This window comes from Rhododendron vialii, chromosome 2a, assembly GCF_030253575.1.
Source record: "Rhododendron vialii isolate Sample 1 chromosome 2a, ASM3025357v1".
In the NCBI taxonomy this organism is placed as follows: Eukaryota; Viridiplantae; Streptophyta; class Magnoliopsida; order Ericales; family Ericaceae; genus Rhododendron; species Rhododendron vialii.
In genome coordinates, this window is record NC_080558.1 from 42,661,093 (window position 1) to 42,785,993 (window position 124,901).

At 38.5% G+C, this 124,901-nt stretch overlaps 6 protein-coding genes, 3 long non-coding RNA genes and 1 pseudogene across 14 annotated transcripts; 4 read left to right on the forward strand and 6 right to left on the reverse strand.

Moving 5' to 3' along the window:
• Positions 1-3,237: 3,237 nt before the first annotated feature.
• On the reverse strand, positions 3,238-30,587 carry LOC131317864 (sister chromatid cohesion protein PDS5 homolog C-like). 4 transcript variants are annotated; one of them, XM_058347541.1, is made up of 16 exons: positions 30,459-30,587; positions 30,239-30,350; positions 28,600-28,803; positions 28,334-28,515; positions 13,597-13,723; positions 13,322-13,519; positions 10,130-10,177; positions 9,957-10,001; positions 8,935-9,834; positions 8,628-8,852; positions 5,445-5,518; positions 4,902-4,953; positions 4,683-4,769; positions 4,559-4,602; positions 4,229-4,297; positions 3,238-4,134 (listed from the first exon to the last, which is right to left on the reverse strand). In XM_058347541.1, exons 2-16 carry the CDS (start codon positions 30,341-30,343, stop codon positions 3,543-3,545), a joined length of 2,952 nt encoding a protein of 983 aa, XP_058203524.1. In that variant the 5' UTR covers positions 30,344-30,350; positions 30,459-30,587; the 3' UTR covers positions 3,238-3,542. The 4 variants fall into 4 exon arrangements, with proteins under 4 accessions (XP_058203524.1, XP_058203525.1, XP_058203521.1 ...); XM_058347542.1 differs by lacking the exons at positions 28,334-28,515; positions 28,600-28,803; positions 30,239-30,350; positions 30,459-30,587 and adding exons at positions 15,865-16,046; positions 16,131-16,334; positions 18,536-18,647; positions 18,757-18,955 and having other exon boundaries at positions 8,935-9,828; XM_058347538.1 differs by lacking the exons at positions 28,334-28,515; positions 28,600-28,803; positions 30,239-30,350; positions 30,459-30,587 and adding exons at positions 15,865-16,046; positions 16,131-16,334; positions 18,536-18,647; positions 18,757-18,955.
• Positions 5,835-6,737, reverse strand: LOC131317868 (uncharacterized). Its single transcript, XR_009197438.1, has 2 exons — positions 6,618-6,737; positions 5,835-6,570 (listed from the first exon to the last, which is right to left on the reverse strand). It is a non-coding gene; the product is annotated as an uncharacterized LOC131317868 (long non-coding RNA).
• On the forward strand, positions 13,731-27,540 carry LOC131317867 (uncharacterized). Its single transcript, XR_009197437.1, has 2 exons — positions 13,731-14,103; positions 26,502-27,540. It is a non-coding gene; the product is annotated as an uncharacterized LOC131317867 (long non-coding RNA).
• LOC131317866 (uncharacterized) lies at positions 22,768-50,197 on the reverse strand. Of its 2 annotated transcripts, XM_058347543.1 has the most exons (5): positions 49,576-50,197; positions 25,279-25,389; positions 24,562-24,648; positions 24,441-24,484; positions 22,768-24,068 (listed from the first exon to the last, which is right to left on the reverse strand). In XM_058347543.1, exons 3-5 carry the CDS (start codon positions 24,571-24,573, stop codon positions 23,024-23,026), a joined length of 1,101 nt encoding a protein of 366 aa, XP_058203526.1. In that variant the 5' UTR covers positions 24,574-24,648; positions 25,279-25,389; positions 49,576-50,197; the 3' UTR covers positions 22,768-23,023. The 2 variants fall into 2 exon arrangements, with proteins under 2 accessions (XP_058203526.1, XP_058203527.1); XM_058347544.1 differs by lacking the exons at positions 24,441-24,484; positions 25,279-25,389; positions 49,576-50,197 and adding an exon at positions 25,718-25,857.
• Positions 34,853-39,347, forward strand: LOC131317563 (uncharacterized). Its single transcript, XM_058347101.1, has 7 exons — positions 34,853-34,860; positions 35,226-35,367; positions 36,246-36,371; positions 37,197-37,439; positions 38,218-38,391; positions 38,504-38,610; positions 39,088-39,347. The coding sequence occupies exons 1-7, from the start codon at positions 34,853-34,855 to the stop codon at positions 39,164-39,166; spliced, it is 879 nt and encodes a 292-aa protein (XP_058203084.1). The 3' UTR covers positions 39,167-39,347.
• LOC131317865 (sister chromatid cohesion protein PDS5 homolog C-like) lies at positions 46,738-59,561 on the reverse strand (annotated as a pseudogene).
• Positions 59,562-71,056: 11,495 nt separating this feature from the next.
• LOC131317869 (U-box domain-containing protein 6-like) lies at positions 71,057-75,760 on the reverse strand. Its single transcript, XM_058347545.1, has 4 exons — positions 75,102-75,760; positions 74,464-74,837; positions 72,906-73,873; positions 71,057-71,525 (listed from the first exon to the last, which is right to left on the reverse strand). Exons 1-3 carry the CDS (start codon positions 75,294-75,296, stop codon positions 72,928-72,930), a joined length of 1,515 nt encoding a protein of 504 aa, XP_058203528.1. The 5' UTR covers positions 75,297-75,760; the 3' UTR covers positions 71,057-71,525; positions 72,906-72,927.
• An 8,238-nt stretch (positions 75,761-83,998) lies between these two features.
• On the reverse strand, positions 83,999-93,204 carry LOC131317871 (peroxisome biogenesis protein 19-2-like). Its single transcript, XM_058347547.1, has 5 exons — positions 92,984-93,204; positions 90,671-90,719; positions 90,198-90,480; positions 85,432-85,748; positions 83,999-84,491 (listed from the first exon to the last, which is right to left on the reverse strand). Exons 1-5 carry the CDS (start codon positions 93,195-93,197, stop codon positions 84,446-84,448), a joined length of 909 nt encoding a protein of 302 aa, XP_058203530.1. The 5' UTR covers positions 93,198-93,204; the 3' UTR covers positions 83,999-84,445.
• Positions 93,205-95,501: 2,297 nt separating this feature from the next.
• On the forward strand, positions 95,502-97,982 carry LOC131317872 (uncharacterized). Of its 2 annotated transcripts, XR_009197440.1 has the most exons (4): positions 95,502-96,316; positions 96,432-96,557; positions 96,637-96,763; positions 97,444-97,982. It is a non-coding gene; the product is annotated as an uncharacterized LOC131317872 (long non-coding RNA). The 2 variants fall into 2 exon arrangements; XR_009197439.1 differs by having other exon boundaries at positions 96,432-96,763.
• Positions 97,983-100,301: 2,319 nt separating this feature from the next.
• Positions 100,302-102,520, forward strand: LOC131317873 (probable glutathione S-transferase). Its single transcript, XM_058347548.1, has 2 exons — positions 100,302-100,868; positions 101,905-102,520. The coding sequence occupies exons 1-2, from the start codon at positions 100,560-100,562 to the stop codon at positions 102,268-102,270; spliced, it is 675 nt and encodes a 224-aa protein (XP_058203531.1). The 5' UTR covers positions 100,302-100,559; the 3' UTR covers positions 102,271-102,520.
• The last annotated feature ends 22,381 nt before the right edge of the window (positions 102,521-124,901 follow it).

Consider the following 124,901-nt stretch of genomic DNA (forward strand, 5'->3'; position numbering starts at 1 on the left):
TCTTGCGGATACCCTTAAAATCACATTCTGAACACATTGAGCGGCTCATATCATTGAAATTTGGTCGGAAAAGTAGAGAAAAGGTGACGTCCTTACCTTAACTAAAGTAAGGGTGCCCTTATAAATAATGGATTGATATATGTATATACACGCACATAATAGACCGCGATGATCTTTTCTTGTTTCAGCAAAAAAATTGGGTGATTGTTTATTTTTAATGAGTTCAAAGATGTCTACATAATTTTATTTTTATTTTTATTTTTATTTTTATTTTATTTTTATTTTTGAGAATTGGTGTCCGGACCAGGATGTCTCTCCTTGTCCATACAGAGAGGAGAAATTTTTGGGTGCCGGGTGGTGCCACATCACATGGCCGACGTAGTGCCCGAGCAACACATCCGGACCGTCCAAAAGTATATTAGACAGTTCAGATTGACACACTCTCTCCTCTTTCTCTCTCTTTTTCTCTTTCTAAATCTTAGCCGTCCAAAATTGAAATGGACGGCTCAGATGCGCCGACGTGGTGCCCGCTCGGCACTGAAAATCTTCTCATGGACAAGCCATACTATCTCTGATACATACAAGAAAAATGGTTACTAGGGAAAATAAAAGTTCTAAATGAGTGAATTGTCGGGGTTTGTCATTGGACAGAAGTTGAGAGCCATTAAAGACAAACTAAGGGTGTGGAATAAAGAGGAATTTGGGGATATCAACTGTGCACTTCAAGATACCGAAGCCAAACTACACCATTTTGATATTCTAGCAGAAAATGGGCCACTGAATGATGAGGAAAAAGCACTCCATGTCTAGCACAGTCAGAATTTTGGAGACTCTCAAAGCTTTCGGAGTCCCTTTGGAAACAAAAATCCAGAGTTAAGTGGTTGACGCTGGGTTCTCTATGGAAAAACTTGTGCTCACCAAAAGTGAAAGTCTTTGCGTGGATGGCTGTTAAGGAAAAGGCGGCAACCAGGTCTATTCTTTTAAGTAGGAACATTATCAGTGAAATCCAGTTGTCACTTTTCTTGGACTGTATGGTCTGTGATTCTCGACTGGTGGAAGATCAAATGGGCATGCCCTGCATCGGTTCCTGACTTTAGCGAGTTGGTGGTTTGATAACGGGTACCTCAACCTTGAGAAACATATTTGGGAGTCTTGTTTCTACGCTACGCTATGGTCCTTATGGTTGGTAAGAAACGACTATGTTTTCAACAACTCTTCAAAGCAACCATGGGAGGTGGGGGATTTGGTCAAAACTAGGGTGGCGATGTGGATGAAGGCGAAATTCAACATCAAAGTCTACACCGTGGAGGATTTTAAGGTTTTTTTAGACGGTATCCGGAAATTAAAATTGTAATGTAATCTAAGGTGTGATTGTCCAATTGTTTGTTGGATTTGTTTGTTGGATGCTTTTCTTTCCCGGAGTTTTTAAGCTCTTTATGCTTGATGCTCCTCTCTCGATGTAACCTTTCGAGATATATAAACGTGTTTCGTTTGCCGAGCAAAAAAAAGGTCCTTTTCTTTTTGAAAACCAAATTTTAAAAACAATCATTGTCCATTCCTAGGGCTTCACGGGAAAAGAAAGTCCAATTTTAAGGACTAAGCCCAGCCCAGGAGGTTACCTCCACTCAGGTGGGCCAAGGCATTTATTGGATAATGGGCTTTTCGCATCACCGTCATGTTGAGTTTGAAATTTCAAAAAAATAAAATAAAATATGCACGAAAATACTCATCATTTATGAAAAAAAAAAAAGAACTTGTCATGAACTCAAATTATAGGACGGAAAGAAAAACAAAATTTTGTGCACTTAAGGCTCCGTTCAGTTGCCAGGAATATTGTACGGAAAAGTTATTCTCAGGAAAAGTCAAGTAAAGTGAAGTAAAGGAAAAAGAAAATTATTTTCCTGTGAGTGTTCATTTGACAAAAGAATTTTGCAAGAATAATTAAGGTTTAGTTGTTCATTTGTCAGGAAAAAGAAACTTTCGGGAAAATTTTGTGAGTGTTCACTCATTTTTCTTTTCCTGCGACGCAAAATTCTGTGTTTTTTGCAGGATCACTTTTGCAGGAAAGTAATTCCTGCAGGAAAACTTAAAAGCATGTTTCTCACTACTTTCCTGCCAACTGAACACTACAAAAATCATGGGAAAGTTGATTTTCTCATCCTTTCTTGTACTTTCCTGGCAACTGAACGGAGCCTAAATGTGACACCGCCGTTTTTTTTTTGTTTTTTGTTTTGGTTATTTGTTGTATTTTTTTTTGTTGTTTTCCTTGTATTTTCGATCCGAGATGGAGTTTCGGTTCTTTGTACTTTGTTTTATTCCATATAAATGGGATTATCTTGCTCATCAAAATGTGAACCACAATTTTTTAAGGGAATTGGTAATGCTACACGAGTGCAGATGCAAAAACGCGAACATACGTGCAAAGCTTGAAAGCGCAAGCACAGACCACAAATGCAAAGTTTGAAAGTGCAAAGTTTAAAAGCGCAAGCACAGACCGAAAATTGAAAATGAAAGCAAAAGCCATTTTAAAAAATTATGTGATTAAGAAAAACCCCCAAACTCGCTAATCAGCATTGGACACGAAGTCAAGTCTCAGAAGAACAACATAATCTCAGAGCCTGTGGCTCAATTTTTTTAAGACCACGGTAATAAATTAACGCAATGTAGATTTTTTTTAAATAATCTGGTGTGGAGCAGCTCACACGCCTCGACTAATCTTAAGAGACTAATCCCACCGTCTGTTAGCGGGAAACATCATTTAAAGCTGGAGCAAAGCTTTTGCATGAATTGGCCCCAAAGAAGTTCTCGAGTCCCATCATCACCCTCCAGTCCAAAACCATTAGACTTTCTAAAAGCAATTTCATTTTGAAACCAACAAGGGCCCATTTCTCGAGGGAAAGTACCAATACCTACTGATCAAAAAATAAAATAAAATAAAAGTACCAATACCTAGCTAAATTCATCCTACTGAATAGGTTAACGACACTATAAATACACAGAAAACAAGAACAGAGATAATACCAGAATCTATTTTCCAGATTAACCCAACCCGAGACTTTTCGGCTGGGGTTGACACAGCTAGCTCACACCATAGTCCAGAGCCAGAAGCAATTAAAGTCCATACTGGAAACTCTGCTGGTGTATCCGGCCATTGAACTTTGATTAAAGGGAACCATGGCTCACAACTGAAACATGCAAAAATCCAGAGAGCAGAACTAAAGTTCGCAGTTCAAAGGCTAGACACAGAATAGGAGCCATTTTAAGACAGAAGTCTGTCAATCTACATATTAGGCAAAAAACAGAAGCTAAGCTCACAGTTTAACCAATTCATGAAAAATATCACGGTTTCTATCTTATGCGCAATAACTAATTCTAACACTACCATAGACTAAACAGGCTAACAGAATTCAAACCCTAGGCCATGGTTTTAGGATTGTACCAAAAGCATGACTTTACTGCAAACTGCAGCCGAGGCATGCAGCAGAGAAGACCAAACACGACATTGTGAAAATCAGGTGAGCAAGCAGATAAGGTGCAAATCATTAGCGTTTAGCCCCTCCTCTTCTCCGCTTCTTTCCACTCTTTGAGCCAGTATTTTTCACCTTTGATGACATCCCCTCAGCGATTGTCTCGGGTGATTCGTCTTCCTTTCTCTCAGTTTCCTTCACCTTACCAGAACCATTAGCTTTAGACTTGTTACCACTCCTGCTTGCATTACCCTTGGACTTGCTGGCCTTTTCAGGCGTCTCCTCTTCCTTTCCCTCAGTTTCTTCCACCTTACTGGAGCCATCTTTAAACTTCTTACCACTTATGGTTTCTTTACCCTTGGACTTGCTGGCTGTTTTCGGAGCAGTAGTTTTTGGGGTGTCTTCAGCGTCAGTTTTTCGGGTACCTGACTTTGGCTTCAGGCTGGTCTTTGGTGTGCCCCCATCAACTTTGGATTTCCCATCTGCTGTGGAGCCATCAGCATTAGATTTACGGCGAGCTTTTTTAGAAAGATCCTCAAATTTCCCATCCCTAGCATCCTCAGTTTTATCACCAGACTTGTTATCTGAAACTTTGGCATCAACTCTGGATTTACTATCAGATTTTGCATCTGCTCCTTTTGATTTGCTAGAGGAAGCACCTCCGCCTCTGGAAACAATTTTTAAATTCAGTTTGAATTATGATTAAATTTCAGGAATCAACACAAATAATACACCAAGAAATGACAATGAAATTGCCCAACCGTGAACCCTCCATCTTTACTTGCTTTGTTGATGGTTCGGACTTCGTTTTTGCTCTCTTCTTTTTCTGCCTGGTGGCAGCAAAGAAGCACACACAAGTCAGAGAAGTTCGGGGCTATATAAACATGTGCAGTAACACATTAGCAGAAACACTACAAAACATGCACAAAGGATATTATCAACAAAAACAAAAATGCTGATTTCAGTATTAAAAAAAAAAAGGGCAGAAGTTGCATCTAGATTTGTTACTATACGTATACTATTTAACTTCATATATCCTGTGTTCTGGAATTTTGCAACTAGTTAGGGAACAAATCAAGGGAAACATGTACATTTCATGGGAAGGATCAGGACTTCGGCATTCATCTGCTTGTTCCTGCCAAAAATATATTTACCACCATTAGCACGAAACATAAAAGTATTGAGAACCAAAATGTGACTCTTCCAATAACCCACCGCATCTGACATAGAGTCATCTCCGACAAACTCCCATTTTTCCTGTCTAAGATTTAGTACTTCTTTATCACCATCCGTGTACGAAACCTGTTCAAGAATGCAAAAAATAACAGATCACGGAATCAGCTTAACACCGGCTACAAAGCAAATAACATGCAAGCAAAACCTAAATAGCTATCGCACGCCTAATGAGAACCTAGCAAGGACGAGCATGCTAACCTTATGCTTCTTTTTAACAGAATCATATGAAACAATAACACCTTCATAGAACCTGCAAGTAACGAAAGCACATTTCAGCGATCATGATTAATATCCATATCTATGGTTCATATAGCATGTAGGTGATAACACTTTGAACCATGGTCAGAACAAATTCTTTCCGTTTTTATAGCCAAAGCAAGAGTAATAATTACTGTCATTGTGTCACAAAGATATGCAATAATGAAGTAGGAAATCATTCCATCTCCAAGAAGTCCAGAAAAATGCCTGGAACTACAAGGGATTAAGATGTGAATAGAAATGCAAATGTAAAACAGCAACAACAGTTTTTGTAAGCAACAATGCTCTAGATGTGAATAGAAATGCAAATGTAAAACAGCAACAGTTTTCGTAAGCAACAATGCTCTCCGTGTAGATATTTTTCTAGAAAGAGAGACAACCACAGGCACTCTTAGGTGCAGGTTATGATGCAGAAAACTCTGCAGAACAGCTGAGTGTTATGCCAATACACCACAGGCACTCTTAGATATTGGAAGTACTTACTTCTCATCATCTGGCCACCAAACCTTAACTTTTGAATCAACCAGGTTACGCCCATACACTACAGTATCAGATGCCTGAAATGATAACGGAGTAACCTGGTTAGAATTGGTTCAAATTTCAAAAAATACAATGGACAGAAAATATTACTTAAGAAGTGCAAAAAAGGAGTTCAAAGCCATGGATATAAACAGAGGAATGTAATTCTTGCTAGGTCTCACTTCTCACCCAAACCAATCCACAGCTTTAGCTGTTCAAACCATAGTTGTCAAATCCCATATGGCACCAAGCGTACCGTTCCGCAACTAAAGCGGGCGATGTAGCTTGGTGTAAACCACCCAAAATACAAAGCTGTTCCAGTGAATACCCTGCGAACCAGCTTTTACGGGGTTGTTTCGGTCATATTTCAGAATTTTCAACTAAAATAAAAGTGAGTTTTTTGGAAGGAGTCAACAAGGCCGGTACTAAGTGACAAGGATATTCATTTTCATTGGAAAAAAAGACTAGAGCTCAAGGTAATTCAAAAAAATTGGAGTCCATATGTACATGGGTATTTTTATCTCAAAACATTTGTCTTGTCCTAACCTCAATAATCAATAGTTTATGATTCTGAAAAACTATCATAGAACTTGCTTGGGTATAAACTAGTCAATGTATGTGTATCTGATGGTTTATGATTCTAACATATATATGAAATACATTAATTTGCTGTTAGAACCAATGTAGAGGTACATTAAAAGGTTAGAACTTGTTTCATTTCTCTATCCCAAGTTTTGCGGTTATTCATAAACATATTGAATACATATGAAGTATTCATAGCAGTAAATCTGAAATGGTTCTGAGATACACAGTAGTCCCAATACAAACCATCACAGCAGAGAAAAGGGTACGCTAGCCAGTATGGGATTGACACCTTTGGTCCAAACATAATGGAAACGCAAATCGAAGGCCAAGAAAGCTCAGTGATAGCTCAATTCAACCTTGCTTTTTAAGCCTCAAATAAAATTCAGTTCTCCGAGGCAAGGTTTAACTTTGTCTTGTTCACCAGTTCAAGTGTTTAAGGTGACCGTGATATCTATCCCCTCCTCTCTACTACCACTCGATGAAATAGTTGAACCAGTCACTCTATCTCCTCAAAATGCTCTTTAGTCTTTACTTTTTGCCAGCGTAGTTAACAGGACCCATCAGCTCCACGGAAAATCGAAAACCTCCTAATGCTTAAATGAAAGTAAGAAGAGAGAGTAGGAAAAGGAGGGGCAAGAGACAAGATGAAGAGTTCACTAATGATGTTAGTTTAGCAAATTCTTCATCAATACTAAACGCAATGACGATGAATCAAAGCTAATGCAACTATGCAAAACCTCCACACCCTCACAACTGTCATTTAAACACCACGCCAGCACTCACAGGAACACAAAAAAAAAAGACAGTGCCAGCTTAGAATCTATTAATAGCATTTAAAGTTAAACATGACTCTTTGCAGTTCCCCATATATCTCTGAAGGAACTCAGGTTTTTTTCCCTTCACGTATTTTATCAGAAATCTCTAGTTAATGTTTCCTTCTCACATAAACCAGAGGACTTTCCTTTCCAACTGGTATTCCAGATATTCAGTGTCTTGATTATATTGCATAAGAATCATTCGCCTTAAATTAACCAGAGAAGGATGCTTCAGCATCATGGTCAGGGCGGGTAGAGTATCAAGGAAATGAAGAAAATATCCCTAGTCCTGGCTGACGTGTACACTTTCATGAGAATCTTTTCCATTTTTGTCGTTCTTTTTGCTATGTCACTTTTATCTCAATATCCTTGGGTGTAGGTTGCATCAGATAACATCAGAATCACTACCTTAATTAATTGCGAGAAGATGCAAAAACTGAATCAATCAGTCCTTGCCAAAAATAGTCTCAGAAAATGTTTCTTGGAGCCAATAGACTCCCCACATTTGAAACTGACAAAGGGGAACCCCGACATGCCATGGCTTAAAAATAAGGTAAAATGAATCTAGATTACCCAAAGGCTGACAGGGAAGATACGATATAACCGCACCAAAAGGCATTGCTCTACAGCCACTACAGCAAAAAAAAATGTCCCTACTGCACCTCAAGGAAGTGAATCCCAAGATTCCCAACAGTGTCACCTCTGAACCTTATAGCTCTTTGTGCCGTGTGAAGGCCAGCCCAGAAAGTACTTTCAACACATCGCTTAACCAAGTTATCCGATGAATATAGTTAATAAACAGCTAATATGATCCCTACAAAAAGGGTTGTCATCAGACCTTCAACAGAATAGTCTAAACCTTAGTTGCAGGAACCTTCAACTATGCCCACGTTTCTTCGACAGAAACGCGTTTCCGCGTTCCCGTCGAAGGAAACTCCAAGAAACCCGTCCCAATGACGACGGGAACTCGTTCCTTACCTATATGGGAACTTACACCCAAAAAAACGGTTGAGAGACTTACGATTCAAGTTGCAATTGGTACCTTTAAAGTTGTTTTGATCTTGTTAGTGAGCACATCTGATATTAACCTTCTAGAGTCATATTAATGCCCTTAACTTTTACGCCTACTTAATATGCACAAAGAGCTCTATTGTGTAATCATGTGCTACAATAAAAATGTTGAAATATAACTAGAAACTTATAATTTTAATAGTAATATTTTGTGGTAGAATAATATTTTTATATTGACATTTAACAATATAAAATTCCAAAATATATTTATAATTTTAATAATTTTTCCTAACCGCTCCCAATGGCGCTCCCACACTTCTGTGATCATCGGCTCCCCCGTCCCCGCCCCCGCTCCCGCTCCCGCTTCGTGTAACTAAGGTCTAAACAAACAGCAAGCACTTCGAACCCTGCTGCATAACAACTGGACTCACATTTTCAACTCAGAAAGCAGCAACCATTGAGGCCATCTGATTTAAAGATGAGATTCAAATATTCACAATATCACCCTCCCCCAGGGGCGACAATCAGCACCCACGAAAACATTGGCATATATATACCTATGTAGGCTATACAAACATTGGCATATATATACACCGGTGGTCATAAATCATAATTCGTGGTTGAACTACATTACGACAGTCACTTTTTTTATAGCATACACGGGTAGTTTTCCAGCAATGAAGAGCTGGAAACCGAAAAATCCACGTGGAAACTTCAAGGGGCTAATAATACTTACTTTCTCTTTCGCTGGTGTGCGCTTTTTCTTGGAACTTGTATTGGGGGTTTCCTCTTCAACTTTCTCTTCCACTGGTGTGCGCTTTCTCTTGGAACTTGTCTTGGGGGCGTCCTCTTCAACTTTGTCTTTCGCCGGTGTGCGCTTTTTCTTGGAACTTGTCTTGGGGGTGTCCTCTTCAACCTTCTTATCTAAGTTCAAGACAGGCTTTGGTGAAGGGATCATTTCCTACAATGTTCATAAGAACAACATTTACGATAGTGATCTGAAAAAATAAAACAGAGTAATTCCCAAGGTAACCACACCATACTTTGTCATCATCTTGGGCGGAAGACTTCTTCAAAATAGCTTTTCCACGTCCTTGCTTTTTCCCATCTTTCTTATTTTTCAATGAGGACCGATCCATCCTAACACACAGTTTCAATGGTTTATCCTCCGAATCACTTGTAGTCCCACCTTCACTCTTCAATTTATCTGCCAAATCAGGAGTCCTCTCCTCAGTAGTACGCCCGGCAGTAGCCTTTTTCCCAGACCGTCTTTGTTGCTTTCCTTCCGAAACAAAGGTACCATCAGATGCCTCCTTAGAAACATCAGCAGATGGAGCAACTTCCCGAATCATTTTGTCATTCTTCTTTGCTCGCCCAACCTTTTCCGAACGGCCCTCAACAGGAACATTCCCACTGGAAGATGGAGAAGCAACATCCATTGCCTCACTACCTGTTTCTTTAGAAGAGGACATCTGAATGTTTTCTTTCTCATCCGCCGGAGGCACCAGGACCTCAACAGACGGCTCCCCAGAAGGTGAAGTATGGACTTCCTTGCTAAGACTACTTTCATGATGTGCAGTTGATTCAGCTTCTTTATCACCATCAACTCGCGAGGAGTCGTGGGGGTCAGTTGAATTAATTACAGACTTGGGTTTCCTTGCTCTCTTCTTGGATGTTTCTTCAGCCTTAGTATCTGATTTTGTTATCTTCCCACTATTAGACTCATCAGGTTCGCCATTGCTTGTTACAGTAGTATCAACTGACTGATCAGTTTGGTGAGCTTGCTCCTGCTCCCGCTCCTTTGATGACTCATGATCTTCCATTCTGTCCACACACCCAGCCTCCGCAACGCCATTACTCATAACTGACTTAGGAGATCTGTCCTCAACAGGATGATCTCCTTCAGGCCGAGTCTCTGGCACGCTTTCTTTAGTCAGCTGATCCTAGAATAACAACCTTGACAAAATTAGTTGCAGGAAAAGGTTTCCCCGCATAATATAGTGAATCAACTGATGACCAGAGACTAGATACAAAAGGAAACAGAAAATAACTGATGACCACATGCCTGGGCTGACTCCTCAGGAGATGCCATGACCAACTTGTTCTCATCCTGACACAATCCATCCAAGAAGTAACATAAGACTTGGTAAAATCAGAACAAATGACTAGTAGTAGTTTATATCCATGAAGCCTATGCTACAAATTCCAACAAAAAAAAAAATTTGAACTTGATCACACCTGAACTGCCAAATCTGAAGATGTCCTAGCCAAATTGCTATCCTCGGTCTAAAAAATCAGCACAGTACAACGTCAATACCAAATCATGCTTCAGAAATGTCAAGTACCAAGGGAAAAAAAACTCAAAACCAAACACTACAATTGAATCTAAGGCTCTACGCCATACACTTTCTTTCAAATTCATTTGTTTCCTTTGCCGCGGTAATGACAATTTAAGCAACCAATATCAGCAGCAAAATGGTATCCACTAGCAAAACATTACTTTCATAGGGTAACAATGAAGAAAAGAGCTCCCCTACTTCAAAAAAAAAAGACAAATGTCAGATATCAACATAAAAATCCAAGTGGATTTATCACTGGACAGTTGATCAATCATGGCTATCCCAGGACAAAACTAATTCCCCACTATGTTTCTTAGATCCATTTTGGCGAAGCACCCATGCTGTGTCGTCTGTACAGAACGGGTGCGGATATGGGATATATACACGACACAACATTTCAAAACCGGACAAAGCGTTCCTATTCAATAGCACTTGCGGGCAAAGTGGGCTGTTATAGCACACATTTATAGTTTCCTATGAAGTCCTGGCACGCCTAATGGTTGGTGTATCCATGTTGGACACACTGGTAACCAACACAATGAGGAGACGTGTGATATGCTCCGTATCCAACTATTTATAACAACATTTAAAAGGGAACACGTGCGAGATATGTTGAGGAAAAATATCTCAAGCAAGACATGCGGGAACAAGTCGTTGTGTCAATTCATAACGCAAAAATTAATATCAAATGTCAAAAATTATAACAAACTTGTCATTTGTGCCTCATAATTTGCCTTTTTGATGGCTCACCTCTGAATATTGTAGTATTAATTTTAATTTTCGTGCTAAGTTTTAGTATTGGTTTCAATCAATTTTGGGACTTTGCAAATACAATATTCGTATTCAACAATTGAAAAACTATATAAAAAGATGACCCCGTTCAATTTCTATCATATCCCTGAGGTGTTGATGTCCCTGCTTTTCATCGTTCCATAGGTTATTTCTTTTCCTGGCTTGGGCAGTTATGGCATGCATTAAGTGTTGAGATTAACTACTTTTTGGACTTGAGTCAATTACAAAAAGTTCAATAAGGCTCACGGCATATATTAAAGAGTTTGAACTTCGGAGCCTTAATTGGCTTGTCCATGTTCTGGTCAATCAAATTTCAAACCAAAAAAGACACTTGGCCAACTTGTATGGGAAAGAATATATCACCAAATATTTATTTAACATATCCCCAAACACGTACCCAAACTGGGACTAATATTTGTCTATCTTCAATTTGTAGATTTGACATGTCCAATCCTAAGAAATACACTAGCACCCAATTCCCAACCCCGAATCTAGGGGTAGACCTAGGCTTGAGCCGGCCGGGGACCATGAACTGCTCCCACATTAGGTACATAAATACATATATGTAACATACATATATATTAAGTTGACAAATCGCATGATTCACAATTTGATTCCTTATTCAATTCACGGTTCATGAAAAAGCAATCCGAACCTGCCGGTGAAACAAAGTTTATGGAGATTGGGTGATGAACCATAAGTTTCATGATCCAATCAATTGTTGCGTTCGATAAATATTGACAAATATGAAACCAATTGTACCATTATGATTTTGGGAAAAGACACGAATATAACTTCATAGAGCATTAAGTTCGTGAAACGATATTCCCATGCAAAATATTCCAATGCATTAAGTTCATGAAACCACTTTTTTGCTGATCACTAATTGATTAGAATATTTATTCGTATTCAGAGCATGTCGAAAACTTGTTCTCTAGTTTTTCTCAAACATTAAAATAATCATTTAATATATGTTTAAGGCTAAGATACCTCATTCTCATGAGTGAACTATTAGTAGTTTGGTGAAATTTCCATAGCTTATTATCATTTCAGTCAACAGATGGGGAAAAAGTCATCAAAATGTTACTATTATAATTTGCTAGACTTTAACTATACAAATGGAAAGTATTATTGAGTGTGATTTCTTACATGAACACGAATATCGACAAATACATCTCTTTAATTCTTGTATACTATAAATCATAAATTGTTGCAGGGCTTAAAGACTTGAAGCAACCCACTTATGTTGCCATATGAGAGTTTCTTACCTACTAGGCTACATAATAAGTATTAGAAACATACTTCGCAAAGTTTTAAGGCCAAGTATTCATTTTAAATGAATCTTTAATATCTATATATTCATTTTCCTATTGTGACTGAATCTTTTCCGATTCACAATTCAAGTCGATACAAGATTCAAAAAAAGGCCATTTCAATCAACTATTTAACAACCTTATATGAAAATATAGTTATACTGTCATAACTCCTTACATACTACAGAATACATAAAAGCATCTTACTCATAATTGCAATGAATGTAAGCTTGAATATATATCATCGTTACATACTGGCATTATATGAAAAGAATTCTGTATTATTACAACTTAATTTCGTAATTATAAAACAAATTTCTTTCCTAATTTGGCCCTTCTCGAAATCCAAATATTGGTGGACGCTGCATGAGTCCCTGTAACGCAGTTTCCCTATGATTGATCATACAGATACACGTTATTCGAGCCAGTGGAAAGTTCTCCTCCCTTCTAACCAAGCTATCAAGACATATAGATGCAAACCAACCGTGGCACGGGAAATTTTCTACCATGCAAGATGAACGGTAGCAATACAATTGGGGGATTGGGCACAGATGATGTACTTGCACAGCAGTTGCAATGGGATGGTGGTTAGGTGGGATTGCTTGTGCATACAAAGCCAGCAGTGACTGCAGCTGCAGAACAGGAATGTCACCACTTACTACGTCATCATTGGATTCACTTGGGTAACCCTTTATGTCAATTGTCATTTATTTATGGGTATTATTTACATGTAATTGAACAAGGCTATAATTGGGTACATAAATAGCAGAAATTTGTAGAAACACTAGCGGTAAAGATTATCATTAAGACATTCCAAAGAATGTCCAATTTAGAATTACCATGAAACAAATCTATAGTTTATTACTCTTACCTAGGCAGGTTATTCAAACAACAGCGCACTCTCACTACACCCACTCTTCCACTTCTTAGAACTTAGAGTCAACCATGTACAAAAGAATGTCATGTCGAGATGTAAGATAGCATACCGACTGTTCTCCACAAGTATTACGATCATTACGTCCATCAGCATCAGTTGTTTCATTGCATATAGAAGTAATTACTTTGTTGTAATCATCTAATGATAGGCGCAGGGACTTCATAGCTTGTATAAGGCACGGTTTGAGCTTTATTGCGGAGTTTTCAACTACTCTCTCCGCCAGTTTCCGAGCAATTGCAGGAACCCCCTGAGATAATAAATCCCTTCTAAGAAACATAAAAAACAAACAACAGAGATAGAAGAATCCATCAAATAACATTTGACCTGATTTTCGCTTTTCAAGCTAGCTAGGATGGGAGAGATTAGCTCCAAAGAAATATCTTCACTTTCCTCCAATACAAGAGTCATAATTGTCTCCATGGAGGAAAAGACATTATCAGGGTGATCATCCCTGGATGTTCAACAAAAGAAATATAAGCTGCTGAAAACAGAAACATGTACAATTTCATAGAACTTGCACTTTCAAATTGTTGTACCTTTGCAAAGTGGTCTTATTAGTAAATGTTTATCTGCGGACATTACAAGTAAAGTTTTATCTGCTTAAGGAAAGTTTATTTACCCAAAGAGACATACATGAATGAAAAATAATTTTACAAAAAAATTGGAAACAGACTACCACATATTACACAACCTATAAAGGTGCATCTTCAACCATGGAAAAATCAAATTCTTCACAAATTTTGATTACCAAACGCTACAGCCTGATGTACACCCGATAACACACACGAGGATTCGGTTGTGAATTGAGAAAGATTACATGATTCAAATTAGGTGGCGCATCCCAAAAAAAATTCAAGAACTAATGCATAAAAGGGTATATTTTGGACCCAAGGTTATCTGCATTATTCATTGATTTCAGAAAATACAGCATAAAAATTCATATAATTATACCTTTACACCCTTTGGTTTCCTTCTATGCTAATTATATGATAGCGAAACCCACAAAAAAAATATCGCCCATTCCCAATGCAAAAAATACATCCTCCACAATATTTTCCAATTCCCAATGCAAAAAATACATCCACAAATTACATCACGAAGGAAATCATAGGCGTCACAAAAGCCAAAAGGTCAATGACAAAAAGCCAATGAATGAATCTGAACAAAGGCCCACCATAGTGAAGAAGGTGATCGTTTAGTGGAACTGACTAGCTATCTGAAGATATTTCAACAAAAACAAGGATCAACTATGGTCTCTGAGCTTAACAATTAATCAAATTACCACACATAGAATGCCTTTTTTCTTAAGAACCCAAATATTAAACATTAGCAAATATGGGGAACGAAAGGGGTGAGTAAAAGGTTAGCTCCCCAACTATGTTACAACTCACATGGTACATGTTGGACGAAGCACCGTGTCAACATGGATGAGGGTGGGAAATATGTTCCAGACAAGGCATTTCAACGCCGGACACCCGGTTTCTATGCATTTGTCACCTGAGGGCTATTATGGGCTGTTATACTTATAGCACATATTTATTGTTTGTTTTCGCAGCTTAGACATTTACGGCATGCATTACGTACCGCAATTTACGAGTTTTTTGGCTCGAATCAAACAAGGGAAGCCAAAACAAGGCTCATAGGGTGACAAATTGTTAAAGAGTTTGAACTTTGGACTTTGGAGCCTTAGCTGTCTTATTCATGTTATTTTTCTCCGCAAACTTTCAATATCTGTGTATAGATAGAAAAATATTTCTAAATACTTATTGAGCATATCCCCATACCTACATCCAAATACGTATCCCCACCACCATATATTTTGTTTCTCCAATTTACCAATTGGATCCCTAGATATAAACCCGCACCCAATACCCACACACAATACCCACACACGAGTCCATGTAACATGGCTCCCCGAATATAACAGTAGATATGTACCTCAAAACGGGAAATTTTTGAGAAAACTAAAATCTTGTACTTGTGGATGCATGCATTCACTTATCAGTGTTTCAGATACAAGCTTTATTGACAAACTGAAACCTTGAAAATTTTCGTTAATATTTTAAGTCATTCTAGTCGACTAATACTAAAAAAATAAAAAAATAGATTCACCACCTCCTATACTATTGCAACAACATAATGTCAGTGTCAAAGAAAAATACTGCTTCTTGACTCTAGACATATTGTGATTTTGTGACAAGATCCAAACAAAAGTTCCACTGGCTAGGGACAACACCATCATCTGTTAATGCACACAAGCATGCGGCCCATCACAGAGCTTGCAAATGATAAAGCATAACCCAAAGAGATAAAAAAACAATCAATTGCAAATTATCCTACACAAGCCATGAAGTACAATATACAAAAGAAACAGATCAATCAAATTAGACACTTCGTTAATCCTCTAGTACCAGATTAGCATTGTTTTTCATGAGAATATCGTGCCAGAAAAAAAATACCGTGTTCCACTTCACTACCAAATTCATTTAACATAGAATCAATATTACAGTCTGAAAGCAATGTTCCAAAGCTTGGTTTTTCTAACAAAGTATAAGCAAAGAACTTGTGGAACAGCATAATATTACATCCTACCTTATAGCTTTCAGAAAATGCTGGAACATCTCAACAATAAGGCCATCACATTCTAGGTCCAACATGACCACACATGATCTGACCTTGGCAACAGTTTCAAGTATCAAGGTCCTCCTGTCATATGATCTACTGGACTTGTCAGATAAATTTTCAAAGGACGACACAATCAACTGGAAGATATCCTGTGAATCCATAATATGAAAATGGATAAGTACAATTAAAAGAAAAAATTATCATACAATAACACAAATAACTAAATCCAGAACCTTCATCTGATCATCATCATATGGTGCATCTGGCGCAGTAATTCTTGTAATTTCACTGATGCAGGAAGCAACTGCAACTTTCACATCTACATCTTGATGCCTCAGAAGTTCATCTGCAACCAATGCCTTCCTAGATGGAGAAAGCGCAGTTTGCATTGATTTGGAAGGCGACTGCTCCACCCTCGAGAGGTAGTTCTCAACTTGCTTATTAGCATAACAAAAGAAAAAGGTTCAAAAGCATGAACAAGCAAATTAAGAAAAGAAGCAAACAAATCATTATGCAATTTTGTAAGTCAAGAAAAAAAAATCCTCTAAAAATGATAATAAAACAAAAACTGGATCTTACAGTCCCAGAGTTCAACACAAACAGTCCCAGGGTAATTTAACAAATTATGCTACGTTTTTTAGGGTGGTGATAATGCTACAAGGTGCTGTTTTGTATGGTGCAAATGTCACACTGTGAAATTTTTACCATCCTCCACAAGTTCTCTTGCCACCTTCAATTTCTTTAATTCTTCTTAATTTGTCCTTTTGGCCCTTACTACCAATATCTCCGTTAGCCCCAGGAACACTTTCTTCTTCCTCAAGGGTTGGACACATCAGGGACATTTCTTCGTTTTCACAAGTGTTGGATACCCCAGATATACAGCTCATACACGTCATTTTTTTATCTCAGAATACAAAAGAAATTTTGGGAGTTGCATCTTCGGGATAATCCTAGTTTCATAGTTGCATCTTCTTAATGAATTCCAGAACATATTCCAATAGTTCAGTACAGTTAGAAAATTTGTGAGTTTTTCTTCCCAGTTCCATTACTATGATTTCTAATTGCTTCAGTGTGTATTGAATGATACTGTTATTGATCAAAAGCTTTTTCCACTATGAACTGCGAATCTTTTTAATAAAATTCAGTGGGTGGTGTATTTTTTTCATCTGCATAGCAAATGATAAATATAATAACCCTGCAGTCTCATCTTTGTGTGTGCCTCCAAACAGTCAAGGTTAAGTCTGGCATGCCTTCATCAAATACAAGTCCTATAACAGAAAGACAGTCAATGAGAACGACTACTGTACGCTCTGAATATATTTCCCTAAGTCAGAGCGTTGGAATAAAAAGACAGCAACCTAACTTGAAATTCACTTAGTTGACAGGGAAAATGGCCCAGTAAACACCCACGCATCAAATATACCCCCCACACATTGACGATGTGTCAGTCAGGATCACCTAGGTATTCTATGCCTTTGATCACCTAAGAAACCACATGCCAGACAACAACCAACTACTACACAGCATAATTACTACACAACATAATAGCGCCACCGACAAGTCCAGATGAATTTTATTTGCTTTATGACTGCAGGAGGTAGTTTCAATCACTGTCCACTCAATTTCGACAATATAACATGCTGAAATAAACAGCCAATGCATTTGTTGTAATACGTAGATCCAAAGAGATTCTAGCCACGAACAGGAACAATTCCCAATTTCCAAAATGCCAGTCTAAATATCCAAACATCAATTGCAGATCCAACACGGACAAAACGAAAAACTCTACGTTTGTACAAACTAGTGTCCACCGCCCAGAAGTAGAAATATACATTTTTCCCACCGCATTCATGGGAGCATATGATTCACCTTGATTATTTACCCGCATAATTTTTCCGGAACATGTAACATCTAATGTAACTATACTAGGCGGTGAAAAAAGATGATTAGGTCAATCCGGCGACACATAGCAAGTAAAAAAAACAAAGTGAAACCCTCCTCCTCCTATACAGAGAAACATCTTTCCTCTAAAATGGTGAGGCCATTATTAAGAGTCCCATCTGGGTAAAGTACGCATCCAGCCTACCATGTATTGGCGACCAGCGATTCCATCTTTTGGGAGTCAATGCCTAGTGGCTGGGGAGGAACCAACTGAAGGTTCAGGCAGCTCTCGAAACATCTAATTGTTACCGATGGTGGTCACGGTATCTATATTAAATGAACAAAGTAAGCAAGGGTTGCAAGCAGGCCCAGAAAATAAAGAGCTACACTAATTGGTAGAAAATTTCCACACTAGCCCCAAATTTCATAGACTGAAGGATTACAGGTACATGAGACGCAACCCAAGTGAACTTTTCACTTCACCAAGGTCCCGAGAGTAGTCGAGGTTGACACTCAGTTATGAGGGGAACGAAAAAAAAGTATAAACAACAAAACCAACGCACATGAATTACTCAGAAAAAAACAAAACTTGGGAAAAAAAAAAACTGAATTACACTAGGGCTTGCCCCAAGGGGCGAAGTTTGCGCAAGAAAAACAACTAACAAAAAAAAACACCCAAGAATTCCAACGCATGGGGACTAGTCAGAAAAAAAAAATTAAAACAAAACGAAACAAAACCCTAGAAAATTAGGCTTACATCAAGAAGCGACAGGATTTCATCGACCGAAGGCGGAAGTTGAAGCAGCTTGTTCCCAGCTTCCTCCAGTTGCCTCTCCAGCTCTCCAGTGTCCGTACACGCCATTCTCTCTCTTAAAAAAAAACACGATTTCTCAACCCTTGAATCCACACCATGGAAAAAACACAAAAAAAAAAACCTAAAACAAACAATTGGCTACTGACTGATGAAGAGAAACTCACGGATTTTTCCAGATAGGAAAACGGGGGAAATCAAATCTTGCGTGATGGGATTCGGGGTTGCATGCGGGCGTAGATGGCTAGAGAGAGATAGATACAGGATATAGATGCGTATGTAGAGGTAGATATCTAGGGTATATGTTTTTCTTCTTTTTTTTTAGAGAGAGAGAGAGAGAGAGAGAGGAGAGAGATAGAGAGGGGGGAGGTATTTATGGGCGATTTTATTTTTCTATTTATATTGGAGTGTTTGGGACCGGAATCAACCGAGTTGTTGGATTGGAATTAAATTTGGGATTTGGAGTCCGCCAATTGGATTCCGAGGTGTTGGGTCGTGGGGGGATCCACGTGGATGGATTCGGGGCTGGGAGTAGAAAAAGTGGTGTGGATGCCAGTTGGATTCTGTGGGGGCAATTACATGTTTACCCCTGATGTTTTTTCTTTTTAATTTGATTAGCCCCTTATGTTTATTGGTATTCCTTTTTTTCAAAAATTTTGTTTTGGTGTTTTTGTTTGGGTTATTTTATTTTATTTTTAATTGATTCACATTATGTTTTTTGAATTAACCATTTGTCTTGAGAAGAGGAGTTTAAAAAGTAGTAAAAATTATGACAAAAACAAAAATAGTATATTGAAGGGGGAAAAAAATACTAACAGCTGATATTTTTGTCTATAATGTCATTTTTATATTATTAATTAGTTTGATCCACATTTTCATACTTTTTTCCGAGTTGATCATGTTCGTTTTGGGATTTTGGTTTTGAGATTTTGGATAATGAGTGGAAAGAGATACATAGAGAAATTAGAGTAATAATTGAGAGAAAATTTATTAAAACCGTACGCAGAGAGAGAATCGCAAATCCAAAACGAACATGGTCTTTCCATCCTAGGCCTCCACATCGGCTAGCCCCTCCGTCAATACCCCGTATTTGTTTTAAATGTTAGTTTTGAAATGTATATCATACAATACGGGCCGGGACTTATGTTTTTAAAGATATTACAACAACTATATTTTTACTTCAACGACAATCCAAATTTGTAGTTTCTGAATTATCCATGTGCCCTTACTATAATTGAAATGAATTTCGCACTCCTCAAATTGTTAACTGCACTCTCAATAAGTGTGCGAAAGTCAATATAGATTGTTAACGTTTGGGGGGGTGCGAAAATCAATATGAGTTGATTTTCGCACGCCCAAGGGGAGTGCAGTTAATAATTTAGGTAGGTGCTAAAATCTCTCTCCTAATTTAAAAGTCTTACCTTTTTTTATAGATGGGGATGAATACGCCAAAGATTAACTAAATGTCATTTTCAGCTAAATAAGAAAGCTTTAAACTCAAAATCAATAAAATCCAACCCAAGATCACCTATATCACAAGAAAGATTACGCGAATTATTTCAGTAATATTATCAACTGAACAAGATATATCAGAAAAACAGCTCAACTACTAAAAGTCTTAAACCATTTAAGTAGTTATTTTTTTGGTAATCTAAAATTAATTCAACCAATTGCAAACTTTGGTTGCGTAATTGCACGGTAAATCAGAGCCCTTCCACTGCTATTTTGGATAAGCTTTCACTTCTGCTCAAATAAGTAGTTTTGCATCTCAAAAGTGCAAAAATAATGCGGATCAAAAAAAAAAGTGCAAAAATAAGTTTGCAATAGGAAAATTGAGAGAGAGAGATACATTTTAAGCCTGTATAAAGGCCAAAAGTTTATTGGACTGCTCTAATTGGTAGTCTCTCACTTCTGCTCTTACAGGTAGTTTTGCAGCTCAAAAGTGCATAAGTTTGCAATCATTGGGTGGGATATGGATATCATAGAACCGTGAACTCCAACGTACTAAATTTGGCACTTACCAAACACGAAATTAACACGTTGATAGACGTGCGTCTCTATGATAATATTTTTTTTTCCTCGATCAAACGGAAATTCATTAAGGATTACGAAATTAAGGATTACGAAAAAAAGTACCATATAAGGGTTACACACATAATCTTTAGTCTTACAGATTAAAGCTAAACCTAGTATCAGTCTAGCACTTGCCTGATATTCAAGCTATCCCTTGGAACGAATTCTCTCATAGCAATGGGCATGTCCACAATAAACACAAGCTCATATGTTTGTTCAATTCCCATTCTGGCAAGATGATCTGCACATTAGTTGGCCGAACGATAGGTCTGTCCAATCAAAGTGTTGGTCCTAGCCATGATGTAGTGGGCTTCATTTATCAAAACACTTTGCGGATGATGGCTTGGGTTGCCTTCCATGATCAAATTGACTGCTGTAGGGGAGTTCGATTCGATTGTCACGTTGGTGAGCTTCCTTTCCAAGATGATTTCCAGTCCCTTGTAGATGCTCTAGATCTTCGCTTCCAAACTTGAGAAAAAAGTTCTCATGCCGTAAAATCCCATAATACCTCCCTTATGATCTCTGAACAATCCTCCAAAGCCTCCTCTCCCATTAGTTTCGTACCAACAGCCATCCGTGTTAAGTTTGATATTACCTACAGTTGGATTAGACCAACAGATTAGGCATGCCTGATGGTAGGCTGCTACAGGTACAACAGTGTTTGTACAGACAGTGTGTACAATACACTTTTGGGTCTGTCTTGGGTCCCGCAAAGATGATCAGACCCACTCATTTTGTTCAAAATAATTTATTTAGTATCTTTGTAAAAAAATCAGCTCCATCCGATATCCATAAAGACGTTTACAAAAAATCATTTTTTCCTTCAGATTTAGGCTAAATTCTAAAGCAAAAAATGACCTTTTTTAAACGCCTTTACTAATATCAAATAGAGCTGATTTTTTACAAGGACCCTAAACAAATTATTTTGCAAAAAATGAGCGGCTCCGATCATCTTTTTATAACCCAAGACGGGTCCAAAAGGGTGTTGTATGCGGCGTTTGTATACCTCTTGCTGTACCTGTATACTTGTCGTGCCTGATGAGAACCCATAATGAGGGGGGACTTGAAAGCTTCAACAATTTCCTGAGAATAAGAAATAATATTCCTGGCACTGACTGGGCTTGGCATCTCAATATTCTTAAAACTTTTCTTATTCCTATCCTTCCAAATTTGTCATAAAAGTGGTGATAAACAATATGTGCCAGGGTTTATTATTTCCATTCCCTAACTCTCTGTTGCTTCGCAAGTTAAGGGATATCCAGACGTGGTTAGGAGTATCCAAGTCCCCTCTCATTAAGTGGCTCAAGGGAATGTTACTCCAAAGCTCTTTGGCTTTGTTACATTCCATAAACAGATGTTTAATGTTTTTTGAGCAGGTGTTGCATCTTGGACATAAATCCGAAGTTGCAATACCTCTCCTGGCCCGGAGATGATTTGTTGGAAGGCTGTTATGGAGTATAAGCCATATACAAGGTTTGAGTTTTTGCCTGAAGCTTAAATCTTACTACCTTGTAGGCGACCTATCCTCTCCAAAAAGACTTAGCCTCTCAACACAAGCTTTTTACACAGTAATCGCCGCCAGGCACAAGCTCATTCTATGCTTGATCACCGTAATAAATTTATATTTTTTTCTAACAAGCTTCGCCTTGCTCATGATCGCTCATAGAGATATTGTCTACCAATATTCTCAGCCACTGCAACATGAGAATTGCAAGCCTAACCTAATCGGGGGCTTGTCGACCACCCCATCTTGGACTTGGGCAACCAATATGCTTAGCATTGGTTGACAGCCAAAGCACCACATGATCATCTCCGTTTGTTGAAATTGTAATAAAAGCAAGCATCTCCTCACTTTTGATCGCCCATAGAGATATTGTCTACCAATACTTTCGCCTCTCCCACTGCCATACAATACTCTTCCTCCTTCAAGCCTCAATGTTCTTGTACCTCCAAACAAAAAACAAGGGGGAGAAATCTGGAAAATACTCCCCTTCTCTTTCATGCTCCAAAATTCACGCGATTCTGCCAAAAGGAACAGGGAGGATTTTCTCACGCAATTTGCAAAAGAGATCAATAAGGGCAAAACGGCAAACACAAACAAGAAGTTGCAAGACAAGAAAACTCCGTGCATTCATTACCAAAAGTCTGTTTCCAAAAAAGGATGGAAGTACGAAAAGAAGGCAAACTACCAAAACGCTCTTCCTCCGATCTTTCGCTAAGTTTCCCAATACTACCCCTACTAGTGCTCATATGACGATTCAAAATAATACAAAAGAGTTGAGCATAAAAAATAAAAATAAAAAAGGGGGGAGGCGGGGGGGGGGTGGGGGGTGGTGAACCCCCTGAGAGCAAAATACTCCTTCACCGCCTCAAACCTTGACCCGCGTGACTAGACACGTCAAACCTTCCCGAGCCGACACTCTCAAGTTCGGCTACCCGTCCTTCAAGCCCTTTCTTCTTGTCTTTCAACCGCATCGCCACCACTTCAATCTCCTCCAACTCCTTGCTTACCTTCTCCAACTGGTGCCGCACAACCGAGAGCTCAAGAAGTGAAGCCATCTGATCTATCCTCTTACGGAGCCAATCAACCTCTAATCGATAACGTACCAATGTCTCAAGACAATCATACACAGATTCGAAATCTTGGGGCGTAGCCTTGGGTAAACTCACATTCTCCAACACCTCCACAAAAGATACCAAGGAATCTAGAGCAAACTTTCTACATATTGCACTCACATTGCCAAGCCGAACAAAGGTACTGGGCCACTGAAAAAAGATGTCGGACAATAAAGGTCGATGCTCCTCCTGAACCTCGGCAAACAAAGCACCAGGGGACAACTTTATTTTCTCCTTCATTTCCGATGTCACGATGACGCTCCCATCAGGAACGCACGACACCACATAGTCGCCCTCTCTCCACCTACGAGGACCACAAAGTGTCTCTCTCTCAGATGTCCAAGGAGCCGAATCACGCTCATTCGTCTCCTCTGTCTCCTCCCACAAGCTATAAGACGCCAAATTTGGAACAAGGGGCTCGACAGTCGGCCCTACATTCACATTGCCGAATCCCTCTTGGCCCTCCACTAAACCAGCCTCTTCCCCACCCTCATCATTCTCCTCTTCATCCTCTTGCTTATTATCACGGCCATTCTCCTCGGGATTTCCCGACTTTGGCTTCGAGCCGGTCTTTGGTGTGCCACCATTATCTTTTGATTTCCCATCTCCTGTGGAGCCATCAACATTAGATTTAAGACGAGCTTTTTTAGAAAGATCCTCAAATTTACCATCCCTAGCATCCTTAATTTTATCACCAAACATGTTATCCGAAAATTTGGCATGAACTCTGGATTTACAATCAGATCTTGCATCTGCTCCTTCTGATTTGCTAGAGGAAGCATCTCCACCTCTGGAAACAATTTTTAAATTCAGTTTGAATCATGATTATATCTCAGGAATCAACACAAACAATACACCAAGAAATGACATGGTTCGGAGTTCGTTTTTGCTCTCTTCTTTTTTCTGCCTAGTGGAAAGAAAGAAGCACACACAAGCCAGAGAAGTCCAGGGCTATATAAAAGATGTGCAGTAACACATTAACAGAATCACCACAAAACATGCACAAAGGACATTATCAACAGAAAAAAAGGAAAAGGAAAAGAGCAGAAGTAGCATCTAGATTGGTTACTATACGTATTCATCGAACTATCTGACTTCATATATCCTTTGTTCTGGAATTTTGCAACTAGTTGGGGCAAAAATCAATGGAAACAACACGTACATTTCATGGGAAGGATCAGGACTTTGGCATTCAGCTGCTTCTTCCTGCCAAAAATATATTTACTGCCATTAGCACGAACATAAATATCGAGAACTAAAATGTGAGTCGTCCAATAACCTACCGTATCTGACATAGAGTCATCTCCGACAAACTCCCATTTTTCCAGTGTAAGATTTAGTACTTCTTCATCACCTTCCGTGTACGAAACCTGTTCAACAATGCAAAATATAACGGATCAAGGAATCAGCTTAAGGTAATTCAAAAAAAATGGAGTCCATATTTACTTGGGTATTTTTTTTCTCAAAACATTTGTCTTGCCCTAACCTCAGTATAATCAATAGCTTATGATTCTGAAAAACTATCATAGAACTTGCTTTGGTATAAACTAGTCAATGTATGTGTATCTGATGGTTTATTATTCTAAAATATATATGAATTATGTTAACTTGCTCTTAGAACCAGTGTAGAGCTACATTGAAGTGTTAGAACTTGTTTCATTTCTCTAATTCAAGTTTTGCGGTTATTCATAAACATAATGAAGACATAGGAAGTATTCATATCAGTAAATCTGAAATGGTTCTGAGATACACAGCGGTCCCAATACAAACCGTCCCAGTAGAGAAAAGGGTACACTAGCTAGTACGGGATTTACACCTTTGGTCCAAACATAAATGGAAACGCAAATTGAAGGCCAAGAAAGCTCAGTGATAGCTCAATTCAACCTCGCTTTTTAAGCCTCAAATAAAATTCAGTTCTCCCAGGCAAGGTTTAACTTTGTCTTGTTCACCAGTTCAAGTGTTTTAGGTGACCAGGATATCCATCCTCTCCTCTCTACTACCTTTAATGAAATAGTTGAACCAGTCACTCTATGTCCTCAAAATGCTCTTTAGTCTTTACTTTTTGCCAGCGTAGTTAACAGGACCCATCAGCTCCATGGAAAATTGAAAACCTCCTAATGCTTAAATGAAAACCTCATTGGATTCATTTGGGTAACCCTTTATGTCAATTGTCATTTATTTATGGGTATTATTTACATGTAATTGAACAAGGCTGTAATTGGGTAATAAATAGCAGAAATTTGTAGAAACACTAACGATAGAGATTATCATAATGACATTCGAAAGAATGTCCAATTTAGACATTACCCTGAAACCCATCTAAAGTTTATTACTCTTACCTTGGCAGGTTATTCAAACAACAGCGCACTCTTCCACTTCTTAGAACTTAGAGTCAACCATGTACAGAAGAATGTTATGTCGAGATGTAAGATAGCATACCAACTGTTCTCCACAAGTATTACGATCATTATGTCGATCAGCGTCAGTTGTTCCATTGCATATAGAAGTAGTTACTTTGTTGTAATCATCTAATGAAAGGTGGAAGGACTTCATAGCTTGTATAAGGCATGGTTTGAGCTTTATTGTGGAGTTTTCAACTACTCTCTCCGCCAGTTTCCGAGCAATTGCAGGAACCCCCTGAGATAATAAATCCCTTCTCAGAAACATTCAAAAACAAACAACAGAGATAGAAGAATCCATCAAATAACATTTGACCTGATTTTCGCTTTTCAAGCTAGCTAGGATGGGAGAGATTAGCTCCAAAAAACTCCCTCCGCTTTCCTCCAATACAAGAGTCATAATTGTCTCCATGGAGGAAAAGACATTGTCAGGATGATCATCCCTGGATGTTCAACAAAGGAAATATAAGCTGCTGAAAACAGAAACATGTACAATTTCATAGCACTTGCACTTTCAAATTGCTGTACCTTGGCAAAGTGGTCTTATTAGTAAAAGTTTATATGCTAACATTACTAGTAAAGTTTTATCTGCTTAAGGAAATTTTTTTACCCAAAGAGAAGTACATGAATGCAAAATAATACTACAAAAAAAAATTGAAAAAAGACTACCAACTATTACACAACCTATAAAGGTGCATCTTCAACCATAGAAAAATAAAATTCTTCAAAAAAACTGATTACCTAACACTACAGCCTGATATACACTTGATAACACACACAAGGATTTGGTTGTGAATTGAGAAAGATTATGTGATTCAAATTAGGTGGCACATCCCGAAAAAAATCAATATATCTGAACAATCAATTCAAGAACTAATGCATAAAAGAGTATATTTTGGACCCAAGGTTAGCTGCATTATTCATTGAACACCATACCTTACCCCTTTTCAGAAAATACAGCATCCAACTTCATAGAATTATACGTTTACACCCTTTGTTTTCCTTCTATGCTAATTATATGGTAGAGAGACCCACAAAAAAAATATCGCCCATTCCCAATGCAAAAAATACATCATCTGCCATATTTTCCAATTCCCAATGCAAAAAATACATCATCCACCAATTACATCATGAAGGAAATCATAGGCGTCACAAAAGCCAAAAGGCCAATGACAAAAAGCCAATGAATGAATCTGAACAAAAGTCCACCATAGTGAAGACGATGATCGTATAATGGAAACAAAGTACTAACTGACTAGCTATCTAAAGATATTTCATCCAAAATAAGGATCAACTATGGTCTCTGAGCTTAACAATTAATCAAATTACAACACATAGAGTGCCTTTTTTCTCAAGAACCCAAACGTTAAACATTAGCAAATATTGGGAACGAAAGGGGCGAGTACAAGGTTAGCTCCCCAACTATGTTACAACTCACATGGTACATGTTGGGCAAAGCACCATGTCAACATGGATGAGAGTGGGAATTATGTTCCAGACAAGGCATTTCAATGCCGGGCACCCTGTTTCTATGCATTTGTCACCTGAGGGCTATTATGGGCTGTTACACTTATAGCACATATTTATTGTTTGTTTTCGCGGCTTGGACATTTCTGGCAGGCATCAAGTATCGCAATTAACGAGTTTTCGAACTCGAGTCCAGTAAGGGAAGCTGAACAAGGCTCATGGGGTGACAATTTGTTAAAGAGTTTAAACTTGGGACTTTGGAGCCTTAATTGTCTTACTCATGGTTTTGGTCCAACAAAATTCATACCAAAAAAATTTCTCGGCGAACTTTCAATATCTCTGTATGGATAAAATAATTATTTCTAAATTGAGCATATCCCCATGCCTACATCAAAATTTGAATCCCCATGGCAGTATATTTTGTTTCTACATTTGACCAATTTGATCCCTAGATATACACGCGCACCCAATACCCACACACTAGTCCATGTAACAAGGCTCCCCAAAGAGTATAACAGTAGATATACATACCTCAAAACGGGAAATTTTTGAGACAACTAAAATCTTGTACTTGTGGATGCATGCATTCACTTATCGGAGTTTCAGATACAAGCTTTATTGACAAACTGAAACCTTGAAGATTTTCGTTAATGTTTTACGTCATTCTAGTCAACTAATGCTCAAAAAAAGGAAAAAAAAATATTCACCACCTCCTATATTATTGATACAACAAAATGTCAGTTTCATAGAAAAATATTGCTTCTTGTTTCTAGACATATTGTGATATTGTGACAAGATCCAAACAAAAGTTACACTAGCTAGGGATAACACCATCCTCTGTTAAAGCACGCAAGTATGCGGCCCATCACAGAGCTTGCAAAGGATAAAGCATAACCTGAAGAGATAAAAAACAATCAATTGCAACGTATCCTACATGAGCCATGAAGTACAAGATACAAAAGAAACAGATCAGTCAAATTAGACACTACGTTAATCCTCTAGTACCCGATTCCAGCATTGTTTTTCATGAGAATATTGTGCCAGAACAAAAATTCAGTGTTCCACTTTACTACCAAATTCATTTAACATAGAATCAATATTACAGTCCGAAAGTAATGTCACCGAAGCTTGGTTTTTCTAACAAAGTATAAGCAAAGAACTTGTGGAACAGCATAATATTACATCCTACCTTATAGCTTTCAGAAAGTGCTGGAACATCTCAACAATAAGACCATCGCATTCTAGATCCAACATGACCACATATGATCTGATCGTGGCAACAGTTTCAAGTATCAAGGTCCTCCTGTCATATGATCTACTGGACTTGTCAGATAAATTTTCAAAGGATGACACAATCAACTGGAAGATATCCTGTGAATCCATAATATGAAAATTGATAAGGACAATTAAAAGAAAAAATTATCATACAATAACACAAATAACTAAATCCAGAACCTTCATCTGATCATCATCATATGGCGCATCTGGTGCAGTAATTCTTGTTATCTCACTGATGCAGGAAGCAACTGCAACTTTCACATCTGCATCTTGATGCCTCAGAAGTTCATCTGCAACCAATGCCTTTCTAGATGGAGAAAGCGCAGTTTGCATTGATTTGGAAGGCGACTGCTCCACCCTCGAGAGGTAGTTCTCAACTTCCTTATTAGCATAACAAAAGAAGGTGGTTCAAAAGCATGAACAAGCAAATTAAGAAAAAGAAGCAAACAAATCATTATGCAATTTTGTAAGTCAAGAAAAAAAAATTCCACTAAAAATGATAATAGAACAAAAGCTGGGATCTTATAGTCCCAGAGCTCAACACGAACAGTCTCAGGGTAATTTAACAAATTATGTTGTGTTTTTTAGGGTGGTGATAATGCTACAAGGTGCTGTTTTGTTTGGTGCAAATTTCACACTTTGAATTTTTGTCGCCTTCAATTTCTTTCACTCTTTGTTTTTTTCTCTTTTCTCTGCCCCGCGTCCACTCTTCCACACTCCATTCGATCTCCAATTCTCTCTTTGCCAAAGAAATTACACTTCTTACAGACACGGAACACGAACCGACACGTGGAAACAAATTTTCCACAACTGAGGACACACAAATTTTACAAACTAGATGTGTCTATCTATACGTATGCACTATAAATTCATTGAATGAAAAAAAAAATTCTATCAAATAAAAGATACAGAAAATGCAAACAAAATTAGCATTACGAAAATATAAAAACACAAGACTGAATAAGAATTAGAGAAGAATATGAATCTTGAATACCCATTCAAGATAAAATTGGTAGCATCATACCATTGTCCAAGTCAGAAAGATGAAAAATATAATGCCAATAACCAAAAGAAAATAACAAAAGTACAATGCACAATTAGGAAGCTGCAAGATACAACCCAAGTTGAATGGGATCCAGAAACCATGAATAATGTCCAAATATACTGACGAAAAGAAATATATAATTTTCTACTTATTCACAAGAATGACAAGGAGAAATGAAAGCAAATAATTGCATAATCTAAAACTTTCCATCAATAGGGGAAAGGGGGCGGCAAAGTCGACATTTTCCATGAGTTATACACCAGCGTTATAACAAATAAGAGTCTTTCCGACCAACCAAAAAAGCATACACAATTGCATATAAGAGTCATTCTGATCAACAAAGCAACATATGGTTATCACTTCTCATCGATTAAGAGTCATTCTGATCAACAAAGCAACATATGGTTATCACTTCTCATCTATTTTATCTTGGTATGTTTTACTATTAACATGCTCCCTCAAGTGGTAATAAGTATATCATAGGGACTTCAAGAGGACAAACAAACACAACCTATAATCCAACACAAGCACCCTGCCAAATCAAACCAAACTGGCCAAGAGATTGCCCTACAAGAGATCACAAAGTCGAACCTCACCAAGTCCTGAGATTGGTCGATTTTCGCACATGCTAGCCACGACACTCAGTTATGAGTAAAACCAAAAAAGTAAACAATAAAACCCCAGAATTCAGCGCACATGAATTACTCAGAAAAAAACAAAAGGACTAGTCAGAAAAAAAAAAAAAAAAAACCATGGAAAATCAGGGCTTACATCAAGAAGCGAAAGGATTTCATCAACCGAAGGCGGGAGTTGAAGCAGCTTGTTCCCAGCTTCCTCCAGCTGCCTCTCCAGCTCTCTAGTGTCCATAAACGACATTCTCTCTCTAAAAAAAACAAACACGATATCAACCCTTGAATTCGCACACCATGGAAAATCTAAAAAGACACACCAAAAAAAAAACGAAAACCTAAAACAAACAATTGGCTACTACCTGATGAACAGAAACCTACGGATTTTCCCAGATAGGAAAAACGGGGAAAATCAAATCTTGTGTGATGGGATTTGGTGTTGCATGTGGGTGTAGATGGAAAATCAATCTTTCGTCAAAATATTTGTTAAGAAAAATTTAAAGAGAGAAAAAAATTGGGAGCGACTATTCGCAATCCCGTATTTTCTCCTTTAGCCCGTTAAAAATTTTCAATTATAGTCGACAGTTAGTTATCGAAATGTTATCGATATTGAGATACTGTATATTTTCAACATATAATTATCGAAATATAATATTTTTTTCAACAGTTATTTACCGAAAATGTATGTTCGGTAACATATTTTCGACATGTAGGTACCGAAATATAATCTTATTTTCAACAGCTATTTACTGAAATGTTATGTATAATTTTCAAAAACTATTTACCGAAATGTAATGGACTAAGGAAGAAAATACGAAGCTGCGAATATACTCGTCCAAAAAAAATACTAAACAGTTGATATTTTTTTTATAACTAGGCCGACCCTACGGATATATTACATTTTTCGTCCCTCGAGTTTAATAAAACTACAACTTTTCCCTTAATTCTAGCTATGAGTAGCACAATTTACACCTTTCATTGTATAGCATGTTGCAACGTCAACGTTCCATCGATGGAAAATAGCCATGTGCTCTCACTGTGAGTTCTTACGAAGGCTAGAGAGGATAAAATTTTTTTTTTTTTTCCTCACAATATGGGACCTAACCTGCTTGTACACTTTCAGAAGGAGGGGATGGAGACAGGGATCATGAGTAAAGAAAATAGAAATATGAAGAAGAAGAACCCAATAGAGAAACCGAAGCCATGGATTGAAGGGGAAAAAAAAGTGCTTCCTCCCTTGTAGCCTCTTAAGTGCTTATGGGGAAAACATGTGAGTACTAATTTTGTGGATTATGTTGACGGAATCCAATAGAAAGACGACAATGCAACATGCTACAATAACTTGAGGCCTAAATGGTCAAAATCAAAACTTGAGGAACTTAATAGCGGAACTCGCTTAAGATTGGAAGGGTTTGCAATCATAACCCACATTGGTGTTGAGAGTCTACACTTTCAAGAATATTATAGAGTTTTAGAAGATTCTAGAAGTATCTTGAATGTCTTGGAACAATCCAGAATATGACAAGTGCCTTGAAGATGCTAAAATATTTCAGAACTGTCACGACCCTGACCCGCCCCTTGAGGTCTTAATCATGACAAATGCCAGTGATTTCTCACTAAGGCCAAATCACAAATCAAATATCATCTAAGCAAGCGATGATCAAAAGGGGCTAAACATAACAGCGAAAGCAAAAGTTAACTTTTATTGATAACAAACCAAAGTCTTACATAGGTTTACAAACCAAAAGGATAAACCTCTCAGAGCTGAGCTTACCTACAAATTTACAAACTAAAGTAAACACTCTGCCACACTACGCGTCGCTTCCTGAAAGGTGGAAAAGAAAATACTTAAGCCAAAGCTCGTGTGAATGATTAATACTTAACTCACATGCCTTCCATGGACAATGCAAAATAATTTGATAATATTTCAAAACAAAGAACTCAAAACTATAAGCCAAATATAATGCACATTCCGCTATTCAAAATTCAAAGCTACCGGGTGTCCCCAGTAGTGGATAAGCCAGACGTCTACGCATTATCCCAAAACACATACCAACCTCAAACACCCTTGCTAGCCATTAAGCTGTCCCCTAGCAAGACCGGACGTTGGGAATGCCATTAAATAGATTCGCAAATATTTCACAAATAAGTCCACCTTTCATTGTTATCCATGGAGTACATAATTTATAAAACATGTTCAAATAAGCTCGATAAGGAAAACAAGTTCAAAACCATGTGTTTAAGTATTAAATCACTCACCTCGATCCACGTGACGACTCGAACTTCCTAGAACATTCAATCAAATGGAAACATGTTTAGACAATACTCAATGATTCTATTTATGCTCAATACAATGCCCTAAAAGTGTTTAAGTTCAATTCAATCCATTGTATCCCCACATGTCAAATTGGCAAAGTTAATCCTTTACATTAGACTATATCCAATTAAACAACGCTAATTCAAGGACGACACTTAAACCATTGAAAAGTATACTTCTTTTTCTTTGATCCATAGGTCATACATCAAAAACGGAGTTCGGATAACCTTACTATGGCTTTGCGATTATAGCTCAGCGTAGCAGTGAAACTGGTGCAAAGCAGAATTTGGGTCAGTTTTGTGTGCAAATCTGTTATCGCTCGGACATACCCATGATGCATGGGATGTATCGTTGGAAAGCTTTATATGTCTAGTTTCTAACAAAACAAACGGTGCATCATTTCGAGTCCCGAGCTAGAAGTTATGGCTATTTTACCAAAGTCCGCCGGTGCTGTCAGATTCTACGCGAAAATAAGTAAAATTGATTGAAAAATCATAACTCACTCATCTTAAACTCAAAAATAGTGAAACCAAAGCCAAAAGTTGCACCACGACAAGCCCTACACTCAGTAAAAATCCCAGGTTCAGAAACAAAAGGAGATTAACCCAACAATCAAAAGAAAAACAGTTTCGCGACCATTTTCGCACCTATCAACCAACCCAGCTTTAGAAATTCACCAAAAATTGTATACTTAACCAAATTAATTGATTCCAACGCCAATCTCTTCTTAACTTAAATATGCACCTCCTGTAAAAGACCCAAAGCTACCCAAAATGTTCATCACGCCCAGAAAGCTAAAAGAAGACAGCCACGCACAGATTCGCGTATCCAGGAAACAGCCGATATTCAAAAATCCATAACTAATTGTGTGATTATCGGTTTTGCATGATCTTGGTACCGAAATCTTCGTATTGAAACGTACTTTAACAGTTATGAAGACACCAAAAATTGATTCCTAGCAAAAAGGCTCCAAAAAGACAGATCAGCAGAACCCACGAAATTTTCAGCATATACCAGATTTGTTCAAGACTCAAATAGATGATCAAACTTGATTCCAGTACATCTAACCAACACTTAAACATGTAAAGAAGGTAGGAGATCCCTACCTCGCGGGTTAGAAGCAAGCCCGAACATTGAGGAAACTTCGAAGTGCTCCGATCGTGAATTTTCTTGGATGGATAGAAAGCTCTCGTCGCAAAGAACAACTTTAGTACTTGGGATTTTTCAAAAATCCCACTCGTAGAAGATGAAATCGAAGAGAGAAGGTGAGAGAGGTGAGAGCCGAGAGAGAGAGATGCCGGACAAGAAAAAGGAAAAAAAGAAAGTGATTTCCTGCCCCATTTTTTCAAGGGCGCCGCTATTCGCAGCCCTCTATTTACTCCCGTAGCCCACTAAATTTTGGTAAATGATTGTTGAAAATCATAAATAACATTTCGGTAAATTGCTGTTGAAAACAAGATTATATTTCGGTAACTACATGTCGAAAATATGTTTAACTTTCGGTAAACAACTGCCGAACATGCATTTTCGGTAAACATCTATTGAAAAAAATATTATATTTCGGTAATTAGACGCTGAAAATATATCTCAATTTCGGTAACTAACTGTCGAGTATAATTGAAAATTTTTAACGGGCTATGGGAGTAAATAGAGGGCTGCGAATAGCAGCGCCCTTTTTTTTTTGACTTATATGGCACAAATAACACTTACACCCTTTCAGTCCTATCGTGTTACGTCAACTCCCACGAATTACAAGTCATCTCACATTGATCCAACTCATATCTTCTGCATTATCCATATTTCGATAATCCAAACACATATTAAACATTTAAAATTTGAGAAAATAATTATGGGTCTCTACAAGAACGTTCAAGAAGACTATAGTTGTGTGGGGTGTTCTAACGGGAATGAGTCTAAAATATTCTAGAATGTTGAAGAATAATGAACACCTATATAAAGGGTGGAAGGCCTCATTTGAGTAGTGTGGTAAGCAAGTAACACCAAGTAGTACACAAAAAACATTTGGTGGTGTTTGTCAAAGATGGTACTTGGTGTGATGGTGTTTTATGAGTAGTGGTGTTTGTCAATGCATTAGTAATTTTCTAGCTATAGGGGACCTGCAGCAAATAAATGTAGACATCATTTTGTTATATCACTTACCACTTAAATTACTTGATTAAAAGACTTATAACCAATTAGTGAGATCAACCTTGCGGGTGGGTTAGCCTAGTGGTTAAAGCTTATGACTTAGGGGTTTTGCTATCTCCTAATGTCTCATGGTCAAAAACCTCTGAGGTGCTATCAATATTTTTAGGTCTAGTCCATTAATTAAGACCACATAGCAAGTGGACACTGTGATTAATCGTGGTGTGCATAAACTTGGTCTGGACACATCCCAATTAGTGGGATGTAGTTTTTTTGTAATCTCAAACGATAACAATGAGAAGGTAAGTACCCTTGTTGATATGATTTGCTTTTAGTGACTTGATTAAAAGTCTCATAACCAATTAGTAAAGTATAATTTCAATTATTTCCCAGATAAAATTAGTTCTAGAACAAACCCTTCCCTCTGCATATGGTTCGCAATAAGTCTTCTCTCTGATTATTACTCTCATATCTCTATCTCTCTACTTATTTTACCCCAAAAAACTCACTCAAACTCAAACCAAACAAAGCCGAGCCTGAAGCGAAGGGTTGTCCATTCTTAGCCCTTTATTTGTTGTCTAAATAATTTTAAGAGATGCTTCCTTTTTAGCCATATATGCGCTAATTGATGTGCTTCAAGTTTTACATTTTCTCTTTTTATTGGTAGGACCAGTAAAAAGCTGAGATTAGCAATTCTCCGTTTGGAAACCATTACAAAAATCTTTTGGGTCTCCGTTTTACCGGAATTCCATTTGATTACTGATTTAATATGGGCCATTGGAAAACGAAAATGCTACTGGTACACAACGGTTTGTGAGGTCTACTTTTAGGTCCCACACGAATAATCCGAATCGTTCATTAATTTTAAAATAAATTTCTGAGTGACTTATAACAAATCAACTCTATAGGATATACGTAAGTGGTTGATTCAATCTTTCAAGTTTTTATTCATAATTCAAGATCTTCTAAATGAAAACTTGAAAGATTGAATCAACCACTTACGCATATTAATGGAGTTGATTTTTAGCAACATCACTATAAAATTATTTTAAAATTTATGAACAATTTAAATTATTTGTTGAGATCCAAAAGTGAATCCCACTTTTTTAGCAACATCACTATAAAATTATTTTAAAATTTATGAACAATTTAAATTATTTGTTGAGATCCAAAAGTGAATCCCACAAGCGGGTGTATATTTTCGGTACCCTTACATTTCGGTACCCATAGGCCATAGTCGAGGTCATTGGAAAATTCAAAATCCCGAAATGGGTATCCACGTGGCAGAATATGTCGTCAGTAGTTTAAGAGTGGTCGTCAGTAGTTTAAGAGTGGTGCTAGGGACACACCCATTCACACACCCAAACACACACCCACCACTCACATGAGTGGTGGGTCCCACACACACATGATGTGTGTGTGGGACCCACCACTCATGTGAGTGGTGGGTGTGTGTTTGGGTGTGTCCCTAGAATTATTGGTAGTTTAAAGTCAAAAGACTTCCTTGAAGAGAAAACCTTTCATCTGATTGGCCGGCCTTCTCACTTCTCTCTCTTTCAACTCCGCAGATACTGCCGTGCTTACACAAAAGTAAGTATATAGGTTAACACATTATAAAACACTCAAATATCAGATACAGAAGAGAGGAAAACTGAGGTGACTGAGAGGAATTGTTCTTCTATTTTAGGTGATTGTCATTACGGTTCAGGGGCTTGGTTCGAATGAGGGTGGATTATTTGCTTCTGATGATGATCATCATACCTCTGTTTCTAAGAGAACCAAGCTGAATTTCCCGCAATCCAATCATCATCAGGTATTTGTTTTTTCTAAAGTTGTCTCAATGTGACTTGATGCACAAATGCTTTTTCCTTTATTGAAACTTAACAATGGTTTGTACGAGATGATTTCGATCTACACAAATAATAGATCACCGAAACAAAATAACGACACAGAATATAGGAAAATTATAGGAAAATAACGTGGTTTGTCGAGAAAAAATATAGTGGTTTAGGGTTTAAAAGAAAGGCTGTTACGTAGCGGAATTTCGGACCTCTGATACCGCTATTTACTTACATCCGTTAGGGTTCTCAATATCGCGATTTAAAACCATGCCGTGGTTTGACAATGTACCTGTGTCAATTGATTATACTGCTTGGGTCTCACATAGCCTCTCTTCTATATCTCGCGTTGCTAGAAGTATGGTACTTTAGGAATACAAGTATAACTCCACAACTGCGTCAATGGATTATACCACTTGGGTGTCACATAGCCTCTCTTCTATATCTCATGTTGCTAGAAGTATGGTACTCTAGAAATACAAGTATAACTCCACAACTCCGGTAGGTCAAATTGTAATATAAGTAAAGGGCAAATTTTTTTTAATAGGATTCTTAAAGTAGTTTTTCAATATTCGCAGGTAAAATTGTCAATATTCAATACAAATTATAGTTAGTCGAAGTGATATATATTTTTAAACTTAGAGTGATATATATTTTTAAACTTAGAATGGTCATGTGACCCACTATTTTGGCTCTTCCTACCCTCGCCAGTGGCTACGTTGACTAATGTGTTCTGATGAGCTTTTTTTTTTTTGCTTTACTCACCTCCATTCTCTCACTATTTTCTTCTTTATTTGCAGGAATTAGACTCCTCTAAAGAATCAAGTCCTCTTGGCTTGACATTAAACAAGACACCATCTTTCATCAACTTGGTAGAAATGAAACTATCCCAAACAAGGAGCAAAAGCTATTTAAATGAGAAACATCAAGCTTTAGTTCAAGAAACAAAGAGGGATGATTTTTTGCCTCAACCAATGTCAGACAGTGAGAAATTGAAGGCCTCAAACTTCCCTGCATTACTACTAAAGATTGGTTCTTGGGAGGTAATAGTTAGTAGTTAGCACCCATTTGAATTACGATTGCGAACTCTTCGAGTCATAACCAAGTTCCGTTTTTAAGTTTCTCAAGCTTTGATTTTGACTACTAAAGGCGTAGGTTATTGTAGCAAGTTGCAATGTGGGCTTTCTAATGGATTATGTCAATAAAATCTACAAAAAGTAGTCACGTGCTTTCTGCATGAGCACTTAAGAGGGTTTGAGGGAGCAAAAATCCATAGCTTCGGTTTTTTCTCCTTTGTACACTTGTATTTTCCTTCCCCACGATCCATATTCTCCCTTCCCCCCCCCCCCCCCCCCCCCCCCCCCCCCCCCTCAGTTTTTATGTACATGTAGGTTAGATTACACACGGCGGGAGAAAATATTTTACTATCTCTATCTGGCCCTCGTACAAACTAACATTGAGAGCACTTGGCTAGTCTCTCCATTGAGGAATGCAATGTTCCAACGCAAGGCGTAAATTGTGCAACTCAGAGCTAGAAGAGCAAAAGTGAAGCTTTATTAAACTTGAAGGCGGGAACATTTAACTTATTCTTAGGGCTTAGTTGGTTTGCACGTCTTGTTGGCTTATTTGTTTATTTTTAGTTTCACTTTGGACTCAATTATATTTAGATTCAGACTCAACATAAGATAGAAAGACAAAAACAAACAAGAAAACCAACAGGACCTCAATAAAATGATCCCCAAAATATGCACCGTAAAGAGATGATTATATACTCAAAGATAAATATCAAAAATTCCATTCAATTGGTTGAAATAATTGTAGAGGTTAACTAGGCAAGAAGGGGATTTGATAGCAAAGTGTTACTATGCCAAGAGGAAAATTGTGTGGGAAGTGTTGGAGGGCTCTCTTAAGAGCAAGATTGAAATACAATGGTCTGACATTGAAGCAATTAGAGCAATTGTTCGCGACGATGAGCCTGGAATATTGGAAATTCAGGTTAGTGATTATACCCTAGTTCAATGAAATTTCTCCATACTTTAAAAAGAATTGAAGGTCACCTCTCTTTTTGTGTGTTTTTAACTGAAATTTTTTACTAAATTTGCTTTAGTTGAAGCAATCACCTCTGTTCTTTCGAGAGACTAACCCACAGCCCCGGAAGCATACTATTTGGCACGAGGCACCGGACTTTACTGAAGGCCAAGCTCGCATTTGCAGGTTTGACACCTATTAGTTTGACAGTGTTTCCTCAATTTTTGTTTTCGTTTTTTGAGTTTACAAAAACTAGAAAAATGGAATATTTGAAGACTCATGGTCCCATGTCATTCTTATTTTAGTGCATAATTAATTTTAGGAATGTCGGAAATGGTAGTGATTTTTGCACTTCATTTTTATATCGTACTTTGTTTCAAATTTCTATTCAGATGAATTTAGGAAATAACCCTTTCTTTTTTTGAAATTGACTCAACTCTTTCATTTATTAGCTTTTCTACATTAAAAAAATACAATAGTACAGGTTAACATGAATAAAGTCACAAAAAGAAGTGCAAATCGTCAAAGAGGAGTACGAAAATTAATTCCATTTCAGAAGTTGCTTTTTCTTCTTCCCTTTTTGTTTTTGCTTTCTAACGAATGGGTTGTTTTTTGAAAACACAAAAAAAGTTAGTTGAAAAACCCTACATTCTTTTGTGGCAGGATACATTTAGTGAAATTTCCTCCAGGAACTCTTGACAAGCACTATGAGAAGCTTTTGCAATGTGATGATCACTTGTGAGAGCTCAGCCAAAGGCCTTTCCCAAGCCTAAATTCTCCTTACTTCTGTTCAAGCAACATAGATGGAGTTTCAGAGATCCCTTTTGATTTCACTTCATGCAATTCGTCATTCCCTCTTCCAATTATCCCTCCATCTTTGGCTCCTCCTCATCAAACTCAAAATTTCAAGTTATCAACTAGGCAGCCTTTCGGTATCGTAAACTCGAAGTCACCAATGTCAGGTATGTAAAAAAGCCCCATTTGATTACTTTTTTAAGAATTAGTTCTCTGTAACAGTTTCAAAAATTGCTTTGAAAAATTTAAAAAAAAAAAAGCTCAATATTTTCATATTTCATTTCTAGTAGAAGAAATGATTTTTGAGAATTTGAAAACATATCATTGATGTTTCCTATAAAATGAATTTTTTTTGAGTCCACAGAATAGAGTTTTCTAATGTTCATTCTTCTAAATCTAAAAAGTTAATTAGTCAATTTCATTTCTTTTGGGTTGTTTTCCTAATGACAGTTTTCAAGTGTCAATGGAGAAAGCAAAATAGTACTGATTCTGCACTTGAGAATCAATGGGTGGATCCAAACACAGGGTTTCTTTTTGGCTTTGAAAACCATTTTCTTAGTGAGTCACAGAATGAGTGGTCTAAAGAGAGAAAACTCCTTGCCAGATTGCAGTCAATGTGCCAACCACAGGAAGCAAATCCTGAGCACACAATTGGCCTGAATAAGTTAGAGTATAATCAAGAAACATTTTACAATGAACCTTCGATTTTGGGTGGAAAAGAGACTTTTGAAGTAGATGGTGGCCTAATCAACCCTCACCCCATCGGTTGGTTGCCTCCACAAGTTTTTGATGAGAATCAGATGGTGAAGTTTGTATCAGCAAACTCATTGTATCCATACGACTTGTCACAACAAAAGGTAATGGATTATGCAGCCTCCGGAGTTGGCCACAAGGTTGACCGGTGGTGTTGAAGATGAGGAAAGTAGGGGTTGGTTGTAAATAGGGGTGTGTTTTAGTTAATGTTACTGGACTATTAAGAGTTGTAGGCTGGGGTGTGAGTTAATGTTACTTGACTATCACTTGTTTGTTTCATGACTTCTTTGATTTTGTGGATTAGGAGGGAAATAATTAATCTTCATTTCCTCTACTGGAAATGCAAATCTAGTGATTAGAGTTTCAGATATTGAATATCAATTTTTTTGAAACATTTCGCTTGGCGAAAGATTTGTAGTTTGTTGATCCTTTCCGAGAGAGGAAAAGAGATCTTTCGTTGATCTTATTGCTTTTTTTTTTTTTAAATATATCAAACTTGTGTATCAACTTAAACATCCAAAGCTCACAATAAGCCTGCAAATACTCACCCGCTACACCACATGCATCGAGGGCAAATTGTACTTGGATTTTAATTAATCTTGTACAATTTGGTACTTCTTGCAATTAAAATAGCTTGGATCACAGATATCTGATCAACATTGAAATTGACCGTTGGCTATTGTTTTGTAATACATATGCTAGTGTAATGCTCGTACTTTGCACGTTTCCGCGTGCTCATTAATTTAATTGATAGTTAGGAAGTTAATATACATATGTTATTTTTGTTCATACCGCAAACTATATACTTTTCGAGTACATTCAGCGGTTCAACTTCAACAGCCATCACTCAAATATCATAAAATGACGAAATCGTGATATACTTGAATATTTTGTAGTTATGCTTTAGAAAATCAAAATAATACCAAAATCAAATTTTTCCAAAAGGAAAAAGGTGAAAAGAGAGGCTACTTCGATTTACCTTCATCTAGGGCTTGAATGGAGCGAAAACAACCACCACATTATCCCCACCAAAGCCAAATAAGTTGGAGATACCTGCACGAAATAGGCAAATTTGATTAATGAATGTTGAAATATTATTTATTTGCTAAGCAATGTTGGAATATGAGGAATTTGGATAACAAAATGTTCAAATGTTTGATTATTATATAGGTTGCGAAAGATATATTGTCTTCATTACCAACAAAGCAAAAACATGTAACAAAGGCACTTAAAGGTCCTTGGTTTTTAACCAACTAGTCGTTTTGCCACGTGCGTTGCACGTGGTTTGTTTGAAGCCCAAGTATCGTTGAATTTGTAGTTCTTTTTGGAGCGGGTATGTCATTGAGATCAAAGTCGTAAATATTATCGGTCATTCGGTATGGAAGGAACCGCCACTCAGTCTCGGGCTTTGATTAAAATAAATTGGAATAAGAGTTATTTTCTTTTCTTTTTGCGCCAATCTTATTTTAACTTAGCCTGAATTTACTTCCACGGTTTTGCACCCAAATCGAAGTGGTGCGTGGCTAATGTCTTCCTAACTAAACCATTGCATGGCTTTTCAAATATGGACCAGTGCAGTACTGCAGTGCGTATTACAAACTGTGTATTACAACTAATTAGCCCAATGGAAAAATAGATTGAACAACAACAGTAAACGGGATCGAAAAACACAACTCACAAACTATCGACTCCGAAAATATTAAGTAGATCAAGTCCAATGAATGGGTCACTGTGTCCTTAAAAGCAAATTTTGCCCTTGCCAAGGTGCTCACGATTTTAGACATCCGCTTCCCAAGATGCAACGATCTTTATGCACGCAAACGCAACACTTCGAATGCATGCCCCACGGACGGAAACTATGCAGAGCTCTCTCGGACTATATATGCGGAAGTATATGTGTGCTCTCTGATTTTTGGAGGCATGAAATGGCTGTACACAATCTGTTTATATAGGCATGCAAATGACTGTCCGAAACTGTACCATTCAGTTCACAGAGGATCACGATCGAAAAGTAGCAATGGTTCGAAACCAACTGATGCAATGTTCCAAACCTTGCACTGGTTCGGTTCATTACTGAAAAGCCACGCACTGGTCCATATTCGAAAAGCCATACATGCAGGGTTTAGTTAGGAAGACATTAGCCACGCACCACTTCAATTTGGGTGCATCAGACTATTTATATAATTAGTTTTCCAAAATTATTATTTTGCTTGTTTGTTATGCAATTAGTTGTGTCTGTTGCAATTACTTTGTAACCGTTTTGTAAGTACTTTATTTATTTAAGAGGCACCCATTGGTGTTCTGTTTGTAACTGTTTTGTGTTGGTTGGGAAGAGGCGTAGGATGGGGCAAAGTATAAATTGCAAGTGGTCGTGGCATTTGTGGAAAACAAAAAGTAGAAAACACCTTCGTACATTTAAAAGAAGTAGTACAGATAAACCGCATGTATGGATTAAGCATTATGCTTCTGCGGTTTCATAATTTTTAAAAAGAGGGACTAAAATACGTACCAACATGGACTTCATGCTCTTCACGTTTGGAACAGTGTCGACTGTAACATCAGACTCCAAGTTCTGCAAAATTAGAGAACCATAAGGACATGAAGTGCATCATAAAATAGAATAACTAAGAAAATTTTAGCATAATTACAGGAATGAGCTTTCGGTGCAGTACACATTGGTTAATGGTTGGATGCAGCCAGCTAGTGTTGATTGCTTTTATGGTTACAATAGATTATAATCCTCCTGCAACTCCAAGCGTATGTAAACATTCAATAATATGGATATGACAATTTCATGCCAACAAATTTATGCAATACTAAATTAAACAGCATATGAACTAAAAAAGAGATCAGGACCTTCTGAGCAGTAATGAAGAAGGCGAATTTGCAGCCGAGAGAGAGAGAGAGAGAGAGAGAGAGAGAGGTTTTTAAGTAGATTCAATACCCTCAAATTATGGAAAAGCCTTTTCTTCTTGACTAAGAAAATGAAGACTTAAAATACCTAAAATACCTTCGAAAAGTCTTTTTTTCTTGACTAAGAGAAGGAGGACTTAAAATACCTAAAATATTCCCAAAAAACATTTTCTTCTTGACTAAGAAAAGGAGGACTTAAAATACCTAAAATACCCCCGAAAAGCATTTTCTTCTTTACTAAGCAAAGGAAAACAAAAAAATACCTAAAATACCCCACCTAAATCTACTATTGCCAAACTACAAGGGTAATTTCATATATTCATCAAATGGCTATGCTTGCCACTCTTCTCCCTTTTGCCTTTAAACTCAATATCAAGCTACATAAAATACCTCAACCTCTTAAATCCATCCTTGCCAAATTAAAAGGGCAAATTCATCTTTTCACAATGTACCTCATTTTCTTCTTGACAAAGTAACATTTGCCATAAATTAAAAGGGGGAAAAGTACTTCAAAAGTCAAAAGTAAGCCATAAATTAAGAAGAAAAAAAAACACAAAATAAGGATAGTCATTCAATTTTCTTAAACAGGATAAGTCCAAAATACCTTCAAAAGTCCAATACGATCCCTTTAAAAACTACAAGGGCAAAATCATCTTTTCACGATGTGGCTATGCCACACACAATTCTCTATTTTGCCCTCCAACAAAATACCAAACTACAAAAATATCTCTTTCATCATAAATAAAGGAAGGCATTTATGTTAAATCACATTATGGCTATGCTTGGTGTAGCCACTCTCCTAACAAACCACAAGGGCAAATCGGTCATTTCACCAAGTGGCTTGGCTTGCCTCCTACATTCTTTAATTACAAATGTATTGATTGATAATGTCAAATACCAAAACTACCCAAACGCCAACACTTGCAAGGGCAAAATGAAAAGAAAAAGTTTGGAGGGCAATAATATAATTTCACACCATGCCTTCGCTTACCATGCTGGGTTCTTTTATTACAAGTGTATTGATATCGTTTTATATTGATGTTTTCAATTTTGATTCACATTTTCATATTTATATTTCAAAATAATTCAACGTATTTCATTTTTTCTGCTAAAAAATGGTTATTTCTCAAAATATTTGCGTAAAAGTATAACTTTTTACTTTTTTAATTCCTCTCGTCGAGACAAATCAATAATCCACAAAAGTTTGGTGCAAAACTAACAAATGCGAAAAAAATCAAATAATGACAAACCAACTTATTTTAAGTTAAGTGCATAAGAACAAAACCTTAGGCCCCGTTCCGCTTAACTTTTTCTAAAAGTTATCATTTTTGTCCTCATTTAACTTTTTTTCGCGCTTGTTCGTTTTGAGACAATTTTGTCGACTTTTTGAGCTTAGAAGTGGTCATCGATCAAAATATTTGGGTAAAAGTAAAAAAAATTTACTTTTCCGATTCGTCTCGACAAGACAAATTTATTTTAGCTCAGCCATAATTCCACTTTGGTAGAATTTACAAGAAGTCGATGAGTTAAGATCAGTATATATGATTGGTTGACAACCAAAGCACCATAGGATCACATCTACCGAGGTCCTTCTCGCTCTTGATCACCCATAGAGTTATGGTATACCAATGTTCTCAGCCACCGCGCCATGAGAATCGCAAGCCTACCCTAATCGGGGGCTTGACGACCATCCCACCCTATGCTTGGGCAACCAATATGATTAGCATTGGTTGACAGCCAAAGCACCACAAGATCGTCTCTATCTACGAATCGGCGTTGAAATTGTAATAAAACCGAGCGTCTCCTCACTTTTAATCACCCATAGATATTGTCTACCAATACTTTCGCCTCCCCCGCTCATCGCACAAATACACGAGTCCCACTGCCATACAGTTCTCTCCCTCCCTCAGGCCTCAATGTTCTTATACCTCCAAACAAAAAACAAGGGGGAGAAATCTGGAAAATACTCCCCTTCTAGAGTCAAGCTCTCTTTCATGCTCCAAAATTCACGCGATTCCGCCAAAGGGAACGGAGAGGATTTCTCACGCAATTTGCAAAAGAGATCAACAAGGGCAAAACGGCAAACACAAAGAGAGATCAACAAGGGCAAAACGGCAAACACAAAGAGGTTGCAAGACAAGGAAACTCCGTGCATTCGTTACCAAAAGTCTGTTCACAAAAAAGGATGGAAGTACAAAAAGAAGCAAACTACCAAAAGTCTATTTACAAATAACGACAGCAGTACGAAAGGAAGGCAAACTACCAAAACGCTCTTCCTCCAAATCTTTCGCTAATTCATTACACGCCCAATGCTACCCCTACTACTGCTCATAAAACATGACCATTCAAAAATTAACAGAGGAGATGAGAATAAACCAAAAAAAGTGAACCGCCCGAGTGCAAAATACTCCTTCACCGCCTCAAACCTTGACCCGCGTGACTAGACATGTCAAACCTTCCCGAGCTGACACTCTCAAGTTCGGCTACTCGTCCTTCAAGCCCTTTCTTCTTGTCTTTCAACCGCATCGCCACCACTTGAATCTCCTCCAACTCCTTGCTTACCTTCTCCAACCGGTCCCGCACAACCGGGAGCTCAAGAAGTGAAGCCATCTGATCTATCCTCTTACGGAGCCAATCAACCTCCAGTCGATAACATACCAATGTCTCCAGACCATTGTACACAACTTCAAAATCTTCGGGTGTAGCCTTGGGAAAACTCACATTCTCCAACACCTCCACAAAAGATACCAAGGAATCTAGAGCAAACTTTCTAGAAATTGCACTCACATCGCCAAGCCGAACAAAGGTACTGGGCCACTGAAAAAAGATGTCAGACAATAAAGGTCGATGCTCCTCCCGAACCTCGGCAAACAAAGCACCAGGAGACAACTTGATTTCCTCCTTCGTTTTCAATGTCACGATGACGCTCCCATCGGGAACGCATGACACCACAAAGTCGCCCTCTCTCCACCAACGAGGACCACAAACTGTCTCTCTCTCATATGTCCAAGGAGCCGAATCACGCTCATTCGTCTCCTCCTGCAAGCTAGAAGACGCCAAATTTAGAACAAGAGACTCGACAGTCGGCCCTACATTCACATTGCCGAATCCCTCTCGGACCTCCACTAAACCAGCAGCCTCTTCCCCACCCTCCTCTTCATCCCCTTGCCTATTATCATGGCCATTCTCCTCTGGATTTCCTGACTTTGGCTTCGGGCCGGTCTTTGGTGTTCCACCATCGCCTTTGGATTTCCCATCTGCTGGGGAGCCATCAGCATTAGATTTAGGACGAGCTTTTTTAGAAAGATCCTCCAATTTACCATCCCCAGCATCCTCAGTTTTATCACCAGACTTGTTATCCGAAAATATGGCATCGACTCTGGATTTACGATCAAATTTTGCATCTGCTCCTTTTGATTTGCTAGAGGAAGCACCTCCACCTCTTGAAACAATTTTTCAATTGAGTTTGAATTATGATTATATTTCAGAAATCAACACAAACAATACACCAAGAAATTATGATTACTGCACATGTTTGTATAGCCCTGGACTTCTATGACTTGTGAGTACTTCTTTTTCTGCCTGGTGGCAGGAAAGAAGTACTCACAAGTTAGAGAAGTCCAGGGCTATATAAACATGTGCAGTAACACATTAGTAGAATCACCACAAAACATGCACAAAGGATATTATCAACAGAAACAAAAATGCTGATTTTCAGTATAAAAAAATGGGGTCAGAAGTAGCATCTAGATTTGTTACTATACGTATCCATTGAGCTATCTAACATCATATATTCTTTGTTCTGGAATTTTGCAAATAGTTGGGGCACAAATCAATGGAAACAACACGTACATTTCATGGGAAGGACCAGGACTTCGGCATTCAGCTGCTTGTTCCTGCCAAAAAATATATTTACCGCCATTAGCACAAAAAATAAAAGTATCAAGAACTAAAATGTGACCCTTCCAATAACCCACCTCATCTGACATAGAGTCATCTCCGACAAACTCCCATTTTTCCTGTCTTAGATTTAGTACTTCTTTATCACCATCCGTGTACGAAACCTATTCAAGAATGCAAAAAATAACGGATCACGGAATCAGCTCAACACCGGCTACAAAGCTAATAACATGCAAGCAAACCTAAATAGCTATCGCACGCCTAACGAGAACCTAGCGAGGACGAGCATGCTAACCTTATGCTTCTTTTTAACAGGATCATATGAAACAACAACACCTTCATAGAACCTGCAAGTAACAAAAGTACATTTCAGCGATCATGATTAATATCCCTATCTATGGTTTATATAGCATGTAGGTGATAACACTTTGAACCATGGTCAGAACAAATTCTTTCCGTTTTTTATAGCCAAAGCGGGAGTAATAATTACTGTCATCGTGTGTCACAAAGATATGCAATGATGAAGTAGGAAAGCATTCCATCTCCAAGAAGTCCAGACAAACGCCTGGAACTACAAGGGATTAAGAAGTGAACAGAAATGCAAATGTAAAACTGCAACAGTTTTCGTAAGCAACAATGCTCTCAGGTGAAGATATTTTTCTAGAAAGAGAGATGACCACAGGCACTCTTAGGTGTAGGTTATGATGCAGAAAACTCCGCAGAATAGCTGAGTGTTACGACACATGTTTCAAATTGTGCACACAATAGCTACAAAACCAACATGTCACAAAGCTTGATGCTTTATCAAACAGAGAGTTGAAAAGAAGCAATTACAAAATGTTAAAGTACAACGACACAACACAATCAAACAGCACAACAGAAGACAAGACATCATACCAGAAGGAACAAATAGAGTGAGAATAAAGATTCATCAGTTCAATTTATGGACAACTTGACCTGCAAAGAGAGACAATAATCACCCCGGAAAGCATTCAAACTGCAGGTCTCTTAGACAAACACTGGAACAATAATCCCCAAGATGTATCTGGAACCATATATGTGAAATAGAAATATTTCTTCTTCGGAACTATGCTCTTACGTGACTATGCAGATAGACTAGTAAAACCCCCAACTTTTACCGTACATTTTCACATTATACGCCATAAGATCATCAACATAAACACGTCATCAAGTTGAGCTGGATTTGAATTCATTAACATAACATTACATAACAACAGAGAAATTAACCAGAAAATGAACGTGTTGCAATCGGAAGTTAGACAATACACACTACACTATCACAACACATCCATAAATGACGGTTCCCTTCACACAAAAGTTGACACAACTTTTGACACAACACTAATCGGAGTTTCACGCAAATGATCAGAGCTGTTCAATAAATTTAAAATAGGTTTTTAAAGGTTTTTCAATAATGCACAGAAGACAAGGCATCATAATAGAAGGAAAAAATAAGCGAAAAAAATAAAGACACTTTTCAAATACTAGAAGGAAAAAATACGTGAAAAAAATGCAGATACACTTTTCAAATTATTGTTCTTCAGCTAGTGCTTGTCAGTGGCCAATACATATAAAACATATTGGAAGTACTTACTTCTCATCATCTGTCCACCAAACCTTAACCTTAGAATCAACCAGGTTACGCCCATACACTACAGCATCAGATGCCTGAAATGATAACAGAGTAACCTGGTTAGAATTGGTTCAAATTTCAAAAAGTACAATGGACAGAAAAAATTACTTAAGAAGTGCAAAAAAGGAGTTCAAAGCCATGGATATAAACAGAGGAATGTAATTCTTGCTAGGTTCTCACTTCTCTCCCAATTCAATCCACAGCTTTAGCTGTTCAAACCATAGTTGTCAATCCCATATGGTACCGCGCAGTACGTACCGTACCGCAACTAAAGGCGCATGTATCTTGGTGTAAACCACCCAAAATACAAGGCTGTTCCAGTGAATACCTTGCGTACCGGCTTTTACGGGGTTGTTTCGGTCATATTTCAGAATTTTCGACTAAAATAAACATGAGTTTTTTGGAAGGAGTCAACAAGGCTAGTACAAAATGACTGGGATATTCTTTTTGATTAGAAAAAAGGCTAGAGCTTAAGGTAATTCAAAAAAATTGGAGTCCATATGTACTAGGTTATTTTTTTCTCAAAACATTTGTCTTGCCCTAACGTCAGTAATCAATAGTTTATTGTTCTGAAAAACTATCATAGAACTTGCTTTGGTATAGTCAATGTATATGTATCTGATGGTTTATGATTCTAAAATATATATGAATTACGTTAATTTGCTCTTAGAACCAATGCAGAGGTTCATTGAAGTGTTAGAACTTGTTTCATTTCTCTATTTCATGTTTTGCGGTTATTCATAAACATATTGAAGACATATGATGTATTCAGAGCAGTAAATCTGAAACGGTTCTGAGATGCACAATGGTCCCAAATACAAACCATCCCAAAAGAGAAAAGGCTACGCTAGCCAATACGGGATTGACACCTTTGGTCCAAACCTAAATGGAAACGCAAATTGAAGGCCAAGCAAGCTCAGTGATAGCTCAATTTCTGTTCTCCCAGGCAAGGTTTAACTATGTTTTGTTCACCAGTTCACGTGTTTTAGGTGACCGGGATATCCATCCCCTCCTCTCTACTACCACTCGATGAAATAGTTGAACCAGTCACTCTATGTCCTCAAAATGCTCTTTAGTCTTTACCTTTTTGCCAGCGTAGTTAACAGGACCCATCAGCTCCATGGAAAATCGAAAACCTCCTAATGCTTAAATGGAAGTAAGAAGAGAAAGAGTAGAGAAAACGTGGGGCAAGAGACAAGATGAAGAGTTCACTAATGATGTTAGTGTAGCAAATTCTTCATCCATACTGAAAGCAATGATGGTGAATCAAAGCTAACGCAACTACGCAAAACCTCCACATCCTCGCAACTATCATTTGCAGCACTCACAGGAACAAAGAAAAGACATTGCCAGCATAGAATCAATTAATAGCATTTAATGTTAAACGTAACTCTTTGCAGTTCCCCATATATCTTCAGCTAAAGGAACTCAGGTTTTTTTACCTTCTCGTATTTTATCAAAGAAGATCACAAATCTCTTAATTAATGTTTCCTTCTCACATAAAACAGAAGGCTTTCCTTTCCAACTGGTATTCCAGATATTCAGTGTCCTGATTATAATGCATAAGAATCATTCACTCTAAATTAACCGGAGAAGGATGCTTCAGCAGCAGGGTCAGGGTGGGGAGAGTATCAAGGAAACGAAGAAAATATCCCTAGTCCTAGCTGACGTGTACACTTACATGAGAATCTTTTCCATTTTCGTCATTCTTTCTGCTATGTCACTTTTATCTCAATATCCTTGGGTGTAGGTTTCATCAGATAACAAAAGCAGATTACATCAGAATCACTACCTTAATAAATTGCGAGAATATGCAAAAACTGAATCAATCAATCCTTGCCAAAATAGTCTCCAAAAATGCTTATCGTCAATCTGGATTCTTGGAGCCAATAGAATCCCCAGTTTTGAAACTGACTAAGGGGAACCCCGACCTGCCATGGCTTAAAAAGAGGATAAAATGAATCTAGATTACCCAAAGGCTGACAGGGACGATATGATTTAAGCGCTCCAACAGGCATTACTCTACAGCCACTACAGCAAATAAAATGTCCCTAATGCACCTCAACCTCAAGAAAGTGAATCCCAAGATTCCCAACAGTGTCACCTCTGAACCTTTAAGCTCTGTGTGCCATGTTAAGGCCAGCCCAGAAAGTACTTTTAACACATCGCTTAACCAAGGCATCCGATGAATATAGTTAATAAACAGCTATCTATGATCTCTACAAAAAGAGTTGTCATCGGACCTCCAACAGCATAGTCTAAACAAACAGCAAGCACTTCAAACCCTGCTGCATAACAGGAGACAGTGAAGTTAACCTAAAGTGTGATGTATAGTGGTCAATATAAAACATATGAACACTACCATTGAAGATGCTTAGAACTTTTAACATGGACCGGAAAAGAAAACTTACAAGTAAGCCTTGAATGGTAAAGGAAGCCAAAAGGAGCCCTAAAATTGGAGGTGGTTGTGGTGGGAGCGGAGAGGGCGCACATGATCTGAACTCAGAAAGCAGCAGACATTGATGCCATCTGATTTAAAGATGAGATCGAATATTCACAATATCACCCTCCCCCAGGGGCGAAAATCAGCAGCCACAAAAACATTGGCATATATGTACACCGGTGGTCATAAATCATAATTGGCAGTTGAACTACATTACGACAGTCACTTTCTTTATAGCATGCACAGGTACTTTTGGAGCAATAAAGCGCTGGAAACCGAAAAATCCATGTGGAAACTTCAAGGGGCTAAAAATACTTACTTTCTTTTTCACTGGTGTGCGCTTTTTCTTGGAACTTGTATTGGGGGTTCATCTTCAACTTTCTCTTCCACTGGTGTGTGCTTTCTCTTGGAACTTGTCATGGGGGCATCCTCTTCAACTTTGTCATTCGCCGATGAGCGCTTTCTCTTGGAACTTGTCTTGGGGGCGTCCTCTTCAACCTTCTTAGCTAAGTTCAAGACAGGCTATGGTGAAGGGATCATTTCCTACAACGTTCATAAGTTATAAACATTTACGATACTGGTCTAAAAAATAAAACAGAGTAATTCCCAAGCTAACCACACCATACTTTGTCATCATCTTGGGCGGAGGAGTTTGTTAAATTGTTCTTCAAAATAGCTTTTCCACGTCAGTGCTTTTTCCCATCTTCCTTATTTTTCAATGAGTATCCATCACCACTTTTATCTCTTGCATCTACCTTCTTAACACACAGTTTCAATGGTTTATCCTCCGAATCATTTGTATTCCCATCTTCACTCTTCGATTTATCTGCCAAAGCTAGAGTCCTCTCCTCAGTAGTACGCCCAGCAGTAGCCTTTTTCCCAGAGCGTCTTTGCTGCTTTCCTTCAGAAACACAGGTACCATCAGATGCCTCCTTAGAATCAGCAGATGGAGCAACTTCCCGAATCAATTTGTCAATCTTCTTTGCTCGCCCAACCTTTTCCGGATGGCCCTCAACAGGAAGATTCCCACTGGAAGATGGCGAAGCAACATCCATTGCGTCACTCCCTATTTCTTTAGAAGAGGACATCTGAATATTTTCTTTCTCATCCGCTGGAGGCACCGGGACATCAACAGATGGCTCCCCAGAAGGTGAAGTATGGACTTCCTTGCTAAGAATTCTTCCATGATGTGCAGTTGATTCAGCTTTTTTATCACTATCAACTCGAGAGGAGTCAGTTGAATTAATTATGGAATTTAGTTTCCTTGCTCTCTTCTTGGATGTTTCTTCAGCCTTGGTATCTGATTTTGTTATCTTCCCACTATTAAACTCACCAGGTTCGCCATTGATTGTTACAGTTGTATCAACAGACCGATCAGTTTGGTGAGCTTGCTCCTGCTCCCGCTCCTTTGATGACTCACGATCTGCCATTCTGTCTGCACACCCAGCCTCCGCAACACCATTACTCATAACTGACTTAGGAGATATGTCCTCAACAGGATGATCTCCTTCAGGCCGAGTCTCTGGCACGCTTTCTTCAGTCAGCTGATCCAAGAATAACAACCTTGACAAAATTAGCTGCAGGAAAAGGTTTCCCCGCGTAATTAACTGAGATGGTGGTTAAGTGGGAATGCTTGTGCATAATATAGGAAAAGGTTTTCTAGAATGAGATGATGGTTAAGTGGGAATGCTTGTGCATACAAAGCCAACAGTGATTGCAGCTGCAGAGGAGGAATGACAACACTTACTACATCATCATTGGATTCATTTGGGTAACCCTTTATGTCGATTGTCATTTATTTATGGGTATTGTTTACTTGTAATTGAACAAGGCTATAATTGGTAACTATGAAGCACCGACACCTCTAAAGGTCGAAGTATCGCAGTGTCAGGACACGGGGACACGGGGACACCGCGGGACACCTCGGAGATACGTACGGGACACGCCACGTGGCGTGTCCCATATTTTAATATTAAATTTTGAGGGGGACACGGCTGGGGACACGGCGGGACACCGCTGGGGACACGGCGGGGACACCGATGGGGACACGGCAGGGGTCAAACTGTAATTTTTTTAAATTTTGGGGGCCAAACTGTAATTTTTGAAAAATTTAGGGGTCAAACTGTAATTTTTTTAAAAAAAATTTGGGACCAAATTATATATATTTTAAATTTCTGGGTGCTAAACTATAATTATTTATTTATTTATATATATAAATAAATATACAAGTGGCGTGTCCCCTGCCGTGTCCGTGTCCCCATTTTTTTAGAATTCCCGTGTCCCGGTGTCGGTTTCGGTGTCGGTGTCGGTGCATCATAGATTGGTAATATATAGCAGAAATATTTAGAAACACTAACGATAGAGATTATCATAATGACATGCCAAAGAATATCCAATTTAGACATTGCCACGAAGCCATTCTAAAGTTCATTACTCTTACCTAGGCAGGTTATTCAAACAACAGCACACTCTCACTCTCACTCTCACATCCACTCTTCCACTTCTTAGAACTTAGAGTCAACCATATACAAAAGAATGTTATGTCGAGATGTAAGATAGCATACCGACTGTTCTTCACAAGTATTACGATCATTACGTCCATCAGCATCAGTTTTACCATTGCATATAGAAGTAATTATCTTTATTGCAGAGTTTTTAACTACTCTCTCCGCCAGTTTCTTAACAATTGCAGGAACCCCCTGACGTAATAAATCCCTTCTCAGAAACATTCAAAAAATAAACAACAGAGATAGAAGAATCCATCAAACAACATTTGACCTGGTTTTCACTTTTCAAGCTAGCTAGGATGGGAGAGATTAGCTCCAAAGAAATATCTTCGCTTTCCTCCAATACAAGAGTCATAATTGTCTCCATGGAGGAAAAGACATAGTCAGGGTGATCATCCCTGGATGTTCAAGAAAAGAAATATAAGCTGCTGAGAACAGAAACATGTACAATTTCATAGCACTTGCACTTTCAAATTGCTGTACCTTTGCAAAGCGATCTTATTAGTAAAAGTTTATCTGCTGACATTATTAGTAAAAGTTTATCTGCTTACGGAAAGTTTTTTTACCCGAAGAGAAGTAAATATATGCAAAATAATACAACAGACTACCACATATTACACAACGTATAAATAAAGGTGCATCTTCAACCTCGGAAAAATCAAATTCTTCAAAAAATTTGATTACCAAATGCTACAACCTGATATACACCCGATAACACACACAAGAATTCGGTTGTGAATTGAGAAAGACTATGTGATTCAAATTAGGTGGCGCATCCCGACAAAAAAAAAAACCCAATATTTCTAAACAATCAATTCAAGAACAAATGCATAAAAGAGTATATTTTGGACCCAAGGTTAGCTGCATTATTCATTGAACATCATATCTTATCCTTTTTCAGAAAAGACAGCATCCCACTTCATAGAATTATATCTTTACACCCTTTGTTTTCCTTCTATGCTAATTATATGGTACAGAGATCCACGGAAAATATCGCCAATTCCCAACGAAAAATACATCATCCACCAATTACATCACGAAGGAAATCATAAGCCAGTGAATGAATCTGAACAAACAACAAAGGCCCACCGTAGTGAAGAAGGTGATCGTTTAATGGAAACAGAGTACTATCTGACTAGCTATCTAAAGATATTTCAACAAAAACAAGGATCAACTATGGTCTCTAAGCTTAACAATTAATCAAATTACCACACATAGAATGCCTTTTTTCTTAAGAACCCAAATATTAAACATTAGCAAATACGGGGAACGAAAGGGGTGAGTAAAAGGTTAGCTCCCCAACTATGTTACAACTCATGTGGTACATGTTGGGCGAACATGTCAACATGGATGAGGGTGGGAAATATGTACCAGACAAGTCATTTCAATGCCGGACACCCGGTTTCTATGCATATGTCACCTAAGGGCTATTATGGGCTGTTATACTTATAGCACATATTTAATGTTTGTTTTCACAGCTTGGACATTTATGGCATGCATTAAGTATCGTGATTTACGAGTTTTTGGGCTCGAGTCAAATAAGGGAAGCCGAACAAGGCTCATAGAGTGACAAATTGTTAAAGAGTTTAAACTTGAGACTTTGGAGCCTTAATTGTCTTATTCATGTTTTCGGTGACTTGGTCCAACAAAATTCATACCAAAAAAAATTCTCGGCGAACTTTCAATATCTGAGCATGGATAAAATAATATTTCTAAATACTTATTGAGCATATCCCCATACCTCCATCCAAATTTGAATCCACATCGCTGTATATTTTGTGTCTACATTTGACCAATCGGATCCCTAGATATCCACCCGCACCCAAGACCCACACACTAGTCCATGTAACATGGCTCCCCATGAATATAACAGTAGATATATATAACTCAAAACGGGAAATTTATGAGACAACTAAAATCTTGTGCTTGTGGATGCAAGCATTCACTTATCGGAGTTTCAGATACAAGCTTTATTGACAAACTGAAACCTTCAAAATTTTAGTTAATGTTTTAAGTCATTCTAGTCAACTAATACTCAAAAATAAATAAATAATAGATTCACCACCTCCTATACTATTGCAACAACAAAATGTCAGTGTCAAAGAAAAATACTGCTTCTTGATTCTAGACTTATGTGATATTGCAACAAGATCCCAACAAAAGTTACACTGGCTAGGGACAACACCATCCTCTGTTAATGCACACAAGTATGCCCATCACAGGGCTTGTAAATGATAAAGCAAAACCTGAAGAGATAAAAAACAATCAATTGCAACATATCCTAAGCAAGCCATGAAGTACAAGATACAAAAGAAACAGATCAATCAAATTAGAAACTACATTAATCCTCTAGTACCAGATTCCAGCATTGTTTTTCATGAGAATATTGTGCCATAAAAAAAAATACTGTGTTGCACTTTACTACAAATTCATTTAACAACATAGAATCAATATTACAGTCCGAAAATAATGTCACCAGAGCTTGGTTTTTCTAACAAAGAATAAGCAAAGAACTTGTGAAACAGCAGAATATTACATCCTACCTTATAGCTTTCAGAAAGTGCTGGAACATCTCCACAATAAGACCATCACATTCTAGACCCAACATGACCAAACATGATCTGACCGTGGCAACAGTTTCAAGAATCAAGGTCCTTTTGTTATATGATCTACTGAACTTGTCAGATAAATTTTCAAAGGACCACACAATCAACTGAAAGATTTCCTGTGAATCCATAATATGAAAATTGATAAGGACAATTAAAAGAAAAAAATTATCATACAATAACAAAAAATAACAAAATCCAGAACCTTCATCTGATCATCATCATATGGCGCATATGGTGCAGTAATTCTTGTTATCTCACTGATGCAGGAAGCAACTGCAACTTTCACATCCGCGTCTCGAATGCCTCAGAAGTTCATCTGCAACCAATGCCTTCCTAGATGGAGAAAGTGCAGTTTGCATTGATTTGGAAGGTGACTGCTCCACCCTCGAGAGGTAGTTCTCAACTTGCTTATTAGCATAACAAAAGAAGAAGGTTCAAAAGCATGAACAAGCAAATTAAGAAACGAAGCAAACAAATCATTATGCAATTTTGTAAGTCAAGAAAAAAAAATCCACTAAAAATGATAATAGAACAATAACTGGGATTTTATAGTCCCAGAGCTCAACAGTCTCCGGATAATTTAAGAAATTATGCTGAGTTTTTTAGGGTGGTGATAATGCTACAAGGTGCTGTTTTGTTTGGTGCAAATTTCACACTGAGAATTTTTTACCATCATCCACAAGTTAAACTCTCTCGCCGCCTCGAATTTCTTTCCCTCTTTGTTTCTCTCTTCCCTCTGCTCCACGTCCACTATTCCACACTCCATTCGATCTCCAATTCTCTCTTTGCCAATGAATCCGCACTTCTTACAGACACGGAACACAAATACCCATTCAAGATAAAATCGGTAGCATCATACCATGATTGTCCAAGTCAGGAAGACAAAAAAATATAATGCCAATAACCAAAGGAAAATAACAAAACTACAATGCACAATTAGGAAGCTGCAAGATACAACCCAAGTTGAATGGGATCCAGAAACCATGAATAATGTCCAAGTATACTGACGAAAAGAAATATATAATTTTCTACTTATTCACAAGAACGACAAGTAGAAATGACTAACAAACAAATAATTGCATAATCTAAAACTTTCCATCAATAGGGGACTGCAAAGTCTACATTTTCCACGAGTTATACACAGTGATATAACGTCTTTCTGACCAACCAAAAAAGTATACACAAATGCATATAAACCTATAACTTTGCATGTCTACAAAAAAGGAGGCTGCAAAGTCTATATTCTCGTGAGCTATTTGTAATTGTTTTAACAAATAAGAGTCATTCTGATCAACAACTCAACATATAGTTATCACTTCTTGTCTATTTTATCTTCATCTATTTTATCTATCAACATGCTCCCCCAAGTGGTAATGAGTATATCATATGAACTTCAAGAGGACAAACAAATACAACCTATCATCCAACACAAGCACCATGCCAAACCAAACCAAACTTAGAAATTGTCTTGCTTAGTCAAGGAAAACATTGAGCTTGGAACAAAGCAGTATGGATATAATTTTAATTTGGAATCATCATGTTTTTAACCTTCACGTTACTATGATAGGCCATCAGTTGCCAGTTGGCATATAACTATCTCTTGTGAGAGAAGTGCACTCAATTCTTTTTTCTTTTTATGTTGCCAATAAAAAAAATTAAGGACAAGCAAGACATTCAAATTGCAAGTACTGGATTATGAAAACGTAAGCAACACATCTAACAAAAAATATTGAATACAATGGTCATGACAATGTTCGGAAGGACTCAAATAGTATTAGCAGGGTAATGTTCAAAACCATGATTTGGCACACAAATCAGAAGTTTCCCGCTTGGTTAAGGAAAAAAACAGCCAATGCATTTGTTGCAATACGAAGATCCTAAGAGATTCTAGCCACGAACAGGAACAATTCCCTATTTCCAAAATGCCAGTCTAAATATCCAAACACCAATTGCAGACCCAACATGGACAAAACGAAAAACTCTACCTTTGTACAAAACACAGTCCACCGCCCAAAGTACTAGCATACATTTTTCCCACCGCATGTATGGCAGTATATGATTCACCTTGATTATTTACCCGCATAATGTTTCCGGAACATGTAACATCTAATGTAACTATACTAGGTGGTGACGAAAGATGATTAGGCCAATCCAGCGACACATAGCAAGAAAAATAAAATGAAACCCTCCGCCACCTATACGGAGAAACATCTTTCCTCCGAAAGGGTGAGGCCATTCTTGAGAGTCCCGTCTGGGTAAAGTACGCATTAGGACTAACGCGTATTGGCGACCCGCGATTTCGTCTATCGGGAGTCAATGCCTAGAAGTTGCGGAGGAACCCACTTCAGTCAGTTCTCCAAGCATCTAATTGTTACCGACAGTAGTCATAGTAACAGAAAATAAGGAGCTGCAGTAATTGGAAGAAATTTTCCAAACTAGCCCCAAATTTCATAAATCACGCACAGCAAATCTAAAGCTTTTGCAAAAGCAGAAAAACAAATTCAAGACCCAGAATTCAATCATGTAGTGGCACAAGATTACCGGTACCTGAGACGCAACAACCCAAGGGATTGCCCCAGGAGATTGCTAGGTCAAACCTCACCAAGGTCCCAGATTAGTCGATGTTCGCGCAAGCTGGCCACAACACTCAGTTATGAGGAAAATAAATAAATAAACAACAAAACCCCAGAATTCAACGCACTTGAATTACTCAGAAAAAAACAAAACCCTAGAAAAAAGAAAATAAAAATGAATTACACTTAAGGCTTGCCCCAAGGGTTCGCAAGGTCAAACCTCACGAAGGTTCCCGAGATTTAGTAGAGGTTTGCACAAGCTGGTCTGGACACTCGTCGGAAAGAGATAAAAATCAACAAATAAAAACCCAAGAATTCAACGCAAGGGGACTGGTCAGGGAAAAAAAAACAAAACAAAACAAAACCCTAGAAAATCAGGGCTTACATCAAGAAGCGAAAGGATTTCATCGACCGAATGCGGGAGTTGAAGCAGCTTGTTCCCGGCTTCCTCCAGCTGCCTCTCCAGCGTAAACAACATTCTCTCTCTGAAAAAACAAACACGATATCAACCCTTGAATTCACACCATGGAAAATCTTAAACACACACCAAAAAAACAAACAATTGGCTACTACCTGATGGAGAGAAACCTACAGATTTTTCCAGATAGGAAAACGGGGAAAATCAAATCTTGCGTGATGGGATTTGGGGTTGCATGTGGCTGTAGATGGAAAATCAAAAAATCTTTCAAATTTTTTGTTCAGGTGTTTTTTTTTGTTTTTTATTTTTACTTGATTCACATTATGTTTTTTTAATTAATCATTTGTCTTAGCTTTGAAAAGAGGAGTATAAAAAGTAGGAGTAAAAATTTATGACCGAAATAAAAAAATAAAATAAGTGCACTAAAATGAGGGGAAAAAAATACTAACAGTTGATATTTTTATTTATAATGTTGTTCCATATTAATTTTTTTAATTTTAATTCACATTTTCAAACTTTTTCGAGCCGATAGCATGAGCCATTATTTTAGCTTAACCCTAATTCCACTTAGGCAGAATGACAAAAAGTCCATGAGTTAAGATTAGGTACACGTGAATCTCTCCGTACCTTGCCCGTGAGAATCAAGCCAGAATTTGCGGGCCGGGGGACCCACCTTTGAGGTGGAGTTTTTATAATCCAAAGTAAGAGGTTTAAACCATTAAAATAAAATAATAATAATTTGAACAAATTTCATTAAAAGTTTATTGAAAAATTATATTTATGGCGTTTCGCTAAGTTTTTTGAGTGTTGCTATATGTACCGATTTGGGGGGAGGGATTTCGTACCGACGGCCGCCGGTGGGCCGTCTCCGGCCACCGGACGGTCGATCCGAGCCGTCCAAAAATTCTAAAAAACAAAACCGAGGGGCCCTTCGCGGGAATCAACGGCATCCGAGGTGTGTAGGGTGCTTGATCCGAGCATCCCTTTTTCGTGTATATACACGTATATACATATACACACGAAAAGGGGTGCTCGGATCAAGCACCCTACACACCTCGGATGCCATTGATTCCCGCGAGAAGCCCCTCGGTTTTTTTTTATAGAATTTTTGGACGGCTTGGATCGGCCGTCCGGTGGCCGGAGATGGCCCGCCGGTGGCCGTCGGTACGAAATCCCTCCCCCAAATCGGTACCTCTATCATTTCTGAAGTTTTTTTTGGGGTTATTTCTTGTTTTGTCCTAATTCATTTTTTTTTTCCACGTTTGTTAGTTTTGCGCCTTATAATTTTTTATTTTACTGATAGAAAAATTGAAAAACCAAAAAAAATGAGGCGCAGAATCAACAAATGCGAAAAAAAAAATTAAAATAAGGACCAAATAAGAAAAAACAAAAAAAAAAAATTAGCGGAACGCCAGTAATATCACAAGAACAAAGGTAATTGAAACTTTAGGAATGAGTTTAAATGTCGTCCATGACAGGCCCTTTCCCAACTTCTCTGCCTACAGCCTTTTTATACAGTTACATCACTAGTCACTCCTACAATCCCATTTTTATTTTTTATGCAGCATAAAGGAATGTCTGAGTCAGCTTGTTCGCATCTCAACTAATTATAGGCTCATAACGTTAACGACCGGGCAAATCCTCTAATGGCCTTAAGTTTTAGAAAGTTTGTTCTCTATAAACTTCGAACATATAACCCCATAAAAAGCGCTTATTAGCTTTTCCATACAAACTTGGCCAAATCCATTGGAATCCTAATTATCCCTATTAGAGGGTTCTATCTACATAAACCTGGTGGTTGGCAGCAGTTGAAAAAGTGATAGCAGTAATAATAAAGAGCAATGAGAGTTAAGAAAGCCATGTCCTATGAAGTACACGAATGTGTGTATTCACGTTGTGACTATGAAGTACATGCTTTTGTTTTAATTGTAGGTTGTTGGGAGTTTCATTGTTTCACGGTGGTTGCAGGTTTTGGGCTACATGATCTGCGTTGCCCGTCGTTTCAATATGAGCGCGATCCAGCCAGCGACATGGTCCCTTCGGTTAGAGTGGGCTCTGGCAGGTTCTACTGGTTGATTTGCTTGGTGATTGGTGGCTCAAGCTACCTCAGTTGTGGTTCTCTTGTGGTGCATTATAGTTTAGATTTTGCTTTAAGTTTTCTTCTATAATTTTCGGTGTGATGGGGTAGGTAGGTCAGTGTTTAGAGTGGTAGTTTTTTGGCTTTTGTAGTTTATCGTAGTTCATCGTTCAATAACCGTTGTCGTGGAATTGTTTATGTTTTCCTTAGGCCTTCTGTTGACTTTCGCTCGTCGTCGGCGTCTTTAGGCTTTTTGTAATTAGTCTTTATCTTCTGGCGATAGCATAGCTTTTGGTGTATTTGTCGAAGTACCGTACGTATTCCGCTGAGGTTTCTTAAAAAATAAGTACTTCTTTGTAATTTTTAAGTTTAAAAATAATGAACTTAATGAATCAATTTTTTGTGCAATTAGGATCTTATTTGATAGATCTCGATGAGATCTTTTTTGACCGATGCAATAAAAATTGAAAAATTATTTTCATAAATACATTAGTTTTAAGTTCGAAAATTACAAATAAGTACTTATTTTTTAAGAATTCTTTGTGGAATCTAGTTAAATTTAAAACTGAAGCGCATATTCTACCTCTCTCTTTTTTTGGCTCAAAGAAAAAGTACTGTTTGTGTTAGTGAGATTTGAACCCCAACCCTAGATGTTCATCTTCACTACTTTCGACATCTACACGTTCACCCAGTTATCTTTTATTGCGATTCAAATAAAATCTTCATATTTACTTTGTACTAAATGAGTTTGAATGTTAGAAGAAATTAATGGATATCTTTTAATTGGTGATTTTTTTTTGAATATTTTCCATCACAGAAGTACATGCAGTTCGTTTGGCCAGATTAAATGTCCAAAAAAAAAAAACAAAAGCATTGCTGCATAAACAAATACCCGAACACAAAACCAAACACATATTTCCGGAACCGTTGGATACGTGTAAATCTTTGACAATGCACCGGAGACCAAAAAATATCGAACGGTTCATAACACGTCTAGTGTTTGGATCAGTATTCGAATTTTGCATGGAACAAACCAATTAACAGTGGGAACATCTACAATAAAAAACACAATGGCGTGGGCCCCTAAAAAGATAAATTAGTGCAGATAAATTAGTGCAATGGTTGAGATTTAATTGACCTAATGATTTATGTGTGTTCTTCTTGTAACGACTTTGATTTTTAATAAATAAAATCTCGTTTAATATTTGAACTATATTTTTACTTTTTTTTTCTGATAATTCGTTATAATTAGATTTTAGTCCTTTGAAATTTCATTCCTTGATTCAAAACCCTACATGGTTAGTATAATTAGTTTCTAACCGGTTAGTTGGAGAAACCAAACTACCTAGTTCCTTTCTCTTTCATCCTTTGGATAATAACCGCTAAGGAAACTTGTAACCGTTGAGTAATAGAGTTTTAATGGCCAATAAAACTTTGATGTGACAAGTCAAGAAAAGAATCTTTGATCATGTCATGTCAACCTTACTTTTTCTTTACCCTTTGGTCCAAAATTGTTAGAAGAGATATTACCCATTGGATAATAGCAACTAGTCTACTAATATATATATATATATATATATATATATATATGTGTGTGTGTGTGTGTGTGTGTGTGTGTGTGTGTGTGTGTGACAAGATTAGTCATACGGGAATCTTGTACCATGAGAATCTTGTACATTACTTCCAAGAAGTCAACCTTGTCATTTTAACCTTTCATGTCAACCTTACTTTTTCTTTACCTATTGGGTAACAAATGTTAGGGGAATTATTATCCCTTGGTTAATAGAGATTAGACTTGCCAAGTGTTTATACATATATATAACTTGATAAGACAAGACATGCTTAGGGTTATAGCCTTAAACCTATTTATATTAGAGTTACTTTCCTATATATATATATATATATATATATATATGTGTGTGTGTGTGTGTGTGTGTGTGTGTGTGTACAGTCAGTCTCAAATGAGGGAGTCCTTATTTTAGTTAAAATGCGGAGCTCCTCGTTTCTCCCATTTTCCGATTGAATTTAGATAATCCGAGCCGCTCAATGTGTTCAGAACGTGATTTTAAGAATACTCGCGAGAAATCGGCAAAAAAAATGACCAGGAAGAGCTTCATCCGAGCAGTTTTTGTTTGAACCGTTCGATAAAAAAACAAACAAAAACTGCTCGGATGAAGCCCTTCCCGGTTATTTTTTTAGCTAATTTCTCAAGGATACCCTTAAAATAACGTTCTGAACACATTTAGCGGCTCGGATCATCGAAATTCAATCAGGAAAGGGAGGTCCGCATTTTATTAAAATGAGGTGGTTCTTACTGGAGACGGACTGTATATATGTATATGTATATATATATATATATATATATGCAAGAGAGAGAGAAAGAGGGAGGCCGAGAGAGAGAGATGCAGAATGGGAGAGAGAGAGGTGGAGTGTGTGCTTGTGTTTTGTTCTCTTTCACAAGCTACTTAATAGCCCTAAGCCTATTTACTACATGTCAACCCATTAGTAGTCTTCCTAAGTACATCATAGCCTTTGATTTTATTTTTTTTTGCAAGCAACCTCTTTTTAGGACAAGACCAATCAAAAACCCTTCATGATAGCCTAAGATTTGGCCTATAAATGGAAGTGACAAGTGAGAGAAGGCTATGGATTGATTGAAGGACTTGAAATGACAAGTTCATGGAGCAAATCCATGGGAGGATTGAAGAGAGAGAGAGGGCCGGCCAAGAGAGGGAGGGAGAGAGCTCAAGTTTTTGCTATAAATAGCACCCCTCATTCACCATTCAACTCACACCTTCATCCTCCAACTTCTCTCTCTAAGAAAGCTTGTGTTCTTACTTGTTCTTGCTTAGTTTTCCTTGTTCTTGAAGCTCTTCTTGTGTTCTTCAAGAAACTCATCCCCAAACCACCTTTTCGATCCATAAAGTAGAGTAGTTTCAGTCACAAACTAGTTTCGAGAGAAACCCTTCTCTTTCGAAACTTCCGGAAGCTCGCCGCAAGAAGTTACTCCGCCCAAACGCCAACTTACTTTCTGTAGTCGTCAACTACCGCCAAGAATAAAGGTAGAGTCTCATATACGCTATCTCTAAGTACATGTAGAGTCTCATATACGCTATCTCTAAGTATATGTAGGGTCCTTTGTCCACTAAACTCTAAGTATAACGTAGAACCGTATATTGGAAGTATAAGTAGATCCTCCGTATATAAGGTTGTCTATCACTTATAATGTTTTGAAATGCATGATAATTAGTAAACTTATTCTCGCTAATAGAAGTATGAACATATTGGAATTATCAACTTTTACTTTAATAAACATGTGTTGTTTTGAATTTCCCACAAAGGAAGAAAGAACGATTTTTGAAAAATAAGACTTTATCGTTAATAGAAGTATTCGTATTTTGATCTTTAGATGGTTATGAACATGTGTTATAAATTATTTGTATTACCTGTCTTGTTGTAAAGCATAAGTGAATTTCACTCCAAAGACGTCCGTACATGTGGCGTTATGCTTTAAGTTGTGATTTAAGTATGCTTAGTAATATAGAGTTGGATGATCTTGCTAGTTTAGTTTCAGGATTACAATGAATGATTTATGATTTCGTATGTAAAAAGTCCTACCGCGGAGTCATTGCATGAAAACGTGACATGAAAATCAAGAAAGTTAAAAACATGACACCTAGGGTGTGGTTAATGAAAATACGTGTTTTTAAAGGGGGAAATGTTTTGAAAACCGCAATGTGGCCGGACGTGATAGCCCATTGTGTGGTGTGTGTTTTGTATGTCAATGCGAACCTGGCGCGGCGGAACCATTGTGAGGATACTCGGGAGACCGGAACGGCAGAATCGAGATTGGGTGTGTGGCTTGGTTATCCAAGAAGAGGAGCCAATGCAAAGTGTGCCAATAGGAACCCGGTGCGGTGGAACCATTGTGAGGATGCTCGGGAGACCGGAACGGCGGAATCGAGATTGGGTGTGTGGCTTGGTTATCCGAGAAGAAGAGCCAATGCAAAGTGTACCAATGGGAACCCGGTGCGGCGGAACCATTGTGAGGATACTTGGGAGACCAGAACGGCGAAACCGAGGTTGGGTGTGTTAAAAATAATTTTTGAAATGTTGATATGGTTATGAAATATGAAAAATGGTGACACGGTCTACGAGCAGTCGCGTAGGAGAAACTCGAAAAATAATGGACACCAACGTTAGTTTGGATAATGAATGTGGATGTGTCATTGTTAACCATTTTGTCGAATATGTATGAACTATGTGGAAATTATTAAATTTATGATCGTTTGTTCGTAAATGTAAAGGTTAGAGGGTATGGGTTATTCTATTGAGCTTTTGTAGCTCACGGTGTTACCTTTGGTGACCCTGACATATTATATTGGTGGCGACGCCGGTATAATGTGTCAGATCTTATAGACGAACATGAAGAACTCTACACCTTGGAAGCCTTTGGAGCTGAGGAGCTGGCCAAGATGGAGGAACAGGCAGAGCAGTAGATAGGAACCCTAGTTTCCACCCTTATTTGAATAAATGTACTTTTGTTAAGGGTTATGATGTAATATTGAGTTAGACTCCATTTAATTTTCAATGAAATTATCATTTTAATGTGCCCGGAAATTGGGGGCGTTACACTTCTACTATTAAGAATTTTTTTTTGCTCCGCATACTATTAAGAATTTACCCATACACTTTCAATTATATTACACAATTGTCACCTTTTTTCTACGGCTGAGATCCTCTCGCTAATTGCTCACTCACACTTTGTCAAACTCTCACACTCTCTCTCTCTACTTTAAATCACCTATACTGACTCTAATACTCAACTCCCACGGCAGTTTTTATTACATGCATTCCCCCTCCCTTAACCTCAAATCTCTCCCTTAATAAATTTCACTGGCCTCTCTTGAGGTTTTTGGCAAAGACAGAAACCTCAGGGCCTGAGGTTTCTTAAATGACTCTAACCTCCCTTGCTTTTGCGTTTTTTTTTTTTTTTGATCAGTCCCTTGCTTTTGCTGACAATCTTAAAATTCCTCCTTGTGTACTTCAGGAGAGATTATTCCATGCCCCTGGGGCATAGCCACGTGGTGCTCCGGGGCTTTCAGCACTACACATTTCAGTGTGGGCCACTGAAATATGTGGTGCAGAAAGCCGTAGGGGCACCACGTGGCTATGCCCTTGGGGCATAGTATAATTTTTCGTACTTCAGACGTTAAAAACTTGACAGGAATTGTTGAAAGATGCTGATCTCATCCCTTTGTATCTTTTTAATGCCAAAAATGCCCTTGCATTCATCTTCCCGCTGGAACAAAAACTCAAAGCAATTGATCTCTCTTAATCTCCATTTTTATACTCTACTTCCTCTCTTTCTTTGTACCCACTTTCTAGGAATTTCTTTTTTATAGAAAACTTCCCAATTAAAATGATCTCCTCTCTCTTGTACAGTTGTATGTGGGGCAAAGAGTTAGAAAAAGCAGTATTGAAATTTCCATTTAATCTTATGCACGTCGTGATCAATTCTGGGAATGGGAGGGGGTATAGTGCACTCGCGGTCAATCCGACCGTCCATTTAGGCACGGATGGCTCGGATTTAATCCAAACTCTTACAAATTCTAGCTGTCCACTGTTCAGATGAAAATCCGAGCTGTCCATTGCCTAGATGGACGACCAGATTGACCACACTACACGTGTACAAACACTCTCAGGTCCAATTCTGAAGGTTGAGTTGGAGTGCAAAACTTTTTTGAGAATTGATTTCTACACTCCCCTTTTAGTCATCCACACTCCTTTTTTTATCTTTACCCACTTGAATTTACCATCTTGCCATTTATGCAATACACTTCTTCACACATGCAAAGGGCAATATAGTAAATTCATGTGAATAAAAACAAAAAAAAAGTGTGAAAATCATTTTCCATTATTTTTTTATTTTGTTAAACCAATTTAAAGAATTAATTGAAGCTCACGTTTAAAAAGTGTAGGAGAAGCTCACGTTTTTCAAAAAAAAGAAAAAGATGATCGTATATATATTCATTTGTTGCTATTACAACGTAATTATTATAATGAAAACAATACTAGTGAAATTCGTGCAACTATCGGATATTTTGATTGTATATATTTGTTGTACAAATGTATTATTTTATACTTTAATCAACAACAATTTTAGTTCTAAGTTTCTAATAGTGGGATGACACATGATTACACATGAATTTTTTTTTTTCCCGGTAATTGTGGTGGTGGCCGGTGGATTAACTGTGGAAGGGGGAAGTTGGGTTTTGTAAAAGTAGTTCCCCTATGTTGACAATATATAGGAATAAGGGTATCTAAGTCATTTAAACATCAAATTTAACACTGTTACAACCCCACTTAACATAAGGGGAATTTTAAGATTGTCAGCAAAAGCAAGGGAGGTTAGAGTAATTTCAGAAACCTCAGGGGAGGTTCCTGTCTTTGTCAAAAACCTCAAGGGAGAACTGTGAAATCGGTCCAGACAGAATCCATCCGTGTCTTTTGAATTTTATCCGTAAATTAATGGTCCAGACATAGATTCAAAAATTAAAAAACCGTGAGATACGGATTATGATTGAATTTCATTTCAAAACCATGGATTAACCGAACCGGACCGTGAAATATTTAAAAAAATAAAATTAAAAATATACATGTGTATGTGTAATATTTATAAATTATTATAACTTTACTACTGTAATTGTTATGATTTTTTTTTTTTGAAATTTTTACATTAATGTGATGATATATAAAACTTAAGGGATAATAAGTGTAATGTTATGGAATGTCATAACTATAAGTATTTGCACTTTGCATTTTTAGTTGATGGTAGCATCATTTTATTTTCGTGTAGGAAATCTGTGGATAAAATCGGAACTGAACCGTGATTCACGGTTCGGAATGGAACCGAACCCTGAGACTTTTGGATTAGGATTGGATTATATTTTCTAAAAATCGTGCGATACGGATTAAGATTGGATTCATAAGAATCCAATCCGATCCGGACCGTGGACACTCCTAAAAAATACTAAAGAAAACCTTTTTCCTAATTGGGGAGACCCAAATGCATTCCATTTTTTCCTCAATACCTCTTTTCACTGAAAAAATAAAAATAGATTTGGGTCAACAAATGAGTGTATACTGGAGAAGACAAACCCAAATAGAGTTTTTATCCAAATTTTCAATAAAATTTGAGTTATTAAAAAAGAAGAGTTTTCACTAATTTGAGTTAAAAAATGAATCAAGTATGGAGATGCTATAGAGAACATCAATTTCCTTTTTGTTATTTGTTCAGTCGACTTCATATACTCCCTCCGTCCCTTTTTTAAACTCTAGTATTTCAATTTGGGTTGTCCCTTAATAAGTGTCCATTTTGTAAAGTTAGTGAATAAAAGTTAGTACATTTTCCATTTTGCTCATAAAAGTAGATTCCATTTTGAAAAGTTAGTGAGTAAAAATGTAATAATGATGTCTCCATAAAAGGTAAATAGGGAAAGTGAAGGTAAAAGTTGATGTGAAAGGTGTAATGATAATGCTTTCTTAATAAATTGGAGTTACAAAGCGGGACATTTACAAAGGGACAGAAGTAGTAGTTTTTATGGTCAACACAATCTGAATCGTTCAGAGCCACTTTATAGAGCAAGTTTACCAGTCACTAGCAAAAAATACTAGTGAACAGTGTACATTTTATATTTTACCTTCTCACATCTCAACCAATACTTTACCAATACTATCTATTTTACCAATCCTTTATTAAAATATTGTATTTCTACTTTTGTCATCTTGTAAAAAATTGGAGAGAGAGACATTTCTTGCACAGGAGGAGGAGAGAGAAAGTGGGTGAATACAAATAAACAAATAAATGGCTGATGTACAGTGAGTAGGTATTTGTAGCTAAGAACTGTAGCAAAATGTAAAATACACAAGGTTTTACCTAAGCTGCAGTTGAGTTTTCTTCATTTTGGTTTGGTAAAATGACTTATTTGCTATTTTTGCTCAACTGATGTACATGCTCTTAGAGCATGTATACTAGCATTGGTAAAATACCTTTTTAGTTATTTTGAAGAGGAAAAACTCAAAAAATAGCCCTGCACTAGATTAGGTAAAATAGTAGGTAAAATACATTTATGAATAGGGCTTAAGCCATTTTTACCTAAACACTATTCACACTCCTTTCTTTTTTTATTGTTTCTTTCTCTCTCTCCTCCCTCTTTGGGGGAAAAAATAATAGGAAAAGAGTGAAAAATATATATTTTTTAATTGGTGTTAGGTAAAATAGATAGTATTGGTATAATTATGAAAGAAAAAGTTGATAACTAAAATAGAATTGTGAACTGTTTACAAGGTACTATACCAATCCATTGATAAACTTGCTCTAACGATTGCATTTTTCCTGCTTGACCAGTACCACAGTCTATGCATTGCCTTTTTCTCTAGAGAAAATGTATTGCCTTTTTCTCTAGAGAAAGACCAACCATCAATCACGAGATTTCTTGTTCTGATGTCAAAACGTTCCAATTAAACTAGGACCAAGCTATTTGCAATTGCGAATTTGTTATATGTAGTCATTTCATAAGAAGGAATCCAAAAAATTTCTTTTATGAATTGACTACATGAAGTAAATTCGTAATTGTATTTAACAGCACCCTTAAACAAATAGCAAGCGGCTCGGATTCTTCTGATGTGCAACATCTAGTGCAACATCTACATAGGAAAAGGTGTCGTAAGTCGCCTCTTTCTACCCATCCGCCCAAGTAAGATAGTTCTCCATCACTTTATTTGATAAGCACAGCTACGGAGCTGCCAGCTATCTCATATTACACCTACCTACACAAATCTCAGTCTAGGGCCCTAAAGAGAGGCCAAGCACTGACAAACAAGCACTTGGGGAATAATCTCTTTCTTTTCTAAACAAAGTTCGAATCAGCATGATAATGTCGAACAAAAAGGCTATTTGCACAACCGTTGTGTTGGTTGTGTGCGTAATTTTGACCGTTAAGATGTATCATTGATTAGAGGCAAAGAGAGAGGTAATTCAACACCCACCCCGGTTACAGCATTCCTTTCTATTGCACCTAAAATTTTCTTTACTCTAAGTTCCGTAGCAGGCTTATGTAAGAGTATCCGCAATGGTAATAATTAAAATCAATAACCAAAATGTGTCACGTCAACATTTGATTATCCATTTAGTCTATAATTAAACTTAACAGCCTCTACCCCTACATTGGTTATTTTTGCATCCCTAACAAAAAAAAACCCACAATACACAATGCACATTTGTTCAATCGCAAATGAGTTTCAATCACGCACCTGACCATACGAAATTATTCATCTCGATGAGACGATTCCAATGTGAGGTGTTAAATTTTGAGTTTTACTATTGAGTTTGGTTATTGGTAAAAGTTGTTAAATTTGGTTATGAAATTGGTGAAATTTGATTATTTACTAAAAGACTTGTAACTTTTCTTATTATACAATGTGAGGTGATTTTTGAGCATTATTGTTAAATTTGCTTATCTACACCCATTTACTTATTCCAATGGAGATGCTCTAAGACAATAGAGTACACATCCCATTTATCCTTACGTAGTTGAATTGTATTTGTCATCCCATTTATCCTTACGTAGTTGAATTGCAGTGTCGATAAATTGGCAGGGGAGTTGACTTAGCGGTAGCCACGATATATCGAGTTATACTCATATCTCTCAACTAATTTTCTTCCGTTCCACCAAGAAGTGGAACATATTCGTTGCACACTAATGAATCAATTTACTTTCATCAAAAAAAGAGAAAAAAAAATTGACTTTGTGTTTGAACCACTAGCAAGATTTAAAGGGTAAATCGAGATGGATAGTGCTGTGCACGGTTAAATCGCTAGGAGATAAATATGGTATCAGGGTCAACAGTGCTGATTCTACAATATCCCTCCCAGATTCTATTCATCAATTCTACCTAAACGTTATAGCTTGCATATTTGTAGAAAAATTTTAACCCCAAACCTCTAAGGGATAAATTAATATTCACAACAAACATATTTACAACTGAGGAGCAATAAAACAGTCACACATCAGTTCAAAACAGGGGCCACATAATATTCATTAGGCCAAACCAACTCTTCCTCACATAGAAAAATAAAAACTTCATTTTGGAGCAGTTTTGATGCACTAAGGTCTGGTTTGGCTAAAAAGATCCTGTCAATTTGGCTTATTGGGTGCACATAGGAAGAATGACTTGACTTATTTAATTTGACTTATTATTGGCTGAATAAGCAAATAAGCCAATAATCTGGATTAGTTTTTTAGCCAAACCCGACCGAACACACGTTTTGTGCATCAAAGCAACGTTTCTAAACAAGATGATCCCCAAACTCCCTACCACACTAGTCTGCTGGTGGCTTAGCTATTATCCCTCAATCCAAATCTTGTTGCGAATCCTTCCCTGGATCTCCCCTCATCTGAAATTAGGCATTTAGTAATTGTTCAGTAAACCAGGTCAGAGGCTAAAAGTACAAGATAAACAGTCAACATTGTTTACTAAACTAATCCACAATTGCAGAAGTTTTACACTTCCAACAGTCCATTTTCTCAGCCAGCAGAAGTTTACACTTATTTACAGCTTAGTAAATGGATGATGGGAAAAACAAAAAGCTTAGTAAATAGTACAAAGATTCTCATGGAGCCCAGAGATTATCAGACTGGGAAATTAAAAGAACAGAAGAAAAGATGCCCAGATGGGAAGGGAAATTGCATTGAAAAGTCGAGTCCCCATCTTTGTCCTTGAGTATATATATCTATATCAAGAGCGTTGAATTATAATGGCAGGGACCCAGGTGGAGACAAAAATGTACGAGCAATACCATGATGAAACTCATCATGTGTACACAAAGTCTGAAACTCATCATGTAGGGAGCATAAATTGTGTCAATAAGAATTCAAAACATGCAATAACACTATTGGGTACATATCAGTACAGGTCGGTGTGTGGGACTGGTCCCACACAAATTATTTTAGCTGTTCATTAATTTCACTTACACGAAAAAATGTTGGTGTTTGATCCATTCTTCCAATTTTTCATTCATATTCTGAAAGAAAAATTAAAAATTGGATCAGAACACCTACTTTTTACCAATTGAGCTTCTTTTTTGCAAGGTCATAGGAAGAATTATCTTAAAAAATGAACGGCCCATATCATTTGTGTCAAACCCGGGGTAGGCTGCACACGCCGACAGTGGAACATGGGTACAATGAAACCGATCATATAGGACGTGTGGAGGATTCAAGAGGTATATTGTCTATTTCAGGAATTCAAGTCTTTAATCAAGAGACGATGAAAAACATCGTATTAGGAGTTGTCAATGTCAGACATGACACACTTCCTCCTGTCCTCCATAGAGCGTTCTTTCAATTTAGATGTTGCGCATATTTTACAGAAAACATTCGGTAAAAAAGAAACGAAAAGATAAAACGAATCTAATTAAAATGATTAGCATTTCAAATCATTTCGGTAAATATGTTTAATGTCCACAGGGTGAAAAATGAAACTAAAACATCAACGTTATTTGAAAAACTATTTCCACTAACTACTTCAGAATTTCCCAAAACTTCGGAAACTGTTTTCCCTCAGAAATGAAAATAGTATGGATCATCTAATTGGGTATCTGTGAACTTCTCCATGTTTCGTGTTCTCTGAAAACACGACAATAAAGAAATGAAGATGATACAAAACATAGTAATTTTTCCAAGACATCCAACTGGATGATTATTTTTCCACAAACAAACGATAGCTACCATGGTTCTACAAATAGAAATTTTTAAGTCATGAACTGAGAGACTACCTTCTGAATTACTCCAACCTTCTCAAAACGGCAAGCTCTTCGAAGTTGCAAGAGTTGTGCGGGACTTCAAATGATCCGATGGAACAAAATCCTGCGGCAAATTCGCCCTCTTCACTATCCTCCTCATGTTGTTTTGCAAGCTCTGTTGGACTAATTGCTTCACTGCTTTCCTCTCTTCGCTCATCATCTCTTCTTCCTCCTCCAAACACTCCAATTGAAGATTCGGGTCACCACATGATGGCGAAGATGCGCATATAGGAGCGGACACAGCAGCACTAACACCACTAATGCCGGAACCACCTCCGAAGCTTCCGGAAACTCGTTTCCCTTTATCTACTCTCAAACACTCCAAAATTCTCGAAGCCCTTTTCTGCGATAAGGTGCTACCTAAAAGAGTTAACTCAAGCAGCGATGAAACAATCCCACCCTCAATCATGGCTTGTCGATCTCCATAGGATTTGTGAGCCATAACCATCAAAATATACGATGCTTTCTCTTGACACCCAGATGAATCAGTCCAATTCAGCACATCAATTAGAATCGGCAATGCATCTGGAATAATGCCGACTGCTTTCCGACCTTCAGGGACCGATACAACATTGCTTAGAATCGAGAGGATTCTTTCACTAAACTCCATGTCGCCCAACGTACTAAAGAGAAATGGCACCAAGTCGGTTTCTAAAATCGTTGGTATGTTCGCAAGTGAAATGGAAAGATTGTAAAGCGCTCGGAGAGAGTCTTGCTTTGATTGGGCACTACTTGATTTATCCAACTCTTTCAAGGTTTTCACCAAGAATGGGATCGCACCGGAAGAACCGATGATTGGTTTATTGGAGTCTAGCGCGCTTAAGCCAAGAAAATTTGCAATGATTGCCTCTGCAATAGCCGGGTTCTGAGACCCATTTGGAGATTCAAGCAGGGTTAGCATCTTGTGAACAGCTCCTGCTTTAACAATGGCTTCTTTATTTCTGCAAAAGGGTTGACAACCGAAGTGATTATTGGCCATTAATTAATGATGAAAAAGACAACCAACAAAGTTGAAGTTTTCAGAGGAAACCAACAAGAAAAGAGAAAACAGTTTCCAAAGTATACAGCTAACAGCCATTGGTGTTTGACAAGGAAACTAGGAATGACTTGTAATGTCATTTGGTCTAACAAATGCTTCACAAATATTTGGAGGATGGATAATGTAATTAAAGATCTACATAGGATTCGAGGATCTATCAATATTTTCAACAACAATAGAACAATACAGATGCAAATTGTAAAAAGAAAAACTAATTAAGCATGACATACTAGTATGGGAAAGGAAATGTGTGTGTGTGTATATATATGTGTGTGTATCTCACCAAGAGAGATATTTTACTGTCCTGCTTTTGAAAATTGATCTACATGAGCATTAGGGATCAAATTCCCTATATACGAGCCAATACTTTAGTGGCCACATCCGATGATCACTAGATATGGTCACCATAGCATTGCTCCCACGCTCCCCCAAATATGGACCTCGCTCGATTTCTTGTTCGCTTACTTTCTTAGGAAAAAGGGGAAAACTCACGCGTTGTTGCCGATTCCAAGGTTGAGGAGAGCGTATAGAGAGGCGATCTTCGCATCCAAATCTTCCGAATCGATCAATGCAACAAGCGGAGGAATCGCACCGAGCAACCCGAGATTTGTTCTCGCCTCCTTATTCTCCTTCGCCAATCTCCTAACCTCGATGGCCGCACCTCCCGAAACGTGGACGTCGCATTGCAACCTTTTCACCACCCCCTTCAACTCCTCCAACGTCTCCACCTTCATTCTTACCTCCTCCGCCGCCACCTTGCCGTCCAGTCCCGCCTCCGACGACACCGACAGCCTCAGGAAATCCGACAACTTCTTCTCCAATCCCCCGTTATTCTCTTTCTTCATTTCGGATACAGATACGGATTCCTGCAGTACGGACGAATTTGATTTTGTTCACAGCCTTTTTTTAAGATTTCCCCCACAAAAAAAATTAAAATTTTTCAAAATAGCATATAACCATAACCGATTCAAGATAAATAAAGTCTTGTCGAAACAAACTTATCTTTCACAAAATCTGGCAAAAGGCAAGTGTTCGGCGGACAAAACTTATAGTATAATTTCAACGTTCGTGAAACAGAAACTACTACAATAATATAAGAAAGTGTGTGTGTGGGGCGGGGGGAGTTCTACCTGCTTTGGGGTTTCCGGCGACGGTTCCGCCGCAAATCCGCCTTCGACACCGTGGCACGACCCCCCGCAAATCAACGAGCCGATGATCATCCGGCGGAGCGATGCGCCGGAAATCGCCGTCCATAGCCGCGAGTTCCCGCTCCTGGTGCGGGATAGCACTACCGATCCGACGTTATTCCGGTGACACGTGGCCATTTCCCGACGTCTGGTCCAACGAGATCGCTGTTTCACCTCCTACATTGTACTCCGAAAAACTCGTAGTACAATCTTTCTACAGGAAGAAAATCGAAAGAGTTTTGGTGAAAATCTGGTGTGTGAATGGGAGAAGAAAAGGAAGGGACTAGGGGAGAGTGATGAGGAAGGGAGGAATAGGAAATGGCGGGTATCTTCTGCTTTTTTATGGAGAGAGAGAGAGAGCGCGGGGGGGGAGAGAGAAAGCTTACTAGGGAAGAGAGAAACGATGCATCGGTTAGTGAGAGAGAACAGAAAATGTTCCCAGTGATGTTGGTACTTGGTAGTTCAAGGATCAAGGAGAGAAAAAATTATTCAATGTTGTACAGATACCACATGATGTCTCAAACTTTTCTTTCATCTCTCATTTGTACGATCCCAGTGTGGAGCGTATCCAAATGTATAGCGGAAACGAGTTTCGGGCAGTTGCGGTGCGGCCGATGCCCCAGGTGCAAGGAAATAATCAGAGAGAGAGAGGGCCGTACGATTAGCCCAGTTGATCGGTTGGTGAGTTTGCTCTCTATACAGTTTATCAGAGTTTGATTTTTGGGATTAGGTCAAAATAAAATACTCATTCCGTCCCAATTTGTTTGTTCAATCTCGAAAATATAACTTTTTAAAGCAACACAATGATTACACCTAAAAACATACAACTTTCCACATTTACCCTCAACTTTTTGGGAATTGATTTTTGCAAAAGTTACTTTATTCCATCAAAAAAAGGGTAAAAAATAAAAACTGATTCTATTGGAAGTTAAATAGACAAATATTTTGAAACACTTAAAGTCAAAAAATAGACAAACAAATCGGAACGGAAGGAATAGTTTTTGTGGATTCTTTAATTTCGGCGTGATTGACCTTTAACCGAACTGAAAAATAAATAAATTAAAATACACGTAAGCAAGGCGGACAGAATGGGTGCAAGCGAGGCCTGAGCCCCTGCACACTCTCCAATTATCTCAATAACTATACGATATATTCAGGTTTATTTGAAAAAGTTCTATAGAATTGCCCCTGTAAGTTTTTTTGAGAGAAAAAAAATGATAAAATTTCTATTTATGTTTGAAAAAAATCATTAAAATTTCAAGTTACCAACAATTATTAGATCGTGATTATAAAATTAACGTGATTATATATATGTAGACAATCTCGTTTTCTTATGAGAACTTGTAAATAGTAATATTTACTATAATTTTTGTTCTCAATGTAAAAATACATGGAATCTGAGCTCTTATTTTGTACTCCTTCTGTCCCAATTTGTTTGTCCAATTATCGAAATACGTGTCTTTAAAAAATATATTTATATCTTACATTTTATATTTTTTTTTGAAGATTTTGTATAATAAAACTAATTGAGATCTATCAAAGAAGATCCATATTGCATATTAAAAATATTACGAATTAAAAATTATAATTAATTTTTTGAAAGGTCAAACACTTTCAAAAAGTCAAAAATAGAACAAACAAACTAGGACGAGGGAGTACATCTCTTGTGTCCGCCATCTTGTTACTAAAAAATAAAAAAGGAGAGAAAAGGTGGGAGACAAGCTCATGTACGCAGTACGCCTAGAGAGAGGAAAAGGAAAGAGAGAGAGAGAGAGAGAGAGAGAGAGAGAGAGAGAGAGAGAGAGAGGGGCTTGTGGAGGAAGACGCTCTCACGAGGCTAGCTGTTGTCTGCATCGGGAAGCACGGCAAAAATTTTTGGTTGGAAAGAGAGAGAGAGGGGGACCGAACCTTGGGCTCCGGTACCATACTTTTTGTGTGTGTGTGATTCTTTTCGGAGTTGAGTTTTGTTCATCCTCTATTTAAGAGAATGAACATTATTCTTTTTTTTTATTAATTGAAATGATGTGGATTCTATTATAAAATGATGTCATGCTTATCAAAAAGTGTATTGCATGGTAAGCATGACATCACTTTTATGATGGAGTCCACACCATTTTAACCAATAAGAGAAAGGGCAATGTTTTCCCTCTTTTAAGTAGGGTGAACAAAATTGCACTCGATTGGCGTTCCACTTTGTTCATAAAGTTACTAATAACTTCACATTGAAATTGAAGCGTCGTCAGTAAAAAGTAGAGCGCGAAAATCAATTTTTCTTTCCAAATCCATCAATAATCAAAACCGTCCAATTTTTTAGAAAAATTTCAACGCTCCTATGTTTCCGATACATAGTACAGTACTACTTCTTCCGTCCCAAAATGTTTGTCCAGTCCCCAAAACGGGGTGTTAGAAATAATACAATTTTTGCAAGAAAAAATCAAAAATTTTTTAACAACGTACTAAATATCAATGAGTATTTTTAATTTGTGAAAAAAATTGGAATTTTTTCTTGAAAAAATTGTATTATTTTTATCACTCCGTTTTGCGAACCGGACAATCATTTTAGGACGGAGTGAGTATTTTATGTGTTCAAATTTTTGGGGAAATTACCAGACAGTGGTAAGAGAGGCAAATAATGTCCAACGCACGGACCACTTTTTTTCGAATTCATCTAAACATGAAAAGGAGAAAAGAAATTGCCAATATATGGAAAGAACCACCTAAAATGACTATTATGCCCTCATTTTTTTGTTAAAATTGCACATACATGAAATGGAGAAAACGAAATTCTCAATACACGAAACGGAGAAAAAGAAATTTCCCATACATGGAGTCAGTTTGAAGTTGAATCTGGGTTTGGATCTAAATTGCCCCTTCTATGGACTTAAGTTGCCCCTTCTATAAATCTAAATTGTCCCTTTTATGAACCTAAATTACCCATTGTATGAGATCATGAGTTGATATGTACTTGAATCTGAGTTTGAACCTAAGTTGCATTTTTTATAAATCTAAGTTGTCCCTTCTATGAACCTAAGTTGAATCTAGATTTGGACTTTAAGTTGCCCCTTCTATGTATTTAAGTTGTCCATTCTATAAACCTAAGTTGTCATTTCTATGGACCTAAGTTGCCCCTTCTATGAGATCATGAGTCGATATATAGTTGAATCTGGGCTTTCACCTAAATTGCCCATTCTATGAATCTAAATTGTCCCTTCTATGGGCCTAAGTTGAATATGGGTTTGGACCTAAATTGCCCTTTTTATGGACCTAAGTTGTCTCTTCTATAAATCTAAGTTGACCCTTCTATGAACCTAAGTTGCTCATTGTATAAGATCATGAGTCGATATGTAATTGAATTTGGGTTTGAACCTAAATTGCTCATTTTATAAATCTAAGTTGCTCCTTCTATGGATTTAAGTTGAATATGGGTTTGGATTTTTTTTTTTTAAATATTTAGTTTTATCCTTCTCTTAGGGCTCTTAAACAAGAGCCGTAGAGTTAAAAATTAATTATGATCCTTTTTGATAAAATGATTAGAAAAATAAAAAATTTTGCATCGGTTCAAACGGATGAAAAATTAGAACACTTAATTTTTTCATTTGGTTTTGTGGTTCTCTTAGGGCTTTTCAACGAGAGCCCTAGAGCTAAAAATTCATTTATACTGTTTTATTTAATGGGATCAGAAAATCTCACAAAGACCTTGAACAATATCGTCCAACCCCACAACTGTCCGTTATGTCCTTTTCGGGGCGGGTTGGGTCTTAGGACAGGTGTCTGCCGTCTGTTGCGTCTTTTTTCAAGTCGGGTTGGTCGGCTCCTTGGGCAGACCTACCCACAAAGACCAGAGAGGATCCCATCCAATATGCATCCGAGATCCTCTGTGCCGAAAAAACGGTGCGTCTCTGCACCGATTGTATTTGAATTGTTGAATTGCACACAAGATTTAAAACGTAAATAAATAAATAAAATTGAACACATAATCTAATGGCCCAAATACACTTTTCACAGAAGCACGCCGTTTTTCGGACACAGAAGATCTCTGATGTCCAATGCGTCCCCCAGGTAGGGGAAGTCTAGGAAAATCTCTTCGTTAAGACGGATTAGTTTGAGTATCCATAATCCGTTGATATTAGGTGAAAGTGTCATCTCTTCCAATATTCAATGGAGTGGTAGTAGTAATTTCTTTTCTTTCAGAAAAATAACAAATAACTACTACTACAAAGATCGAGTCCTAAAAAATGGACAATTTTTTTTTAAAATCTAAAAATCAAATGTGAAACAGCTCATGCGGAAAAATCTAGGAGAAGTTTTTCAGTGCTGGGCACGGGCCACGTGGTACCGAGCATGATCTTGGCCGTCAAAATGTATTTTGGATGACCCAGATCTGTTTGGATAATTTTAAGTGTAAAATTACCAAAATACCTCCCGAAGCCCAAACAGATCTGGGCGCCGAGATGCGTGCTCGGCACTATGTGACCCATGCCCACCTGGCACTGAAAATTTTCTCAAAATCTAGAGAGATTCTCTCTCTCCCTTGTCCATCTGGATTGTGACGTAGTGATTGTGTGAAATCATTGGAGACAACTGTGTAGAAATATGCGAATATTGACTGGGAGGAGGTTTTAATTAGGGAAATGTTAATTACCCCTGCATGTGTATTAATTGTCATATTTTGACTTTCTTGTACTATAAAAATAATTGACTGAATCTAGGATTCTATAAATTTTTATGTTTTGATTATGAGCATTTTGACTGAATTTAATTTGGTATGACTCGTACGGAGGGGGAAATTCTTTGCATATCAAAAAAATGATACTCACACAACCGTTGTGTGTGTTGTGCAACAAATTCTGGCCGTCCAGATATGTTTGGACGTTCTAGATTTTAAAAAAAAAAACTCTTCCAAAAAAAAGTTATATTTGTATCTTGAGCCACCAATATTTGCATATCAATACAAAATCTTAGAGTAATAAAATCAAATAACAAGATTTGTATCTTGTATCAGAAAATTTCATAACCTGCGCGATATAGATTCATATGCTGGATCACAAAAATTCATGCGTCGATCTACAAAAGCTCCTTTCAATCCATATTTTGACTACAAAATTTCATAACATGAGCCACAAACATTTAAGTATTGAACCCAAAAAAAAATGTTGGACCACGAAATCTTTTTTCATTCGAAATTATATATTAATTGAGCCACAAAAACTAGCAAGTGGCGTAGGATACAACTGAAACAAGACGTGGATTGAAGAATCGTCAAAGTACGTAGTGCTAAAATTTGCTCTTTATAACTGTTAAGAATTTCCAATATAATATATATATTTTTCTGTTTTCTATATATATAAATGATGTTTTATTGTGCCAAAAAAAAGAAAGAATTCCCAATATTGCGCCCCCCCCCCCCCCATGACAATATTCGCCCCCTGCCCGCCAATGACTAGTATTCACCGTTCACTAGCACAGACCCAATTAAAGTCCCTAATTGTCAATGGCTCTCACTTTACTTAGCTCCTGGGGAAGGGCGGGCATGGTGGTAAAAGGGCAGGGATAGGGTGGGGTATGGTGGTAGAAGGGCAGAGGATATTATGGCGGCGCCCGCCCCCCCCCCCCCGTCCCGCCGATGACTAGTATTCACTGTTCAGTAGCACAGACCCAATTAAAGTCCCTAATTGTCAATGGCTCTCACTTACTTAGCTCCTGGGGAAGGGCGGGCATGGTGGTAAAAGGGCAGGGATAGGGTGGGGCATGGTGGTAGAAGGGCAGAGGATATTATGGCGGTGACAGTGGATGAGTGCAAGAGAAATGAGATTTAGAAAGTCTTTGGGAGCCAATTACAGTACTAGTGGCACATGGAAGGATGAGTGGAAGAGTCGCAGTCTCAGGAATGCGAAAAACGTTTTATTTGTAACGTTATCTCATATGATGTGGGCCTCATGTACGTGATTCCATCCCATGTGAGAGAGGCGATACAAATAACCGTTGTATCGAAAAATTTCTCCGTGAATGGGACTTCGCAATAACCTTCAGGCCGACATTGTGTCCAACTCGACAAGTTCAAAGGATTCAAGCAAAACAGGCTTTGCAGAGATATTGTTAACAAGACAAGATCTTAACGAGGCCTACACCGGTGAACTATCGTCATACTCGGAACTCTTTCTCCAAGATTGTGTTGCTCCATCTCGTCAGGGTTGTTCGTCTGGAAGTTTTAAAGCCCCTGTGCACGTTTCCTACTATATTTTCTCTATCTATTTCTCTCTCCATTTAAACCTCCTTCAAAATTCAAAACGAACAAGCCTGACAACTTTATACACCATGTCCTAGCTCCTAGACAAGGGCGGCGCTAGAAACCATTGCTAGTATAGTTGGTTGTCTCATTTCCCTCCTCCATGGAGGCCTCAGTTTAAGCCTCATGAGGGATGGGCTTTGAGGGCCATTGCTATGGATAGCTTTTGGATCCCCTATGCTAACTCTAACATCTCTCACTAATCTCTGCTAATGTATACAATATTAGGAGGAAAAAAAAAAGGACGGGGACGGTGCTACCATATAGTCAGGGACTTGGGGGTTCAGCTGAACCATCCGAGGTTCAAGAAATTGTTCATATTTTTGTAAGTTAATTTTTTTTATTAACAAAAAAAGATGACAGGGGACTACCAGCGTAGCAACTTCACTTGAGCATAACCATAGGGGCTCCCTGCCTGCCGATGGAATGTCCGGTTCAAGCTATGGCTACCGTCCGGGAGGACGGGCCGTCACCATGGCACCACCTAATGCACAGTAGGTATAAGCTCTCCCCCTCAATGGTCCAAAGACTCATCTGCAGACGTGAGGCCAAACCACTTGCCGGGACTCAAACCCACGTCTCCGTCGAGGAGGGACTGGGCTCCCACCTCAGTGATTTTTCGTAAGTTGTTAGGTAGTAGGTACAGGTGTTATTGTATGGCTCCATTGAACCCCCTGCATTTATTTCTGAAATCCTCTTTGAGAGAGAATTTTTGCCTTTCTGGGCCACTCTAATTGCAACAAAGTACCAAAGGTATGAACCCCTCCCTCTCTATTTTACTTTCTCCCCTGAAAAGATTTCGACCCTGTTTCAGAAACCGACATAAGTATTTATTTTAAAAAAATAATTTTAAGTTTAAAAATTGTGTTTATATAAATAATTTTTCTAACACTATAAATCTTATTTGATAGATTTTATTAAAATATTTTAAACGGTGCAAAAAAAATCAAAAATTTTATTTTCATTTATATTATTTTTGAGTTTAAAAATATGAAATAAACTGTTTAATTTTTAAGAAAGTCTGTGAACACCTGGTACAATTTCACCGACTTGTAGCCTGGAGACTTACGTATAGACTCTCATCCCTGTCACTGCCACTGCCACTGCTAGCTTACACCGTCCTTTTGTACTTGCACTATTGGACGAGAGAGTTTATGGAAGTCATTCTACTACTACACCCATTTACCCACCTATATTCACAATAAGGGTAGAGTTCGTACACACCACACACCCTAGGCCCCACCTTTGTTTTGTGAGTGTGGGTGTGTGAATGAGATTCCGTTCCACTTTCTTTTTAAACCTTTTTTTTTCAAAAAGAAGGTAATTTCAAGCTCAAATATAATGAAAATGAAAAATATTTTTAAAATTTTTTTTGCATCGTTTAAAAGATCTCAATAAGATCTATCAAACAAGATCTATATTGATAAAAAAATTATTTACTTAAACACATGATTTTTGAGTTTGAAATTACCTTAATTTTCTAAAATTTCCTTTTCGGAAAAAGTGAAACACCACCTGAGTGTGTAAATGAGTATGATGTTAGAATTATTGTTATGGAATACAATTACTGGAGTATTATTTACCACAAGCACTTTTTTTTTTTTTTTTACAAGAACCACAAACACTTTACACATTCATATTTTTTTATAGGGCCCACACACGTTGAAAGTATAGTGTTTTGTGAATCTCAATGTGAATGTAAGTTTGTATAAATATTTGTGGTTGTAGAATGATTGATATGAGAAATTTTTCAGTGCCGAGTGGGTATCATGTGGTGCCCGCTCAGTGCATCCAGGCTATCCATTTCGATTTTGGACGACTTGAATTTGGAAAGAGAGTGGTGGGATGAGAGGAAAGACAATGTTTTAATCTTAGCCGTCCAACACACTTTTAAAAGGCTCGAATGTGGGTGCTTGGCACCACGTTAGCCGGGTGACATAGTACTCATCCGGCACCCAAAAATTTCTCGACTGATATAGAGCGGAATTTTTTCCCTGGAAAATACGAACCACTTCAATAAGATTTTTGAACCCTCTGATCCATTTTTCTCCGCAGCTGCCGCTGCTCCTACAAGAGCTCGAAACCCAACTACATCTGGGATGTATGAAAACACTAGGGCCTAGATGGAGGGGCACAACCAGAACTCGAGGAGTGAGTCCGAGGACAGAAGTGGCAGAGTCGGATCTAAATTCAAGAACGATAGAGAGAATGAGATTTTCTCTACTTATTAAGGAAAAAGTCTCAACTATCTTACGACATAGAGGAAGGACAGGAGGAGGATGAGGAGGAGGGGCTTGGGGTGGGATTCACCTGGGGAAGGGGGAGAAGGCGGTGGCGCAGCGGCTTAGGGCTCTCGACCCTGTTCAGCAACATTAAACGCATTTTAGATTACAAAATTTGCTACCTGCCTATATTGACCTCCTAACCGATGACCCCATGTCCGAAAACCATAGCCTTCATAATTTTAATATCCAATGCATCATTATTTTGGGCATCAGTGCCACGAAACTACAACGGGCATGGCAGTCGAACATTTATTAATCGGAAAAACAAATACAAAATCAAAAGAATATATATTTAGCTGCTTCACTTATACTATTGCACCTTAAATCCCTTCCAAAATCTGTGTCCTGAAGAGCTAAATGAGTCCCGCAAACCTCCACTAATAGGAGTAATTATTCAGTGCCCTTGAGTACCATCACGTGGTGCCCTAGAGCCCTTTAACACCACACATTGACATGGGACCCATACACACGTAATTGTGGGTCCCATGAAAATGTGTGTTGTTGGAGAGCTCCGGAGGTAATGACCAGATTTTCGCCATACAGACAAGACCATGAAAAGCATCAACTGGGCATCCGAATAGATTACAGAGCGAGGTCTGTAAATTTGACAATTTAATTCCATGTGGAGATTTATTTTGTACAAAATATTGCACAAAATTTGTTATGAAAGAACATGAGAAGGCAAGCGGTCAAGCGATGATAGCAAAGTCATTGCCTCACATTATACAACAGTTCTGTTGAGATTCCAGCATTTCAGGGGATCTGCAGAAGAACATCATGTAGTTCAGATACTCAACAGTAAAATTCATCCTTTAATTGTTACTCCCAACATTTCTAAAATAATGCAAAGTCAAACACATGCTAATGAACACATTAATCTTCTAGGACCAATTATGACACACGATAGACGGTATTAGCTCATGGCATGCAGTGAAAAAATTTCGGATCAATTGGACTATGTGTCTATGTGACAAGCTTGGAGCATCTCCAACAGGATTTTGAAATGTACCAAGGGTCGAAAGAACTTAATATGCTTAGAAATGTAGTGTTAAGAGCTAGTTTTTGCTGTTGTTTTCTCTGTTTTGCTAGCTGGTTCTATCAGCTTTCTGTTGCACGGGAATACCCTTGTTATTCCTTGTTTTGGGTTTGTTTACGATAAAATTGTAGCTTACCAACAAGAATAGTATGACGCACGAGTTCACTCTTAGACAGGTAATGTATTTGACATAGAGTGACTATTGGATGCTTATAAGGTATCTACCATGTCATGTGGTACCCAACTTAAATGAGAGAGATAAGAGAGATCCACCTTCAGGTTCATTATAGTGTTTTATTGACCGGAATGGACACTCTTTTCGGGACGGAGGTAGTATGACGCATGAGTTCTCTCTTAGACTGATAACATATCTGACATAGAGCAACTACCATGTCAGGTGGTACCTGACTCAAGTGAGATAGATTAGAGAGTGGCACCTTCAGGTTCATTATAGTGTTCTACCGAACAAGCCGAAGGGCACAATTTGTAAATGGTGTTCTTTGCCACATGGCAACGCTACGTAGTATCCCGTGGACACCAAAAATTTAACTTCCTATGCAATTAGAAAATCACGAGGTAAGTTTAGAATAGACACATGCCATTGATTTATTTTGAATATGCACGGCCATTTTAGATTGCATAGCGTAATGGAATCGGAATACTTACAATTGGCCAAGACTTGACAAATCAAAGTCAGGAGCAAGTTCTTGCACAATATCATTAGGAGGTTGGCCACATTCTTGCATTTTCTGCATGAGTTCAACAATCTTGTTGAAGTTGCCTGGCTCAGTTTCATAAACTTGAATCAGATCCTTTATAAACCCATATTGGTGGGAATAACGCTCATATTCTTCTTTGCTTAATTTCGATTGATGCTCTTCCAACCATTTTGGATATCTTTCTCCAATTTCTTTCATCGGCTCGTGAAGAATTTCTTTTGACAGAAGTTGTTGCATCATGGTCTCCACAATAGACTCCATGTCCTATGCAAGTAGAAAAGATAATGAACACCCATAGATTGTAAATGTTTGGTTCAAACCACAGAAGGGTACAGAAACAAGGAAGCACACAGTAGCAAACAAAAACTATAGTTAAAACCTGTTGAGATCACAATGTATGACAAGTGCTCTGTATACAAGCATCTTGGAATTGTAGGCAGAGTTAAGATTACCAACTTTTATGGTCAAAGACATCTTTACGACTACATCTTTTTCCTTGTAATTTTACAAGCACGTAAACAACCCCATCGTCATGGGCTATTTGGCCACATGGCACATACTAGTAATTTACCAATTGTTCCAAAAACTTCAGTTGCTAGAAAATGGCCCGACAATATATCTCTAGCTATCTAACACCCTCCCTCATGTACAACCTGTCATGCACGTGGAGATACAAATATTCATACATATTTCGAAAGAATGTAAAGGGGAGAAGCACAATGCAAACGGGAAACAAAAGCAGACAGCAAGACTTGAACCCAAGACCTCTCACAATTGTCCCAAAAGCTTAAGCTGTTAGAAAATGGGTCCAATAGTGTATATCAAGCTATATACCACGACATGAGCTACACATCACAGACGGATCATTCGAGCAGTGAGCAAGCCTGTTGGTTTTGGGTATAAATCCCAAGTAAGGAAAATTTGGTGTGATGACAGGTGCAACTATGGATCACTACTAACGACTTGTTTAGTGATGGTAGCCAACAAATGAATTAGACCCTTCCATCCTTTACCTTGTTTTGAAAATCCCAATGAAACTTTAGACCACAACATATGTCTTGGACACTAATCTAAAAATACAAATAAGAAAAACACGAACCCTGCAAATGTTATTCCCGTTAGGAATATGCGGAATCACATAACATCTAAAGAATATGAATGTAGAAAAGAAAACGTACCAACACTACTTTTTTTTTTGATAAGTGAAAATGTACCAACAACACAAACACACAAGAACTTAAGATTTACGTGGTTCATCTAATGTGTGCTACATCCCCGATTGCAATGGCTGTTTACATCAAACAACGTTGTTCCCCAATACTACCTTGTACATAACATAACCAGGGTTACTAACCAGTGAAAATACCCTAATTACCCTTCGTAAACAACGCCTCAGAGGTGGAGCCGCTGAACACCCAGCTTACAGAGTTGTCCTACCATCACCCCCGGACCTTTGATATTATAAGAATACTTCTTCCCCTTATTAAAGAAAAAATGTGAGTGACAGGTCCAAAACAAGCATTTTACTTTACAAAATATTCTTTTGGGGTAAGGGGTACTGGCTTCGTATAAGGAGCTTCTGGATTACACACACACTCACGCACACAGGACAGTGATCCACCTTCAACTTGTCATTCTGAGTTAGCGCTACTAACAGGCAAAAGACACTTCTTCTTCAAGGCGTGAGAAGAAAACCTTCATCCAAGGAAAGCCCAAGCAAGCTAAACTAGGTCTGGGAGACACCATGCAAGGTGTCAGTTTTTCTAGAAGAGTTACCCTTCAAGAAGGACATATCACAATCAGGTTGCAACATGGATGCAGATCTAATCGTGCAGCATATGGTCAACCTCTACCAAATATAAAAACAAATGCTCTCAAAAAAGATATAGATACATGGTTTTGAACTTTAAAATGGCACAGTAACGAGAAAAACCAATCTGGTATGTTATGCAATTATAATTCAAAAAAGTTTGATCATGACTACAGAAAAAATTCATTTTGACCATGGGTTTTGATTTGCATTTTCGGGATCTGAGGCTGGTGGTGAAGTTCCCAACTGATTGGGACTTAAGGCTCGGTTGGGTTTGGAGTCTAGTGGTGAAGTAATGACGACTCCTTTTACAGCTGGCTGCCGGTCCTTAACATACAGACTCCACACAATTTAGCTGATTTGCAGGAAATGGTTCACTACAAATTCTCTCCAAAATAGATCTCCTCAAATTATGAACTGTTAATAAAATTGCAAATTGAATCAGGAACCGTGCCAAATGCTTGCAATAGTAGACACACCATTAATGGAATTCGCTGCTCTGTGGTTAGGTTTTCTAACAGAGATTGTTTGGTGAATCAGGATATTTGAGAATCTAAGCAAATCTACCAGTAGTTGTGTTCCAACTGTCAACGTACTGTGGCCATCAGGAAAAGTAGTTGTAAACAAATGTTGGGCATTTCCTATGATGTAGTTAACCTTTTCCTCATAATGGTGAATTTTACACTGAAAACAGATCTACAAAAAGATTTGGGGAAAATTCTATTGGAAAACTGATTTTTCGAAGAGAATTTCATATCATTTCAATATTTACTAATTGTAACTGGTGGGTCTATTAATTGGAATTTCCATGACGAATCTCAATGACCCTGTGTCTAAGTATGCTTCTGTTGTGTGGCAAAAGAAATGGTCTCTTCAGCTAAATTTCATCCTCTACAAATTCTTGATAGTGCTCACTCTACCGAAATAATTATGATGATACATAGCTCAAATTCCACGGAATAAGACAAGGCCATCACCTGGTCTGAAGAAAAAAAATTAGTGAATCCTACTTCGATGCTTGAAGGCCTTGAAATTTATGTAGTGTGTTTTAGAAGCTCAAAAACAGCACATAGTAACTCTGTCAGGGAGGAAAAAATCCTAGAGTAACTGCTGATTTCAAACTATCCAACTAACAGTTTAAAACATTTTTTTATTAGCACGTCTATATCCCGCATGATGATGAGTTACACTGGAAAGGATTTTGAGGTTGAGAAAGTAATTACTTTTCTTCGAAGTTCAAACCAGAGTTTATCCTAACTTAAGGAATCTTTGCAATAAGTAAACTTAACCTCTGTCACAGAGTATGCAAACTGTCACAAGTAGCTGCCACACAATTTTTTCACCTAAATGGTTTTCTGCATATTTATTTGGTTGCACAAGGGAAGACAATAATATTCATAGAACAGGAACTGCAACATGGAAGAAGCTGTGCCATCAAAACGTTGATCCCTTCTACTGCTAATAATGAAGCTATTAGATTTTCTGATTTAGAAGCTAAAAGGTCCATTCCTTATACTATTCTATACACATTCCACAATTTGGAGCCCCAGCCTGAACTTTTCAAGTGGAATGGATCACGCCTCTTTGTGGATGCTTCCATTCCAAATCAGAGGATACTGCAAGTCTGCAAAGTTCTAGGTTTCCCCTTCTTTTTTTTCTTATTCTTCTCTCTCTGTGATGTGTTGGGGGGTTAACCGGAAAGTGTCCTTTCACCCAGATGCCCAAGTTTCACCTGCTTGCTAAAATCACTACAATCTAGAAGCTCCCAAGTACCTCAGCTTGAGCCTGCCAACACACCGGATCTGATATGGTACAATGCCAATCCGACAATCCGAAAACCAACAGATCGGATTCAAATACATGCGATCTGTTTACAAGTCCAATCCAATAATTTTAATTTTGGTTTTTTGAAGTATTGTGTATTTAGATGCGAATCCAAGATTTCAAGTGGTGGATTTTGGGCTTGTATGCTTAATTATTGAATAGGATAACATTGTCGTACCAGATATCCAATTTTTTGGATTGACGTTAAAGGATTTGCAAAAATCTGATTGGGACTGGGTTTAGATTTTTTTATAACCAGATCCGATACGGATCTTTTCGGATTCGGATAAAATCCGGTTCATTGACGTGCCTACCTTGGCCAAAAAAAGAGAAGATTACCATCAGAAGTGGATTATGTAATTCAAATGCTCTTCCACAAGGCTTTCAAGACGGGTCTGATGATATATTTTTGAACCCTGCTAACCACACATACATCTGTGCACAGATTTTTATTGTGGGACCCACCACGGGTCCCACACAAATGATTCGAGCTGTTCATTAAATGTAAAATATTTTTTCAAGAGTCCCTGTTAAAATTCAGCTCAATCTAATACCTATAAGTGCTCCATCCAATCATCTAAATTTTCGGATAATGAAAAGTTAGATGATTAGATCAAGCACCTATAGTTATTGGATTGAGCTAATTTTTTACGGGGACCCTTGAAAAAATATTTTACATTTAATGAACGGCTCAGATCATTTGTGTGGGACCCATGGTTGGTCCCACAACAAAATCTGTGCACAGATGTATGTGTGGTCAGATTTATTGTATATATTCCAAGGGTTTTCTTCAAGTAAATAACCACAATATGTTTCCTTATGCTGATGCACTAAACTTATCATGGAAGGTTGCACAAGCCCCAGGAAATGAACCATTAATCGATTTGCAAACGCTTAATCATAAACACCATGGCGATTCCAGATTCACATTGAGAAACACAAGGTGAAATTACGTTTCTAAGTGAGTTCACAATTCTACAGTTACTAAGCACACAGTCACCACTAACAAAGATAATCTTGAAATCCAATAACTAAGGCAAGCAAAACTCTAACCCTGATTCAGAAATTAAGCAACATACCTGAGTCCCAGCAAGCTCCTCAAACTGCTTTGCCCAATCCTCCATCATTGCATCATTCTCGATATCCCCTGCACCAGGTCTGGTACCTATTGACTCCAAACCCTTGACAGCCTCCCTAGTCTGTTCTGTCAGCTTATCAAGTGCCTCAGATACATGCGAGTCCTTTGAAACCTTTTGCTTGCCCTTTTTCTTACTTCTCAAGTCAGGCAAACCCATCCCCAATCCTTGGACGTCACTAGCCATACTAGAACTCTCTGGGTTCTTCACACCATCGTCTCCACTCCTGTCACCAAGTTTATGTATTTCCTTCACAGCCAGTAACCAAATCCCAAAACTTTGAATAATTCTAGTTGCATGCGCAAGCATATAAAGATTTATACCTATCAATACAAGTGCACAAACACACGAGAGAGAGAGAGAGAGAGAGAGAGAGAGAGAGAGAGAGAGAGAGAGAGAGAGAGAGAGAGAGAGACCTCTGAGCCGAAGAACTAAGATTGAGGTTTTGGAAATCGTCCAGAGCACCTGAAATGATTCAATGGTACTAAAGCTCAAGTTAATAAATACATGCATACATGTACTAACTAAACTTGCAGGTTATATACTAACTACTTAACAACACCTAGTAGAGGGTTTATGAAGAAATAAGTAATCTACTCATTGAAGATTCCCGACAAATTTACAGTAAAAAATTTTCACCGTTTATAGTCATTAGTTCTCAAGTCTCAAGAGCTTTGTTCCCTAATTTCTCGAAACCCCTTTTCATCAATGGTTTCTAGAGGTTCTTTTTGTTCTTTTGCCATTGTGTATGCAATTATCGTTTGGAAAGCAACATGGCAAACCATATGCCTGCCAAAAGAAAAGGAAAACCATGTATGCTCAATGCACACGCAAAACGATTCAAACGAATGCAACCCCCCAACAATTACCGCTAGAACAAAACCCAAATCATATATTGGAGAGGACAAAGCAGAGTTTGTAACAGAACTACCAAGGCTGCTTTAGCAAGCCATTCAAAAACAAACTTTAAGTGCCTTATAAGTATCACTCTCAACACATCAGGCCTCACGAATGGTCCACACGTAAGATAGGGGTCCTACATGGAACGTGTGAGTACTGAGCGTCTAAAATGACAAACAACTCAAGATTTCACCAAATCCACCATGGGAATTACCACACATAACGTGGGAAGCAATCTGGGAAGGCAAGCAAACACAGCAGTGCATACCACAAGGTGGCGAAGAGCCCAAGCTCAAAGTCAGGGCTTAGACACGAAAAACCTATACCGTGGGATTCTGAGGTTGTGGCTTGGGGGCTAAAGAAGAAGGCGAAGCCGGGTCCAGTGGCCCGTTGGCACAGCTTATTCAGGTTGTTCTAGTGAGAGATAGAGCAGCGGCATTCAGGCTCTTCTAAGGAATCTTGAATATTAAGGCATACCATAATGGAATGATACACTCCATAATCAACATGTAATATCCAATTACTCTAGATGAGGGTTCAACCCACATGACACTCTAACTATAACAGGAGGATTGCACTGCCCTCATCGTGTGCCCCAGGTGCTAGTATATGTACTCCTTGTCAGCAGTTTCCTACACCAAGATAGCCCAGTAATCGTTTCAATGTCAACTTAGTAGGTCTTAGCAAGATGAGTTGAAGAATCTATGGCTAGACCAATGCTAATGGGATGCCTCAAGTTAGTTACATGATATAACTAAATTAATGTATCATACAAAAAATTCATTCTTCTTCCAATCTAATCAGCTATTAGTCTCATCTTATTATCATACAGTGTTATTAAGAATGTGCATCCAACTGAAATAAATGGACAACACGAACTACTATTGAACTTGCCCAAATCACACAGAGAAAACAAACACAAAAGATTATCAGATTGCATGATCAAAAAACTCTATGGCGGCAACATTGCAAAAAAAAAAAATCAAATCAAGGGATAAATACCCAGTGGTGGACACAAGGGTGTGCCAGGGAGTGCCCGGGCCCCTACGCAACTCCAAATATTCTCACTTACTATACTAGTTTTTCATGTTAATTTAGAAAAATTCTATGGGATTGGCCCCTACAAGTTCTTGGAGTGGAAAAAATTCATATATCAACTTATCAATCAATCCATTAGTCCTCTCGTATAACATTAAACGGCGGTTACGCACATATACACAATCTCATCTCTTTTCTCAAACCTCACAAGTAGCAATATATACATTTGAAAAAGATTTTTTGTAATCAATATAAAAATACATGTGGTTCGGTCCACTGCTAGGCACAAATCATGCGTTCATGCGTCCGCCACTGTATATACCCATACTAAAAAAAGGCTTTCAACATCAATAATCAAGATTTATGTTGGCACCATAGTCACACAATCTTTTAAAATGTCCTGCGCTCCCGCTCTCAATCATCGCACCGCATCCACGCTCTCAATCCTTGCTCTCGCAGATTTTAGTAGGTCGGGATGTGTTTCGTAGACGCTTTGAACACTTTGACACTCGTACTTACGCTCCCGCACAGGTTGGCACTCAATACCAAAGAATATAGACATAATTTGCGTAACCTAACTTCAAAGGAGAAATAGTACTCTGCGTTCAGGACTACAGTTAAACTGACAGCACAACATCAAATTTATTCATTTCGTTGGTGCCCTGAGTATTAAACAGGAAAAACGAAAAGGCTTGATGGTTACGGAAATTCAATCCACAGAGTGTAGTCACACAAAGACACCAACATATAGGCATGTGTATATGTATATAGAGACAAACAGAATTTCTTACTGTCAAGGAGTTGGTCTAAATCGTCGGAGTGTTCGGCCATCGATGCTCTCTCTCCAATCCTCTGTTCGACTCTCTCTCTCTCAGCCGTTATATCTGGGCAATGGCGTGACGTTATCCGGCGGAGCAGCCGACAAGACCTAGCTGGATGGGCTTTCTTGGTAGGTGGGTCACGAACAAAAACGGACGGCCAAGATTGCTGTTTATGTACCCACATGGAAGTGTTTGCTCTCGGAAATGACGTAAATCTCACTACAAAATGATATTATGCTTATAAAAAAAATGTATTATATGGGTGGGACTTATACCATTTCAACCAATAAGAGAAATGATAATGTTCACCATCTTTTAAAGAAGAGAGTGAACAAAATTGCGCTATTTACATGCTTGGATTTTTTTCCACCAACTAAAATTTCAAATGAGTATGTATTTTTTAAATTAAAGGTAATATATTATGAGAAGACGATCTGCTTCGTAAAACAAAAAATAAATACTTAGAAAAATAAGAATTTCACCGAAATGGGCCTTATAACAAAACAACTCAGTCGGATATCGGTACCGATGCTAATGGATTGATCAGCTCGTTTAGTTTTTTTCTTTCTATATAATAAAAGCAGAGATCAAAGATAGAATGAATGATAAAAGTCCTTCAAAATATCCGGTTGCCTTGAAATATTTTAAACAAATCAATCTAACGGAGAGATAGGTCCCACACAATCTATTATATGTCTAGGGTGTACCATAGTTTGATTGTTATCAAAGTAAGCCACCTTTCTCAATTGTATTCCGTCCATTTCATTTTGTTTGCTTCATGCGAAAAGTCATGTCATTTTAACCTCAAGCAAAAAAAGTTCTTTCCAGAATAATTTTTTATTTTTTGTACCGTTCTAAAGTACTCGTTAAGATCTTTGGTACAAAAAATTTCAAAAAATCATTTCGGGAACTAGCTTATCTTTGGAGATCAAATTGTCAGCACAAAAATGGGACACGGGTAGTATTATTTTTTAAATTGAGATACTGAAAAAGTTATATACATATTTTTAATTTAAAAATGACACGATTATTCGTATTGGTCGATAAGAAAAAAGTAAGTATGAATATTTTTTTCATCACTTATTATCAGAAGAACGTATACTACGCCAATACCTACCCAAAAATCAATAAGGGGTGTCAATTTTCTCTTCATACACGTTGGCCTCCAACCTGACTGCATGTAATTTGAATGATTGCTGAGTCAAGGGCCTTGGTTAGGGTATTAACTATTAATTAGCACTATCCTTTACATTTTGAAATTTATTCCTGTAGCAGATAGTACTTTCTATAATCTCTGGTTTTGGCCCTCGAAAAGTTAGGGCCGACTCTGGTTTTAGTCACATAAGGCCATGGTTGATTCGTTGGCTTGGAAAAGGGAGAACATTGGTGTGGAATAAGGCTAGGTTTCTGGCAATTTTGTTGACATGATACAAACCGAAAATAGAGCGTTCCTCTGAATATAACAGTTGCAGATAAATCTTTCCTGGATCAATTTTCGAACTACAATCACGCGAACCTAGTCTAGTCACAACTGCAGCTTCTGCCTTACATAACAGTTGCAGATAAAAAACGCTACCGGAAGAATAGAAGAAGCGTGGCATTATATGACTTTGGTGGAAATTTCGGTTGCTACTGGATGATGAGGTACCTAAAATTGTATTGAATCACTCCCTGCAGTTGAAATTTATGCCAATGATTTACACTTCGTTGCCACTATGGTCCTAAACTTTTTGTGAGCTCATTCTTAGAATGCTAAACATAGAAAAGACCATACTCAATCGGTTAGAATATTGTTCGATATCAATTACAGTTGAAAACTATGACAGCAGCTATTGGAGAAAAATCATCCGATCGACCAACTTCAGATATGGCAGTCTTGTGTTCAACCTATGCTGATAACGCCTTGGCTGCAATCCTCTTACGCTTGTGAGTTCCTTGGTGCCAAAGCCGGAACTAAACAAAAAAAAACAGCAGGCATTACTCGGTTTTGCATTCAGAAGAGTATTGGCAAATGCTCAGGGTAAGGCGCTTTTGCTTGAACTGCAACTTATCACCAACCACTGTAATAAACAATCACGGAGGAAATAAAGAATCTGCACCTCCAAATCAATTACTCGTTTACATTCTGTGGGACACTTCTTTCATTGCTATTGCTGATGGAATGAATATAAACAGTGATATTCTTCTCATCACTGTTCTTCATTTTCATTGACATGCCTCACATTGTTTCCTTGTTAATAATTTTAGTTCAATCCAAAGCATATGCAGTAACTGTAGATAACTGAAGGGCGGCTTACCTTCTTGCGAACTAAGAGCCGGCTACAAATCTTCTAGAAACCCAAACAGCATATCCCTAATCCCTCTAAAATTTAGAACGCTCTAAAATACAATAGCCTCAATCTGTAACAAAATTTTCATATCATTCACGATTGAAAAACCTAGCATCACCATAGTTATATTCCGTGCAGCTGCTGCTAGAGTTGTATGGAAGTTTGTCAAAACCTTGACTTGTACACATTTGTAGTGGTTAGGACCTAGCGTTGCTTTAGTTTTGAAGTGTTTATGGGATACCTGCCTTGTGTACAATACTGTCTCATAGTTCTTAGCTGATTTTTACTACTTTAGACATACCAGTTTTGGAATCATACTGCAGAAGTTACGCTCTTTTGTTCTTAAGAAGAAGTTGTAGCTCTCTGCCATGCTTTTGCCTTTTTCTTTTTTTCATTTGGAGTATAGTAGCATATTACTGCCCGGAAAATGATTCTTTAGTGTATGTTGATCCTTGCTTTTCTGTCTGATCAGATGAGATACGGGCAACAATTTGCGGCTTAAGAAGATATGGGCAACAATTTCCTATTTCCTTGTTGAACTAGCTTTTTAGACTAATTTGAGTATGAGGGCGAGCACCGAGTGATTCAAATTTCTGTTCATTGTGAAGATACGTTGCCTTAAAAAATAACCACAAGATTGGGGCCACTGGGCTCAGTAGGCTTGCTGTGCTTTTCCGGGCTCATATAAGTGATTCAAATGGTTCATTCTTGTTCCGTAAAGTTTGTAATGACCACAGTAATGGGATAGAGGTATCAAGATGAACAAAACATGTTTTGCTTTAGTTTTGAAGTATTTACTGCATTCTGATAACTGCTTTTGCTACTTCCCTTGGGGATGCTTTAACAACTACTTCTGCCTTGTATAGCAGTTTTAGATAACAAACTTATTGAATTCCTATCCGCCTTGGAAGAACAGAAGCTTTGTGGCTTCATAGGACTTGGGTGGGGAGTTTGGATTCTGCTTGATGCTTAGGTAACAGATGGGTTGAATGACTATCTGCAGTAGGAATTTTCGCTAATTATTGAGCTTCTTTGTAAATATGGTCCTGTAACTTTTTTTTGAATATATTCTTGAAATGATAATGTAGTTGAAAACAAAGCAGTCAGAAAGTAACTAGAAGCTGAAAGTTACATGGGCTTGAGATGAAGCATGTGGGATGAACCCACTAGGGTGGCTCACGGGTTAAGGTTGTCACTTGTCCCAAAGACGAAATGTAAGTTTGGCAGTCTTGTTCAACTGTTGCTAAATTCACTTTTTCCATGATTCTATGACGCTTGTGTGTTCTTCTTTAGGCCATTAAGAACTTAAACAAAAAAAAACAGCAGGCATTACTCAGTTTTACAGTAGGCGAGTTTGCAAATCCTCAAAGCAAGGCTTTTGGTTGAAATAGCCAGCTCATTGTATTCTCCTTTTTTCACGGTGAGATTCCTATGCTGATCTTTGCCCGTCAATCTTTGTGTGATTACTCAACTTTCTGCATTCGTTGTCATGAATCATCTCACAATAATCTCAATATCACATTTCCTTGTTTCTTTTTTTGACTCAGCTAGTTCTCTCTGACATGCCTAATTTAGCAGCCAACCTCGTGAAACAATAGTCCCGTAAGACTAGCTCTCATTAGCCTGATCAATTGCAGAACAAGCATATGGCAGAGCAAAATGGCTTCTTTTACCTTTGTACAATACCTATAGAAGATCAGATTACCCACCAATGTCCCACTTGTTTGATGTTTGTGCTTTTCCTGCTCAAATCTGTGCTATTTTCTTTTTTCTGCTCATATTGATCTTATTATTTGAACTAAAAAAACTGAATTACACACTCACTTTAAGTTCAAGATCAACTCACTACTATTCACTTTTGACATAATTGGAATGTAGAAACCATAGCGTAATACCATTTTAAGATCTCGCCTAGCTTGCAGCCAATAGAAAAACTATGCAAATCTCACTTTCAAATTTTATTGAATTACTCCCTGCAGTTGAAATTTATGCCAATGTAGTGTCCTTGCCACTATGGTCCTAAAACTCTTTGTGAGCTCATTCTATACATAGAATAGACCTTACTCAATCAGATATAATATTGTTCAATGTCAATTACAGTTGAAAAACATGACAGCAGCTGTCGGAGAAAAATCATCCGACCAACTTCAGATTTGGCAGTCTTGTGTTCAACCTCTGCTGATAATGCCTTGGGTGCAATCCTCTTACACTTGTGAGTTCCTTGGTACCAAACCCGGAACTAAACAAAAAAAAACAGCAGGCATTAGTCGGTTTTGCATTCAGAAGAATATTGGCAAATGCTCAAGGTACGTCGCTTTTGCTTGAAATGCAACTTATCACCAACCACTGTAATAAACAATCATGGAGGAAATAAATAATCTGCACCTCTGAATCAATTGCTTGTTTACAATCTGTGGGACACTTCTTTCACAGGTATTGCTGATGGAATGAATATAAACAGTGATATTCTTCTTATGAGTGTTCTTCATTTTTCACTGACATGACTAATGTTTCCATGAGCATATGCAGTAATTGTAGATAACTGATGGACGGCTTACCTTCTTGCGAACTAAGAGACGGCTAAAAATCTGCTAGAAACCCAAACGGCATATCCCTAATCCCTCTAAAATTTAGAACGCACTAAAAATACAATAGCCTCAATCAGTAACACGCTTTACCCGAAATCATCAATGCTTTACCTGCAGTCGTTGATTTTGTTGCCCAAGGATGAAGAAAATGAACTTTTCTGATAAATTTCTGAAGGCAGAAGGTTCTTTTTCTAATTGCAATGGAAGCTAGGCAATAAGGATGTAAGGTTGGAGGCAGAGTTGGGAAGGGAAAAACTGCTATGGATTTGACCCAAAATATCACCCCGAATGCAACCATGCAAGGAATATTCAACAAAAACACAAACAAAAGCACGACACAGAGATGTACTACATCTTTTTGCTACACTTGTATTATTTCGTCGATTGATTACATATATTTAGACCCCGTTCTGCCTAACTTTTAGCACTTTTTGGAGATTTCGTCCTTATTAAAAAAATACAATCGTTAGTTTTGCACCAAACTTTTTTGAATTATTGATTCATCTCGACAAGAAGGGTCGTAAAAGTAAAGTAAAAAAAATTATTTTTACCCAAATATTTTTGAAAATATCTAATTTTAAACCAAAAAAAGCCAACTTTTATTTATTTATTTTGGCTGAAAAGAGGTTATTTCTCAAAATATTTAGGTAAAAGTCATAATTTTTTACTTTTCCTATTCATCTTGACGAGACGAATTGGAAAACCAAAAAAGTGAGGCGCTAAACTAACAAATGCGGAAAAAATTTGAATAAGGACAAAACTAAAAAAAAAAAGTCCTAAAAATTCTTAGTGGAAGAACAATACTGAGTTGTGAAGCGAAGAAGTCAGCTTGAGATTGGTCTCAATCTCCAAGCAATTCATGTAACAACCATTCATTGAATTTGACCAATCCTTGGACTATTCTAATGTCTAAGTTTTCAACATTCTCAACCTTAAGCTCCACCAGCATTCTTCAGGTACATTAAGTAAAAAAAAGAAGAAGTGCTTTCCAAGAGAGTGGAGTGTCCCCCGCCGTATCCGTATCTCCATTTTTTTAGAATTTTCGTATCCTCATGTTTGTATCCGTGTCCGTGCTACATAGGATTTCCGTAAGCTTTTTTAGCCGGTTCTTATTCTTCAAAGGGGGAATGCCCTCCTTCAGTGGTCTTCAATACTTTGTATTCTTCTATTTATGTAGCTATATTTTATCCATTAACAAGCAAGCATCATATTAATAAATATGCTTTCCAAGAGAGAGCTGCTATTCCCCCCTCCCCTGACACACACCCCTCCCGGCCCCACCACCCCTTTTCCGGAATTACCCCGCCCCTTTCTCTCTCTCTCTCTCTCTCTCTTTCTTCTTTTTCTTCTTTCTTTCTTTACAGTTTCTTTCTTTCTTTCTTTCTTTTCCTTTTCTTTCCAGTTTAATTTTTTTTTTCATTTTCTTTCTTTCTAGTTTGAATTTTTTTTTCTCTTAATAGGTTCGAGTCTAATTTTAGGCTTTGTAAAGTAATTAAGAAAAAAAAAATGTTTCAATTGATCATGTTTATACGACTGTTTTTTTTTTCTTTTTTTGTCCTTTATAGATTAAAAAATATAGTTACGAAAATAAGTATTTCAATTTTCAATCCGTTTGAATCAGTACAAAGATGCTATTTTTTCTGATCATTTCATCCTAAATGGTCGTAATAAATTTTTGGTTCCAAAGCCTTTCAATGGACATCCTAAGAGAGTCTTAGAACTAAAAAATAAGTCTTAGGGTGTTTTGTTGAAAGGCCTTAAAAAGATATGAGTAATTAAATAAAGAAATAAATTAAAATAATATAATCAGAATAAAAAAATCTTCACACCCGTTCAAACGCATTAAAAATTGAAGCACTTAATTTTTTAACCATATTTTTTAATATATATAAAAGGTCTAAAAAAATTAAGTGCTTAAATTTTCGCTCCGTTTGAAAGGGTGCAAAGATCTTGTCAATATAATAAGAATAACAAGATCTTTGCACCGATTCAAACGGATGGAAAATTTGAGCAATTAATTTTTTTAGACCGTTTATATATTAAAAAATATAATTAAAAAATTAAGTACTTCAATTTTTAATGCGTTTGAATAGGTGTGAAGATCTTTTTATTTTGATCATATTATTCTAAAGAGACATAATCAAATTTTGTCTCTAATGCTCTCATAATTACGTTTTTGCTCCATAGGATTGCAAATTGATGGTGAGAATTTTTTTTTAACCCAAACGTCGCCGTTTGGGGCTAGCAGAGCCCAGACCAATTAAAATGGCGGAGAGAGGTAATTAAAAGGGCTGAGGAAGGGTAAAAGAGGAAAAAAGATGTGGGACCGGGAGGGGTGTGGTGTCAGGGGGGGTGGGAAAAGCAATTTACTTCCAAGAAAGTGCCCAGATCGGCTTTCCAAGAAAGTCAAAAATTGTGCTTTCCAAGAAAGCGCTTAGATCTTAAAACTATAATTTAAATATTCAGCGTCCTTGAAAGCTCATCATATTCATCCATCAACGATCATTGGGTTGCGATTGGATCCCTCGAAGCCCGCCGCACAAGACATCTCTCTATTAAATTCCGCAACACAAGAAGCCTACAGGCCCTCTCAATCCTGCACCACAGCTGGAACTTGGCAAAACAATTATGGGAGAAGTGAAGGTGATTGGCGCAACCACGAGCCTTTTTTGCACCAGAGTGGAGTGGGCTATCAAGCTGAAAGGGGTGGAATACGAGTACATACAAGAAGACGTGCGCAACAAGAGTCCCTTGCTTCTGAAGCACAACCCGGTGCACAAGAAGGTCCCGGTGATTCTCCACGGCGGCAGGGCTGTTGCCGAGTCCCTCGTTATCCTCGAGTACATTGATGATACCTGGAAACAGAATCCTCTGTTGCCTGAAGATCCGTATGAGAGAAGCACGGCTCGTTTCTGGGCTAAATTCAGCGATGACAAGGTACGAATATCGGTTTCAAATTCCCTACCATGGTGTAATAGAGCCATGTATATAGACTCAGTTAATTCAAATTGATTGCGATTATTGTTAGGACTTGCAATGCCTATCAATATTCGCCAAGTATTCGTTAATCGGCCTAAATTATCTTAGGCTTCCACGACTGTCTTACTAGTACAATTTGGATCATTCACTTTTTCTCCAAATCCACTCTTTTTTCTCATGGGAATGACTTCGGTGTCCCCGGTCATTTTGGGGACACCGTAACTTTTGGCATAACAAAACCATTATGAGCATAACCAAAATCTATTACAAGCATAACAGAACCATAGCAAAGCATAACCAGAACCATAGCAAGGCATAACTTGTTTGTTATGCCTTAGTTGGGTTTGGTTACGCCTTGGTTAGTTTTTTGGATATTTCTTGGTTATGTCTTGTTTGGGTTCTGTTATGCTTGTAATGAGTTTTAATTATACTCATAATGGTAAAGTTATGCCAAAAATTACGGTGTCCCCAAAATGACCGGCGACACCATAGCATCATGCTCTAATTATTTGAGTAAGTTAAGAAGATGTCCTTCTGTTTAAGTGCACAAATTTTTTTCCCTTTACCTCTCCCTAATGGTGATGAAAGAAAATGAAGTACTTTTACTTGAAAAGTAATTTGCGAAAAAGTTTCTTTGAAAATTAGAGCAATGCTACGGACACAGACGGCTCTTCACAGATGCGGAAACAAATGTGTCTGTAGTCGTCTGATGCACGTGGTTCCACACAGTAGACATGGAGCCCACACACATTGGACGGTTCCAGACATGTGTGTCTGGACCTGCTCACTGATATTTGTGAAAATAAATCTAGACTGATAGTCAGTCCTCATATAGGTTATGCAAGTTTTTTATCTCTTGGTTAACCTTTGAAAAACGTAAACAAAGATTAGACAGGCCAATGTCACAATGGCAAACGCCACGCGAGACCAAACATGCCAAGAAGGCTACACCAACCAAAACTAATTGTGATTTTTTCTACTTTCTCGACTCCAGTGTATCTTCGGTGCATTTGATGCTTGCAAAGCTGAAGGAGAAGAAAAGGAGAAGGCTATAGAGTCTGCAAGAGAATCACTATCATTTCTTGAGGAACAAATAGAAGGGAAAACGTTTTTCGGCGGCGAAAAGATAGGCTTTCTGGATTTAGCAGTTGGTTGGATCCCTCTTTGGCTTGGAGTAATGGAACAAGTTGGAGAGATGAAACTACTTGACGCCGAGAAATTCCCTTCCCTCCATGAGTGGTCTCAAAACTTCATCAAGATTCCACTGATCAAAGAAGCCTTGCCCCCAAGAGAAAAGTTGGTTGACTACTTCACTGCCAGTGTCAACTACATGCGTTCCTTAGCTTCGCAGAAGCAGTAAATTGATGGAATTCATTTTGTAGTCCTCGTGATTTGATAAACAAATGAATAAGATCGATCGAGAGTCGTTCATTTCCTATGTCTCAAATTTAGATTTTCTCTTGGGTTGTGGTAAAATCGGATTTCTGGGCATGCTTATGCCTTGTAGCAGACTATTGAGAGAGCTAGTCTTATTTGTACCTGTTTGTTTGTACTTGTTTACCATGGATATTTGAAGCAAAATACATTCAGTTTGTTTGGAAAGTATAAAACAATCTCAGGAAGCCAGATACAGATGGGATTCAATTTCCATATGTTCTACACACATTCATTAGCATGGCAATTGTAGGCAGTAACGGCTAAAGAAAGCTGAAAAACCAAGATAAATGGCCGGCGTCAATGGACCCAAAATCGAGAGTGACTCTATGTTTAAAATAGGACAGGTGAAAGTGATTGGAACATCCCTGACCTTGTGAGGCTTTGCTCCAGCTTTAATCAGAAACTTCGCTAGTGAAAGATGTTGGCTTGGTCCCCCGGATATTAGTAGAGGTACACGTAAGTTGGCTGGACATCCTAAATTACTAGAAAAGAAGTTAATGGAACTTCCCCAACCTCTGTTGTTCTGGCATTGACTGATGCAAACTTTGTCTAAAATACAGATGAACTGGAAAATTTACTAAGTTAGTAAAGATTAAAGAAATATATCAACTAAACTCTATGCGATAGTTGGAAGAGAAAACCATCATTCCTCCTTATCTTTTTGTTGCTCTAATTCTCATGCCGAATTTTGGCAAGGCATTGTGCCAAGATTGGTACATGGTGGCAATATCGATTTTTATTCTCTTTCTCTCTCTCACTAATGCTATTTGAAGTTAAATTTCATAATGAAAAGAAATAGCATTTCTGGCAGCGGAGAAGAGGTTGCTACGTTTAGCATTTCGTGAAAAAAAGTTTGCGACGAATCTTAAATGCATTTGCAAGTCTGAGTTGGTATGGCCAAAATCTAGAAGATGGTTAAACCAAACGCCAAATACGACTATTCATTTGATCATTGCAAAATTTTAGCAGCTTGCTTAACCATGTTAACCATGCATACGGAGGAGTAAGTGACTTTGCCTCACATAGCCACTGAGTTTGGATACAACTCCCTCCATCCATATATGTTGGTCCTTTTGAAATTTCTACTTATTAAGGAAACATAATCATTGCACTTGTCATATTTTTTAGTTTCTTTGTATTTTGCTTCAAGTCTTTTAGGAACATCGTTAGTTCCTTTTTTGCAGTTACTGACTAATCCCGAAAAGGAAGGGTAAGCGTAACTACTGCATCTCACACTTTGAATGTAAGCGTGCTCAATATCAACCATATGCTTGAATTCACCTCCACTCTGTCGTTCACCGCATTAGATTTCAGAGGACACCAACAAGGATATTTTGTATGATACCACAACATGAATATACCTGCAAGTTGGCTCTATGGTGATGAAAAAAAAGAGAGAAAAATTTTAACATCTTCTGGCAAATTTTCAACACGGGCAAGGCCGGCCCAACCCCAAGGCCCAAGAGGCCTGGGCCTTGGGCATCCTAAAAATGTCCAATTTTTTGGGCACTCCAATTTTTTTAGTGTTTGGGTTTAACTAGGACTCTTTTTAGCCCAATATCATTAAAAAAAATGTCAATCCAACATGCAAATAAAGACCCAAAAACTCAAATAACCCAAAAACTCGATGGCATTTTTGTAAATCAAAGAACTAATTGGTCCATTTTAAAAAAAAAACCAAAGCCACACTCATCAACATTTAGTGAAAATTCAAAAAAATTGGGGATTTTGAAATTTGAGGGCCCACGCACCAATTTTACTTCCAAAATCTTCATCCTCTTCCTTCCCTCCGAGAGCCTCTTCTCGCACCCCCCCTGACACACCCCCTCCCCCGGCCCCACCACCTTTCCCCCCTTTGCCCCTCCTCCCCTCCTTTTTCGATTTTTTTTCTTTTTACTTTGATTAGTTTTTTTTTTGTTTTTTAAAAGTAAATAATTACTATTTTTTTTTTTACTTTTACTAATTTTTTATACTTTTAAAATACTTTAATTACCGGTTTAGTTTTTTTTAACTTTTACTAGTTTTTTTTCTTTTCAAAGACTTTAATTACTGTTTTTGTTTTTTTTTAACTTTTAACTTTTACTATTTTTTTTGTTTTACTTTTACTAGTTTTTTGTTTTATTGAATGTGTGGTTGTAATTGAAGATAAAAAGAAAATTTAAATGAGTGGTTATAGTTGAAGATAAAAAGAAATCTGAACAAGTGGTTAGAAATAAAATAGATAAAAGATATAAATAAAAACAAAATTAATGAATTCAATAACATAAAAGAATTATAAAATTTTAATAAGAGTAAAAAAATAAGAGTAAAATTTCAATAACATAAAAAAATTTATTCACGTATATAATATTAAATAATTTGAAAATACATATAAAGAGTAAAAAAATAAGTGTTCCGATTTTTAATTCATTTGAACCGGTGCGAAAATCTTATTTTTCTTATCATTTCATCCTAAATGGTCGTAATAAATTTTTGACTCTAAGGCATTTCAATGAGCACCCTAAGAGAGACCTGTAACTAAATAAGGAACCTTAGGATACTTGTTGAACGGTCTTAGAGCTAAAAATTCATTATGACTATTGAAGATAAAATGATAAAAAAAAATAAGATCTTTGCACCGATTCAACCGGATTGAAAATTAGAACACTTAAATAATATTAAATAAATAATATTAAGTAAATAAATGAGAAATAAAAAATAGGTTGATTACTTACGTATATAATATTAAATAATTTAAAAATACATATAAAGAGTAAAAAAATAAGTGTTCTGATTTTTAATTCGTTTGAACCGCTGCAATGATCTTATTTTTCTTATCATTTCATCATAAATGGTTGTAATAAATTTTTGGCTCTAAGACTTTTCAATGAGCACCCTAAGAGAGACCTGAAAGTAAATAAAGAACCTTAGGATACTTGTTGAACGGTCTTAGAGCTAAAAATTCATTATGACTATTGAAGATAAAATGATAAAAAAAATAAGATCTTTGCACCGATTCAACCAGATTGAAAATTGAAACACTTAAATAATATTAAATAAATAAAAATGAAAAAAGATATAAAAGGTATTAAGTAAATAAATAAGAAATAAAATAAGAAAATGCCGTGGGTTGAATTATTGGCGGGTATAATATTAAATAATTTAAAAATACATATAAAGAGTAAAAAAATAAGTGTTCCTATTTTTAATTCGTTTGAACCGGTGCGAAGATCTTATTTTTCTTATCATTTCATCCTAAATAGTCGTAATGAATTTTTGGCTCTAAAGCCTTTCAACGAGCACCCTAAGAGAGACCTGAAACTAAATAATAAGTCTTAGGGTATTTGTTGAAAGGCCTTCGAGCAAAAAATTCATTATGATCACTGAAGACAAAATGATAAAAAAAAACAAGATCTTTGCATCGATTCAATCGGATTGAAAATTGGAACACTTAAATAATATTAAATAAATAAAAATGAAAAAAGATATAAAAGTTATTAAGTAAATAAAAAAAGAAAAGAAAATGCCGTGGGCTGGGTGAACTGCCCGGGGGTATTTTGGTCTGGGGGGTGGGGTCGCGCAGGGGGGTGGTGTCAGGGGGGCGCGCAAAGAGAATTACCTTCCCCCTCCCCTCTTGTCTCTCTCTCTCTCTCCAAAATATTTCTCTCCCTATCGAATGGTCTGCTTCCCATCTTCATCACCACCACCGACACCCAATCCCGCCACCATCAAACGCCCACCCCCATTTCAACGAATCTGTCATTTCCGCCGTTCTCTCGCCCTCCCACCGCCGCGGCCTATCTCTCGCCAATCCTTGCCCTCAATGCACCCATTTTCTTACCAGTGCTTCTCTCTCTCTCTCTCTCTCTCTCTCTGGTGCTTTTCTAGGGATTGTTGAGCAGAGTGACAAAAGTCGAGGTTGGGTCCTCATTCCTCAATATGTTTAGCTTTGGTGAAGATGGCAGCGATTGGGGTTCCTCTGTTTTGCATTTTTTTTTATCATAACTTTTGTATTTGGGATCAGAGAAATCTACGTACATATATTGGTGTATTAGTTTGTGTATCCACAGATATTGTTCCCATAGTTTTTCTGATGTTACTGTAGTTTAATTGTTTCAGTTTTGGGGATTTGCGTTGTGTTGGAATTGGGGAAAATATCCTTCTTGTTTTTTTTTTTTATGTTTGACTCAAATTGCATTGCCTCTAAAGAATCAAGGAAAAAAACAGAGCTTTGCAAACCCTGAACTTTTGTTCAAGACTTGAAGGATATGATATGAATCTGTAGAAATTACTTGATACATTCAACAACTGGACTTAATTCAGAAACACCAATGTCAACAAAGATTCTCATTTTTCTCTGGGACTTTTAATTTGCAAGGTATGTTTAGCTATTTGCCAGCTATCCAAACAAAGCGTAAATCTGGTGTTGAACGAAAGCAAAATTGACATGGTTTCGACAACGAATTCACAAAGAAAAAATATGGCTGGGATCACCGTGGAAGAGAATGTTTGAGTTCTTCTCTGCCTCTTAGCTTAGGAACAGAGCATTCTCATTCAGAAGTCTTACAGTGGGATCCGAGTATTAGGGGCACACTTTTTTTAATTTCGTCTTGGGCACTCAAAACCTTTGGGCCGGCCCTGAACACGGGGTTGCATACAAGGCTTTTGAGCAGTACTTTCTACTCCTTAATCGATACTATGCGAAGTGTAAACAATGTGTAGTAAGATGGATACAAACTGTATTTGAACTCCTTGTATCACGTTCGACAGAAACCATTGCAATGAAAACCATATATATTGGCTGGTGAATGGTACAAACATTAATGATACGAGAAAATCAACTCACGCGTAATCTATATGACGATCAGCAGTGCATTTTTTTTTTCCCCAGAAGAATGACTGATATGCATTGGTATGCTTATCTTTGCATATCCAGGATAGATGCCTAACGCGCTTGAGTATATGTCTGACAAAACGAGATAAGAAGAGGAACAATAGTCACAGGCAGGGTAAGAGTACGAGAAGAGCTCCTACAGTATGGGTGCCAGCTCATAATAGCATCATACAAACGTATACTTTGAAATTTCAAGGTTTCAGGAGTCGGAAACATTTAAATATCCGAATAATGCCCAATACAAAACATAATATCCAGGTGCTCTTAACAAATAAAAAAAATGTACTATATAATTGTAGAATTTTCCAAATAGGGGGTGGCCTTGGCCCCCCATAAGCCCACCCCTACATCCGTGTTCATAGATACATACGTATTTGCGGCCTCCTAAGAAGCACGGATATGGATACGGGATATGGATACGATACGATACGGATACGCGGATACATGATTTTTCCAAAAAGAATGATACTATACGTTGGGGGATATGTTGAATATAAAAGTAAATAAAAAATATATTATATACTATATAATTTTTAATTCATAAAATTTCATTAATGATTAAGGTTTTCCATTACACAAGTTCACTATTTCACATACCGAGAGAGATTCATAAAATTTCATTAATGATTAAGGTTTTCCATTACACAAGTTCACTATTTCACATACTGAGAGAGATATTTACATATAGTTATATATATACAGAAATCTTCAAGTAGGGACCTTAAAATAAGGACCTTATATGCGGACCTCCCATTTCTCGCCTTTTCCGATCTGATATCGATGATCCGAGCCGCTCAATGTGATCAAAACGTGATTTTAAGGGTACTCGCGAGAAATTGGCAAAAAAATTGACCGAAAATGGCTTGATTTGAGTATTTTTTATTTGAACCGTTAGATAAAAAACAAACAAAAATTACTCGGATGAAGCCCTTCCCGGTCTTTTTTTTTTGCTGATTTCTCGCGGGTACCTTAAAAATCACGTTCTGAACACATTGAGCGGCTCCAATCATCAAAATTTGATTGGAAAATGGAGGTCCGCATTTTATTAAAATAAAATAGTCCTTATAAGAAGGGGACTAATATATATATATATTTCCATACATGAGAGAGAGAGAGAGATGATAGATGAGAGACAAGAGAGAGAAAGACAAGAGACTTACAAGGTTCTCGAGAGAGAGGATATCGTCAGTGTGTTTCTGGTGCCGATTGGTGGAGGGAAAAGAAAATATAGTCTTACTTGCAATTTTAACCCATACATTTACCCTCACGCGTATCCAAAATGTATCCAAGCGTATCTAACACATATCCGCACATATCTAACATATCGAGATACCAAGAAATAAGGGAAAATTTCAAAAAAGTCCCTGAACTTTCTGATAACTTGCAAAAAAACACCTGAACTTTTACTATTGACAAAAAAATACCTAAACTTAGCATTTTGTTAGCAATTAGGCCCCTGCCGTCAAATTCTGTCTAGTCCTAACGGATGGAGCTAACGGAAGGTATTAACTTTTTATTTATTTTTACTTTTTACATTCAAAAATTACTTTTAACTCTTTCTTTTTTTTATTGGTAAATAAATATGCAATAAAGTTCTTTTTTTCTTATTATTTATCAAAAATTACTTTAACCCTATTAAGAACCTGATTCGCCATGCTATTTATTTACCAATAAAAAAGCCCTTACCGATATTCTATCAAGTTGATTTTTTACAGAAGCTCTTAAAAAATTATTTTAAAAATAATGAGTGGTTCGGATCATATTGGCGGAACATGAGGTGGGCCCCATAAAAATATATGTGCAAAATCTGTGTAAAAATGCATGTGCAAGTAGCACGGTTGTTTCAGCCCAACCCCTCTCTCTCTCTCCACCCATCCACATCCTCTCTCTCCCCACGTTCTCTCTCACTGATAGCATAATCTCCCGTTTTCTAGCTCTCAATTTTTATAAATAAGAATAAATCAAAATTTTAGGAATGTAGGATTAAGAGTTAAAAGGCTAGCTTTTGGCTTCAACAATATTTCTATAGTATATTGATACTTAGATACCTTCCGAAAAGGGTTAATTCCGAGTATGAGACCATACAAAGCAGTAAAATAGCAATCGAACCGGAGGGCGGTCAGACCGCATTTGAACCGGACTTTTATTAAGGCCATAATAAACCACCCTTTTGAAAACTCCAAATCCTTTTGGAAAACCGAAGAGTGGTGCTAGGGTTAGGGCTCGTTTGATAACCTAAATTCAGCATTTAAAACTGAATCAATTAAGTAATAAGTGATTCGGTAGGTTTGATAATCACATTTTACATTGCTTAACAAATTAAGTACCACTTAAAATATAGGTCAAAAAGTTGAAAAAAATTAAGTAGCTTTGAGCTACTTAATTGTGACTGAATTTTTATGTACTTACATTCAACCATCATACCACCACCATAACCACTCCCACCAACACCTCCACCACTCCACCACCACCACTATCACCACCTCCACCACCACCACCACTTCCTCCACTACCACCATGCTTCGCCTTCAAACCTCGCCTTCAAATATAAGGTTGAATACCCCAAGCGTAGGGCTAGGTCGTCGGTAGCATAATATCCGGAAGTCCGGGATCGTACCCACAGAGAATTCGAATGTAGCTTAATCGGATTGTAGGTTTTATATGGTGGATTGTGGCGTTTAAGACGGCCAACTTGGTTTTGCTTTGAAACGATGAAAATTGCCAAGGCAAAAGACTAGGATAACGCTTAATAAACTAAAAGGAGGCAAGTCTAGGGATCGTCTAACCCTTGACTTTAGCCGTTACCGGTTCTCAATATAACTCAGGCGAGAGCCACGACCGCGTGCTCACGCCCGGAAGATTTAGCTTTAATGACTACGTTTATCAAAAGAGGTGATTAACCGGAATTAAATCAACCTATTTTTGCTAATGTATCTAACACGTAGGGGGCCACGAGCCCTCAATATGTCGCTTGCCAAGACCGCTTGACTAAACTTCATACCAAGGAGTTAACACGCCTCGCTTAGACCAAAAAGGCTAGATTAATGAAATTCCGAAAACCAAGATTTTAAGCCCGAAGGTTTGAGAACCAAATAACCACCTAAGTACTCGGGAAAGATTACCCCGAGACTTGGCCTATCAACTACTCACACATAGCTAAAGCATGAAAGAAAGCATAAAAACGAGACATGACTTTTAACCGATGAAAACGAAAACAAACTTGATATTATAAAAGATCTAGTCCGTAGGAACAACTTTAATAAACGAGAAATTAACAAACGAGAATTACTTACTTGAGTTCTAAGAGATTACACTATGAAAAGCTTGAAAGACCATTAATGGAGGAAAATTAAAAGCTATTAAAGACCTAGATAACAAAGGGGAGAGAGGAGACCCCTATTTATACACAATGGGTTTCTCTCTCCTCAAATATCTAAAAACATACTATAAGTAGCAAGTATTCCATAAATGGAAAGTCCAAAAAGTAGCAAAATATCTGGTCGGAAGCTCTCCGTATCGATACAGAATAAGCAAAGTATCGATACCACATCGTTAAGCTGAAAAGGCCAATCTCCCGTAACAATCCCGTATCGATACAGATTATGTCCGTATCGATACGGGACTCTCTGCTTAGAAAGGTAACAAACGCGTATCGATACGGTCCAAAATCCGTATCGATACGGGGAGCTTATCTCTGATCTTCAGGCCAGCCTCCAAAACTTGACACCCGACGACCGTTGGCTTGCCCGATGCTCCTCGCCTTCGTTCTTTGGTCACTTTGGCACAAGTTCCACCGAGCAATGAGTCTTGAATTAACTTGGGGGTTTGCTTTGGACTCAAAATACGCCTTTTAAGGGCGTTTTGCCTGAAACACTAAACAAACTACCTTACGAGCAATATCGGCTAAAAACGACAATAAAAGCTAAAAGCACTTTTAACTAACGGACTTAAGCACCACGATCAAGCAATCTTAGGTGCGTATCACACCCCCAACTTGAGCGTTGCTAGTCCCTAGCAACAAAATAGGAACTAAAGGAAAATAAAGAACGCCAGACCATCCTTCCGACAGAGCTACTTGGCACCTACTCAAACTGCAACTAATTGGCAAGAGTTAAAACAACTTAATTATTCCAAAACAACTCGCAGCCAACAATTGAGCGATCAACTAAATATTGAGCAAGTTATAATCAAGTATCCAAAACGAGCGCCAAAAGACAAAAGACGGATACGAAGCTATAACTTAACCAATTCCAACCAATGTAACCATATCCCATAAGAAAAGTGCTCGAATTAGGCACGGGGAACAAAAATACCATGCCTTATAAGTGGAGAGCACCATTAAACAGAACTTACGACTAAACGATTGAAAACTGAATTGCCGAAAGAAAGCATGCCACAAACTAAATATACTAGCTATCAGGCAATAAATCGAAATGGAATCAAGGCATATTAAAGATCTACTAAGGGCTTTATAGCATATATTGACCTTGGTTTTAAATCAAAGAACGGTTAGCAAAAAAGGATAGCGGCCATATACTAGCTTGGTTCAACTACCCTTGGCCGCCTCCAACTCCAACTACCAAGTCATAGGCCACATGCCGGCCTCAACAAAAACTTACTAAACTATTAAGTCAGAGTTAACTAAACCAAACTAAACTAAAAACAACGAAATAAAAGATAAAAGGTGGGCTGTCAACCACCAAGCACCCCGACCAAGTTGAGGGATTTCCAACTACTCCACCGACTCTACTCGTCATCCACAAACACCGGCTCATCCCCAGCAAAATCATCGCTGTCCTCATCAGGCTCCTCGGGCGGTGGCACATATTGCTCACTGGCTTGCCCCACTCCTTGGCTCAGAACCCAGTCTAACTTATGATCAATCTTCCGCTGCCTCCTTGCATTGGCTCGGGTCTCCTTTTTCAGTTTCTTCAGGCATCCCATAGTGGCCACCCCTTGGCAAAACAGCAATTTGTTCCAAGCAGCCGACTTTGCACCCTTTGGTGGCAAAGTAGTCAAGTACTCCCCACGTGGGGCAGCAGCAGCAGTAGGTCGGGACTGAGAGATACTCCGGGTGAGTATGGAACTGTTAATATCCCCCAGATTGAGCTTTTCACGCTCCGGAAACTTGGAAGCGGGAACCTTCTGAGCCAGACACATAACGGTCACCAAACATGGAAAAGGCAACCTAGAGTTGGTTGGGGCCTTGGCTTTGAAATCAATCATCTCCTGAAATATAACCTTTGCCCAGTCACATACCACATTCGGATTCATGAACGCGTGAATCATCCCCCCTTCGTAGCTATCCGGCTTGTTCTCCGTACCCCTCGGATTGAAATTGTGATGCACTAGCTGATTGACAAGCCGATATACCTCCTTAAACCTTCCCGGCACATGAGGGAGACTTGCCTCCCTAGGATTTTTGTACAATTCCTGAACAACGGTCTCATCCGCCATATACTCCTCATCGGGATAATTCACATCATCCGCGGGTGGTTGGCGGTAATTCAAAACCCGTGCAATAAACCCTGAAGTCACCTCGATAGTAATCTTCCCAATTTTTGATGTTACCTTGGCATCATCCTTCTTCTCATCCTCCTCAGGCGGAATTTTCATGTTTTTGTAAAATTCTACGACAAGCTCTTTGTTGTAACTAGGGTTAGGGGCCAGGTAGTAAGACAAACCTTGGTCGCGGATGCGACGAACAAACGGATTCTCGATACCAAGGTTGTCGACGTCAACATGTCGCTCATTCTTGAACCCCCGGTTCCGAATCCCTTCTTCCCATTTCTTTTGAGCTGCGGCACGAATTTCAACCGCCGTCCTCCTCTTAGCCCGGCTTCGCTTTTGCGGGTTTGCAATCATTTCCTCCTCCTCCTCCATTTCCTGCACTATCTCCTCCGCTTGTTGCGAAGAAGAAGCCGGAGCCTTGCCCTTGGAAACCACAGTCTTTGTTCTCACCATTGCATGCAAAACCTACCAACCAGAACAATATCCCAAATCTTGAAACAAAATACTACCGAAAACAACCCAAATTGCAGCCAGGAACGTGCAAATTTCAACAAAAACAGGCGGCCAGGCAGAGTCCACAACCCTTCTGAGTTGTACTACACAGACTCTGCTTCAAAACTTAAGTACACAAATGATAACTTCGCCATGCAATTCCAGTCCTAAAACCAATCAAAATTTCAAAAATCTCGAAAACAGGGGTTCATGGGTGATTTCGGAAGTTGGGGTTTAGAAACATGGTAAGATGGTTCAAAATAGCAATGCATGGCAATATAGTGGGTAATCAAGGTTTGGAGTTAATATAGAGGAAGAACAATGGGAGATTTTGCGCATAGAGAGAGAGAGAGAGGATTTACCTTAATACGAGTAGGATTTGACTTGAAATCCTTGAAAACCTTTGGAATTCCTTGAAAGCTTGGAGTTTTGGGGAGAGATTATGGAGTTTTGGGGTTGATTTTGGTGTTTTTTTTTGGGGTTGGGTTTCGAAGAACTTGGGCGGTTATGGAGGGTTAGTGAGAGAAAATGGGGTTTGGGAAGATGAAGAGGCCGACCTTGATAACTGCAGATTTCGACTTTAACCCACGCGTATCGATACGGTCCAAAATCCGTATCGATACGGGTCTTTCTGATTGCCCACGAACAAACGCGTATCGATACGCCTTACGTGCTGTATCGATACGGGCGGCTTATCTCCAGAAGTTCAACTTTGCCACCCGATAGCCAATGCCGACGCCCAGAGCCACTTTTAAAATACACCCGGAGCCTGTAAACCTGAAGCCAGCCCCAGCAAAGCTTAAAACCAACTTCCAACCATCCACCCAAACATCCGGTTTCCTATGGATAAGAGTGAGACGTGGACTAGGCTTTATTTCTAAAGGACAATGAGACTCTCTTGTGGTTTTAATCAAGCGAAGATGGCCTTGTATCATTTCTTACATATGCCATAGATTCCGAAGCGATTTAAAGTAGATAACGAATACGTTTAGGCATGACATGAGATTAAAACCTAACTAAGAATATACTGAGAACCATCAACGGGATATGGGTCAAACCTGCTCACAACACACTCAACATTTAATTTCTCGCCCTTTAGCATGCATACGAGTTGGACAGAACAAGTTTAACAAAAATATTTACGAGAACTCTTGCCAATTAATGAACTATTGACCACGTGCTAAGTTGATCCATTCCACTAACTTGTAATAACGGAAGGATTGATCTACCAAAAACGAAAAATTTAAACAAAACGCATAAAACATAAATATCCGATTTATGTCCCTCCCCCCAACTTGAAATATGCTATGCCCTCATAGCATGGAGAACAACAGTAGGGAAAAAGGAACAAAAGATCGTACCTACGGGGGAATGTCAACCCCCGGATACCTCGACCAAGTTGGAGGTTTTTGCGCCACCGGCTCCGTTTGTCATCCGAACGGCTTCCAAGGTCGACTCCTTCGGTTCTTCCAACGGAACCACAGCTAGTCACACAGGATCATGGCCAAAATTTTATTGGACTAACAACCGCGACACGTAATCGCACCCATGCTTAGGGCTCCTGAATGCCTCAATCACTCCGACGTTAGATCCAATCCACCAAGGCTGGTGTGGTAGCACGTACACCCTGCAAAAGACTTAAGCTCGAACTACCTACTAAGAGACAAATGACATTAGAACCGCCCGGCTCGTGTTATCCGGGCACCAACAAACATATATACAAAGAAAAACAAAAGACACCACCCGATTTTCACGCAATCTCACGAGTCATACTTTTCGTCCCGTGTCTCACCAAGTAGGCAAAACGCGGGTGGCTATACTAGACCATCAAAGTTGTTACATCATGCCCGAAGTAAAATTCACCGCTTGACCTCGCCAAGCAATTAAGCCCAGCGTTCCCTATGATCAAAACAAAGTGAAACAAGACAGAGCCTAGGGCCAAAGCCCGGGAATATCAAGCCGCACCCAAAGACCTAAATTGCCCCCGATAGGGACATATCTGGTGAGCATGGATCGTTAACGGCAAACTACGACAAAGAAGGACTAATTAAAGCCCAATACAATGATGCGTTGGTGAAATCTTTTGGTGAGAAAATCCCGAAACATGAGAAAATAAGAACAAAACAGAAACGCAATATTTACAAATGTACAAATATACAGAATTTAATATCAGAGCTCGGAGCGTCCAAGTCACAGCTGGACTCCGCCAAACAATGAAGTCCAGCGTCCCCTAAGATCGTAACCAGGCAGGCACAAGATAGAGCCAAGTGCGGTAATGGAGCACGGGAATATCAAGGCCTAACCTAAGATCTATACCGCCCCCGTTGGGGCTAATCTGGAAGACGTGAGTGGTTCACTGTGAATTACTCCTATCAGAAAAACTAACGAAAGCCTTATGTCACTGATATTAAAAATTGCCCTTACTAACCGGAGCTGGGCACACGATCCTTTTTTTAGTAGCGGCGTGCGGAGCTACATATACCCAAGTCAATGGAGGGTACCCCCTACCCGGGGGCCGGGTCCGACAAACAGTTAAGTTCAGCGGTTACGCTTTCGCTCCCCGTGCAAATTAGAGTAACACAAGCTAAAACGAGGGGCCATCCGTGTAAACGGGATCGGCCAAGACCTCATCGGGCTCGCGAGCTTCAAAGCCACCAAGGAAAGGCTTAAGCCGCTGACCGTTAACTTTAAAAGAGGAACCGTTACGCATGCTCTCTACTTCTATTGCCCCGTGAGGGGACACATTTTTGACAACATAAGGTCCGGCCCAGCGGGAGCGCAACTTCCCGGGATGCAAGTGCAATCGAGAATTATACAACAAGACTTGCTGACCGGGCGCAAAGTTTTTAATCACAATCTTATTATCATGCTTGGCTTTGAGTTTAGATTTGTAAGTGCTAGAGTGATCGTAAGCATTGTACCTCAACTCCTCGAGTTCCGTCAATTGGAGCTTGCGGCGGGCACCGGCTTGTACCATGTTGAAATTTAGTTTCTTAATGGCCCAATACGCTTTATGCTCAAGCTCGACTGGCAAGTGGCATGCTTTCCCGTAAACTAACCGATAAGGTGACATTCCCAAGATAGTCTTGTACGCAGTACGGTAAGCCCACAAAGCATCGACCAAGCGAGTTGACCAATCTTTACGGGTAGGATTAACCGTCTTCTCCAAGATATGTTTAATCTCTCGATTTGCAAGCTCCGCTTGGCCATTGGTTTGCGGGTGATAAGCCGTTGAGACTTTGTGAATGATGGAATACTTTCGCAAGAGGGCCGCAATGGATCGGTTGCAAAAGTGGGACCCTTGATCACTAATGATAGCCCTGGGCATACCAAAGCGCGCCAAAATGTACTCACGGAGAAATTCAATGACCACTTGGGCGTCATTAGTACGAGTGGGGATGGCTTCCACCCATTTGGAGACATAGTCAACAGCCAACAAGATGTAGGAAATGGCCCCATGAAGTCGATACCCCAACAGTCAAACACTTCAATGATCAAAATGGGGGTAAGCGGCATCTCATTACGTCGCGTCACGCACCCCAGAAGTTGACAGCGCGCACATGCCCGGCAGAAAGCAAACGTATCCTTGTACAATTGTGGCCAATAGAATCCGCATTGTAAAATCTTAGCGGCGGTCTTTTTGAACGAGAAATGGCCGCCACAAGCCTCCGTGTGGCAAAACTGGATAACACTATGTTGCTCAAACTCGGGCACACAACGGCGAACAAGTTGGTCGGCGCAATACTTAAACAAATACGGGTCGTCAAAAGAGAACCGTTTCACCTCGGCCAAAAATCGACGCTGCTCCTGCAAATTCCAATGTCCAGGCATAAGACCGGTGACTAAGTAGTTCACTATATCCGCGTACCATGGAGCCGTAGTGATGGAGAACAGCTGCTCATCGGGAAAGGAGTCACCGATAGGAATGTGCGATGTATGATCTTCGAATTCTAATCGAGACAAATGATCGGCCACCACATTCTCGACACCCTTCTTGTCTTTAATAGTGAGGTCAAACTCTTGTAGGAGTAAAATCCACCGAATCAAACGCGCCTTGGCATCCTGCTTCGTGAAAAGGTACTTGAGAGCCGAATGATCGGTGTACACGGTAATCGGAGCCCCCACTAGATAAGACCGGAACTTGTCCAGCGCAAAGACTATGGCAAGCAACTCCTTCTCCGTAGTGGAATAGTTCATTTGAGCCTCATTGAGCGTCTTGCTTGCATAGTAGATGACGTACGGCTCTTTCCCTTTCCTTTGGCCCAAAACAGCTCCAACGGCGTAATCACTGGCGTCACACATGAGCTCGAAGGGCAATTCCCAATCCGGCGATCGCACTATAGGTGGAGAGGTGAGACTAGACTTTAGCTTGGCAAAGGCGGTCTCGCAACTCGGCGTCCACTCGAACGGCACATCTTTGGCGAGCAAATGACATAAAGGCCGGGCAATTGCACTAAAATCTTTGATAAACCGCCGATAGAAACCGGCATGCCCCAAGAAAGAGCGGATATCCTTCAAACACTTTGGAGTCGGAAGACTCCCAATCAAATCGATTTTTGCCCGATCCACTTCGATGCCTTTCGAAGAAACAATATGGCCGAGTACAATGCCTTCGGTCACCATGAAATGACATTTCTCCCAATTCAGCACTAGGTTCTTTTCCTCGCACCGAGCCAATACTAACTCCAAATTGGTAAGACAAGCCTCAAAGGAGTCACCAAAAACTGAGAAGTCGTCCATGAATACTTCCATAATTTTCTCCACCATGTCACTGAATAAACCCATAATACACCGCGAGAAGGTACCGGGGGCGTTGCAAAGCCCGAACGGCATACGACGATACGCAAAGGTCCCGAATGGGCACGTGAAAGTAGTTTTCTCTTGATCTTCCAAGGCCACCTCAATCTGATTATAACCGGAGTACCCATCCAAAAAGCAGTAGAACTTGTGCCCGGCCACTCTCTCCAAAATTTGATCGATGAAGGGAAGGGGAAAATGGTCCTTTCGGGTACTGGCGTTCAGCTTTCGATAATCAATGCACACCCTCCAGCCAGTCTGAACACGCATTGGAATAAGCTCATCCTTGTCGTTTTTCACCACAGTCACCCCAGACTTCTTTGGCACCACTTGTATCGGGCTCACCCACTTGGAATCCGCTATCGGGTAAATAATGCCAACATCCAACAATTTCAGAACTTCGGCGCGCACCACATCCTTCATAATCGGGTTTAATCGTCGTTGAGGCTGGCGAGAGGGCTTAACATCCTCCTCCATGTAAATGTGATGGGAGCATAGAGATCCATCTATTCCTTTGATATCGGCTATGGACCATCCAATAGCCTTTGAATGTGTCCTCAACTTGGAGAGGAGTTGAGATTCCTGAAGTTCGGTGAGGGCGGAGGAAATTACTACCGGGTATGTTTGGCCGTCGCCAAGATAGGCGTACTTGAGGGTATCCGGTAGTGGTTTCAACTCAAGCACTGGGGGTTCCATGCTAGACGGAACGGCTCGCTTCTCAATAAACGGCAGCTCCTCAAATTTGGGGACCCATGGGGTGATACCACACACCTCTTCCTCATCTAACAAAGAGCACAAGTACGCAACCTCAGGGGCTTCAAGAAAATCGGCCTCGGCAGAAGTCAGTGCGAGTTCCAACTGATCTTTGCAAATAAACGTAGTGACGTGGTCTTGAACAAGTGAATCGACCATGCTTACTCCGCACACATCCTCGTCATCTCCCAATTGGCTACCGATATGGAACATGTTGACTTGCATCTTCATGTTGCCAAAACTCATGTTAAGGCGGCCATCCCGGCAATGAATAACGGCGTCGGATGTTGCCAAAAACGGCCGGCCAAGAATGATTGGGACGGACGATTGAGCTGCCGGCACCGGGCACGTATCAAGAACTACGAAATCGACTGGGTACACGAACTGGTCAACTTGAACAAGAACATCTTCGACCACCCCTTTGGGAACTCGAATACTCCGATCGGCTAGTTGTAAGGTCACCCGAGTTGGCTTCATTTCTCCCAAACCGAGTTGTTCATAGACCGAGAACGGGAGGAGGTTTACACTTGCCCCCAAATCAAGAAGAGCCTTTTCACAAACTTTACCCCCGATGGTGATGGATATCGTAGGACAGCCCGGATCATTATACTTGGGCGGAAGGGTTGATTGGAAGAGTGAGCTCACTTGTTCAGTCAAGAACACCTTCTTCTGCACTTGGAGTTGCCGTTTGTGAGTGCACAACTCCTTCAAAAATTTGGCGTATGATGGAACCTGTTTAATAGCATCAAGCAAAGGAAGGTTAACCGTCACTTTTTTAAGAACTTCATAGATATCACTGTTCAAATTTGGCTTGGCAGGCGACTTAAGTCGGTTAGGATATGGAGCGGGAACGGTGAAAGCGGGCGGAACCTCGACTTCTTTAGCTTTTCCCTTTTCTTCTTCTGTAAGAACCGGTTTGGGAGATTCCCCATTTGGCACTGTGGGCTTCAATAGTGCTGGAAAAGGTAACAAGATTTGCGCAACCGGCGGCTCCACCTGAGCATTATCAACCGTCTTCCCACTTCTCAACGATATTATGGCCTTTGCTTGCTCGGGGAAAGTCACCGAAGAGCCTTGTGCAAAGTGTTGGCCTTGAGGGTTTGGTTGAGGTTGGGTAGGTAGTTTTCCTTTCTCTTGTTGCAAAACACCGATAGCCGTTGTTAATTTACCCACTTGATTCCTTATGTCGTTCATCGCTTGGGTAGTTTGCTCATTAGTGGTCGTTTGCATTTGACAGAATGCATTCAGAGTATCCTCCAGAGAACGTCGTGGAGGTGGGGCTGGTTGCTGCTGAAATTGATTTTGCCCTTGGAATTGGCTCGGTGGTATGAATCCTGGCGGGCCTTGAGATTGTGCCGGAGGAAAACGTGGCTGACCCTGAAACTGAGATTGGCGCCATGTTTGATTCTGAGAAGGAGGAGGACCTTGAGAAGTTGATGAGCCGGCCTCATTCTGGTTACTCCAACGGAAAGCTGGATTAGATCTCAACCCCGGATTATAAGTGTTGGAATATGGATCCCAACGTTGATTCAGTGCACATACTTCTTCTGGGAGTTGATTATAGTGTTGTCGAAGGGTGGGGATGGTATGACAGTTGTCGGTCGAATGACCCGTAGTCTCGCAAATGACACAAACTTCTTCCACTTGGCGAACCTCTTTCACCTCTTTCACTTCTGTCGCTTCTTTCTTCTCTTTTGCTTGGACCGAATCTAGCTTCATTCTGTCCAACTTTAACGATAGCTCATCCAACCGCGTCTCGAAACCGTTCTGCTCATTCACTGAAAACTTACCGGAGCCTCCCGGTCCTTGATTTCTCATAGCTTGGTCACCCGGATCAATGTATTGCCAAGTTTGAGCTCTTTCGGCCAAAGCATCTAAGAATTCCCAAGCGGCGTCGGGGTCCTTTCCCATAAAGTCACCGCTCCCCATAGTATCCAAAAGCTGCTTAGACTCCCGATCACAACCCAAATAGAAATAGTTGATCACAAGATACATGGGAAAATTGTGGTGTGGGACAGCTGCAAGCAAATCCTTGTAACGCTCCCAATACTTGTAGAAAACCTCCCCATCTTTTTGCTTGAAATTCTGAATTTGATCCATGAGGAGCTTGGTTCGGCTGACCAGGAAGAACTTGGTGGTGAACACATCTTGCACTTCCCCCCATGTGAGCAAGGAGCGGGCCTTCAAAGAATGGAACCACTGCTTAGCCTTGTCCTTGAGCGAAAAGGGAAATAGCTTCAGGCGAGCTTGATCTAGCTGACCCGGCCCGGTCACAAAGGTGCTAACGATAGTTTCGAATTCCCGAATGTGGGCATAAGGATCCTCCAATTCACGCCCTCGAAACTCTGGGATAACCCGATGGTACTCTGGCTTGAAAGCAAACGCATTGGCGGCAGTGCAAGTGGGAATGACTATGGGGGAGACATGTGGACCTCTTTCTGGCGTTAAATAATCGCGCAAAGTGCGAGCTGCTGGTTGATCTGCCATTGGGCTTAATGGAGGTGATGGCTCGCGAGATGCAGATCGATGTAGCCGATTCGATAAAGGGCTACGATAGATATTGAGCATACAACCTGCACAGTCCAATAAAGCAGACTAGAGGGGCTATGCCGCCGCCTCGTTCACAAACAGTCTCGTGGGGTTATGCCACCACCACGGCTATAGAAGCAACAATAAAAATAAGGTAAAAGGCAATTGATGCTCGACTAGCTTCGTTAAACCTCAAGTCGAATTGGTGGCTCGGTTAGAGGTATCCGCTAAGCCGAGCTCAAAGTACACAAATGAAAAATAAACGGAGTACTTACAATGGTTTGTCGATCCTCCAAATAAGCTATAAAAGAAGTCCTCGGCAACGGCGCCAAAAATGCTTCGCCTTCAAACCTCGCCTTCAAATATAAGGTTGAATACCCCAAGCGTAGGGCTAGGTCGTCGGTAGCATAATATCCGGAAGTCCGGGATCGTACCCACAGAGAATTCGAATGTAGCTTAATCGGATTGTAGGTTTTATATGGTGGATTGTGGCGTTTAAGACGGCCAACTTGGTTTTGCTTTGAAACGATGAAAATTGCCAAGGCAAAAGACTAGGATAACGCTTAATAAACTAAAAGGAGGCAAGTCTAGGGATCGTCTAACCCTTGACTTTAGCCGTTACCGGTTCTCAATATAACTCAGGCGAGAGCCACGACCGCGTGCTCACGCCCGGAAGATTTAGCTTTAATGACTACGTTTATCAAAAGAGGTGATTAACCGGAATTAAATCAACCTATTTTTGCTAATGTATCTAACACGTAGGGGGCCACGAGCCCTCAATATGTCGCTTGCCAAGACCGCTTGACTAAACTTCATACCAAGGAGTTAACACGCCTCGCTTAGACCAAAAAGGCTAGATTAATGAAATTCCGAAAACCAAGATTTTAAGCCCGAAGGTTTGAGAACCAAATAACCACCTAAGTACTCGGGAAAGATTACCCCGAGACTTGGCCTATCAACTACTCACACATAGCTAAAGCATGAAAGAAAGCATAAAAACGAGACATGACTTTTAACCGATGAAAACGAAAACAAACTTGATATTATAAAAGATCTAGTCCGTAGGAACAACTTTAATAAACGAGAAATTAACAAACGAGAATTACTTACTTGAGTTCTAAGAGATTACACTATGAAAAGCTTGAAAGACCATTAATGAAGGAAAATTAAAAGCTATTAAAGACCTAGATAACAAAGGGGAGAGAGGAGACCCCTATTTATACACAATGGGTTTCTCTCTCCTCAAATATCTAAAAACATACTATAAGTAGCAAGTATTCCATAAATGGAAAGTCCAAAAAGTAGCAAAATATCTGGTCGGAAGCTCTCCGTATCGATACAGAATAAGCAAAGTATCGATACCACATCGTTAAGCTGAAAAGGCCAATCTCCCGTAACAATCCCGTATCGATACAGATTATGTCCGTATCGATACGGGACTCTCTGCTTAGAAAGGTAACAAACGCGTATCGATACGGTCCAAAATCCGTATCGATACGGGGAGCTTATCTCTGATCTTCAGGCCAGCCTCCAAAACTTGACACCCGACGACCGTTGGCTTGCCCGATGCTCCTCGCCTTCGTTCTTTGGTCACTTTGGCACAAGTTCCACCGAGCAATGAGTCTTGAATTAACTTGGGGGTTTGCTTTGGACTCAAAATACGCCTTTTAAGGGCGTTTTGCCTGAAACACTAAACAAACTACCTTACGAGCAATATCGGCTAAAAACGACAATAAAAGCTAAAAGCACTTCTAACTAACGGACTTAAGCACCACGATCAAGCAATCTTAGGTGCGTATCACACCACCACCACCAACTCCACCACTCCACCACCACCACCACCATCAGCTCCACCACTCCACCACCACCACCACCACTACCATCACTACACCACCACTACCGCTCCTGCCACCACTTCACCACTACCGCTCATGCCACCACCATCATCACAACCATCACCACCACCGCCACTTCACCGCTCCTACCACCACTTCACCACCATCATCATAACCATCACCACCACTGCCACTCCACCACCACTACCATCACTACACCACCACTCCACCACACCACTCCTCCACCACCACCACACCTACCACCACTCCTTCCACCTCCACCACTCCACCACCATCACCACCACTACCTCCACCACTCTTCCACCATTACCAAAAGTATATTGTAACTGTTAGTAAATTAAGAGAGAATTGGAACAAAATTAATTTATTATTTTTTTAATTAAGTACTTAATATATTTATCAAACAGCTTTTCAGCTTAAAAATTTCAGCTTTCAATTTCCAGTACTTAATTTTTCAGCTTTCAGCTTTCAGTTTTCAGTTTTATCAAACAGCCCCTTAGACACATACAGTTCTTTGATTGCGCTCATTTCGTTTCCTAATCCTAATCGCTCATTCTCCGTTCACGAGTTTCTCTTCATCTTTTCGCCATTCATATACGTACGTGTAATCTATATTCTACAGCTTGTTATGTTCATAATTACATGTTGCAGTGGAAAAGAAATACTCTCTTTCTATCTTTAAAAATCGAGTGGTACTGAGTTTCGATTTCGAGTAAGAATTTGTCGCTGCCGAAGAATCAGCTGTAAAGATAATCTTTTCTTCCTGTAGATTTTAGGAATTTCGAGTGTTTATGTATTTTTTTTTTTTGCCGCTGTAGATTGTTATTGATTTTCAGGACATCTTCTGCTTTTGTTTTTGTTGTTATACGGGAGTTAAATCCACGTAATTAAAGCACTCTATCCCATGGAATAGAAAATTGGTCAAGACGAACACGGGTAGTGGCCGGAATGCACTCCGGTGTTAGAGAGAGAGAGAGAGAGAGAGATAGAGAGAGTACTTGAGTTTGTGCAACAAGTAATTGAGTCAACATGAACATGGGTAGTGGCCGGAATGCACTCCCGTGTTTTAAATTGGTCCCTAGATAGAGAAAATCTAGAGAGAGAAAGGGTGTGTGCAAGTTTTTTTTCACCCTCGGGTTAGTTTGGATGTTAGAAATGTTGAGGGGCACTGTGTATGTGATTCCAGGTGCCAATGATTCCTGCATATGGAACAATTTGGAATAGGGAAGTGATTCTTGATGACCTATCCAATCCCGATTCAAATATCCAATCTAAGTAGAAATTTTTATCCACAACGTCCTTTGTGGGAATCTTAAATTTCACGTTCAATGTTACAAAATGAAAATGTTGAATGTTGAATAAATTTTCTTGAAAAATGGTTCCTGGTTATCGTTCATACATTTGAATGGGATTACCAATTGCCTTGGACAGACATTTGATTACTTGGTATTTAATTCAGTGTTCTAAAAGGCGGCGGCCGCCTAAGCAGCGGGTCGCTGCCATGATATAGTACCATAAGAGCATCTTCAGCCTTGACCCATTTTAAGACTCAAATTTAAAAATGGGGCAAAAATTACAAAAATCTCTCTCCAATTTTTGACTCAAACCCTTTTCCATTTTGGATTTTACCCATTTCTTTGCCCAAATCTGGGACAATTTTTGCCTTGACCCATTTTTCCAACGGCTAGTTAGAGAGAGAGAGAGAAAGAGAGGGGAGGGAGAGAGAACCTCGTCGGCAGTGGC

What these genes read in the sequence shown, in the direction of transcription:
- LOC131317873 (XM_058347548.1), top strand. Translation starts at nt 100,560, where the DNA reads ATGGGAGAAGTGAAGGTGATTGGCGCAACCACGAGCCTTTTTTGCACC. An exon ending in CTAAATTCAGCGATGACAAG is followed by an intron (nt 100,869 to 101,904) that starts GTACGAATATCG and finishes TCTCGACTCCAG; the next exon opens with TGTATCTTCGGTGCATTTGA.
- LOC131317871 (XM_058347547.1), bottom strand. Translation starts at nt 93,197, where the DNA reads ATGTGGGTACATAAACAGCAATCTTGGCCGTCCGTTTTTGTTCGTGAC. An exon ending in AGGAGCTTGCTGGGACTCAG is followed by an intron (nt 85,749 to 90,197) that starts GTATGTTGCTTA and finishes CTACTTGCATAG; the next exon opens with GACATGGAGTCTATTGTGGA. An exon ending in TTGTCAAGTCTTGGCCAATT is followed by an intron (nt 84,492 to 85,431) that starts GTAAGTATTCCG and finishes GTTCTTCTGCAG; the next exon opens with ATCCCCTGAAATGCTGGAAT.
- LOC131317563 (XM_058347101.1), top strand. An exon ending in CGCAATCCAATCATCATCAG is followed by an intron (nt 36,372 to 37,196) that starts GTATTTGTTTTT and finishes CTTTATTTGCAG; the next exon opens with GAATTAGACTCCTCTAAAGA. An exon ending in GGCCAAGCTCGCATTTGCAG is followed by an intron (nt 38,611 to 39,087) that starts GTTTGACACCTA and finishes CTTTTGTGGCAG; the next exon opens with GATACATTTAGTGAAATTTC.
- LOC131317866 (XM_058347543.1), bottom strand. An exon ending in CCTGATCCTTCCCATGAAAT is followed by an intron (nt 24,069 to 24,440) that starts GTACGTGTTGTT and finishes AATTGTTTCCAG; the next exon opens with AGGTGGAGATGCTTCCTCTA.
- LOC131317864 (XM_058347541.1), bottom strand. Translation starts at nt 30,343, where the DNA reads ATGTCGTTTATGGACACTAGAGAGCTGGAGAGGCAGCTGGAGGAAGCT. An exon ending in ATGATGATGATCAGATGAAG is followed by an intron (nt 28,516 to 28,599) that starts GTTCTGGATTTA and finishes ATGGATTCACAG; the next exon opens with GATATCTTCCAGTTGATTGT. An exon ending in ATACTTGTGGAGAACAGTCG is followed by an intron (nt 10,178 to 13,321) that starts GTATGCTATCTT and finishes CTGATTTTTTAG; the next exon opens with ACCGAGGATAGCAATTTGGC.
- LOC131317869 (XM_058347545.1), bottom strand. Translation starts at nt 75,296, where the DNA reads ATGGCCACGTGTCACCGGAATAACGTCGGATCGGTAGTGCTATCCCGC. An exon ending in CGCCGGAAACCCCAAAGCAG is followed by an intron (nt 74,838 to 75,101) that starts GTAGAACTCCCC and finishes TCCGTACTGCAG; the next exon opens with GAATCCGTATCTGTATCCGA. An exon ending in CTTGGAATCGGCAACAACGC is followed by an intron (nt 73,874 to 74,463) that starts GTGAGTTTTCCC and finishes ACCCTTTTGCAG; the next exon opens with AAATAAAGAAGCCATTGTTA.